The sequence below is a fragment of the Balaenoptera musculus genome, chromosome 1 (assembly GCF_009873245.2).
Source record: "Balaenoptera musculus isolate JJ_BM4_2016_0621 chromosome 1, mBalMus1.pri.v3, whole genome shotgun sequence".
Lineage (NCBI taxonomy): Eukaryota > Metazoa > Chordata > Mammalia > Artiodactyla > Balaenopteridae > Balaenoptera > Balaenoptera musculus.
In genome coordinates, this window is record NC_045785.1 from 137,334,884 (window position 1) to 137,479,062 (window position 144,179).

At 43.1% G+C, this 144,179-nt stretch overlaps 5 protein-coding genes and 1 pseudogene across 8 annotated transcripts; 2 read left to right on the forward strand and 4 right to left on the reverse strand.

The window, feature by feature from the left end:
- Positions 1-16,680: 16,680 nt before the first annotated feature.
- On the reverse strand, positions 16,681-26,336 carry GLUL (glutamate-ammonia ligase). 4 transcript variants are annotated; one of them, XM_036854469.1, is made up of 8 exons: positions 26,186-26,311; positions 25,027-25,140; positions 23,346-23,524; positions 21,879-22,040; positions 20,146-20,292; positions 19,603-19,730; positions 19,199-19,398; positions 16,681-18,616 (listed from the first exon to the last, which is right to left on the reverse strand). In XM_036854469.1, the coding sequence occupies exons 2-8, from the start codon at positions 25,035-25,037 to the stop codon at positions 18,298-18,300; spliced, it is 1,146 nt and encodes a 381-aa protein (XP_036710364.1). In that variant the 5' UTR covers positions 25,038-25,140; positions 26,186-26,311; the 3' UTR covers positions 16,681-18,297. The 4 variants fall into 4 exon arrangements, with proteins under 4 accessions (XP_036710364.1, XP_036710357.1, XP_036710383.1 ...); XM_036854462.1 differs by having other exon boundaries at positions 21,864-22,040; XM_036854488.1 differs by lacking the exon at positions 25,027-25,140 and having other exon boundaries at positions 26,186-26,336.
- Positions 26,337-31,993: 5,657 nt separating this feature from the next.
- LOC118880128 lies at positions 31,994-32,941 on the reverse strand (annotated as a pseudogene).
- A 25,070-nt stretch (positions 32,942-58,011) lies between these two features.
- On the forward strand, positions 58,012-59,044 carry LOC118890087 (transmembrane epididymal protein 1A-like). Its single transcript, XM_036842404.1, has one exon. The coding sequence runs from the start codon at positions 58,012-58,014 to the stop codon at positions 58,912-58,914; it is 903 nt and encodes a 300-aa protein (XP_036698299.1). The 3' UTR covers positions 58,915-59,044.
- LOC118880186 (regulator of G-protein signaling protein-like) lies at positions 58,973-96,653 on the reverse strand. The gene is given in 15 exon segments (XM_036823727.1): positions 58,973-59,082; positions 62,759-62,885; positions 64,994-65,183; positions 65,589-65,706; positions 66,151-66,219; positions 70,726-70,833; positions 73,599-73,821; positions 74,267-74,329; positions 83,554-84,521; positions 85,594-85,755; positions 86,773-86,877; positions 88,367-88,496; positions 89,782-89,856; positions 93,695-93,777; positions 96,641-96,653. Coding segments are annotated over 15 exon segments (2,544 nt in total).
- Positions 96,654-105,042: 8,389 nt separating this feature from the next.
- LOC118880253 (transmembrane epididymal protein 1-like) lies at positions 105,043-105,816 on the reverse strand. The gene has a single exon (XM_036823851.1). It carries the CDS (start codon positions 105,814-105,816, stop codon positions 105,043-105,045), a length of 774 nt encoding a protein of 257 aa, XP_036679746.1.
- A 26,396-nt stretch (positions 105,817-132,212) lies between these two features.
- On the forward strand, positions 132,213-133,326 carry LOC118880182 (RNA-binding protein with serine-rich domain 1-like). The gene is given in 3 exon segments (XM_036823687.1): positions 132,213-133,037; positions 133,181-133,265; positions 133,268-133,326. Coding segments are annotated over 3 exon segments (816 nt in total). The 5' UTR covers positions 132,213-132,365.
- The last annotated feature ends 10,853 nt before the right edge of the window (positions 133,327-144,179 follow it).

The following is a 144,179-nucleotide window of genomic DNA, read 5'->3' on the forward strand; positions in this document are numbered from 1 at the left end:
TATAAATAGTGCTACAATGAACACTGTGGTACATGTATGGGAAATAGTAATTTAAATTGCCAGATTGCCCTCCCAAAAGGATGTCCCAACTTCCACCTCCACTAACAATGTCTGAGAGACTGCTGGCGATCCCAACCTGCCATAAGACCCAGAACCTTTCTACATTGTATCTGACAGAACCAGTGCCCAGACCCAGGACATCTGTTTTTAATTCTAGTATTTGTTTATTTTTCCTTTTATGCAAAATTACCTTCCACATAGACATGGTCTAAAGGAGATGGGAGAAAGTCAGAATTTAAATGAAACAGAAGGGATAGTGTCTCTACCTTTGGAGCTTAGCTCCTAGGAGTAAAGAAAGCAATACAAACTTTTGAACAAATCACTAAACAACCCAAGGTCCAATGGCCAGCCCTCTTTCTGAGCCTCAGAAGTCCAGCGCTTGCATGGATCTACTTTATGGTACTACCTTGTCTCCACTGAATCTCTCCAAGGCCTTCCCTGGGCCTCACTGGGCTTGTCTGGCTCTGAAGTTTTTACTGTGTGGGTCCATAAAGCTTTGCCTTCTTTCCCTAGTGTCTGTTCTCCAAGAGTGAGGGCCCTTGTGTCCATTCTACTGGTTTGCAAGATACAGGTGCCCAGAGCATTCCCTGATTCATACCATAAAAATGGGAGGTGAACTACAGAAAAAAACTTTAAAGACTTCTTAAGTAATTCTTAAAATGATTTTTCTTGGGATGTAATTTTGTGAAAGTGAACGTCTTTAAAAATGCCACGTCCAGTGCATAGTAGCAGGAAAAACTTTGCTTAGCACTTCATGGATGTTAGCTCATTAGTTGTAATGACTTTATATTGCTATGTTAATCCCATTCTACTAATGAGAAAAATAAGACAGAAAGTAAATTGCCAAGATCATATAGTAGGTAAGTAATGAGACCTAAAATTAACCTAGGCCTTCCATTGAATTCCATATCCCAAACTCTTTCTAGTATCTCATATTGAAAATAATAATTAGCATTATAAGGAATACAGATAATCAACACACAAATAAATAGATTAGCATGATAATGTTATGCTAATTATGATACTTGTGATGAAAGAAATGTTAAGATGGATGTGCTAGAATAAAGCAGAGGACAGAGTAGAGGGTTTAGAGAGTATGGTTAGGGAAGGCTTTTCTGAGAAGGTGGCAGTTGAGCTGAGACACGAAAACAGACAGCTCTGCTTGGAATTTGAGGAAGAACCTCTTCTGACTGAAGAAACAGCACACCCAGAGGTCACCATCTTGGTGTGTTCACAGAACAGAAAGCAGAACGGAGGGACTGAGAAGAGGGAGTGAGGGTGGGCTGGTCTAAGATGAAGTTGGAGAAGCAGGAAGGGTCCAGATCAAAGCAAGACCTAAGAGACAACAGAATGGAGCTTGAATTCCATAACAACAAGGGGAAACCATTAAAAAGTGTTAGAAGAGATGAGACATAATCCAGTTTAGGTTTTTGAAAGATTTCCCTGGTTGCTGTTGGGAAATACATTCATCAGAGCTTAGAGTTGAAGGAGAAAGACCATTTGCAAGGCTTAAGTGGAAGGACAAGTGAGAGATGATGGTGACTTGGACTAGGAATGTAATGGTGGAGATAGATAAAAATGGGAGGATTCACAATACATTTGTAAATAAAACGTAGAGGATTTGCTGATAGACAAGATGGGGAAAGAGCATGCTGTAAATGAAAAGGAAGAAGCAAGATCAATTGCTAGGTTTGGGGCGACAATGACTGGTACCAGAGAGAAGAGGAGGAAGAGTCCTAGAAATGGTGCTCTGAAATAAAGAGCTCTTTACTGGACATATTTGAGTTTTAGATTCTTATTGATAACCAAGTGAGGTTCTCTATTATGTAGTTGGATATAGAAGTCAAGAGCTCAAGGGAAAGATCTAGGCTGGAGGTAAAAGTTGGGACATGTAGTCTGAGGGTTACCAGGGGAGGGATATTCATTAAAAAAAAGAGTCTAGGATAGAGCCCTAGAAACTCTCCAAAATGTAGAGATTGGAGCCAGTCAAGGGAGGAGGAGGAACCAGTGAAAGAGATTGAAAAGGAAAGGCCAGGTGAGATGTAGAGGATGAGAAAGGGCTAAGAACTCACAGAAACATCTGGGAATCCAAGAGCTCCGGACTCATATGCAACTGGCCCTGAAGGGGAGCCTTGGTCAAGGCAATGAGATGGAAGGAATAAGTTAGGACTATATGTATAGAAAGTCTGTTGATCACAAGCCAGGCGTTCTAGCGAGCACAGTGGAGGGGTCAGATGTGGGGAAGGAAGGAATAAATTGGTCCACATTAGGTAATGTGTGGAACAGCATGGATATGAGAGACCCTGCGATAAAGGCTGAGGTTTGGAGCTCTGGCTGGAATGGGAAAAATAGGGATGGGGGCTTGATGGAATTCGTATTGGGTAATCAGTTCAAAGTACAGTCCAGAATATTCCTAATGTCTGAGTGAGGAGATTAGGCTTTGTAGCAACAAGTTCCCTTGTGCAGCTTGGGGTATTATGAGTCCTGCTTTACAAGTATAGAAAATTACACTTGATGAGTTTGAGAAAATTGATGCCAGATGGAGCGTGAAATAGGTCCTTTGAGTCCAAAATCTGGGCTTGGCCCGGCACTCCGAAGCTCAGAGGTATTTCCTAAACTTGACTGAGAAGAGTCATCTGGAATGGTTCTTAAAAATATGTACTCCCTCTCTCCCTCCTCTGGAGATTATTATGTAGTTAGGTCTACGGTGGGGTCCCTGATTCTGAAAGTTTATAATTTGCCCCATTACTGCAGTTGTGGAAAGACGATGGTGCTGGGAACACAGAACTCTTTGGTTAGTGTGGAATTTTACAGGACCATCTTTTATATGATTGTGATGTTTGAGGAAAAGGTAGAGGGGAAGTGAAAGGTTGGCTCTAGTTTAGTCTAATGTATCCCCACCAATTAAAAAGAAACAGCATACAAATAAGTCCTTTGCCTTTTGAAAGCAAGAATTATATGGTCAAGGAATACACTAGCTGTATAGCAATTGTAGATCTATTAATCATTTTTCTGAGGGACCTCAGGGACATCACACTTAGTTTCCTTGCCCCTTTCTTTACTTGAACCTCCTGTCCCCCTGCCTTTTAGGGATGTCCTGAAGGTTGCCCGTTAGCTCCTTAGGTGTGAAGAGCTCAGGAAACTATGAGAATCATAGTGGAAAATTCAAGCTGTTTGTTTTTCTTCTTCATCCATCTGGTCATTTTAACCCTTGTTGCAGTTCTTTAAGAATACAATAGAGGGACTTCCCTGGCGGTCCAGTGGTTAAGACTCCCCTTCCAATGCAGGGGGCACGGGTTCAATCCCTAGCCTGGGAGCTAAGATCCCGCATGCTGTGAGGCACAGCCAAAAAAGAAAAAACAAACAACAAAAAACTATAGAGTTAGTATCATAACACTTGGTCTTTTCATATCACAAAGGAAAAGTTAAATGGATTTGACATACAGGCATCCCCCACTTTTCAAAAGTTCACTTTAGGGACTTCCCTGGTGGCAGAGTGGTTAAGAATCCGCCTGCTAATGCAGGGGCCACGGGTTCGATCCCTGGTCCGGGAAGATCTCACATGCCACGGAGCAACTAAGCCCGTGTGCCACAAATACCAAGCCTGCGCTCTAGAGCCCGTGAGCCACAACTACTGAGCCCGCGTGCTGCAACTACTGAAGCCCGTGCACCTAGAGTCCGTGCTCCACAACAAGAGAAACCACAACAATAAGAAGCCCACGAACCGCAGCGAAGAGTAGCCCCCTCTCGCCACAACTAGAGAAAGCCCATGCACAGCAACGAAGACCCAATGCAGCCAAAAATCAATCAATCAATAAATAAAATTTATAAAAAAAGTTCACTTTATTCCAGGTTCCTTTACACCTCTCCGATTTTAGGAAAGACCTACGGTAGTACTTGTTTTTGCTAACTGAAAGAAATCCAAAGAGGATTTTTGCTTTTACAAAAAAAGTCGAAAAGCGAAAGTAGGGTTCAGTGTTTGTTTTGCCGGAGCCTCCTTTGTAGAACAGCACACACCCCACCCAAGCAGTGAGAGTGGCCCAGCCAAGCTCCTTCCTGGGACCCACACTCAGCATTTCAGCAGCAAACCGCCATAACTTTGAACTGTGTCTGTGAGCGCCTGTGCCTGATCTCAATTTACTTTGTGCTTCCATTAGCAAGATGTGTCCTAAGGTGATTGCTTCTTTGAGTCACACCATCTCAACTTCTTAGGAAAGGTTTCAGAGGAACACACCGAGGCAACCAAGAAGTAAAACTTAACCTGAGTTAGAAATGTTCCCTTTCTGAGACACGAAGGCAATGGAGCAGGAGCCAAGAACACAGGCTCTAAAATAAAACTGTGACCACGGGCTTCTCTGGTGGCGCAGTCGTTGAGAGTCTGCCTGCCAATTCAGGGGACACAGATACGAGCCCTGGTCTGGGAAGATCCCACATGCCGTGGAGCAACTAAGCCCGTGAGCCACAACTACTGAGCCTGCGCGTCTGGAGCCTGTGCTCCGCAACAAGAGAGCCCGCGATAGTGAGAGGCCCGTGCACCGCGATGAAGAGTGGCCTCCACTTGCCGCAACTAGAGAAAGCCCTCACACAGAAGCGAAGACCCAACACAGCCAAAAATAAATAAATAAATTAATTAATTAATTAAAAAAAAAAAAAACTGTGACCACATCACGAAAAGTTAAAACAAGAGAAAGGGCTCGCTTACTCTTGTAGCTAAAATTAATGTACGCCAGTGCCACATAGTGCAATTTACAAAGCACTTTCACATTCACTATGTCCGCGCAGCAGTAGTGGTGGGCACGTGACAGCTATCACTGCCATTTTAAGGATGACAGACCAGAGTCCCAGGAAGCTGTGCAACTAGACTGTCTGGGATCAGATCTTAACTATGCCTCTTACTTGTGTGTGGCCTTTAGCAAGTGAGTTAATCTTTATGTGCCTCAACTTTCTTATCTGCAAAATAGGAATAATAATAGCAACAGCAGCTCATAGGATTGTTGTGCAGTTAAATGAGTCAACGGCACCTAGCATGCAGTAATTACCAATAGGGAAAAAATCCTTACTGATAGTCTTTTATTATAGAGATTTTTGTAAAGTTTATATTTTTTAAAATTTATTTTTATTTATTTGTTTATTTATTTATTTTTGGCTGTGTTGGGTCTTCGTTGCTGCGCACGGGCTTTCTCTAGTTGCGGTGAGTGTGGGCTACTCTTCGTTGCGGTGCGCGGGCTTCTCATTGCAGTGGCTTCTCTTGTGGCGGAGCACGGGCTCTAGGCGTGTGGGCTTCAGTAGTTGTGGCTCGCAGGCTTTAGAGCGCAGGCTCAGTATTTGTGGCGCACGGGCTTAGTTGCTCCACGGCATGTGGGATCTTCCCAGACCAGGGCTCGAACCCGTGTCCTCTGCATTGGCAGGCAGATTCTTAACCACTGCACCACCAGGGAAGTCCTGAGTTTATACATTTTTTAAAGCGCACGCTCAAAAGATAAAGGAATATAAATGAGTAGCTCAGCTCCATTAAGAATTCATCCACATGGAAATTCCCTGGCTGTCCAATGGTTAAGATTCCGAGCTTCCACTGCAGGGGGCACGGTTTGATCCCTGGTCAGGGAACTAAGATCCCAAACAAGCTGAGTGGCAGGGCCAAAAAAAACAAAAAAACAAACAAAAAACCCTGAATATATCCATGCATTCAACACTTATTGAGTATCTACTAGGAACTTGGATAGATATCAGAAAGAATGCCAAAGATAAGGTAGAAGGTTCTGAATTTACACCCATAAAATGTTATTTTACTTCATCTGAAGCCAATAGTAGTGATATTGAGGTGGCTTCAGCAATCTCATAATCTCCATCAGAATCTCTACTCAGCCATTCCAAATAGATTTACAAGCTAAGTAAAAAGTGTCCCTGTTTTCTAAACGCAGGGACAAGTCTCCAGGATAAGTCTTCTGGCTGCCCTGATGACCCAAGAGCTGCCCTGTGCCCCTCCTTTCAATGGAGCCCTTGCTGCACTCCGAGCCTGCATTGCTGGGTCCCTGGCCCTGCCCAGAGCTGGAAATAAATTCAGGAGAATTACCTGGTGCCCAGAACACAAGGAAAAGGTGGCAAGTGGCTGCTGCTGGCGATGTCACTGCCCATGGTCCCCTGGAAGCAGGTGGCCTCCTCGCCACTCTGGCCCAGCCTCTTCAGGTGAACCCTGCCCCCTTCCTGTCACCTTCCTGGACCCCCAAAACAATATCAATGTCCCTTGTGTCTTGGGGAGTATTTCCTTTAAGTCTTCTCAGAGGCTCCCTTTCTTGGGGAGCCCTCTGTGCCCTCCCCCAGTAAGATTTAAAGTGTTTGAGCTTTCACTTAAAGACTACGGGGGAAGTAGTCTCCCATTAGCTTCAGATTTCCACCCAGCTTCGGTTTCCACCCAGCAACCCAACCTTCCCCTGAGGCAAAGAAACAAAAATCCCAGCTAACCAATGGCCAAGCTGTGGGGTCAGCTGGGGGTGGGGGAGGGGAGGACTACCTGCTAAAGTGCTCTTGGAACCACCCTCAGTAACCTTAGCACAAGGGTAGACAGGATACTATACACTGGGTGAACGCTGCCCTGATTTTTTAAAATACAAATTTTGGTAGTGAAACTGGCAAGCTTTTTATTTTATTTTTATTTTTTAAATTTTTTAATTTAAATTTATTTATTTATTTATTTATTTATTTATTTATTTATTTATTTATTTATTTTTGGTTGTGTTGGGTCCTCGTTGCTGTGCGCGGGCTTTCTCTAGTTGTGGTGAGCGGGGGCTACTCTTCCTTGCGGTGCGCGGGCTTCTCATTGAGGTGGCTTCTCTTGTTGCAGAGCACGGGCTCTAGGCGTGCGGGCTTCAGTAGTTGTGGCATGCAGGCTCAGTAGTTGTGGCGCATGGGCTTAGTTGCTCCACGGCATGTGGGATCTTCCCGGACCAGGGCTTGAACCTGTGTCCCCTGCATTGGCAGGCAGATTATTAACCACTGCATCACCAGGGAAGTCCCTGGCAAGCTTTTTAATACCGACAAAATTTTAGAAAAATCATGAAAGCAAATTATCAAGTGGTAATCAGAAACAAAAGGCCTGATCATGACAAATAGGCTAACTAAGAAAAAGTCATGACAACCTGGCCAGATATTTTTTATTCTTTTCTTTTCTTTTTCTTTCTTTTTTCTTTTTTTTTTTATAGTGTCACTAAAGTGAGATAAAGTAAGATAAGTACAAATCTTTTCTGACAAAATTTGTCTTGATTTCGTAAGACATTTGAAAAAAATCTCTTATGAGTAAACTAAACAAGCTGAAAAAAATGTAAACTGGATTTAAGTTAAAGTTAGATGGATTGGTATCTGGTTGAACAACGAATATTCATAGAGCATTGATTGATGAATTGATTCCAACCTGAAAGGAAGTCTTCCAGAGTTTTGCAGCAGAATATTCCACTTAGCTCTGCCTCCATTCTGTTTTTTGTCATTTACTTGATTGAAGAATTTATAGTAATCCAGTTACATAATTTACCAGTGACTCAAAGGGAGAAACAAGATAAATTCAAAAAGATCACAATGGCTTGAAAAAGTTGTATCAAAGTCAGCAAGATGATTTGTAACAAGGATAAACTTTTGGTTTCTTAATATTTGTTTTATACTGGACTATAGTTGATTTACAATGTTGTGGTAGTTTCAGGTGTACAGCAAAGTGATTCAGTTATACATATACATATATCTATTCTTTTTCAAATTCTTTTGCCATTTAGGTTATTACAGAATATTAAGCAACGTACCCTGTGCTATACAGTAGGTCCTTGTTGATTATCTATTTTAAATACAGTAGTGTGTTTGGACTTCCCTGGTGGTCCAATGGTTAAGACTCTGAGCTCCCAGTGCTTATGAAGGCCTGAAATTCAAGAGCACAAGTGTATGTTGGTTTAAGAGCAATGTATTCCTTTCCCCAGGGATTTTAATAGACTGCAATGCAACCGGTATAAGACTTTCAAAAAGTCAACAAAATTTTTCTTATGTTAATTAGAAATTTGGTGTCTAGAAGAAGGAAGAAGCAGGCACCTGTTTTTTTTTCTTTAATAAATGTATTTATTTATTTATTTATTTATTTTGGCTCCGTTGGATCTTCGTTGCTGCGCGGGCTTTCTCTAGTTGCAGTGAGCGGGGGCTATTGTTCATTGCGGTGTGCGGGCTTCTCATTGCAGTGGCTTCTCTTTGTTGCAGAGTATGGGCTCTAGGCGCGGGCTTCAGTACTTGTGGCACGCCGGCTCAGTAGTTGTGGCTTGTGGGCTCTAGAGCGCAGGCTCAGTAGTTGTGGCACATGGGCTTAGTTGCTCCGTGGCAGATGGGATCTTCCCGGACCAGAGATCGAACCCGTGTCCCCTGCTTTGGCAGGCAGATTCTTAACCACTGTGCCACCAGGGAGGTCCAAGACACCTGTTTTAAAATCATACCCATTAGAATTGTCCTAGAGAATCAGCCTTTTAGAACTGGATCACTGACCAGAGAATATCTAGAGGAATGAGAACAGGCTGGGGAAGGATCTAGAAGTCATTGCAGGACAGAAGTAACTGGGAATGTTCAATGTGAAAAAGAAATGACTCAATGGAGACATGAGTCCTGTCTTCAACTCTCTCAAGAATTTTCATCTGAGAAAGATTAGCCTCCTGTGTCTGTGTAATTTCAGAGGGCAGAATGAGGATAAAGATGAAAAGAAAAGAAAAAAGAAAGGAAAAAACAAACAACAACTACAGAGAAGCAACTTTTACCTCATCATAAAGAAAAGCATAAAGCATTGCATAAATGGAAAGGGCTTCCTTATGATATAGAGATCTCCCTGCCCTAGAGAGTTTGAGCCTAAAGTGCATGACAGCCTATAATGAATGCTGTAAAAACAGTTTCTGAACCTGGAAGGCTGCACAAAATCAGCCGTTGAGCAGGAGTTTTTAACCTGAATCCCTGGGTAGGCTTCAGGCAGACTCTGAACACATTGAAATTATAAGTAAAGCTTATTTTATGGGGGAATCTGTATCTATCCATAACTGCTTCTATTTGTACGTTTTAACCAGAGTGTCCAAGAAAGGAATAATCCAAAATAAAGTTTAGGGTGACTGTCCTAGGCTGACTTCCACTTCTGATTCTAGGATTCAAATTCCTGCACCAACATCTTTGCATGCCAAAGGTCAGTGAAACTTCCAATGAGCATGCATTGACAAGAAAAGAGGATTCTTTGGATGCCTGGGACATAGATGTGGGCCATCCCTACCTCAGCATCATGACTTTTGGCTTCAGATTTTTTTCTTTTTTTTTTTGGTCATGCCATACCATGGCTTGCGGGATCTTATTTCCCTAACCAGGGATTGAACCCAGGCCCCCCGCATTGGAAACTTGGAGTCCTAACCACTGAACCACCAGGGAATTCCCTTGGCTTCAGATCTAATCTGGAGTAAATGAAACAAAGTGACATTTTGTGGGTACAAATTCAAAACCCTTTAGCCTTCTTTGGCACCTGCTCCTGATGTCTACCCAAGCTCCTGGAAGCAGGTGAGAGTAGGCTCTAATCTTCTGAAATACGGCAGAAGAAAAAGGCCTCAGGTCTCCAGGACCCTCTGGGGCTTTCCCACTCACCAGCCCCTGACTCACGCAGTCAGAATGGAATTCTCTTGGAGGCTGCATGAATGGAGACAGTGTCATGCCTGTTTGTCTTCCACCTAGAACACTCTGTGCTACACCATGCCAGGCAGCTGCAGCCTCCAATAGGACACCAGTGGGCCCCGGGGTGATGCCTGCAGACAGCTGGCGCTCAGCGAGCTTTTCCACAGATTGTGACCTGAAGGAGGCCTCCAGCCCAGCTCAAATGAGGGGCGGAGAACTTTTCAGGTAGCATATCCTGTCACTGGAGACCAAGAACATATGAACAGGCAGGAGAAATAAATAGTCTCCTTATCCCCACTCTCCCTTCCAGTTTTTCTCTCTTTTCTGCTCCTCCATTCTTGCTCTCTTTCCGTATTCTCTCTCCACTGCTTTTTTTTTTTTTTTTGGTAATCTTTTAAATTTATTTATTTATTTATTTATTCATCTATGGCTGTGTTGGGTCTTCGCTTCTGTGCGAGGGCTTTCTCCAGTTGCGGCAAGCGGGGGCCACTCTTCATCGCGGTGCGCGGGCCTCTCACTATCGCGGCCTCTCTTGTTGCGGAGCACAGGCTCCAGACGCGCAGGCTCAGTAGTTGTGGCTCACGGGCCCCGCTGCTCCGCGGCATGTGGGATCTTCCCAGACCAGGGCTCGAACCCGCGTCCCCTGCATTGGCAGGCGGATTCTCAACCACTGCGCCACCAGGGAAGCCCTCTCCACTTCTTTCATTGCTCTTCCCCTCCCCTTCTGTGTGACATCTCAGTTGGCTCAGTGTCACTATTCAAAATTTTAGTTACATAATATGGCTTATGAAAGCAAAATAACCCTGCCGCCTGCCATGCCAGGCTGGGTGAAACCCAGATGAAAAAAAAAAACACCTGGTGCTCGGTGCTTCTGGGTTTTCTTGGATTCTTCGCAAGGAGGATCAGCAGAAAAGGGCTTGCATGTTCTGAGGGCACCAGACATCTGAGTCTCTCTTGAGATGAACTCAATCAGGTCTTGGAGCTTTCCAGCCTGTTAAAAGGCAGAGGAAGAACAGGTCAGAGACAAGGGAAGGTGGGGCTGGAGTGAGCGGTGGCAAAGACAGACTCAATGATTAAATAAACGTGAGAACTAGGACAGGAACCTTCCATTCTTTCCATACTCTGTCACCACCTCTGGAATTCTAAGTTGGCATCTCTGCTGAAAACTTTGCACAATACACACTAGTTTAGTAGCCCCTAGACGTATTTCTTGGTTTCTCAATAGATGTGAAGACAAAGGGCAGGTCCATATCAATAGTTTCAAGCTCCCAGAAGTGACTTAGGTTAACCTCATCCCCTGGGAGATGTCCCTGGCTCCCAGATCTTGATTATTCAGGCAGAAATATTAATGCAACCCCCCCCCCCAGGGGTTTCTCCTGGGAATGCTGTGGTAAGAACATAGTTTTTTGGAGTTTCTGGGTTTGTATTCATTCTGCTGAGGACTCGCCTTTTTTTCCTAAGTATGGATCAGGAAAAGGGCTCATCCATAACGTCATTTTTTAGAATTAGAGAAAGTTTAGCCTAGGCTAAAGGGGAATCCATCACACTGTGTATATATCTTCTCCAAACATTTTAATCCAGGTGAAATGTGGATTACAATGACCATCAAGGGCATCTTTGACAGGAAGGAGATATCTCACAGAGGAGCATGCAGGTTTGGGCTTGTAGTGGAGCTAATATGAATGGAGAGGTTGCACCTGGCTTTGGAAGGCCTATAGGAGTCCACTCTGGGAATTTACTTTATATTCACACACACTTGGGGGCATTTTTGGTCCCTGGAAACATTGTCTCTATTTTCTTGCCTGCTCCGTGTTCCCTGTATGGCTCCCAGAGGACCTTCCTGCTGTTTGGGATGGAGAAAGGGAAAGAAATATCCAAATTATTCCTCACTCCCAATTAAGTGCAGGCATTGAACTGGAAATCCTTAATTCCACTCTCTGACAGACAAGAGAGAATCATTAAAAACAGGAATCAAAGAAATGAAACCAGAAACTGTAAACAAAAGACTTTCTCCCAGGATAATACTTCAATCTTTACTATTGTCTCAGGGCCAAAGCTGCCCATTGTGATACGTTTAAAGATTGGCCCAAGCTCAAGAGGTGGAGCTTTTCCTTCCTCTAAGCGTGGACTGAATTTCGTGACTCAGTTCCAGCATATAGAGCATGGCAAAAGTGATGGGATATCACTTCTAAGATTGGGTTATCTCTCTCTCTCGCTTTCATTTTCTTTCTTGCTTCACTCACTCTGAAGAAAGATGTGTCATGAGTGGCACTGTGGAGAGGCCTGTGTGGCAAGGAACTGTAGTCTCCTGACCAGTCACGTGACTGAGCTTGGGAACAGATCCTGTAGTGCAGTCACATCTTCATAAACTGCAGCTCCGACAGTTTGACTCAACCTCCAAAGAAACTCTGAGGCAGAACCACCCAGCTACGTCACTCCCAGATTCCTGACCCCAGGAAACCGTATCAGATAATAAATATTTGCTGTTTTCAGCTGCTATATTTTTGGAGTAATTTGTTATGCAATGATGGGTAACACACTTCAATGCTTTCAAATTGTATATATCCCTCAGGGATGGAGAGTACTGGGTTAATTTCCCTGGGAAAGATTGTCATCCAGCTTTAAGATTCCTGTACATGAAGCAGGAGTCTTCAAACAGAGAGAAACTGTTCTCTCTAATCTGGAAGAAATGAGTTTTAAATAGGTTAAATATTCCTATTATTACTCATACTAAAATGTTGCCTCATATTTTTTCCCCCCAAAGAAACACTGTGTCAAGGTGTGACTTGTTCATTTCTTTCAGACTTCTCCAACATCCCTGACTTTCTGAATTTAGCTGTGAACCTTGATCACAAATAAATAACTGTAAGTTGAAAGCAGTCATCCCCCAAGAAAGCAAATTTAACACTTAACTGCTTCATTTCATGGTAGAACATGGTTCACTGCACGAAATTCTAAATCCAGAAGGAATTTCAGGGATGTCCATAGCTTATCTCAGGCTGATTCTATTAGGATGGTGTCAATTTCTGTACAAATGAATCATTTAATGCCAGATAATCTAGGTATCAATGTGTTCCCAACTGTCCCCTCCTTAAGGAAGGGAGGAACCTGCAAGACTCAGCTGTTTCCAGGATAGAGCAGTTGGGGTGATCATCCTTGAAGGCCCTGCATTTGGGACCAGGGAGAGGAGACTATTTCTGGACCAGGTACTTTGGGACGAATGGCAGGAGTAAGGAAGCTCATACACAAATCATTAACATCTAAGATTCATGCTTGCGATAAACTGCCCTCCCACCCCCATCCTCCACCCTCTATTCACTTCTTTTAGCCACTGACACTGATAATGACCTTTCCAGTTAATTTGACAAACATTTACCAAAGGCTGACATGGCTACAGTGCCTTAAGTAGGTTAGGCCATAATGTATTTACGTAAAGATGTTAATAGGGTGGCAGTTTCTGGTTCCTAAGCCCACCTAGGAATGAGTCTGGAGGTAGGTTATTTGGGGAGGAGAAACCCAGTACATTCATTTCATGATCCTCTCTTGTAAAGAAAGCCCTGGGGAAGTGGATTCTCCTATTATACCGTCTCTCTTAATATATCACAAATTCCTTGCCAGAGACCGGACAAGTCACTTCTCCTGCCCTCCCCCAATCCTCTTTCCTCCCTTCTACCAGTATGATACTGTACTTCATTATATAGCATTATTTGAGTAGTTATCAAAACAGCTCAAAAAATCATTTGAGGATAAGCTAGTATACATAGCAATATGCCCAGAAGTCTCATACTGTTTCATGATGCCAATGACACTCTTTTAGCTGTCAGAGGGAGGGGCATGAAGAAGAGGAAGAATTTCTATTCACTTGACACCCTCATTCCTATGTTTGCACCAAAACACCAAAAAGTAGTGCCTATTTGGTCTGCATTATATCTATTAAATTTTGGAGGTATCTTGAATGCCTCTTCCATTTATCGTCAGTAGAGCAGAATAATAGTCACAAAGGAGGAGTTATTCTGAATCTTTATTGAAAGGCAAGTGCAGAAAGGCTGTCATGCAGAGTTTAGATTTGACGAGTGTGCACCCACTGGAGTTAAGCGTATAGATCTGCTGACTATGCCATAAGGTGGAGGAGTAGAGGAAGCTGGGACAGTCACAACCTCAAGACAATGCAAGTAACTTCATCTGAAATCCATGAGAAAGAGGACAACTTGCTGAGGTCCAAGGCCCTGCAAAAGCAAGTCATCAAATGACAACAGGAACCACATAGACACTTCCTCTGTAACATGGGACTAGGACACCACCCCCTTTATATCAGAGGGGCTCCAGGCAGTGAATCATAGATAAACAATTAGTTGACAGTGCCCCAAAACTTCTTGTCCATTACGCCCAGGAGAGGGTAGAATTAGAAAGGGTTGGCGGTAGAACCATGCTTTGAGAATGATTATAGCATCTATGTCCTGCCTCCCCACTCCTAGTGACAGCTTTTCAGACCAGTAAATCTGCTTGAATATGCACTGCTTCTGGAAGAGATATTCTTAAGTTCCTGTCTCCTTTATAAGGTGCTATAGCTTTTGCAGAAGGTTCATGTAGGGTACCTGGATTGTGTTCTAATGTGTACATATATGCATATGTCCCAACATGGTATGTGTCTGTATTTTATATATGTGCATATATCTGCATATTATAAAATCAAGTTGACTTTTTTTTTTAATGAGTAGCTGGTGATTGAGCTAAAGCCTATAAAATGATAGGGCTCTAATCAAGTCAAACTGTTTACAGTAGCAATCTACCTGAAGCCTTTGGAATGACATGGTAACTTGCCACTACTCACAAAGCAACACGAGGCTCTTGGCAGCCTGACTCCAGCCAGACCCAACCACGCCAGCAGTCATTAAAAATTCAGTAAAACAGAACTTCACCTTAGTGCCATGACCAGAGTTAAAACACAGCCAAACCACCAAGACCTCACGGGTTTAACACCACCCAATAGAGTTGTGGGCTTACAGCTTGCAAAACTGGTACTTAAAAATAATTCATGAAACAAGTCCTGCAGGCACCATGACAGGTCGGGATACAGCCCTGAGAAAGAAAAACAGGATCCCTGCCTTCATGAAGTTTACAATCAAAAAGTCTAGTGAGTGAAGGGCTTTCTTTGCGATAGCAAGTTACTTTTCAAACTTTGTACTTTTATTGGTGTAAGGGCCAAGGAGTAGCTGGAATTAACTAAGTGCAGCCTTTGGTGAGATATTTGGAGCCCCGGCACCAAGTATTTGTTTAGGAAGTTCTTTTATCCACTAGGGTAACATTCTACCCAGCAGCGCAGATCTGGCTTCTTAAATGATCCCAGTAGTAACCATCCAAGGAACTCCTTGGAATCCTTTATCAGCTCCTTGACGTTCTTCTACTAGCTTGTGTTGTCATTTAGCTCTTATCCAATAACTGGCAGGATGGAATTAAGGGAACTCGTGTTTAAAATGGAGAAACTCCTTTTGTGAATACTGGTCTGTCTCTTTAAGGCTGAAGGCTTGGCCGTCATTCTGTTTAATCTATCACTGATAAAGTTATCACGTAGCCTAGTGTCTGCTAAATGAGCTATAAAAAACACCTTAGAAATACAAGGGGATTGCACTGTGACCTGTAGGTCAAAGCTAACTCTATGTAAGAGGGTGGAGAAGGAAATATACTAGTTGTTTCCACCTAAATCCTGATCACATTGAGAATTCCTTTCTACATAATCTGTCAGAGAATTGCTAACAATGAGCACACAAGCAAAGTGCTCAGGTTATTTCCTTAATGTAGTGCTTGCGCTGTGCAGAGTACCCCTCACCAAGAACTGTGTGGGTGACCCAGGGAAGGGAAGCCAACTTCGGCTGGAGAGAGGGAAATAGAGCTTCCGTTGAAATAAATAATTTATCAGCAAAACCTGGAAAACGCTGAGAGCAAGAGGGCACTCTTAATAATCATGCCAAAACATGGTGCAAACTGGGACCACTCCCAGCAAACCAATAGATAAGATAATCCTACTTTGAAAATGGGACATAGCTTAGAAAAAAAAAAAGCAAATATCTAGGATTACCTAAGACTAGAGCAATAAGCACTTGCCCAAAGAAAACTCATCTCTATAAATTTGCTGTAACAGGCACCAGTTACCTCCAAACTGATAGAGGACACTACTTTTTAAAAAGGTAATTACGATTGCCCACAATACCTGGTACCTTACAAGGTCGAAGGATGAATAAGTGTTTTTGCTAGAGGTACGTGCACAGCACCGCAGAGCAGGAGGGAGCTCCTACCCAGCCTGATGTGGAAATGAACTAAGGTAGGAAGAAGCCAGGACGGGGTGGAAGAATTTCCAGGTAAAGGGACAGGGAGCAAAGGCACCGAGGTGTCAACATAGTGCTTTTGGGGGTATCACAAGCAGCTCACTGGTCTAGTGCAAGGAAAGCGTCTTCAAGGCATGTCTGGGGCTGGCTTGCCCTTGGCACAGCCAGCCTCGGAAGGCTTTAACCAGCGTAGCAACGTGGTCAATATTTGCTATTTAGATGAATCACTGGCAGCTGGGCACAGGATGAAATGGAGACCAGTAGGGATAGTGAGACCAGTTGAAAGCACACTAAACACCTTAGGCTGCTATAACATTAAGCCAGAGGGGTATTCAAAACAATGTGATAGCATGATAGGTCAAAGCCAAGCTCTGGAGCACATGCGAGGGGACAGTTGGTGTTTGTACCCTACTGCAAAATTCTAAGGCTGGGATACGCCTTAACCCAGATATCCAAATTCCCAAAGCACGGGAAAGATCCGGTTGGCAACGAGACTCAGGAAAGATGTTTTTCTAAATTCGAAGAACAGGTAAACGTGAACTTACTTTGCCTCTTTTAAAAAACTCCCCTTTTTTGGTAGTAAAAGGGAATGAAGGTGGCACATAGGGATTTAAAAGAATCACAAAGAATCAAGTCAGATCTTATAAATGTTAGGTTGATTTATAAGAGCTGCTCTGGGCGGTTAACACAGTTTGTTTACAATGAGTAGTTATCTAACTCTGAACATACTGTATGTACATGGCAATTAGAAGTTGTCATGGGAAGAAAAAACCATAGCCCGCCTGCTGCAGCCAACACAAAAACAGCCAGAAACACTAGGGGAAACGTAGGGACAAAGGTGGGGTTTGTTTTTATTATAAAAGAAAAAAAAAAAAACTCTTCAGGAATCTTAACAAAGGAAGGGAATATTTCACACTCAGAGAATAGACACCAGGACACAAAATTACAAGTGTTTTGACTCCAGACCTGTCCTCATCTCCTCCAACAGCAGACATGGGAAGGAGACAGCTGAAGCAAACAAGCAATTCTGCAAAACAAAGACTTAGAAACCCTACAAATATGATTAAAATCTAAACTTCTGTTTTGCTTTAAAAAAAAATTTTTTTTTTAATATATCAAAAGGCCTGCTTTAGTGACATGCTAGTCCCACCAGAAAATAACCCCCAAAGCCCCTTGTCAGTAACATGCTCAAGTTGACCAGCCAACTCATATTTCCAAACCCCTGTGTGTACACGTACGTGTGTGTCTTTTGAACCGTGTGTGTCTTTTGAACCGAAGCCCCAGGGCTCAGGTGACTGCTGCTGCTTCCGAGGGCTGCCACAGCCAACCTGTGTCAGCCTCCCCAGAAGGGTGAGCAGGGCAGAGAAGCCCTGAAGCGGTAGTGAGGGGATAAGAGCCCAGCAGCCAACTTGTCAAGCACCCCCCCACCACCCCACCACCCCCCGCAAAAGGAGACCCTTATTCTTAACCAGACTACTCAACTCAAATTTGGCTCCCCGTGACCAGAATGGATTGTACTCCCTAAGGAGAAAACACACATTTATCTGCACACCCGTATATATAATTTTTTTGTTTTTACATTTAAATATAAAAATACTACTCTGCTTTGTGTTATAAATGGAGGAGCAAACAACACGGAACTTTCTTTTAAGGTAGGGCTATCCATCCATTTATGCTGAGCTTGTCAGGGCATTTAGCCCCAGGCAAGGGAAGCACCACACCAGGAGATCTAGGGCGTTTTCCTACCTGATTTCCCACCCTTCCTTCTCCCCTAATTCTCACTTTTAATAGAAAGTTGGTTATAACCTTTATAAGTCATGGAATTTCTCACCAAGAAAGGGAAATCCTAACGTTACCACAGAATCAAGCCCCCTGCCCCCGACTCAGCTACCACGCAGAGAAAGTCCTCCCCCTCCCTTCACAAATACTATGCTCTCTGTCTGGATAGCTATGCTTATTGGACAAACACACCTGATTAAATGGAAGCAGTGGTTATGTTTCCCCAACCCCGCCCTGACTAACGCACTAGAAAGCTTCAGTGATAGGAAAAAAAAATGGGGGGGGGTAGGTGGGTGTGAAGAGATTAAGAACTTGACCCCTCTATCCTGGCCAAAGAAAGCAAGAGTGAGGAATTAAAAAAAGACCATGATATCCCACCCTTTGAGTTAACAGCTATTATGACAGGTGAGAGGGGCGAGAGTGGGAGCAGGATGTAGGATTAGGAGGGGTTTTGACGGCTGCAAGTCTAGTCCACTTAGTTTTTGTACTGGAAGGGCTCGTCGCCAGTTTCGTTGAGAAGACACGTGCGGATGAGGGCTTCCGTCACCGCAAAGGGGTCACAGTTGGCAGAGGGGCGACGGTCTTCAAAGTAACCCTTCTTCTCCTGGCCGACAGTCCGGGGAATGCGGATGCTAGCGCCGCGGTTGGCCACACCGGCAGAGAAGTCGTTGATGTTGGAGGTTTCGTGGAATCCAGTGAGGCGCCGGGCGTTGTCCAGGCCCCCCTTGGGATCGTAGGCTCGGATGTGGTACTGGTGTCGCTTGCTTAGTTTCTCAATGGCCTCCTCGATGTACCTGGAGGAGACAGTTAAGGTGAGGGTCCAACCTGCCACCAGGAAACCCGCCCTTCAAGGGCAGAGGAGCAGGTGTGGATCCAAGAATGGAGTGACTCATCTCCCAGAGACTGTTTTCCAGGGTCTAATTCACCAAAACATGGCCCCAGGAGAACAAATTCTCCACAAGGGCAGCACTTTGCCTTGTAACCTGTGTCTCTTAGTGCTCAGAAGAGTGCTAGACATGCAGTAGATGGCATTTGTTGAATGAAAAGACCCCAATCAAGGACTTTCTTTCTCCCACCCGCAGGCATTAAATTCATTCATAAGCCTGTACTGTTAACTAATTTAGTTCTTACTAAAGACTTTCAAATGCATTCATCTGTGTCAACTTTCCCCTATCACCATCCTTGAATCCTACTCCTAGAGTATTTTTTGGGTACTTTTCAAATAGAGACAAAATGACAGGATCAGAAGACAATTTTTGAAGCCAAGGGCTAAGGTACGAACTGAGAAGGCGGCTTACTCATCCCCAATACATCAAACCCTTGGCAAGTATTCTTGCAAAGAGAGTGAAACAGCCCCAGCAGGAGGCGGCACTCACTTCAGACCATTCTCCTCTCGCATGGCCTTGGTGCTGAAGTTGGTGTGGCAGCCGGCACCGTTCCAGTTCCCAGGAATGGGCTTAGGATCAAAGGTGGCAATCACTCCGAAGTCTTCACACACACGATGCAAGATGAAGCGGGCCACCCAGAGATGATCTCCCATGTCGATTCCTTCACAGGGCCCTATCTGGAATTCCCACTAGAGAGAACGAGAAGACTGGCCTTTAAAGCAAAACCCACTGCTCACCCCAACCCAGAAGCTCTGACAGGTGCACCCTTCTCACCTCTACTCCAAGCCACCTTGAGGACTTCAGGTTAAGGAGCGGGGCCCCAGAGCAGCCCTTGCTAGCAAAAGCCCCCACTCGCCTCTAGGCGGGGAAGGTGATGGACTAGAGCCATTTACCTGGGCAGGCATGACCTCGGCATTCGTGCCCCCGATCTTGATGCCGGCATACAAGCAGGCCCGGTAGTGCGCCTCCACGATGTCCCTGCCATAGGCTTTGTCTGCTCCCACACCACAGTAGTAGGGACCTGCAGAGGCGTCAAGACGCAAGGTCAAGAGGCAGGACATCAAGAACATTCCTATCTATGTGAGATGCACGGTCCAAAGTCAGAAGTCAGAAAGCTCTCAACACTTGCTCTCTCTGGAATCACCATCCCTGCCTTCACCTGGAGGTGCAGGAGTGGAGTGCAGGGGGCCCTCCTGGCCACATTCTCAGTAGGGCCAAAGGTTTTCCCGCAAGGTTGTTGTCTCAACATCCACGTCTGGATTTGGGTATAGCACGAGGGCTCTCTCTCTTTACAGTATTATTTCAGCCAATCTCAGGAATACTCCCCTAGCGTTTTGATCCACAAGGATTCACTCCCATCTCTGGAGAAAGAGACTTTCCTTGCTAATTAAGCACTTGGGGAGGAGCAAGATTCACCCCTCACCAAGGGGACTTACCTTGGGGCCCAGGGAAGCCGTTGGAAGGCCAACCAAAGGGATGCCCATCTGTGCCCATGAGAGTATATTCCTGCTCCATTCCAAACCAGGGGCGCTGGTTGCTCACCATGTCCATTATCCGTTTACAGGTGTGCCTTAAATTGGTCTCTAGGAAAAAGAGTCAACACACTATTAGAGACATATGGACAAATGTACCGAATCCCTGCGTTGACGGGAAATAGTCCTTGGGCTCCAGGTACTTGAGATGTTGATTATAAGCTGAATTGACCCAGTGTTAACCTTTCTGTGCCCCGGTTGGTGTAAAAGGGGACGATAAGAGAAGCTATGATTATATATCTGCAGAGAGACTCTCAAAAGGCTTTATTTATAACTAAACTGGGTTACAACAAAGTCACATGGGAGTGGATCCAGAACAGAGCAAGTTTTCACCTTATCTGCAAGCTGGCTCCTTCCCAAATACCAAATGTCAGGCACTTAAACCCTCTATTCACAAAAGAACTGTTTCTAGCTGTCAGACTTATTCCTAGTTTCTCAAACATTTAGAGCCAAATCTACAATTTTTATTGAGAGAATCATTTGCCTATAAAGAGCCTTACATTCCAGGTGAGCAGATAAAGTGCTAAGTTCTATAGTATTGGTTAGTACAAAAAAATAAAAATAAAATAAAATGCGACAAGCTCAACTGGGAACAATTTCTAACCCAGAACAGAACTTTATAGACTCATGGCTGTTTCACTATGTCCCAGGAACCATTTTAAGACCTCTACGTTACATCAAAGAAAACCCCCAACTTCGTCTTCCTAACAGCCCTGAGGTGGGTATTACGAGTCTCCGTTTTTACAAATGAGAAAATGAGGCTCAGAGATGGTAGGTAGCCTGCCCAGGGTACAGCACAAGCAGCAAAGTCAGGAAACCCTGCTTGTCGACTTCAGAGCTCAGGCCCTTTACCACAATTTGATAATACCTCTCAAAACAAAGACAAGTAAGGTCCAGAGTCACTAAGTGACTTGCCAAAAAGTCTCACTGGCTGAGTGTGGCAAGAGACTTCATGGAAGTACTCCAGCTGAGCTTAAAAAGGTGACTGGTGGAGAACTGGGAGCAATGGGTATGCCAGACAAAAACCAAAGGTGCAGTTACAGCAAACCTCAAGGCAAACGTATGTTATCAGTGAACCAAGATGCTCTTATTTTAGTCAGTGGACAGAGAAAGAAAACAAGCTCTCTGGAATGAAAAGGCAACCGATATTTAACATACAATTCTTCTCAATCATTTGCACATATTAACTCAATTAATCCTCTAAACAACTTTATGAGACGGATTTCATTATTTTCCCCATTTTAAAATCGGGGAAGTGAAAAGTATAGGGGAAAAATAACTTGTCGAAGTTCATACCAAGTAAGTGACAGATCTAGAACTCAAACCCAACATTCTAACTTCAGAATCCGTGTTCTTAAAATCTACAGGCAGGAGAACTGTGACATGCAGCACTCCCTCGGCAAACAGATTTAGAAGAATCCAATGTCGTTTTATGGAACCAACAATGGGAGGATGGACCATACAACCTCTCTGAACAAGGAAGTTCAGGACGGAGAGGTCCATGTCCAATCCTTCAGACTTCTAAGACAGTTCTGAGATAAGCTCGTCTTTCCAATACCGATTTTGGAATATCCTCTCCCGCCCACCTTTACAATTCATGGATTGGGGTGGGGTATCCATACCTATCCTATACACACCTGCAGGCTTTCGGTTGTACTTGAAGACTTCACAGAACACCAGCTTGTTGGGGTCCTTGCGGAAAGGGTCCCGAAACATGGCAGCAGGGACGAGATACATGTCACTGTTGGAGCCTTCGGATTGAAAAGTACTAGAGCCATCAAAATTCCACTCCGGCAACTCTGGGGTAAAAAGAGAGGGGAAAATTATAGTTAAAATGCACAGGAACTTTTCAGGTCTTCACAAGATCTATACTCTCTTGTCCAGAAAGCCAGTGAGGCACGCATGACTGCCACTATTAACATGCAAACCCTGAGGTTCGCAGGTAGCCCTAGAGTCCTTCCTATCTGAGTTCCAAGTAAGACCATTGCATCACTTTCTTAAAAGAAGTAACAGTCACAAGAACAACCTAAGAATGACGTTTCCTCCGTAAATAAGTCTACTGGACACCAAGGAGACAAACTGGATTTCACCAGTCAGTCAGTCAGTCCTCATTTAAAGTATTGAAATAGGAGAAATAAAGATTCTCTGACAGCCAACTGTGTTGCTTCTTTCTCTAATTCCTCCCCCCACTGTGTGACGGACTGTCCTAGTTCAAGTGGTGTCCTTATTTTAACAGATGAGGAAACAGACACTAGCTGGATGACTTATTCAATGGTGGTGCTCCCATGTCACTTATCCACACTATGTTTTAAAGGCCAGTTCCTTCATCACTCCAGTTGACTATGAGTTCTCCGAAGGCAGAGACCAGACTCTCATCTTGTATTCCCAGGGCCTATCCAATACCTGCCACATAGAAGGTGCACAGTATATGCTTTATATTACAGTCATTCATTCATTTGCTCAAATGTGAACATTATCAGAAGAGTAACCTAACCTAAAAGCAGGTAAAAGATGATGGACCACGGTCCCTTTCCAGAAGGAGAGTGGCTATGGTTTGTTCTAGACCAAAAGAATGAAGTTGTCACAACTCATATAATAGCTCCTGTGGGATAAGCAATCAGCCAGTTTAAGAATTTCCAGAAATGGCATCAACTAAAAACTAATGAGGGCTGGTCCTAGAGACCACTTTAGGGTGTTTGTTTTGCATGTAGAACCTCAGTGACTCATGAGTCTGAAACAGCATTCAAAGAGTTTGTAAAGTAGATGGCATAGTCAGGTTAGAGCGGTGGTTTTCAAACTGGGTTCCTGGCGGTACCTTAGGGCCAATTAAGTAGGACTGCCCAAGTCAACAAAGCTTCCAACCCCTCTCTCCCCCCAGACTTAGTCTCTTTCCCTTCAATATACTGGCTTCCACGCAAGATGTCATTTAAATGAAGGGGTCCATTGCTGTTATGCTTGGAGGCAGTGTAGGAGCTTAATGTTGGTTGAATGAAGTCTGAAAAGTCCCGCCTTCGAAAAGCTTTACAAACAGAGGCCAAATCTAGTGGCTTGGTCTCAGGCTGCCGCCCACCCTCACGCTGCTCCCACCCAGCTCAGCCTCTCACCTTCTATACACTTGGGCTCACAGTCGAGGGTCCGGGTCTTGCAGCGCAGTCCTTCTCCAGTACCGTCAATCCAGATATACATAGCTTGGACTTTCTCACCCTGAGGCAGGGACATGTACACCTGCTTGATGCCTTTGTTCAAGTGGGAGCTCGCCGAGGTGGCCATGGTGGAAGGTGTTCTGGAGAGAGACAAAATAAAATAAAATAAAATAAAAACACCAACTCCAAACAGATCCTCTGACGCAATAAGGACAATTAAATCAAGAAGCAGCGGGAGTGGTGGCCCCTCCCTTTGGAAGTCACACACTCAAAAGTACAGTACGTTTATTTAACTTGCTTTCAGGGAGATTAAACTTTTATACTAGACAAAAGTCTCCTTATAAGCTTCCTCAAGCCAGAATCTAAACTTGTGAGCACTAAGCTCTACTTTTTGCAGTTTATCAGAGGTAGAGGAATTGTTTCATTTTTCACACTAAGATACTAGAGGGAGAAAAAAAAACCCCAAACACAATGAAGATACAAAAGTTCTGAAACAGAAAGTCTGCAGAACAGACATTGTCTCCAAGTAAAACCCAGCCACAGAAAGGCTTGGCTGCTACGATCTCTGGGTTAAGTCTTCCCTTTTCCTCACACCCCAGAGGATATCTTAGTAAAAAGGCCTTTTGAAGATTCCTCCACTCTTCCAAAAAACAAACACCTCCCCCCGCCCCATTTAGTTGGTAGGATGAAACAAGTGGGCTAGCTAGAAGGTTTAAGAGGCTGGTGGCTTCCTAAAAGAACAGCAGTTATTGCAATTACCAAGATGTAAAAATAGCCAATCCAAGTTGGATCCTAAGATACACGCTGGCATAATTTGCATCAGTCTGAGGCAAAGTTCTCACTTCAGAGAGGAGATTTAAGTTTGACCAGATTCTTCCACCAGAGAACTTTTCAAGTAATTAAGAAATCCCCACTTCTAAATCAAAAAGCTCTGGGGTTTCAGAAGCTGAGGCATGCTAAAAACTGCGAGCCTCCACCGCAAAACCCCTGAAAGAAGAGACACTGAAGCCACAAAACCAAAGCTCAACATTAAGAGGAAACGTCCTACCCCTCCCTCTGCTGTCGACAGCCCAGGGTGGCTGGAAAGGGAACACACTGTTCTCCTCCAATGACTTGGGTAACTTTCTGAAGTACAGTGGCAGAGTTTCTATGGGCAACCGTCCATGTTTGCCCAGCTGAAAACATAACTGCTTCTCCCTCCAACAGCCTCCCACTCCCCCCCCCACAAAAGAGGAGAAGCTGTCTGTCAAGCAGTGTTAGCAGACAACCACTAACTTTGCCTACTTCCTCTAGAAGACTTGGTCAGTCAAATCCCACCCCCGACGCCCATCCTGCCTTTAAAAGCCAGAGGGAGCAATCCCTGACCCTTTCAGCTCCCACTAAAAGCTATAACTCGGTCTCTGGCTTTCGTCCCCAACCTGTTACACCTCCAATTTCAAACCACGCTGTCTCTCTTTAAGCCTCGGATCCTGCTCTTTTTGGTGACGAGTTGCATGCCAACAGCCCGGTCTACTATATCAACTGGTGCCGCCGAGGTGCCAAGATTACGTGGTGGGTGCTGGGAGGGATGGGATTCTGCAGTTTTTAGCTGTTTCTGCAGCTGCAGTGGGAGCCGGGGTCCTCATCCCTGCTCCTCACTCACCCCAGCCACATAAGGTCAACGGTATCGATGCCCTCCTTAGCCTTTCTCCTTTTGGAGTAGCGTTCGCGCCTCTCGTGGGTCTCCGGCTCTCGCTGGTCCAGGCACCGGAGCTTTCTGGGCGAGGGAGACGGAGAGGGAGAGGGAGTCGGAGAGCGGTCGGGATCGGACCGGGACGAGCAGGAATGCGAAGGCTGGTGGATCAACGTCTCGATCTTGACTCGCGGTTTCTCTCTGGCGTTCACTGAGTAGGCGACGAAGCCGAAGCAGTTGGAGAGGGACCCCGAGGACCGAGACTCTAGGTCGTCATCTTCGTTCGTGGTCTTCTTCACGGATTTGCGGCCAGGGGAGGATCCCCGCTTCCCGCCCCCGGGGTGGTTGGGATAATCCACTTTGAGAGCAGCCCTTTCCCACAGAAAGGTCCCGAAAGTCGGCGCCCCGCCCCTTGGGCCCCCGTCTGGATCTCAGGGCCTAGCCGAGGGGGGCCATCCCTCTCCAAGGCCAGGGCTAGGAGGAGCGGGGGATGGGGACATCCGCCGGAGGGACAGCGTGCCGCTGCTGCCCCTGTCCGGCCGGCCAGGCCTCTCCACCCGCCGCGCCCGCAGGCCATGCCGCATCCCGGGCTCCCCATTGTTCAGTCACAGGGGTAGGCCCCCGGGAGCCCGCGGCGGGAGCGGGCCGCACCACAGACGCTCACAGCCCCTCGCCTCCGCGCAGGCGGCTAACCGCGACGACCGCCCCAGGGCCCGCCTCCGCGGAGGAAGAGAGCGAGGCTCCAGCAGGGGACCACTCCATCCACCACGCACACCACACGGCCGAGCCGGGGGCGCCGGGCCCGGGCAGTGGCTCCACAGCTCGCCCTGCCGAGCGACCTCCAGGGGCGGCGCTTAGGACCGCAAGCAGCTGAAGGAAGATCAAAACAACTCCCCGCCCTTCTCGAAGCCCTGGCGACTCGCGCGCCCCGCCATCGCCGACCCAGACCCGCCGGGAGGCAGGGGCGGCGGGAGCAAGCGGGAGGGCCCGCAGGCCGGGCGCAGAGTAGAGGCAGGAGGTGGGAAGGGGCCGAGCCGAGCTCAGCCGATCGGTCAGAGCGCGGCGGCTCGGGAGGCGGCGAGGGCGGCGCGCGACACTTCCGAGCCCCCCGGGCCGGCCAGGCGCTTACCTGGGCGGTGAGCAGGCGGCAGGGTGGGCAGGCCGCGAGAGCGAGGTGCGGAGAGGAGAGGCGAGGAGGCCGGAAGAGCTCCTTATACAGCCGGCTCTTCTCCCATTCTCGGCTCTGCAAGGCCGTCTGCGGCCCCGGACGCTTTATCGGCAGCCGGGGCCGCCCCCGGAGCCCTGATTGGCTCCCAGAGGCCCAGAGCCCGGGCGGATCAGCTGATGCGCGTCCCGGCACCGCGGCCATTGGGCGAGCCGTCGAGCGGGCGCCGCCGGGGTGGGGGCGAGCCGGCCCGGGAAAGAAAGAAAGGGAAAGGGCGGTGGGGGAAGGGGGTGTGGGGGAGGGGAGCGAGGAAGGGCGGGGCGGGGCGGGGCGGCGGCGGCGGCGGCGGCGGGCCCAGTGCCTGCCGGGAAGGACCCCGCCGGCCCGGGCTGCCGCGCAGCGCTGCGGCGCCCCCGCCTGCCTGGCCTGGGGCCGGCCCCGCAGCCCACTGCTGCCTTCAGGTCGGATATTTTGCGGGAGAGTTCTCTCTTTTACTAGATCACACTGCACGCCCCAGAGCTCCCAGAGGAAATTCTGACCCACGGGCACCCACTTTTGCCTTTTGTTGTTAGAGAACCCACGGCCCCCTTTCCCGGCCCTCGGGTCAAGTTTGTGAGGGAGCTCGCGGGGCGGGGGAAGCCCTGGGCTCGCCGCAGCCGTGGCCAGGCGTCGGAGGGGGCGGCGCAGAGAGGGGGCTGCCGGAGGTAGGCCTGGAAGAGCCCCCTCCCCGGCTCTCTCGGCGGGTTTGGGGATGTGAACAGAAGTCTAGGATCTCACATTGGTAGTGAAAGTGCTGTGTTTTGTCTCATTCCACAGAAGGGATCCTGGCGGGCGGAGACACAAAAGTCGGGAGACCTGATTCTGCCTCTGCCACACCTGAGGCAACTCTCGCAGCCTCTCTGGGCCCAAGTTCCCTCATCTATAAATAATGCGGGACTTCCCTTGGTGCAGTGGTTAAGAATCCGCCTGCCAATGCAGCGGACACGGGTTCAAGCCCTGGTCCGGGAAGATACCACATGCCGCGGAGCAACTAAGCCCGTGCGCCACAACTACTGAGCCTGCGCTCTAGAGCCCATGAGCCACAGCTACTGAGCCCGTGAGCCACAACTACTGAAGACCACGCGCCTAGAGCCCGTACTCTGCAATAAGAGAAGCCACCGCAATGAGAAGCCTGCGCACTGCACCTAAGAGTAACCCCCGCTCCCTGCAACTAGAGAAAGCCCGTGCACAGCAACGAAGACCCAACACAGCCAAAAATAAATAAAATAAAATAAATTAATTTAAAAAAATAAAATAAATAGAGCGGTTCAAGAAAGGACCTTAAGAGTCGCCCATCAGATTTGAAGTTCTGTTCAATAAAGCGGTTCAAGAAAGGAACTTAAGAGTCGCCCATCAGATTTGAAATAATGTGTGCAAACTGTTTCCCGAGGGCAGCTGAAAGGAAGGTGAAGTCTTGGCGTCTCCCCTTTGAAGCTCAGGGTATGTCAAAAATTGAGAATTCCTGAAACGAATTCTGTCTGTTTTTGTTTGTCAAGTAATTTATTGCACGTTTTTGTAATATGGAAAATGAGAATCAGTACACCTTCCTCCTCTCTCCTCATAGCCTTGCTGTGATAGTTGAGAAAACGTGTATGTGAACACAATCTTGAAGTGGATGCTTGTCAACAGATACACAATAATTATATATATGTATATATATATACATATATATGTATATATATATGCTGTGTATACACATCATACACAACACACACGTGAATATAATGTTTTCATTGCTACCAGTGCTATTACTTGATCATACTATTTCTATTGCCTGAATCCATCTGATGGTGTCTAGCCTTTATTTCTTCTTTCAAGAGCCCCAGTATTTGAGACTTTGAGGTTTTCTGTTTGAAGACTAAGAAGTCATGTTTCCAGGGCCTTTGGAAGAGGAAGGGAAGAAGTTTGCTCTTCTGGTTATTTTTTGTACCACAAATATGGAAAAGAAATGTTGCCTGTGACCACACACACATAACTTGGCTTCTTTGGTCAACATCCCTTCCCTGTGAGAGTGTGTCTAACACTGTAGTGATTTAAAATGAGAGATGCAAGATTCATCTCAAACAGGGGCTTTTGGTATGTTTCAGACAGGTAACACTGTGGACCAGGTAAGTCGCCTTGCAAGTGTAAGGGATTCCATCCTTTGTGTGATCCTTCGATATGATGGTTAAAAGCTGGGCTTCAGTTCAGGCAACGCAGGTTCAGATCTGGGCTTTACTTCTTACCAGCTTTGCGTTGGGGTAGATACTTAGCCCTAAAGTCTCAGATTCCTTGCCTCCAAAATAAGAATAACAGCTACCTTATATATTGTAAGGATTAATTGTGATGGCACATGCATATAGTAAATTTTTAGAAAAGAGCAATAATAATTATTATAGGCCAAGATAATCTGATGGGATTGGATTATTTCTTTCCCCACCAAAACCTGTGAAGTACAACTTTCTAACTTCATGTAATGCTCCACCATTGGTTTTATGAGAGTGGGCTTAGACCTGGTAACAAAGTGAGCTGTCTTCATTCCATTTCTTTCTGTGAGGTCTTGAGTTTAAATTGTTGAGGAGGGGGCATGAGGGAGGGGAAAGGTCATGTTCTTGTTTTTAAAAATGTTAACTTCCAGTTGCCAAACTGCCAGAAGTGAGCCAGAGCTTTTTACTGTACTCGTCACCACCAGCACCCGAGGTGGGGATGGCCCACAGAATAGAAAATGGAAAAGTAAGAAGCATGTGCAGTTCTTAAAGCTTCTAGTCTGTGAGTGCCTGCTGCCCTTGCTGGTGTCTTAACCTCCCTGAGCAGCTTATTCATCTTAGTGTCCCCCAGTAGTGTCCAGGGTGAGTGGTCAATAACCGATGTTTGTTGACCACACAGAAATGACAGCGGCACCATCAAGAGAACATGTGCTTTGAGCTGCTTTTCCAAGAATGGAAATGGATTTGCTTTGATCCATTCATGTGACGGGGGCATACTTTGTGAGGGTTAGGAAGGTAATACATGACTACTGAGTTTTTCAGGCAGAACAAGAGGCCTTGTCCCCCTTAGTCAGCCCCATACTTACTTAACCCAACCGAATTAGGGCCCAAATGAGTCCAGTGATTGTTCAGGGAACTTTAAAAGAGTATGAGGGAAGAAAAAGCAGAAGAAAGTCCTTAAACTAGCTGGTTCGCCCCCAGAAACCCAGACTGTACTTTTAGAGAAGTTAGAAGTAGAATGGACTGTTTGATCCTGTTTGACTTTGCTGTGTCTGCTGCCCTTTGTTCTCTTTCTCCTTCTTCCCTAAATTGCTACCCGCCCCCATTCTCCACTCGCTCCCTAAAAAGCATTAGAGCACTTGAACGGATGAACTCTTCTGCCTCCTGGTACACCCAGTATCAAAGCACACAGGGAATTCTGTTACATGTGCTTTGAAGTCAGGTTTTTCTCTCTTAGAATAGAGCAGCTGTGTCCAAGGGGTGGGTGGAGTGGGAGAGAAATATCACAGGTGAAAATTTGGTTCCAAATCTGCAGAAATGACTGGGGACTAAAAAAAAGCATTTCTTCAGTGTTGTTCTGCTGCTTGAAATAAAGGCCTTGTCTTGTGTGGGCTTTACCTGTGAGTTCTCTCAATTTCTTTCTCTCTCTTTCAAAGGACCCATTCTCACTCTGCAGGTTGTTAAGCCCTTAATCTAGTGATCTGAGCATGCCTTCCCAGGACCTGTGTGGTTGGTTGCCTTGCACTCATTAGAGACAAGATTTGGGGTAAGGCTCAAACGTACTCAAACCTTCAACCAGAACATGTAGTTTGGGAAATGGAATTTTTCCAACATTTGAATGATTTCAGTAGGCATTGAACAAAACCCTTAACTTAGGCTAAAGAGACGTAGCTGAGACTCAGGCTCGAGGAACACCCTGGAAACCCAACCCAGAATTATAATTTTTTTTTTTAATAAACCAACGCCAGTTCTTTCCAAAAGAATAGACCATTGTATGTCTTAAAGCAAAACAAAAGAAAAAGAAACAGCCTTGGAAGCTGATGTCATTACTCTTAAAGCACATTTTGGGGAAAAGCTGCAATTGACCAAGCTTTCAAATTTCACAGTACACAATTAAAGAAGGAAAGACCAGGTTTTACATCAATTTGGTATCTAACACTGAACCCAGAGGAATTGTTCTTTATATCTTTTCTGATTGTTTGATATTCTTAAGCTCAGGTTAGGAAATTAGAAATTCAAGTCTCAGCAATTTTTTTTTTTTGTCTGATTTGAGTTTTGTTGAAGGCCCCTGGAAACCATTCAAATATAGAGAACACTTCGTTTCCCAGCCTACACCTTATGATTGAAGGTTTGGGTCTGAGCCCTACCCCAAATCTTGTCTCTAATAGGAAACTGCTTGGAGAGTTGGGAGGAATTAAGTTCATCTTAGCTAACGACATGGTAAAATAAGTGCTACTGAGAAAATTACAGCTGTACAATTCTAGAATTAACCTTCAAATCATTCTAGCTGACCAGTGAGGAAGCTGAGGACTTGCTCACTTGCAGTAGCTAGCTGGACTCAACCTTAGTGCAGTATTTCACAGGCTAATATGCTTCCAAGGTGCAATTCCCTTGAGAGCCTTTTTCTGTTTCCCTTCCTTCAGCCTTCTCAGGCTGTGGATGATGCATTCCTGGGCCACCACCTCTAAACTCTGAAATCCCTACTGTACCCACTAAGGAAAGTACCCAGTCCAGAAACCAACTTGTTTACCTCTGAATCCTGCATTGTGGCTTACCCAGTGCCTTACATACAGTGGCCATTCAATATATTCTTTGTGAATAACTAGATTACCAGGGGAAAAATTGCTGTATGACAGGTTCTTTTTAAAGGAATTTTTGGAGATCATTTTGTGTATTTAATAATCTGTTTCGTTGTTTTGTGAATCTGGGAACTTCATAGATAAATTTTCTTCCTATTCTCAAGGTATGTATGGATTTATCTTTGTTCTCTAGATTGATTGGAACATTATTGAAGCTTATTTAGAAGTTTAGGAAATTTAGCATTGTGGTCAAAAACTGACTCGGATCAGAGTGTGTCCTTTAGTTGGTACTTTTCCCAAAGATATCCTCAGCTGGATCCACAGCCCATCCTCCCTCACTCCTATCCCATTAGTTGATTTGAATCATTGTTTATTTCACATTTCCACGCCAAATTTTAGCGGGAAGCAAATAGCGCTTGGGTACATTTTCTGGATACTTGGACAATACGTAAACTTGGCTCTATATTTTTCCTGACCTCCTTTCCCCTCCCCCCACTTCTTTTGAACCGGTTCTTAGGAGACTTTTTACTGGGTTGGAGAGTGAGAGGCTTGGCTGGGGTGATGTGAATGTAGTGCCCTCTGGTGGAATTTTGTGAGAATTGCAAATTTCTCCCCCCAACCTTAAGAGTGTTTGGGAAGTCTTTCCTTGGCTGGCCTTCAAGGGGAGGGCTTCTCTGTTACATCTCAAATACTATAGTAAATTAATAGCATGCAAGTTTATTACCTATACTGGATATTTTAGAGATATTGTGTTGGGGATATCAATTGATTACTTGAGGTTTGTTTATCATTATAAAATTAGGCCTTAAATGACTAGAAATGGGCAGCTGGCAGCACCTGTGCTTTTTCATCATCTGCCACCAATGTGTATGAGAGGTAGAGAAAAAAGGAGTTCCCCCAACAAAGGTCATTGGAAAGAGTCTAGGAGCCAAGAATTCAGGGAAAATAGCAAGGATCAGAAAACTTGGTCACAAACAGTTGTTATCCTCAGCCCTCACTAGGATCTGAGCCCAGACATTTAAGACCCAGCTAGAAGTTGAGAGTCTGCCAGACTCTGCCTGCTCCACTTCCTGCAGCAATTTGTAGAGGGGTCCCGCGGTGCTCGTGTAACATGGAGCTTCTCTGGACCCCGTCAGCTTCCAGCTGGGACGGTAACAACAATGCCAAAAGTAAGAGACGCCGTAGGTTCCCAACAGGCACAAAGCATGGATCATCACATGCCAGCAGAAGAAGGTGGTGACAAACATGATGTCATTGATGTCATCGTCCTGCCACGGGTAGCCAGCGACTGGTTTGTACAGAATGAAGCCAGCCTGTACCAGCCAGGAGCCCATGATCTGAAACAGAAGGGTCTCGATCACCGAGAGTTGAAACGTGTCGGAAGCCCACAGCTGAACGGTCAACACCAGCATCAGCAGCAACACCACCAAGATGAGCAGAGAGTGAACCTGCAGCTCCACCCCTGCTGAGTCCTGAACATGTGACACCAACAACAGCAGGAGCACATAGAAAGTCAGCACCAGGGTCCCTTTTTCTAGGGGCACACAGCGCTGAGGCAGCGAGTTTTTGCCCACGACCTCTACACAGCCGTTGAGGGTGAGAAGGATGAACATGGTGACGTGCTGCCACTCTTTTGCCGTACATAAATCTTGGTGGCAGCTCCCTGTTCATCAGTATCACCCCGCATTAACGCAGCTGATCTCCTATGCTGTCAAGCCAGAGCCAGCCAGCGTCTTCAGCAAACCTCCGTAGGATATTTTCCACAGCCTGGCCCATCTCCCCTTATTCCTGGGAGGGGATGAAGGATACAGGAAAGAGTCACTGAATATCACAGCTTTGGAGACCACTACTGCTTGATACAGTCCATATGAGAGTAGAAACAGCCCTGGGTACACGTGACCGATAAAGAATCCCATTGAACTACAAATCATCCAATGAAGGTGAGAAGAGTAAAACCAAGGCACGTCCACACCTTCTGGGGCCACTTGAAGATCTGGACTTTGGAAAGAATTGCGTTCCACCAACTTTTATCATTTCGCCCCACCCACTGCTCCCCCACAGAGAGGAAGTGCTTCTTGAAACAAGCCTACGACTTTGGTGGTGTAAAGCCTCATTGTTCCATTCCATTCTGAGACATTGGGAACTAACTGGCTTCTGCCAAAGAAGAAAGCTGGTGAATGTGCCTTTAAGGGCACCCCTCTAGGGCCCTTGGGGTGCTCTGGTCATACTTGTCCCTTTCTCCTATGGCTTCCTTCCCCTGGTACTGCCCATCACTCAGAGAAGGATACAGAAGCATGGGATGGGGTTAGGGCTTGCCATGGTCTCCAGAGGAAGCCTGGGCACTCACAAATCCTCGCGTTTCCTTTGGTATCTCTCAGACATAACTTTGGCCTGATTGCAAAGTTTTCTTTCTGGACACATATATTTAAAAACATTTGGATATATGAGCATGTTTCGTACCTATCTGGCTTTTCTTCTTTCATAGACACGTTCTGAGGATCACCAAGAAAGCTCCCTTCCTCTCCTCCCCTTATCTTTTCACCTCCCCACCTTGGTCTCCCCACTTCAGCATTTCTACTGGCCACTAAATGGATCTGAAAAGCTAACTTTTGATACTGATTTTAGGAACAGTGGGTATTTTGTACTGTGTCAACCTAACTAAGCTTGAGCCATGTTTCCTAGAGTTACCTTCCCTATATGATTCCAGATTGAGTTGGCTGCAAGAGAAGTTTACGAGAGAATCTAAAGGTGGAAATGAAGCAACCTAAGACACTCTGAAGGTGTAGGGTACCAGGCGCCACTGCAGTTCACGCATTCAGTTACAGATCTGCTGGCTCAACTCCTTGGCATGGACAGCCAGGCCTACAGCTCCCTCAGCTTCTCTTTGTGCAAAGGGCACCAGCTGCTTCTGCAGGCCACCTGCCACTGAAGTATGAGGTGATGAGAGGAAGACAGAGGCTTCAGCCTATCTTCATAAGCTGCAGTTTGTCCTTGCTCTTCCCCAACTTCGTGTAATATACTTCTTCCTGACTGCTGCCAATTTGAGCTGAAATGGCCTCCACCCCATCACACAGAGAGGCAAGAGCCTTCCACAGACTTCCTCACTACAAATGTGTAAGGTCTAATATCCATAAGAAATCCATATTCCCATGATCTATCCCTAACTGATACAAGGGATTAAGGTGTAATCCCTAAAATGTAGATACCGCTGAGAGGAGTGACTCCAGTGAGCTAGTGTTGGCCATTTGGATTTTAATGTAAATTAGCCCATCAGCTTCATTTATTTATGACTCCACTAGTGTCTAATGCACCTCAGAAGACAGAGTCCTACGTATTGGGTAATAGCCAGCTGAGTATAAGGCAGAGAGGATGGTGAAGAACAAAGTACAGATAATGTGAAGCTCACAAACGTCCTGGGTTTACTGTGGGAGGTACATGGAATAGGAATTTCTCTGGGGGTGATAATAATGCTGAGGGGAGAAGTTCACTGCTCACCGTGAATGGTACTGACATCACAGTCTTCTGCGTAATCATCTGTCCTTACAGTACAAGTAATGCTGTGGAGCAGAGAGGCAGCACCTGTAGGCTGACAGTGCCCCTAGTGAAGAGGAGGAGAACTTACACACAGGTCACAGCACTGCCTCTGAGACCTCACTCCTACCCAACTACCTACACTTCCACAAGTCTGCTTAATTCCAGAAAAAGTTAAATCTCTTTCTGCCATTGAGGATGACAGTAATTCAGATTTCTTCTTGCTGTTGAGAGGTTTGGTGGGGCTAGGGATTTGAGTGTGAAGGGAAATTAGGAAAGCAAAGCTTAATTCAGCTTTCTGGGGGAATTTTTTAACTTTAAATTTTAAAGTTAGATATTTTTATTCAATTAATATACAGTCATTATAGAAAAGTCATATAAAATGCATCAGCAAAAAGAAGAACATTACAAATCATCTAATTTCATAATCTAGAGGTGACCATTGTTACCACTGTGGTGTAGAAACACAGTTCTAAGAAAGCAGCATGAAAAAGTGGAAAATGCATCGACTGGAAGTCAGAAATCTGCCTTCTCACTCCAGTTCCCCTTGATTTGCTGCATGTCATACCCCTCATCTAAAAAAAACTGAGTGTTGAACTTAACTTTCTATTAAAGTGAAAATAAAAGGGCATGAATATGGTTGTACAGAAGTGAACATGTTTCTCTTCTGTCTCATTCTCCCTTTTGGTGAATTATCAAAACACTGGGAGAGCTCTGTAGTGCTCAATGCTCAGAGGTAGGAGATTCAAAGGGAAAATCTGAGTGACGCTTCTGAAGTAAGTCAGGAGGAGAGACTCCGAGGGATTCTCTTAGGTTCTTGGATTTGCTCTGGGAGAGGCACAGGGTCCATTGCTCCTCTATGTATCAGCAGGGCCGGGACAGGAAGCATGTGGTTACAGGCCTGAAGAGGAGCCACATTTGGTTGCTTTTAATGTTGCTTCTAGTACTTCGAGGCTGTGGTCCTAGTAAGGTGGGGGCAGCAGAGCTTTCTCCAGCTCCTATCCTCCTCTCCCCAGTTGTTCCTGCAGCTGTAAGTCAGTGGTCAGAAGAGGAGAGAGAACAGCAGCACTGACCCAATAGCAATGTGAGGTTGAAAGTGGAACATATGAGGACAAGGAGCCCCACTTAAGGTCCCGTCTGGGTTGCTCAGGCCCCCACCTTGGCCAGGCACCAGGGCTGCATGTTGTTCATTAAAACGTGAACATCCTGACCAAGACTTTGAAGATAGGAATCGCCCATCCCAAACCAGACACTCACTGCCCACAAGTAGCCAAGAAAGAAGCGAAGGGTGGTGAATGATTAGCAGAGCTGGCAGACAGCTCCAGAGTCTGTGGACACCAAGTACCTGGAAAGAGTTTCATGAGGCAAACTCAGCTTGACCACAGGAGCCCACAGAGGTCCTTCATGGCCTGGCTGCTCCATGGCGAGACTCCCCCTCAGACCTGTCTTCCACCCCCCGCCCCCCATGTTCTTGAGGGGCCCCAGGCACAGCCACTGCCACTTGTCTGGCATGAAATGCCAGGATGAGCCAGAATGCCTTCAGGAATTCAGTACATATAAATTTACTAACTGCTGTGGATTCTGCTGAGTACAGCAGGCATATAAAAAAGTATATGATGTACTTCTTATCCACAAAGGGCTTACAATTTGAAGGCATACATCTCTACACACACTCAAACACACATACACAAACACACAACATATAGAGAACTATTTAGACTACCTTGGTTCCATAGAAATCAAATGTCATGTATGTAATTTTAAATTTTCTAAAGCATTTGATAAAATTCAACATCCATTCATGATAAAAGCTCTTACCAAAGTGGGTATAGAGGGAACATATCTCAACGTAATAAAATATGTTTATGACAAACCCATGGCCAGCATAATACTCAATGGTGAAAAGCTGAAAGCCTTCCCACTAAAATCTGGAAGGAGATAAAGATGCCCACTCTCACCACTTCTATTCAACATAGTATTGGTAGTCCTAGTCACAGTAATCAGACAAGAAAAAGAAATAAAACGTATCCAAATTGGAAGAGAAAAGGTAAAATTGTCACTATATGCAGATGACATGATAGTATATATAGAAAACCCTAAAGACTCCACACAAAAACTACTGGAACTAATAAATGAATTCAGCAAGATAACAGGATACAAGATTAACATGCAGAAATCTGTTGCATTTCTTTACACTAATAATGAAATATCAGAAAGAGAAAGTAAAAAAAAAAAAATCCCTTTTAAAGTCACATCAAAAAAAAAAAACTTAGAAATAAACCTGACCAAGGAGGTGAAAGACCTATGTGCCGAGAACTATAAAACAATGATAAAGGAAACTGAAGATGACATAAATAAATGGAAGGATATCCTATGCTCTTGGACTGGAAGATTTTATATTGTTAAAATGGCCATACTACCCAAAGCAATCTACAGGTTTAATGTGATCCTTATCAAATTACCCATGACATTTTTCACAGAATTAGAACGAGTAATCCTAAAATTTATATGGAAGCATAAAAGACCCAGAATTGCCAAGGAAATCCTGAGGAAAAAGAACAAAGCTGAAAAAGAACAAAACTACAGAGCTACAGCAATCAAAACACTGTGGTATTGGCACAGAAAACAGACATATGGATCAATGGATGAGACAGAGAGCCCAACACACCTATGATCAATTAATCTTCAACAAACAAGGCAAGAATATGCAATGGAGAAAAGACAGTTTCTTCAGCAAGTTGGGAAAAGCTGGACAACCACATGTAAATCAATGAAGTTAGAACACTCCCTCTCAACATACAAAAAAATAAACTAAAATGGCTTAAAGACTTAGATATAAGACATGATACTGTAAAACTCCTAGAAGAGAACATAGGCAAAACATTCTCTGACATAAATCATACTAAAGTTTTCTTAGGTCAGTCTCCCGTGGCAATAGAAGTGAAAGCAAAAATAAACAAATGGGACCTAATCGAACTTATAAGCCTTTGCACAGCAAAGGAAACCATAAACAAAACAGAAAGGCAACCTATGGACTGGGAGAAAATATTTGCAAATGTGTCGACCAACAAGGGCTTAATTTCCAAAATATAAAAACAGTTCATACAATTCAATAACAAAAGAACAAACAACCCAATCAAAAAATGGACATTTCACCAAAAGAAGACATACAGATGGCCAATAGGTATATGAAAAGATGCTCAACATTGCTAATTATTAGAGAAATACAAATTGAAACTACAGTGAGATATCACCTCACACCCATCAGAATGGCCATCATTAAAAAGTCTACAAATAACAAATGCTGGAGAGGGTGTAGAGAAAAGGGAACCCTCCTACGCTGTTGGTGAGAATGTAAGTTGGTGCACCTACTATGAAAAACAGTATGGAGGTTCCTTAAAAAGCTAAAAGTAGAGCTGCCATATGATCCAGCAACCCCACTCCTGGGCATATAGAAAACTATAATTTCAAAAGATACATGCACCCCAACATTCATAGCAGCACTATTTACAATAGCCAAGACATTGAAGCAACTTAAATGTCCATTGACAGATGAATGGATAAAGAAGATGTGGTGTGTGTGTGTGTGTGTGTGTGTGTGTGTGTGTATATATATATATATATATATATACACACACACACACACAATGGAATATTACTCAGCCACAAAAAAGAATGAAATAATGCCATTTGCAGCAACATGGATGAACCCAGAAATTATCATGTTAAATGAAGTAAATCAGAAAGAGAAAGGCAAATACCATATGATATCACTTATATGTGGAATCTAAAATATGATAAAAATGAACTTATTTACAAAGCAGAAACAGACTCAGAGACATAAAAAACAAAGTTATGCTTACCAAAGGGGAAAGGAGGTGGAGGAGGGATAAATTAGGAGTTTGGGTTTAGCAGATACAAACTATATAAAATAGATAAACAACAAACTGCTACTGTATAGCTCAGGGAACTATATTCAATATCCTTTAATAAACTGTAATGGAAAAGAATATGAAAAAGAACATATATATAATTTGTTAGTTTCTGGTGTACAGCAGATCAATTCAGTTATATATATATATTATATGTATGTTAGTTTCTGCTGTACACCAGAAACTAACACAACATTATAAATCAACTATACTTCGATAAAGAATTAAAAAGCAAAAAAAAATTTTCTAACAGCAACATTAAAAACATAAAAAGATGAAATTAATTTTAATGAGATATTTAACTCAATATGCCCACATATCATTTCAACATGTAATTAATATAAAAGTTATAAATGAAGTATTCTTTTTATAAATGAAGTATTTTAGATTCCATATTTCATACTACGTCTACAAACTACAGTTTTTTTTTTTTTTTGGCCGTGCCTCAGGACTTGTGGGGTCTTAGTTCCCCGACCAGAGATTGAACCCGGGCCCACCGCAGTGAAAGCACCGAGTCTTAACCACTGTGCCTCCAGGGAAGTCCCACCAGCATTATGTTTAACATGTACAGTGCATCTCATTTAAGAAGAGCCATATTACATGCTCAATAGTTACATGTGGTTAGTGGCTGCTATATTGATATACACAGATTTAGACAGTATAGAATGACATGTTGAGTGAATTTTAGTTTTAGTGGAAGGAACAGTTCATGGTGGAGGTAGAGGTTTCTTCAGAAATGGCATCTAGACAGCTATACTATAAACTTAATGGTTGTAGGATTTTAGTATGGTGCTTTCGAAAAGCATCTTTTAATTTACTTCCTTTCTGTTTGGGAGGGGCACCATTATCATCATCATCATCCAAAAATGATTACAACTCACCTTGCTGCTAGGCAGAAATACACCACAGGAAGAGAGAAAGCCAGAGGTAGGGGCTTGAGCAGAACTACACAGGGAGTGGGTCCATGGAATCACAACAAGGTCAGAGCCCATTTGTTTATGTGCCAAACTTTCATCTTATTTCAAGTAGGGGTTACTAAGTCTTGGGGTTTGTCACTAACTTACCAAAACAAAGCTCACAAGAGATGGAAAACAACATTCTCATTTCTTAGTTTGAAAGGACATATTTGCTTTATTTCTCCTGGCACACCAGCTCATAATTTTCCTCTTTGAAATTTCCCATAATGGGAGTTTTATACCTCATTGCATAACCATGACTTAGGGTTTACAGTTCGTATAATAGATTTCAGTTACTTTTGGTGATCACATTTCAACAGCTGCAAATTTCTTTTTCTTCTGGAAACTTTTGGCAAGGTGGAAGCACATACTCACCTTACCTCTGTTATACCTATTTCTTCCCTTATGACTATGGTATTAACTCACACCCGTGGCTGAGGACAGAACTCAAAGACCCAGAGTCTGTTTCTCCATAGATCAATCCTATTCCAAACCAGAATTTGCATCCCCAAATCAGGAGTTAACCTTTGTGCCCTCTTGTGCAGGATTCTTAACTCTGCAATTTGGGAACCCCACTGTAAATTTCAAAATTCCCTGTGGGAGATACATCTATCTCACCACTGAATATTCTTGCTCCCCTCCTACAGTGTAGGGTGTTGTTGGGAAGTTGCCACTTAGCCAGGGACCACGTTACCTGCGTGTTCAGTGACTGAGTCTGGGCCAGTGGAATGTGTGTGGAAGTGATGTACACCACTTCAAGACACGGCTCATAGAAACCTCTCTCCTATTCTTCACCCTTTCTTTCTCCATATCTGCTGGCTGAATACAAAAGATTATGAGGCACTAGAGAAGGACAAAGTCACAAGATGGGAAGAGTCTGGCTTCTGAAAGACCAGGTGAAAGGCTGCCTACTAACTAGAAATGCTGGCATTTAATTTTATGAATGTGGGAGAAATAATCTGTTGTATTAAGCCAATCTGATTTAAGGTTTTATCTGTTTTAAATCAGTTAATTAATCCACATTGTCTACCAGGCCTCTAACAGGCCCATTGAGAGCTCATGTAAATGCAACTCTTGGCCATCACCTTTGATGTGCAAACTACCTGAAGGGTTAAGTTGATTACTCCCACCCAACTCCCTCCTCTGCCTTCAGTATCCCAAAGTCTAGAATTCTCACGTACCTTGGCCAAGCCACTGCTTCTGGGGCCCAGGAAAGTGAATTCACGAAGGTGCCTTATGATTTTGGGTACGGAGCACAATATCTTGGTGGTCCTGAAGCTTCTCATTCTCATTAGGACCTCTGCTTCATTTTGGATACAATCTTCCAATAACAGGGCCACACATCTTAATGAGATACAGTGTTTCTCATCACTGACCAGTGCTTCACCCCAAACTAATACCACCTGTAATTGGTTTCCTATTGCTATGCCACAAATTAACATAAAGTTAGGAGCTTAAACAACACAAATTTATTATCTCACAGTTTCCATGGGTCAGGAATCCAATATGGGTTAGTTGAGTCCTCTGCTCAAACTCTCACCAAGCTGATATCAAGGTGTTGTCTGGCTCAGGATCCTCTTGCAAGCTCACTGGCTGTTGGCAAAATTCAGCTCCTTGCTGTTCTAGGACTGAAGCTCCCATTTCTTGCTGGCTGTTAGCAACTAGTGGTTGCCCACAGTTCCTTGCCATGTGGCCCTCAGTGGAAGTTCACAGCATGGCTGTTTGCTTTCTTCCAGGCCAGCTGGAGTGCATCTCCTTGATGATTCACCTGACTAGGTCAGACCCATTCAGGACAATCTTCTTTTTCACTAATTCATAACTCAGCTGATTAGTAACTAATCATGGGAGTGATATTCCATTATATTCTCTGGTCCCACTCACACTCAAGGGGAGGGTACGGAGCATGTACACCAGGGGCAGGAATCTTGGGGGCCATCTAGAATTCTGCTTACCAGACCATCCAATCCTCCGTTTTGTTCATTACTCTAAGTTGCAATAAATTGTGCACGTCTTTGTATTTTCTCATTATTATATTGCTAATACCTTCACAGTACCTGGAAAATAGTAGCTATTTTAGGATTTTTTTAATGAATTAATTAATCCTTTGGTCATCTTGATTGAATTTGGAAGACTTCCTTAATGTATTACCTGCAAATTTACAAATTAGTCTCCTTCGTTGTATGTGCACTTTTGTGAAATTCAGTTGTAAATTTTTTTCTCTTGTCATTGTTCCAAATATCTGGGAGTAAATTCTGTTTAAGGCTTATGGCCTCCTGTGCAAGTACTCCACTGGTGTTTCAGATAGGGTCCCAACAGAAAATTGATGGCAACCCAAATTGGGATAGTTCAAGGAAGGTTTGTTAAAGGTACTTCTTACATAGATGTGGGTAGGGTGTAGGGACACCACGAGGAATAGTTGAGTAACCGTTGGAGCTATTACTACCTCTAGGCCCCAAGGGACATGGGATGAGCAAAGTTCCTGGATATGTGCAAGTACAGTGTTGTGGGTTGCATGATGGCCCCTAAGAATATACTTCCAAGTCCTAATCCCAGAACCTGTGAACGTGACCTTATTTGGCAAAGGGGTCTTTGCAGATATAATTAAGGATCTTGAGGTGAGATCATCCTGGATTTAGGGTGGGCTCTAAACCAATGACAGATGAGCCTATAAGAGAAAGGCAGAGGGATTTTTGAGACACAGAGGCACACAGAGGAGCAATGTGAAGGTGGAGGCAGAGATTGGAGTGATGCATCTACAAGCCAAGGAACACTGAGGATTTCCAGCAGCCATCAGAAACTAGGAGAGAAGCATGGCACAGAGCCCCCTAGAGCCTCCGGAAGGAACCAGTACTGCCTACACCTTGATGTTGGACTTCGACATCCATAACTGTGAGAGCATAAATTCCTGTTGTTTTAAGCCACCACGTTTGTGGTCATTTGTTGTGGCAGCCTGGGAAACTAATACTGATGGTGTTGTGGTGGCAGGGTACAGCCAGCCTGAGGTGACCCCAGAGATAGCAGCTAAGAGAATAATACCCTAATCTCACTATTCTTTCCATCCTCTGCTGGGGCTAGTCATTGGCCAAGTGCTGCCTGAAGCCAGAGGATAAGGGGGCTCAATGATGTGTTACAGACCAGGGCAGTCTTCTGGGAGAGGGAGAAGGGTGGAGGTGAAAGATGGATTTGGAGGGGCAAATTGAAAATATATGGCACATCTGTTTTTAGGTTATGGTAGGGTAACCATAGATCCTGATTTGCCTGGAGTAGTTTGGTGTTTACCTGTTGTTTCAATGGAAGAATTAATTTTGCATCTTTTCTCTCTCAAGTGTCCAAGTTTAAATAATAAATTATATAGTCACATTAAGTATAGGTTAAAATCCAATTGGATCATTATTCAAATGGAGATAAAATCTGCTGTAGGGTATGTTAAGTAAAGCAAGTCACACCCATCAAGATGTCCTCTCTCTTGATTGCCGTATGGTTGTAGCCATTCTTGACAGGTGTAAGAAGAAAATTTAAGACTTTCTGAAGTTAACAAGAACGCACCTGTCTCCAAAACCTGGATCATATGCCCCATATTTTCTGCATTTAACTTTTTTCACTTCATCTTGGAGATCTTTTCACGTCAGGACACAGATATCCCCTATTCCTTTTCACTTCTTCATAGTACCCCATAATTTATTTACCCATTCCCCCATTGGTGAACATTTATTATTTAAGGTTACCTATAGGGACTTCCCTGGTGGCACAGTGGTTAAGAATCCGCCTGCCAATGCAGGGAACACAGGTTCTATCCCTGGTCCGGGAAGATCCCACATGCCACGGAGCAACTAAGCCTGTGCACCACAACTACTGAGCCTGCGCTCTAGAGCCCACGAGCCACAACTACTGAGCCTGCGTGCCACAACTACAGAATCCCGCATGCCTAGAGGCCGTGCTCAGCAACAAGAGAATCCACCGCAATGAGAAGCCCACGCACCGCAACAAAGAGTAGCCCCTGCTTGCTGCAACTAGAGAAAGCCAGCGCAGCAATGCAGACCCAACGCAGCCAAAAATAAATAAATAAAAACAAATAAATTTATAAAAAATAAAAAATAAATAAAGTTACCTATGGACACAGTGATTCAGTGACTCTTCTTGTACATGTTTTTTGTGTAGATATGTGAGTATTTCTAGAATAGACACTGTGAAAGAGTTCTTAGCTACAGACAAGAATCCATTCTGGCTAGTTTAAGGGAAAGAAATTTATTAAAATAGACGTTAGTTCACAGAATCATTAGGAAGGCTGGAGAAAGGCTCCAGCTTAAGTTTGAAGGACCAATGCCCAGGACTTCACTGTCAGATGGGCTTAGGTTTTTGCTTCTGGCACTGGCCTCAGAACTACAGGGCAAACCAGCTTGGTGATGAACAGCGGCTGCCATCTTTGCCACTACTCTTGTTGCAGGATAGAGACCCCATGCAGATTCAGTTTTCTTACATTGCTCAATTCTCAGTTGAAATCTTAAGTGGGTGTGTCTAACTGGTCACATGCCTGTACCCTAGCTGGCTACAAGGGAGGTCAGCGTTAAAAGCAGAAATCTATCAGGAAGGCAGGCCTGACAATGTGGAAACTGATCAAAGTGTTGGGAGGCTATTTCAAAGATGTTGTTAGGCTCACGTGACAAATGTCCACTGCAGGTAGCAGGAAGTGGAATTGTTTGCTTGAAGGATATATGCACTTTAAATTCTGGCACACCAAAAGTCTGCCAAGCTGACTTCAAGGAAATGTAGACCAATTCATATTTCCACCTACAGTGTACGATAATTCCTTTTTCCCTAATCTTCTCCGGCAGTGGATAATATTGTTTCTTCAAAACTTGTGACAATTTTTGACAACCTGATGGTGAAAAAAAATCCTACTTTATTTGAATCTGTTTTTCTCAAAATTGTTTACATTAACATTTTTAAAAATAATTTTTTGATGACTAATAAGAACCTGCTGTATAAAAAATTAAATAAAATAAAATTCAATAAAAGTAATTTTTATGTGTTTTGAACAGCTCTATTTCAGTCTATTTATTTATTTATTTATTTATTTATTTATTTATTTATTTATTTATTTATTTATTTATTTATTTCTGGCTGTGTTGGTTCTTTGTTGCTATGCGCGGGCTTTCTCTAGCTGCAGCGAGCGGGGGCTACTCTTCATTGCAGTGCACAGTCTTCTCATTGTGGTGGCTTCTCTTGTTGCAGAGCATGGCCTCTAGGCACGCAGGCTTCGGTAGTGGTGTCACTAGGGCTCAGTAGTTGTGGCTTGTGGGCTCTAGAGCGCAGGCTCAGTAGTTGTGGTGCACGGACTTAGTTGCTCCACGGCATGTGGGATCTTCCCAGACCAAGGATCAAACCCATGTCCCTTGCATTGGCAGGTGGATTCTTAACCAATGCGCCACCAGGGAAGTCCCTAGGTTAACAATTTTTCTCTTTATTAATCATTTGTTCTTCTTCTGAGTCATAGTTACTTATATCTCCTACTATTTTTTTGTATTAAGTTGTCTTTTTGTTTGCCTATTAATGTTTTCTCTATATATTCTGGGTATTGATTTTGAGTGTACGTTACATATATTGAGCTATACAGTAGGAGTTTGTTGTTTATCTATTTTATATATAGTATTGAATAGTTTGTATGTGCTAAACCCAAACTCCTAATTTATCCCTCCTCCACCTCCTTTCCCCTTTGGTAAACATAACGTTGTTTTCCATGTCTCTGAGTCTGTTTCTGCTTTGTAAATAAGTTCATTTTTTATCACATTTTAGATTCCACATATAAGTGATATTGTATGGTATTTGTCTTTCTCTTTCTGACTTAACTTCATTTAACATGATAACCTCTAGGTTCATCCATGTTGCTGCAAATGGCATTATTTCATTCTTTTTTGTGGCTGAGTAATATTCCATCGTATATATATACCACATCTTCTATATCCATTCATCTGTCAGTGGATGTTTAAGTTTCTTCCATGTCTTAACTGTTGTAAATAGTGCTACTATGAACGTTGGGGTGCATGTATCTTTTCAAATTATAGTTTTCTCCAGATATATGCCCAGGGGTGGAGTTGCTGGATCATATGGCAACTGTATTTTTAGCTTTTTAAGGAACCTACACACCGTTTTCCCTAGTGGCTGCACCAACTTACATTCCCACCAACAGTGTAGGAGGGTTCCCTTTTCTCTACACCCTGTCCAGCATTTGTTATTTGTAAACATTTTAATGATGGCCATTCTGACCAGTGTGTGGTGATATCTCATTGTACCTTTGCTTTGCATTTCTCTAATAATTAGCAATGTTGAGCATCTTTTCATATACCTATTGGCCATCTGTATGTCTACTTTTGGAGACATGCCCATTTTTTGATTGGGTTGTTTGTTCTTTTGTTATTGAATTGTATGAGCTGTTTGTATATTTTGGAAATTAATTCCGTGTTGGTCGCATCATTTGCAAATATTTTCTCCCAGTCCCTAGGTTGTCTTTTCATTTTGTTTATGGTTTCCTTTGCTGTGCAAAAGCTTATAAGTTTGAGAGTCAAAAGAGGATCTTCTCCAGACTCCCACTGTCCATGGCTCCTCCTCCTGTTCCTGTGGGTGTGATTCCTGGGACTCAGGCTAGAGGTGAATCTGCAGCCAGTGGCCAATGATTTAATCAATCATGAAAAAGGACCTGGTTCAAAGAGCTTCCAGGTTGGGGAACCAGAATGCTTCCGCATGCCATTATCCATTATGCAGGTCCCCAAACTCTATGAGGACAGGAGCTCCTTTGTTCAGGACCCCAGTTTATGTGTCTCTTCATCTGGCTATTGATCCGGCTAAGTGTTGAGCTTCACAGAGAAGAGCACCCACTTTTCCTGCCAAAGACCCACTGTATCAAGATTGGAGGCAAGGAGAACTAGCACAACCTGTCTATCTTTGTGGGTTCCTGACCGACCTCGTGGACTGCTGCTCACCTTTGAAAACTGCTGTCAGGCAGGGAGTCTCCTCCATTCTGCCTTATTGTAATTGACCAAAAATCTATTTCATGCAAGCCATCTAAAGACCAGAATCAAATGGTTCCTGGACCAGTATTTGTATCCAGAGTTCAATTCGAATGGCACTGCTTTAGTTCTTAATTTCCATCACAGCTCTGCATAATAGGCTTTCTCAGATTTCATGATTCCTGGGAGAGCTGTGAAAAAAAGAGAACCTGCTCCTCTTGGCTGTGACGATTTCTCATACTTTTCTCATTTTTGATGACGTTGACAATGCTGAGGAGTACTGCCCTGTTCTAAAGCCCCAGAGCCTTCTGCTTCAGTTGGCAGAAAGGGAAAGAGACAGTGGATGAGCCACTTCAGATTCATAAAAACCCCAGCTTAGAGGAGCTGTCATCCTTTTTTATTTCTGGTATGGAGTGATGGAGATCTCCTCTAGCATGCAGTGCTAAGGCAACATTTCCAATTTGAATATTCCATTGATCAGGCTGCTGCAGGTGGCCTGGCTTTAGGAAGACCAGCTGGGTGGCTGACAGAGTCTTGGTGCTCCAGCCGGGTGTCAGGCCTGAACCTCTGAGGTGGGAGCGCTGAGTTCAGGACATTGGTCCACCAGAGACCTCCGGGCCTCATGTTATATCAAATGGCAAAAGCTCTCTCAGAGATCTCCATCTCAATGCTAAGACCCAGCTCCACTCAACAACCAGCAAGCTACAGTGCTGGAAACCCTATGCCAAACAACTAGCAAGACAAGAACACAAACCCACTGATTAGCAGAGAGGCTGCCTAAAATCATAATAAGTTCACAGAGACCCCAAACCACATCACCAGATGCATTCCTGCCCACCAGAAAGACAAGATCCAGTCTCATCCACCAGAACACAGGCACCAGTCCCCTCCACCAGGAAGCCTACACAACCTACTGAACCAAACTTACCCACTGGGGGCAGACACCAAAAACAATGGGAACTATGAACCAGCAGCCTGCAGAAAGGAGACCCCAAACACAGTAAGTTAAGCAAAATGAGAAGACAGAGAAATACACAGCAGATGAAGGAGCAAGGTAAAAACCCACCAGACCAAACAAATGAAGAGGAAATAGGCAGTCTACCTGAAAAAGAATTCAGAGTAATGATAGTAAAGATGATCCAAAATCTGGGAAATAGAATGGGGAAAATACAAGAAATATTTCACAAGGACCTAGAAGAACTAAAGAGTAAACAAACAATGATGAACAACATAATAAATGAAATTAAAAATACTCTAGAAGGAATCAATAGCAGAATAACTGAGGCAGAAGAACGGATAAGTGACCTGGAAGATAAAATAGTGGAAATAACTACTGCCAAGCAGAATAAAGAAAAAAGATGAAAAGAATTGAGGACAGTCTCAGAGACTTCTGGGTTAAATTTAAATTCACCAACATTCAAATTACAGGGGTCCCAGAAGAAGAAGTGAAAAAGAAAGGGACTGAGAAAATATTTGAAGAGATTATAGTTGAAAACTTCCCTAATATGGGGAAAGAGATAGTCAATCAAGCCCAGGAAGCACAGAGAGTCCCATACAGGATAAATCCAAGGAGAAACACGCCAAGCCACATATTAATCAAACTATCAAAAATGAAAAACAATGAAAAAATATTGAAAGCAGCAAGAGAAAAGCAACAAATAACATAAAGGGAATCCCCATAAGGTTAACAGCTGATGTTTCAGCAGAAACTGCAACCCAGAAGGGAGTGGCAGGACATATGTAAAGTGATAAAAGAGAAAAACCTACAACCAAGATTACTCTACCCAGCAAGGATCCCATTCAGATTCGACGGAGAAATCAAAACCTTTACAGACAATCAAAAGCTAAGAGAATTCAGCACCACCAAACCAGCTTTACAACAAAACCTAAAGGAACTTCTCTAGGTAGGAGACAAGAAAAGGAAAAGACCTACAATAACAAACCCAAAACAATTAAGAAAATGGTAATAAGAACACACATATCGATAACTACCTTAAATATAAATGGATTAAATGCTCCAACCAAAAGACATAGACTGGCTGAATGGATACAAAAACAAGACTTGTATTTATGCTGTCTACAAGAGACCCACTACAGACCTAGGGACACATAAAGGCTGAAAGTGAGGGGATGGAAAAAGTTATTCCATGCAAATGGAAATCAAAAGAAAGCTGGTGTAGCAATTCTCATATCAGACAAGATAGACTTTAAAATAAAGACTATTAAAAGAGATGAAGGAAGACACTACATAATGATCAAGGGATCAATCCAAGAAGAAGATATAACATTTTAAATATTTATGTACCCTACATAGGAGCACCTCAATACTTAAGGCAAATGCTAACAGCCATAAAAAGGGAAATCGATAGTAACACAGTCATGGTAAGGGACTTTTAACACCCCACTTTCACCAATGGGCCAATCATCCAAAATGAAAATAAATAAGGAAACACAAGCTTTAAATGATACATTAAACAAGATGGACTTAATTGATATTTATAGGACATTCCATCCAAAAACAACAGAATACACTTTCTTCCCAAGTGCTCATGGAACATTCTCCAGGATAGATCATATCTTGGGTCACAAATCAAGCCTTGGTAAATTTAAGAAAATTGAAATTGTATCAAGTATCTTTTCAGACCACAATGCTATGAGAGTAGATATCAATTACAGGAAAAAATCTGTAAAAAATACAAACACATGGAGACTAAACCATACACTACTAAATAACCAAGAGATCACTGAAGAAATCAAAGAGGAAATCACAAAATACCTAGAAAAAAATGACAATGAAAGCACGACGACCCAAAACCTATGGGAGGCAGCAAAAGCAGTTCTAAGAGGGAAGTTTAGAGCAATACAATCCTACCTCAAGAAAAAATAAACATCTAAAATAAACAACCTAACCTTACACCTAAAGCAATTAGGAAGAAGAACAAAAAACCCCCAAAGTTAGCAGAAAGAAAGAAAGAAAGAAAGATCAGATCAACAATAAATGAAAAAGAAATGAAGGAAACCATAGTTAAGATCAATAAAACTAAAAGCTGGTTCTTTAAGAAGATAAACAACATTGATAAACCTTTAGCCAGACTCATCAAAAAAAAAAGGGAGAAGCCTGAAATGAATAGAATTAGAAATGAAAAAGGAGAAGTAAAAACAGACAATGCAGAAATTCTAGGGATCATAAGCGATTACTACAAGCAACTATATACCAAAAAAATGGACAACCTGGAAGAAATGAACAAATTCTTAGAAAAGCACAACCTCCTGAGACTGAACCAGGAAGAAATAGAAAATATAAACAGACCAATCACAAGCACTGAAATTGAAACTGTGATTAAAACTCTTCCAACAAACAAAAACCCAGGACCAGATGGCTTCACAGGTGAATTCTATCACACATATAGAGAAGAGCTAACACCTATCCTTCTCAAACTCTTCCAAAATATAGCAGAGGGAGGAACACTACCAAACTCATTCTATGAGGCCACCATCACCCTGATACCAAAACAAGACAAACATGTCACAAATAAAGAAAACTACAGACCAATGTTACTGATCGACATAGATGCAAAAATCCTCAACAAAGTACTAGCAAACAGAATCCAACAGTACATTAGAAGGGTCATACACCATGATCAAGTGGGTTTTATCCCAGGAATGCAAGGATTCTTCAATATATGCAAATCAATCAATGTGATACACCATATTAACAAACTGAAGGAGAAAAACCATATGATCATCTCAATAGATGCAGAAAAAGCTTTCAACAAAATTCAACACCCATTTATGATAAAAACTCTCCAGAAAGTAGGCATAGAAAGAACTTACCTCAACATAATAAAGGCCGTATATGACAAACCCACAGCCAACATCGTTCTCACTGGTGAAAAACTGAAAACATTTCCACTCAGATCATGAACAAGACAAGGTTGCACACTCTCACCACTATTATTAACATGGTTTTGGAAGTTTTAGCCACAGCAATCAGAGAAGAAAAAGAAATAAAAGGAATCCAAATTGGAAAAGAAGCAGTAAAACTGTCCATGTCTGCAGATGACATGACACTATACACAGTGAATCCCAAAGGTGCTACCAGAAAAGTACTAGAGCTAATCATTGAATTTGGTAAAGTAGCAGGATATAAAATTAATGCAAAGAAATCTCTTGCATTCCTATACACCACTGATGAAAAATCTGAAACAGAAATTAAGGAAACACTCCCATTTACCATTGCAGCAAAAAGAATAAAATACCTAGGAATAAACCTACCTAAGGAGACAAAAGACCTGTATACAGAAAACTGTAAGACACTGATGAAAGAAATTAAAGATGATACAAACAGATGGAGAGATATACCATGTTCTTGGATTGGAAGAATCAACATTGTGAAAATGACTGTACTACCCAAAGCAATCTACAGATTCAATGCAATCCCTATCAAACTACCAATGGCATTTTTCACAGAACTAGAAAAAAAATTTCACAATTTGTATGGAAACACAAAAGACCCCGAATAACCAAAGTAATCTTGAGAAAGAAAAACAGAGCTGGAGGAATCAGGTTCCCTGACTTCAGACTATACTACAAAGCTACAGTAATCAAGACAGTATGGTACTGGCACAGAAACAGAAATATAGATCAATGGAAGAGGATAGAAAGCCCAGAGATAAACCCGCAAACATATGGTCACCTTATCTTTGATAAAGGAAGCAAGAATATACAGTGGAGAAAAGAAAGCCTCTTCAATAAATGGTGATGGGAAAACTGGACAGCTACATGTAAAAGAATGAAATTAGAACACTTCCTAACACCATACAAAAAAATAAACTCAAAATGGATTAAAGACCTAAATGTAAGGCCAGACACTGTAAAACTCTTAAGAGGAAAACATAGGCAGAACACTCTATGACATACATCACAGCAAGATCCTTTTGACTCACCTCCTAGAGAAATGGAAATAAAACCAAAAATAAACAAATGGGACCGAATGAAACTTAAAAGCTTTTGCACAGCAAAGGAAATCATAAACAAGACGAAAAGACAACCCTCAGAATGGGAGAAAATATTTACAAATGAAGCAACTGACAAAGGATTAATCTCCAAAATATACAGGCAGCTCATGCAGCTCAATATCAAAAAGCAAACAACCCAATCCAAAAATGGGTAGAAGATCTAAATAGACAGGACTCCAAAGAAGATATACAGATTGACAACAAACACATGAAAGGATTCTCAACATCACTAATCATTAGAGAAGTGCAAATCAAAACTACAATGAGGTATCCCCTCACATGAGTCAGAATGGCCATCATCAAAAAATCTACAGGGCTTCCCTGGTGGTGCAGTGGTTGAGAATCTGCCTACCAATGCAGGGGACACGAGTTCAAGCCCTGGTCTGGGAAGATCCCACATGCCGCAGAGCTACTAGGCCCGTGAGCCACAACTACTGAGCCTGCACGTCTGGAGCCTGTGCTCCGCAACAAGAGAGGCCGCGATAGTGAGAGGCCCGCGCACCATGATGAAGAGTGGCCCCCGATTGCCGCAACTAGAGAAAGCCCTCACACAGAAACGAAGACCCAACACAGCCAAAAAAATAAAAATAAATAAATAAATTTTTTAAAAAATAGTTGCTAAAAAACCAAAAAACTACGAAAACTAAATGCTGGAGAGGGTGTGGAGAAAAGGGAACCCTCTTGCACTGTTGCTGGGAATGTAAATTGATACAGCCACTATGGAGAACAGTATGTAGGTTCCTTAAAAAACTAAAAATAGAACTACCATACGACCCAGTAATCCCACTACTGGGTATATACCCTGAGAAAACCATAATTCAAAAAGAGTCATGTACCACAACGTTCATTGCAGCTCTATTTACAATAGCCAGGACATGGAAGTAACCTAGGTGTCCATCGAAAGAGGAATGGATAAAGAAGATGTGGCACATATATACAATGGAATATTACTCAGCCATAAAAAGAACGAAATTGAGTTATTTGTACTGAGGTGGATGGACCTAGAGAGTGTTATACAGAGTGAAGTAAGTCAGAAAGAGAAAAACAAATACCATATGCTAACACATATACATGGAATCTAAAAAAAGAGAAAAAAATGGTTCTAGAGAATCTAGGGGCAGTACAGGAATAAAGATGCAGACATAGAGAATGGACTTGAGGACATGGAGGGGGGAAGGGTAAGCTGGGATAAAGTGAGAGAGTGGCATGGACATATATACACTACCAAATGTAAAATAGATAGCTAGTGGGAAGCAGCCACATAGCACAGGGAGATCAGCTCAGTGCTTTGTGACCACCTAGAGGGGTGGGATAGGGAGGGTGGGAGGGAGACTCAAGAGGGAGGGGATCTGGGGATATATGTATATGTATAGCTGATTCACTTTGTTATAAAGCAGAAACTAACACACCATTGTAAAGCAATTATACTCCAATAAAGATGTTTTAAAAAATAAAAATAAAATAAAATAGATAGTTATTGGGAAGCAGCCACATAGCACAGGGAGATCAACTCGGTGCTTTTTTTCCATGTAGGGGGGTCGGATAGGGTGGGTGGGAGGAGACACAATAGGGAGGAGATATGGGGATATATGTATATGTATAGCTGATTCACTTTGTTATACAGCAGAAACTAACACACCATTGTAAAGCAATTATACTCCAATAAAGATGTTTTAAAAAATAAAAATAAAATAAAATAGATAGCTATTGGGAAGCAGCCACATAGCACAGGGAGATCAACTCGGTGCTTTTTTTCCACGTAGGGGGGTCGGATAGGGTGGGTGGGAGGAGACACAATAGGGAGGAGATATGGGGATATATGTATATGTATAGCTGATTCACTTTGTTATACAGCAGAAACTAACACACCATTGTAAAGCAATTATACTCCAATAAAGATGTTAAAAAAAAAGCTTATAAGTTTGATTAGGTCCCATTTGTTTATTTTTGCTTTTATTTCTATTGCTGTGGGAGACTGACTTAAGAAAACATTACTACAATTTATGTCAGAGAATGTTTTCCTATGTTTTCTTCTAGGAGTTTTATGATGTCATGTCTTATATTTAAGTCTTTTAGTCATTTTGACTTTATTTTGTGTATGTTTTGAGGGAGTGTTCAAACATCATTGATTTATATGCAGCTGTTCAGCTTTTCCCAACTTGCTGAAGAGACTCTTCTCCATTGTACATTCTTGCCTCCTTTGTTGAAGTTTAATTAATCATAGGTGTGTTGGGCTCTCTCTCTGGTCCATTGATCCATATGTCTGTTTTTTGTGCTAATTCCACGGAGTTTTGAATTCTGTAGCTTTGTAGTATTGTCTGAAGTCTAGAAGGGTTATGCCTCCAGGTTTGTTCTTTTCCTCAGGATTTCTTTGGCAATTCTGGGTCTTTTATGCTTCCATATATATAGGATTACTTGTTCTAATTCTGTGGAAAATGTCATGGGTAATTTGATAGGGATCGCATTAAATCTGTAGATTGCTTTGGGTAGCAGGGCCATTTTAACAATATGAATTCTTCCAGTCCAAGAGCATGTGATATCTTTCCATTTCTTTGTGTCATTTTCAGTTTCCTTTATCAATGTTTTATAATTCTCAGAAAATAGGTCTTTCACTTCCTTGGTCAGGTTTATTCCTAAATTTTTTTTTTGATGCAATTTTAAAAGGGATTTCTTTTTTTACTTTCCCTTTCTGATATCTCATTGTTAGTGTAAAGAAATACAACGAGTTTCTGCATGTTAATCTTGTATCCTGTTATCTTGCTGAATTCGTTTATTAGTTCTAGTTGTTTCTGTGTGGAGTCTAGGATTTTCTATATATAGTGTCATGTCATCCACATATAGTGACAATTTTACCTTCTCTCTTCCAATTTGGACACATTTTATTTCTTTTTCTTGTCTGATTACTGTGATTAGGACTACCAATACTATGTTGAATAGAAATGGTGAGAGTGGGCATCTTTATCTTGTTCCAGATTTTAGCAGGAAGGCTTTCAGCTTTTCACCATTGAGTATTATGTTGGCTGTGGGTTTGTCATAAATAAGCTTTTATTAGGTTGAGATATGTTCTCTCTATACCCACTTTGGTAAGAATTTTTATCATGAATGGATGCTGAATTTTATCAAATGCTTTAGAAAATTTAAAATTACATATGTGATATTTGATTTTTATGGAACCAAGTTAGTCTAAATAATTCTCTAATATTGTGTATGTTTGTGTGTGTGTGTGTGTGTGTGTGTGTGTGTGTGTGTGTGGAGAGAGATTTGTGCCTTCAAATTGTAAGCCCTTTGAGGATAAGAACTACATCATATAAAGAAGTTTTTATATGCCTGCTGTACTCAGTAGAATCCACAGCAGTTAGTAAATTCATATTTACCGAATTACTGAAGGCATTCTGGCTCATCCTGGCATTTCATGCCAGACAAGTGGCAGTGGCTGTGCCTGGGGCCCCTCAAGAACATGGGGGGCGGGGGGGAGGAACAGGTCTGAGGGGGAGTCTCGCCGTGGAGCAGCCAGGCCATGAAGGACCTCCGTGGGCTCCTGTGGTCAAGCTGAGTTTGCCTCATGAAACTCTTTCCAGGTACTTGGTGTCCACAGACTCTGGAGCTGTCTGCCAGCTCTGCTAATCATTCACCACCTTTCGCTTCCTTCTTGGCTACTTGTGGGCAGTGAGTGTCTGGTTTGGGATGGGTGATTCCTATCTTCAAAGTCTTGGTCAGGATGTTCACGTTTTAATGAACAACATGCAGCCCTGGTGCCTGGCCAAGGTGGGGCCTGAGCAACCCAGACGGGACCTTAAGTTGGGCTCCTTGTCCTCATACATGCCACTTTCAACCTCACATTGCTGTGGGGTCAGTGCTGCTGTTCTCTCTCCTCTTCTGACCACTGACTCACAGCTGCCAGGAACAACTGGGCAGAGGAGGGTTGGAGCTAGAGGAAGCTCTGTTGCCCCCACCTTACCAGGACCACAGCCTCAAAGTACTAGAAGGAACATTAAGAGTACCAAATGCGGCTCCTCTTGAGGCTTGTAGACCACATGCTTCCTGTCCCTGCCCTGCTGATATGTAGAGGAACGATGGACCCTGTGCTTCTCCTGCAGCAAAACCAAGAATCCAAGAGAATCCCTCGCGTTGTCTCCTCCTGACTTACTTCAGAAGTGTCACTCGGATTCTCCCTTTGAATCTCCTCCCTCTGAGCATTGAGCCCTACAGAGCTCTCCCAGTATTTTGATAATTCACCAAAAGGGAGACAGAGACAGAAAATAAATATGCTTATTTCTGTGCAACCATATCATGCCCTTTTACTTTCACTTTAATAGGAAATTAAGTTCAACACACTGTTTTTTCAGATGGGGTGTATGACATGCAGCAAATCAAGAGAGAGCAGGAGTAAGAACCCAGATTTCTGACTTCTAGTTGATGCATTTTTCACTTCTTCATGCTGTCTTCTTAGAACTGTGTTTCTATATCTCAGTGGTAACTGTGGTCACCTCCAGATTATGGAATTACAGATGATTTGTAATGTTCTTCTTTTTGCTAGTGTATTTTATCTGATTTTTCCACAGTGACTATACATTAATTGAATAAAAAATACCTAATGTAAACATTTTAAATTAGAAAATTCCCTCAGAAAGCTGAATTAAGCTTTGTTTTTCTAATTTCCCTTCACACTCAAATCCCTAGCCCCACCAAACCTCTCAACAGCAAGAAGAAATCTGAATTACTGTCATCCTCAATGGCAGAAAGAGATTTAACTTTCTCTGGAATTAAGCAGACTTGCGGAAGTGTAGGTAGTTGGGTAGGAGTGAGGTCTCAGAGGCAGTGCTGTGACCTGTGTGTAAGTTCTCCTCCTCTTCACTAGGGGCACTGTCAGCCTACAGGTGCTGCCTCTCTGCTCCACAGCATTACTTGTACTGTAAGGACAGATGATTACACAGAAGACTGTGATGTCAGTACCATTCACATTGAGCAGTGAACTTCTCCCCTCAGCATTATTATCACCCCCAGAGAAATTCCTATTCCATGTACCTCCCACAGTAAACCCAGGACGTTTGTGAGCTTCACATTATCTGTACTTTGTTCTTCACCATCCTCTCTGCCTTATACTCAGCTGGCTATTACCCAATACGTAGGACTCTGTCTTCTGAGGTGCATTAGACACTAGTGGAGTCATAGATAAATGAAGCTGATGGGCTAATTCATGTTAAAATCCAAATGGCCAACACTAGCTCACTGGAGTCACTCCTCTCAACAGTATCTACATTTTAGGGATTACACCTTAATCCCTTGTATCAGGGATAGATCAGGGGAATATGGATTTCTCAAGGATATTAGACCTTATACATTTGTAGTGAAGAAGTCTTTGGAGGACTCTTGCCTCTCTGTATGATAGGGTGGAGGTCATTTCAGCTCAATGTGGCAGCAGTCAGGAAGAAGTATATTACACGAAGTTGGGGAAGAGCAAGGACAAACTGCAGCTTATGGAGATAGGCTGAAGCCTCTGTCTTCCTCTCATCACCTCATACTTCAGTGGCAGGTGGCCTGCAGAAGCAGCTGGTGCCCTTCGCACAAAGAGAAGCCAAGGGAGCTTGTAGGCCTGGCTGCCCATGCCAAGTAGGTGAGCCAGCAGATCAGTAACTGAATGCGTGAACTGCAGTGGTGCCCGGTACCCTACGTCTTCAGAGTGTCTTACGTTGCTGCTTCACTTCTATCTTCAGATTCTCATGTAAACTTCTCTTACAGCCAACTCAATCTGGAACCATATAGCGAAGGTAACTCTAGGAAACATGGCTCAAGCTTAGTTAGGTTGACACAGTATAAAACACCCACTGTCCCTAAAAATCAGTTTCAAAAAGTAGCTTTTCCGATCCATTTACTGGCCAGTAGGGATGTTGAAGTAGGGAGCCAAAGGTGGGGAGGTAAAGTGATAAGGGGAGGGGAGGAAGGGAGCTTTCTTGGTGATCCTCAAAACGTGTGTATAAAAGAAGAGTAGAAAAGCCAGACATGTGAAACGTGCTCATATATACAAATGTTTTTAAATATTTGTGTCCAGGAGGAAAGCATTACAATTGGTTCAAAGTTATATCTGAGAGATACCAAAGGAAACGCGAGGATTTGTGAGTGCCCAGGCTTCCTCTGGAGACCATGGCAAGCCCTAACCCCATCCCATGCTTCTGTATCCTTCTCTGAGTGATGGGCAGTACCAGGGGAAGGAAGCCATAGGAGAAAGGGACAAGTATGACCACAGCACCCCAAGGGCCCTAGAGGGGTGCCCCTAAAGGCACATTCACCAGCTTTCTTCTTTGGCAGAAGCCAGTTAGTTCCCAATGTCCCAGAATGGAATGGAACAATGAGGCTTTACACCACCAAGGTCGTAGGCTTGTTTCAAGAAGCACTTCCTCTCTGTGGGGGAGCAGTGGGTGGGGCGAAATGATAAAAGTTAGTGGAACACAATTCTTTCCAAAGTCCAGATCTTCAAGTGGCCCCAGAAGGTGTGGACGTGCCTTGGTTTTACTCTTCTCACCTTCCTTAGAGGGATTTCTAGTTCAATGGGAACCTTTATCGGTCACGTGTACCCAGGGCTGTTTCTACTCTCATATGGACTGTATCAAGCGGTAGTGGTCTCCAAAGCTGTGATATTCAGTGACTCTTTCCTGTATCCTTCATCCCCTCCCAGGAATAAGGGGAGATGGGCCAGGCTGTGGAAAATGTCCTACGGTGGTTTACTGAAGACGCTGGCTGGCTCTGGCTTGATAGTGTACGAGATCAGCTGCGTGAAGAGAGGGCTGATACTGATGAACAGGGAGCTGCCACCGAGATTTATGTACGGCAAAGAGTGGCAGCACCTCACCATGTTCATCCTTCTCACCCTCAACGGCTGTGTAGAGGTCATGAGCAAGAACTTGCTGCCTCAGCGCTGTGTGTCCCTAGAAAAAGGGACCCTGGTGCTGACTTTCTATGTGCTCCTGCTGTTGTTGGTGTCACATGTTCAGGACTCAGCAGGGGTGGAGCTGCAGGTTCACTCTCTGCTCATCTTGGTGGTGTTGCTGCTGATGCTGGTGTTGACCGTACAGCTGTGGTCTTCCGACACGTTTCAACTCTCGGTGATCGAGACCCTTCTGTTTCAGATCATGGGCTCCTGGCTGGTACAGGCTGGCTTCATTCTGTACAAACCAGTCACTGGCTACCCGTGGCAGGACGATGACATCAATGACATCATGTTTGTCACCACCTTCTTCTGCTGGCATGTGATGATCAATGCTTTGTGCCTGTTGGGAATCTACGGCGTCTCTTACTTTTGGCATTGTTGTTACCGTCCCAGCTGGAAGCTGACGGGGTCCAGAGAAGCTCCATGTTACACGAGCACCGCGGGACCCCTCTACAAATTGCTGCAGGAAGTGGAGCAGGCAGAGAAAGATGACCAGGCTCTCCTTTCAAAGAGCTCACCCTGAGACAGGGCGTGGAATGCCTGGTTCACTGTCCACCCCATCTGTGTCCTTGTGGGTTCTCTCAGACATGTGCATTGTGCCCTCCTTGGTCCCCAGTAAAGGTAACGGCCGTGAAGGCGAGCAGCTGGTCTCCCTCTGCTGGCACATCTCCTGTCCCCGAACCTCTGACCGCTGAGGAGACAAGAAGGGGATGCTAATGGGATTGCTGGGGTCGGGGGAGGGGGTTAAGAGGATCAGGGGGATAGGCAAGTGTGCAAGGAGCGCTATGGTGGGGGAGAGAATGCAATAGAAGGGGGGCCTCTGAAGGGGAGAGTGGAGAGTCCAGCAGGCATTTCGTCACCAGATGCTTCTCCAGGAACAAGTGATTGCCTTTTATCTGACGGAATACTGATTTCTCACAACTCCAAACTGGAATCATTCAAGTCTCATCCTGACAAAGAATAGTGGGTATTTCTGTTTGCTCAGCAAAGTGGCACCACCATGTGGAAGTAGCATCAACAGAACTTATAATTAATTTAAACTGGTTGAAATTACACTCTTTTGCCAACCCTCCTCCCCACCCGCCCCTCCCCAACAGTTTTTAAGGATTGGCTTCATTTCAGATTCAGATTAATAAAGTGAAACTTTATTAATGCTTTATTATTGTAACATTTCAAGTTTTCAGATTTTAAATTTTTATACAATTTAAATTCTCAATATCTCTCCAACTTCCTATTTTATTGCTCCTATTCCTGTCAGAGCTTACCTATTTCACCACCACTACCACTGCACATATAATTTATTAGATCCTCTCCTTGGGTCTTTGCAAATTTTACTGCCTTGCATCTCACAGAAAGCCATCCCACAATCACATTTTTGCCATGTTTTTGGGTACCCAGCATAAAACCCACCTTCATCCTGACCCCATTGAGCACCTCCAAGGAGGCCTTCTTCAAGAACTCTTACTGACTCCCTTGTTCTGGAACTCCTAGGCACTTATACTATACCTGCCGTGTTAATTTGCTCATACAGCTCAACCCTGTGTGATAGGCACGTAGACATATTTTGCTTTGTTCTATTTCTGAAATCATTTTCTCTGGGGAGGTTTTTCCTTACCACCTCAAGTGTAGTCTTCTAAGGGGTAAGGACTTTGTCATATTCAAGTTACATAATTTCCTGTGTATACACCAAATATGTAGCATAGGTGATGCTGAATAAAGGCTTATTTTTTTAATTTAATTTTTAAAAGAAGGATATTTATTTATTTATTTATTTTTGGCTGCATTGGGTTTTCGTTGCTGTGAGCAGCCTTTCTCTAGTTGCGGCGAGCGAGGGTTACTCTTTGTTGCAGTGAGTGGGCTTCTCAAAGCGGTGGCTTCTCTTGTTGTGGAGCATGGGCTCTAGGTGCGCAGGCTTCAGTAGTTGTGGCTCATGGGCTTTAGAGCGCAGGCTCAGTAGTTGTGGCGCATGGGCTTATTAGCTGCTCTGCGGCATGTGGGATCCTCCCGGACCAGGGCTTGAACCCATGTCCCCTGCATTGGCAGGCTGATTCTCAACCACTGCGCCACAAAGGAAGTCCCCAATAAAGACTTATTTGTTTCCGGAATCTCCGCTTACCTGTTCTTTCGAAATGTGTTGCTGGATAGGCCCCAGGTTCTGGGAAGCTCTGGAAGATACCAACAGTCCTAAAGCATGAGTCACCTCCTTAGCAATGGGCCCACTCTCTTCCTCATTCTTAAAGGAACAAGGTATGATGTTATAAGAAAAGGAACGAACCTATTTAAAAATAGGTTATAAGTAAAGGAATGAAAAGAGTATTTATGCTAACACTAACAAAAACTGAGCTGGAGTGACTATTTCAATATCAGACAAAGTACATTTCAGATAAAAGAATACTATGCAAGGACAAAGAAGATCCTTTCATGATGATAAATGGGTCAATTAATTGAAGGACATGACAATCCTGGGAAAAGCTAAATTATAGTAATAGAAAGAAGACCACTGGTCAAGTAGACCTCCCATTGAGCTGCAGTAGTACCTTTGTTGTTGGCTCTCATGCAATGCTGGGGATGTGGGAAGTCAAAGGAGGGTAAAATTGGACTTCCCACCATTCTGGAGCATAAAGGTTTGAACTGATTTTATTTAAAAGAAGAAACAAAAGAACTCTTATTAAATCCTAAATGTTTGGTTGTGAAGCAATTCATAAAAATTACATACAAAAAATTTTGTTTGTTAAAGTGAGAGTTGGAACAACTCAAAAGTCATCAAGGGAGAGGAGATTTGTTACTATCAATCCCTCCAGGCTTATCTCAGGCATTTTCCCCATCTTATTAACCTCTAGTCCAACTTGCCTGATTGCAGTTCCTAAACTGCACCATCCTCTTTCTTATTTTAGGATTCTATACAGACCTAGAAGTTGCTCCCCTCCTATTTTGCCTAACTAACTTTCTCATTTCTGAAAACTCAACTTGATGTCATTTTCTGGAAGAAGTCTTTCCTTATCCTATTCCTTAACTAATTAGGGTCTCTCTGCAGTTATCACTGGGATCACTCATCACAATTCTATAAAAATAGCAAGAATACTGGCTAACCCTTTTATAACACTTATTATTGCCAAGAACAGTTCTAAGATGCTTTACTTGTATTAACACACTTAATTCTCACAATAACCCTATGTGATACGCACAATTATTATTTCCATTCTACAGATGAGGCACAAAGTCACTTATGCAGGATCCTCCAGTTAGAAACTGACAGATTCACATCCAGGCAATTTGGTTCTAACATCTGTGACTCCATTTTCTGTCTTGCCCTCAAAAATGTAGGTGCCATGAGGGCAGATCATATGCTGCATATTCATTACTGTATCTCCAGCACCTGGCAAAGTGCCTGGCACACAGTGGATTCTCAAAAAGTGCGTTGAATGAACAAATGAGTGAATGAATGAATTAAGTAGTTGAATAAATCTATACTATGGACAAACAACATAAGGAAGTAGTTTTGTAAAATGTGAGATCTCGAAGTGCTTGAGACTGGTCATTACCTACCTTTTCTGGCTCCTTGAACAGAATGCACTGTGCTCACATCCTCTCTAGGTGGGACTGGGCGTGGCTTTGCTCCCAGGACCTGGAGTTCTTGCTAGCCTAGACCCCAGGCTAACACAAGCATTGAAACCAAACAGAACCCTGCGAGGCCTTCCTAGGGACAGAAGCTTTAGGCTCCTAGGCCTTCCCTGAGTTCCAAAGAAAAAATTTAATCAGAGAAGTGAGAAAATGCAGAAACAAAGGAAAAGAGTCAAGCAAGAAAAAATAATAGTAGTTTATCCATACAACAAAGTCAAGGACCTTCAGTTCCTCTTCGAGGGCTATAGATAATACTCTGAGCCATATCCTTGAGTTGTTTTACAGATGCTAAAACCCCCACCAGGTGAAAGAAGTTAACTTCATGCTGCCCACCGGCACGTAGACCCCAGACCAATTGGAACCAGAAGGTTGATGATGTTGACTCCAATTACCTCATCACCAACCAATCAGAATATCCCCTAGCTGATCAGGTAGCTTGCGACCCTCTCCCTCACCTTGTCTTTAAAAATCCTTCCCTGAAAGCCAATGGGAGTTCAGGTCTTTTGAGCATGAGCTGCCCATTCTCCTTGCTTGCTCTGTGTTGGATGCCTTACAATAAAGGGTGTACTTTCCTTCACCACAACCCAGTGTCAGTAGACTGGCTGTACTGCAGGTAGGTGAGAGGGCCCAGGTTTGGTTCCTTAACAGCATGACACAAAGCAGTAAGCTCTGCAGCTTCTTACCTGGGTTAACCCCTGTAGCTAAAATATCAACAGGGAAGAGGAGTAAATAGAGAAGTGACTTACTTTCCTTGTTATTGTGTGCTTCATGGTAAAGATAGTCTTCAAATTCTCGGCACTTATGGGGATTAGACATAAATCTGCGATACTTACAAAAGCTCTTGATAAAGCTGATCATCTTTAGCCAGGCTCTCTTTTGGGGAAAGAGAAAGGAGTATCACATATTCATTAACATAGCTTGCTGTTCACTGAGAGTCTATTATGTGCCAGAAACTTGACATTCATTACATTTAATCCTCACCACATCTCCTTTAAAAGAATGTTTTAGCTCCAATTTAAAGGTGAGGAAACTCAGGTCAAAGAACTTGTATAATCTTCCCCAGAATAAGGGGCTGGTAAGTGGAAGATTCTGGCTTCACCCAGGCATGGCTCAGGCCATTAGCAATGCTCTTTCTGCCATAGTCTTTCTACAGTGAAGTTTTGAGATGCCATGATTGGGAGAGGGAGTGTGAGAGCTAAAAACAGAAAGAAACAGAGGGCAGAGATAAGCATGACTCACAGGAAGGGAATAATGGCTCAGGCAGATTTTGAAATGTTGAAGAAATAAGGATATGAGTAAACCATTTCTAAGCATTATAAAAGAAAAATATAATTACATGCACACACTCATACACCCCCCCCCCCGCCACACACACAGGGACACACAAATATGCATGTTATGTTTCTTCATCTGTTTCTTAATAGATACCCAATGATCATTCCCCAGTTTATTTACCCCTTGATAAACTGATACTTAGAGCCAGAAAGATCTAGTTGATCAACTAGTTCAATTGTCTCATTCTATAGAGAGGGAACCTCAATGTAAGCATGGCTTTAGAGAGCCAGTGGTAAAGCACAAAAACACTGGATTTAGTATCAGAAGCTTTGAGTCTGGAGCCTAGCTTCACCTTAACTGGGTAATTTGGATCAACTTCCTTAACCTATGTCTCAATGTCTCTATGAGGAAGATAGAAACAACAGCTTTCAGGGTTGTGGTGAAGGTTAGTGACAATATATGTAAATCACTATGTGCACAAAGTGCACAAGTACCTGCTGAATCCTTTTTATACTTTCTTAACTAAGAGCAACTGGAAGACCTGAAATTAAAACAAAGCATCCTTGTGCTGGGTGCAATATTCTTTTTACTGTCCCACATGATCATTCATGGTACCCTGACATAGAGCTGATCCATATACGGAGGAAATAAAAAGGAGAAATGAAGGAACAGCACGTTTTCATAGCTGGGGTATTGCTTCAATGGGCATAGGCATTATTTTTTTCACTATTCTAATATAATTGTTTTTATTTCACCCAGTGTGTATATAATTTTAGATAGTTGTGATTATAATACATATACAACTTGGGGATCTGTTGGGTTTAAAATTTTTTTTCTCACTTTTTTTTTAATTGAATGAAAGATTCTTTAAACTCTACAATGCTTTACAATTTTCAAATGTCTCACACACATGATTTCATATAATCGTATAACCCTTTTCCCCCCACCCTTATATTGCCCCTCCCTGATTCCCTCTTCTCACTGGTAACCATTAGTTTGTTCTCTGTATCTGTGAGTGGCATAGGCATTATTTTAGAGATACTTTAGCATTATCTTTAGAGTCAGATAGAGCTGGGCTCAAATCTTTCTGATGACCAATTCTACAACACATTGAGCAAGTGATTATTTAAGAGGAGCATGTATTTTTTTTCTCAAATCATATGAAGAGGCTTCCCTGAATAACATTCCTGTCTCCTCTTTCTTTCCTTTTTCTCTCCTCCCATGGGAGAAAGAATGAGTTAGATAATTGATGAGTTTGGAAGAAGGAAATGGGCATGCTTTTCTTTTTAGCCTTTTGCATTCTCTCTGGGAGCTGCTTGACTGCAGACACCTATGTTCAAGTCTGCCCTTTGTCATATAGTAAGGGGTTCACCCAGGTAGGTGGAGGCCTAATTGTTCCTCTATGTCAGTGACTGGACATGTAAGTAAGTAAGGGTGCAAAGAGGATTATCAAACTTACCTGGCTTCACAGCCAATCCATGTCCTCCAAACTAGTTTTCAGCAGTAAAATAACCCTGACATTTTGATCTCCATGTGACCAGCCCCTGTGCCTATCACTCAATTAGTTCTAATCACAGATAGTGAAGACAGGGATTTCCTTAAATTCTCACTGTAACAATTTCTCTGAGCCTCAGATTCCTCCTTTGTAAATGGGATTTGAAAACCTATCCCAAAGAGTAGTTGTTTTAGTGAATAAATAAGCTAACGGTGAAACTCTTGTGTAGTCGACAATGACTAGGCAGTGGTTTCCTTTTCTCCAAAGTCTTGTCTTCACCAACTTTCTCACTGACCTGCAGGTAAGTTGCTGTCTTTGAGGGCTTCCTGGGTAAAGCTAGTGGTATTTGAGTTTCCTTCTCTGGAGGATGAGGTGGAAAGAGATCTTGGTAATCTTTAAACCTGCCAGCAGAAGAGCAAGACTATCAAAGAAGGCAAAAACCTGGCACATAAAAGGTAACAGTCCAGGCAAACGTATCGCAGCTTTTAGAGGAAGGGGGATTTGGGGAATAGTGCGATACTCAAGAATACACTTCTTACCATTCCAAACCTTTGCTCATGTCAACCTGTTCTTCCTGATCAATACTGTAGTGTTCCTTGCTCAGGCAGGTGAACAGAAATATGTGTGTGTGTGTGTGTGTGTATGTGCAGGTAGGCAGGTAGGTAAGAGGGTTCAGGATAAGTTTGGCTTTTCTTTTGCAGGGAAGCTCTGGCAATGAACCGTGAGTGTGGATTAGAGACCAACGTGGCTTTCAGAAGCCAATGAGCAGCTCCAGGGAAAAACTGCCTTCACCCAGCAACACTCACCACTTTTCTTCCAGAGATTTCATGACACAGCCCTGGAGTATTAACAATGTTGTTGTGCTGACATGATGCATGCGAGAGACTTCTTTGATAATAGGGGCATCACACTGCAGCATTCCTTCTAAAAAATGCAAGAGAGAGAAGAAAAGCCATCATTTTCTTCTGTACCATTTCTGAGGTAGCTGGGGGTGTTTTTCATCTTAGGGCCTTACAGTTCCTTATTCTCAATCTGCCTAGACTCAGCTCTCCAAAATTTGTTTGAAAATCTCAAAAACACATTTGGAATGTTACGTGCAAGCATACTTGTAGAGCAAATACTTTCCTGGTTTAGTTCCATTCGAATTTCAAAGGTAAGTGCTTAAAGGGAGAGAAATGTTTAAAGGACTTCATTTCTGCAGCTAGTTTGAAGTTTTCAGTTTAGAAAGAGAGCAGAAGAATAAAGGATTCAAGTTAAATGGCCGAGGCAGATGGGAAATCCAAGATTACCAATAGGTCTTCTGAGGGCAATATGATCCTTCAGGTGTTCAAAGACTACTGTGTTCATTAATGAGACTTAAAAACTTACCGAGGACAGGATCTGCATACTCTTCTTTCACTTCTAGCTCATTCAAAATGATGCACAGAACTTGATATCCTGAGACTCAACAAATAAATATTACTTACAAGTAAAGACTTGTTAATTTTACCTCTTTTTCTACTTTCATAAAATTTATAACCTTATCTTGGTTTACTACAAGCAAAACAAACACACACACAACCTATCTGTTCATCTGTGCCAAAATAGGGGGCTTTATCTTCATTGCTTTGCAATAAGATTTGTTTACCTCCAGGTTGGGATCATGCTCGCCCTCTTTTGTTTTCCTCTAGAATTACAGATCAGTATTTTACTTGCAACTTCTGCTTCTGGACAAGATGAATTTACATGAGTCAGATTTACCCTCCTGCCTTAGGCAAGAAAGTAAGACAAAACCTATGAAACAAAGATTTTCAGGGAGACAGTTCTCCTTTTTGGTACTTTTCAGTACTCTTTACAACCCATGGATGGTGGATACTCCAGGTTTGCATGCTGCTAACTCTTGCTTTTGTATTTAACTACAGTCTACTTGATTTGAGCATCAAATGACTTGAGTTTGAATTCAGGTTCCACCAACCGGACAAGTTAGTTAACTTCTCTGTTTTACCTTCCTCATTAGTAAAATGGAGTTTTTTATCCCTATCTTTTAAGGATTAAATAAAATCCTATGTTCAGGGTTGAATAAAGTTAAATGAGAGGATATAATTCACATATTAAGTACAAGTGTCTTTTTTTTTTTAACATCTTTATTGGAGTATAATTGTTTTACAATGGTGTGTTAGTTTCTGCTCTATAACAAAGTGAATCAGCTATACATATACATATATCCGCATATCACCTCCCTCTTGCGTCTCCCTCCCACCCTCCCTATCCCACACCTGTAGGTGGTCACAAAGCTCTGCGCTGATCTCTCCGTGCGATGCAGCTGCTTCCCACTAGCTATCTATTTTAAATTTGATAGTATATATATGTCAATGCTACTCTCTCACATCGTCCCTGCTTACCCTTCCCCCTCCCCGTGTCCTCAAGTCCATTCTGTACGCCTGTGTCTTTATCCCTGTCTTGACCCTAGGTTCATCAGAACCTCTTTTTTTTAGATTCCATATATATTTGTTAGCATACGGTATTTGTTTTTCTCTTTCCTACTTCACTCTGTATGACCGTCTCTAGGCCCATCTACCTCACTACAAATAACTCAATTTCGTTTCTTTTTATGGTTGACTAATATTCCATCGTATATATGTGCCACATCTTCTTTATCCATTCATCTTTCGATGGACACTTCAGTTGCTTCCATGTCCTGGCTATTGTAAATAGTGCTGCAATGAACATTGTGGTACATGACTCTTTTTGAATTATGGTTTTCTCAGAGTGTATCAGCCCAGTAGTCGGATTGTTGGGTCATGTGGTAGTTCTATTTTTAGTTTTCTAAGGAAGCTCCATACTGTTCTCCATAGTGGCTGTATCAATTTACATTCCCACCAACGGTGCAAGAGTATACTCTTTTCTCCACACCCTTTCCAGCATTTATTGTTTATAGATTTTTTGATGATGTCCATTCTGACCGGTGTGAGGTGATACCTCATTGTAGTTTTGATTTGCATTTTTCTAATGATTAGTGATGTTGAGCATCCTTTCACGTATTTGTTGGCAATTTGTATATCTTCTTTGGAGAACTGTCTATTTAAATTTTTGGCCCATTTTTGGATTGGGTTGTTTGCTTTTTTAATATTGAGCTGCTTGTATATTTTGGAGGTTAATCTTTCGTCAGTTGCTTCGTTTGCAAATATTTTCTCCCATTCTGAGTGTTGCCATTTTGCCTTGTTTATGGTTTCCTTTGCTGTGCAAAAGCTTTTAAGCTGAATTAGGTCCCGTTTGTTTATTTTTGGTTTTGATTCCATTTCTCTAGGAGGTCGGTAAAAAGGGATCTTGCTGTGAGTTATGTGAAAGAGTGTTCTTCCCATGTTTTCCTCTAAGAGTTTTATAGTGTCTGGCCTTACATTTAGGTCTTTAATTCATTTTGAGTTTATTTTTGTGTATGGTGTTAGGGAGTGTTCTAATTTCATTCTTTTTCATATAGCGGTCCAGTTTTCCCAGCACCAATTATTGAAGGGGCTGTCTTTTCTCCATGGTATATTCTTGCCTCCTTTATCAAAGATAAGGTAACCATATGAGCATGGATTTATCTCTGGGCTTTCTATCCTGTTCTGTTGATCTATATTTCTGTTTTTGTGCCAGTACCATACAGTATTGATTACTGCAGCTTTGTAGTATAGTCTGAATTAAGGGAGCCTGATTCCTCCAGCTCTGTTTTTTTCATATAAGAAGAAATAGATACTCTGAATATATATGTATTTGAAGTATGAAGATCTTGTATTGTATTGTAAAGCCCATCAATAAACAACCACTATCAAGGAGGCACCAAACAGCCAAGAAGACAGAGTGACTTAGCCAGTTGATATCATCAAGTCTCTGTCATAATCCACCCTAGCACTGGCACAATGAGCTCATGAACAGAGCATGTAGGTTGCAGGGTTGGAGGCTGCGTATGGACCCAGTAGCATGAGCCCCACATTCACCAAGGCTGACTTAGCTACCAATGCGGCCAAATGTTCAACTTGCCAGCAACAAAGACAAATGCTGAACTCACATATTTCAACATCCCTTGTAGAAATCCAACTACCCATTTGGTAACAAGTTGATGACACTGGACATTTTTACGCCAGAGGGGGCAACTCTTCATCTGGACTGGAACTGACATGTATTTCTAACTTCAAGGCTTCAGTCAGCATTGATGTTTGGGGGCTTACAAGTGTTTGATCTCCTGAATAGGATCCCACATAACATTGCCTTTGATCAAGGGATACACTTACAGTAAAGGGAGTTGGCAATGGGCAAATGGTAATGGGGTCCACTAGTTTTGTCACCTGTGATAGCTGCTAGCCTGGTAGAGTAACAACCTTTTTTTTGAAGGTCTCGCTGTGAAACCAGCTTGGAGATGATACCTTGGGCCACGTCCTCCAGGATAAAATAAAGAACATTATATGGTGCTGTGGCCCCAGTAAGTTGAATGTTGAATATGAGAATCAAGGGATGAAAGTAGAAGAGATCCATTTACCATCAGAATCAGTGATTTACTGAGGGAAAATTTTAATCCTTACAACTTTAGGTTCTGTGGGTCTAGACCAGCACTGTCCAATAGAAATATAATGTGCACCATGTATACAATTTAAAAATTTCTAGTAGTCAAATTTAAAAAGTTAAAAGGAAAAGAGTGAAATTAATTTTAGTCATATATTTTATTTAACTTATTGGTACCAGCTACACACGAAGAGCTCAATGGCCACATGGGGCTAGTGGCTCCTGTGTAGGACAGAACCAGCCTAGAGGTCCTGGTTCCCAGAGTGGGAATGCTTCTACTAGGGACACAGTAGGAGCTCAATCACTTCAAGTTTCTTATGCCAAGAGGCTAGCAGACAAGCAAAGGAGTCACCACACTGACAGGGCAATTGACTATAATCATTAGGGTCATCAGTTATGCAGCAGCGGCAGGGGAGCTTTCATTTGGCACTCTTAGTATTCCCTTGTCCAATTTTAATGATAAATTAACAAGTGAGCAGTCACAGCCTGAGAAGTCATGATAACCAGGGGCTCATGTTCTCAGGGATGAAAGTCTATGTTATCTTGCCAAGTTAGCCCCTCAAGACCAGCAGAGCCACTAGCTGAGCATAAAAGGAATCTATCATGGGTAGCAAAGCAGGGAGAAGTATTTGTTGTGATCTCCAGACAAGCTGTAGTAAAGTTTGTCAGCCATTCTTGTATAAGTTGCCTAGGAAAAGAAACCAATCAGACTCCTGGAAGAACTGTTCCAAGATGGGTAAAATTTCCTTACAAAGCAAGTGGACAGTACTGAGTTCTGTGGGCATGGCTTAGCTCCTTTCTTTAGGAGCAAAGCACTCATTCCCCCAGCTGCCTGGAGTCATTGGCTGCTGACACTCACAGCTCAGGTCCCCTCTGGAAGTGGTCTTGGCCAAAGGGCACTGCCCAGCCTGAGGTTATGTCCTCCCAAAGGCAGCCACATTTGAGTCAATGAGAAGATACAAAAGTTTCTTGCTTCAGTGAGGGACAACTCTGAAGGCCCATCCTAGCTTTACAGCTTCCTATAGGATCTGCTGACATTTATCATAACTACCTCACAGTTCAGCATCTACATCTGCCCAGTTCTGCTTTCCTCACTCCCTATGGCTGTTATTTCTAAGACACGCCCCCAACAAACCTCCTTCCACAAATCTCTGACTCCAGGAATCTTGGCAGAAGACAAATCTGCATTATTTAAAACCCCAGAGTGATGAGTAGGTAAGAAGGTAGGAATTAACGATTTCATCCTCATCCTCCTTCATTTATAATTGCATCTGATTTTCATTAAACCCTTCTTTGGCTTTGTAGGAGAAAATATAAACAAGATCATTCTCTGCTGACCATTCTTCTTTTGGCTTATGCCTCTTGAGTTTGGAGATTCTCTCTTACCTGGTTGTCTCAAATCTATCCCTGAGTTTAAACACTTACCTATTTGAGGTGATTTTTCACAATATATTTTGTAGTCATCACTGATCTTCTCTATGGCCACCTTTGGATACTTACAGCAGAGTTCCTCGAAGGACATTTTCTCTATGTCTATCAAGTAGGGAAAAACAGGAATGGAGTCTAGTTGCCCACTCTGGTTTCAAAGATTCATGTACTTTTTTTGATGGTATTGCCTTTAAAATGTTATTTTAGTAGGACAATAGTGTTTTAATGGAATGTTTACACAGGGACACAAGTTTCCTAGGCCAAATTAGAAGCAAGATTACACAGCCTCCCCTGTCCTCCAGAATGGGGGCTTCTGCCCTTCTTGGGGACACCTGACCCATGGAGATTTTCTGCCTAAGGTATACTCGGGTAACTGATATGACTTTGAAAGAGGCACTTATTGTTAACACATATACAAGAAGTAATTCATCCAAATGAATACTGACCCCTTCAAACCCCGTCTATTATAGGGAGGAGCTGCGAATGCATTTCACATATTCTGCTACTGTGTCAAAGAATTTGATGCACATATGGATAGTAGATGGCAAATAACATGCTAGGACCTTTTTCTCTTTCTTGGCTCTGTCTTTGGGAATTACTTTCAAAATTAGACAATTCATATATCTGAATATCATAAATAGTTGTGAATCATTGTCCCTTGAGAGTGAATTATTTTTTCTAGGGGTAGCTATACATCATTTCTAGGCATGCCTGGTGAATTGAGAGGGAAGGCCTTTTTGTATCCAAAATGAGATGGGGCAGTAAGACTGAGGCAGCAAGAGAAGTTTTAATGATGTATTAGGCAATGGCAGAATAGCAGCGCCTTGCCTACCAAGGTCAAAACACTCATTTGTGTTGTGAGTTCTGGGGTTTAGAGTAAGTCTAATCACACACAGCTCCCCTGGAACTCTCCAGGGCAGTCCAGTACTTTTTGAGGTTATACTGGTGGAGTCTAGAAGGAATATGGGGTGTGGCCCTGTGAATGTCATTTGTCCCTATGCCAGCATTGTCATTGCCATCATTACCATCTCTCACCAGGGGAATCTGTAGTGGTAAGAGCAGTGGATTATTGCTGTAAAGAATCCAGGTTTCTAGTCCTGCCTCAATCCCTCCCTTGTGGAGAAACCTTGAGCAAGTCTTCTTACCTCTCTGAGGCTCAGTTTCTCCACATGAAAGATGAGAGTATTCTAGCTCTGATGCTCAGTGAGTTTATGGGATAGTCTGAGTGGAGGCATCAGCCTACCTGGGAGTCAGGGCCCCAGCTTGGACAAATGCACAGGAGGCCTTTTATCGGGTTAGATTTGCATTTCAAAAAAGCACTGGTGGAGAAAGTAATGGGGTGTGCTGGGGGGAGGGAGGGGGCATCTCCATGGAGGTGATTCCCACTCTTCCTGACCACCCCTGGCATTCCATGGCTACCAAGGGAATGTCTCTTGCCCAGTATGTATGTGGTCAAATTTACCAGCCATCCATTCTTTCACTTTTCTCTTGATCCCTAGGAGAGGATTTGGAATGTTTGGGATTTAGGGAAAAGGTGAAATCCTGAGGTAAAACAGAGGGCCTGTTCATGCTAGATTTAAATAACTCATGCCCAAACATGCTCTGAGGAACAAGCATCCGAAGCATCCTGTTTTGTATACAGAGTGCACATCAAAGTTTTAAGAGTTGAGGGTTACATTTTTTAGTGTAATCTAACAAGTACTACTTATTGAGGACCTGCTTGCTGTGCAAATGGATTACCTTCAATGCTTTCAATGGTGCCATCATCCCCATTCTATAGATGAGGAAAGGAGGCTCAGGGAGATAAAGTGACTTGCCAAGTAAGCTCACAGAGCAAGGAAGTGGTGGAAATGAATATTCAAAGCTTTTGCTTACTAATATGTATCCATATTTTTCAAAGTGAATGTCACGACTCAATTGTATGCCAAAAAACAGAGTCATCACCAGCTTTTACAAAATAAAATGGAATAAAATAGAGAGTATGAGAGTGTATCATCTTATGTAATAAGGGCAGGTATTGCTTTGTGAAATTTTTTTTTATATATACGCTCACATCTATACACAGGTATATGTTCTCTGGATCATGAAGTCAAATGTATTTATTGTGCATTGAAGTTTGAGAAATATTGCAGTACTCTGATTGCCTCAGCATTGATAATTAAAGCTGTTTGTTCAATCTGAATAATAATGGCTACTCTTACTGTTGCCAAATGTTGTGCTAATGACTTTCATAGATGATCTTGGATCATCTTCACAACAAACCTATTATTCCCATCTTACAGATGAGAGAACTGGGGCTTCAAGAGAGGTTTGATACATTGCTCAGGTTCACACAGCTGCTAGTAGAGCTAGGATGTAACCCAGATCTCTGGGACAGGAGAGCCTGTGCTCCTAACCACTTCTTTCCACTGCCTGGGTGACTGGTGCGTTATGTTGGGAGGAAGGTGGCCGTTAAAAATATATTCAAGGAAGTGTTTTGGACCTGATTCTGGGGGAGATGTGCTGAGGTGGAACGTGCTTTTCAGATGCATGAAATGAAGTAGTCAGTGTAACTGTGGTGTTGCTTGGTGGGCAGGAGTCTGGCCAAACTTGAGAGCTCTGGCTCCCTTCAGATCCAGTGGGGGCCTCGGCAGTCAGTCAGTCTGGATCCAGATCCTGGCTCTGCCGCTTCCTGTGTGACCTTGGGAATGTAATTTATCCTCTCTGTGCCTCAGTTACTCTGTACTTACCTCATACATAATTTGAAGATCAAATGAGGTCATCTTTGCATTGCACAGTGCCGACACATAGTAAATACTCACTAAATGTTAAATACTAATATTTCCCAGTGGCTTATGTGTAAGATAAAAAATTATGATGACTGACCTTACTTGCCAGAGACACTGGAGACTTCCTTTCTAGCCAGAGAGACCCGCCTTGCTTCAAATCCTCAGTAGCTATCTTTTGCCACTGCATAGATTCCATTTCTTCCATGTTAGCCAAACCCTGGCTTAGCTCCAGAGATTCCTCAAATCTCTTATAAGAAAGAATGGTCGCTTCTTTGCTTATAGATTCTCTTTGATGCCACCTGGTTCTGGTGAGCCTGCTCTGAGTCTAAGAGAAGGGGATGGAGGCAGACAGCATTTGCTACAGGAACTAGACCAGAAGCAAGATTTTTACACCAGTCCTTCTGTGCCTCCCTGTCACATGGAGTCTGATTATTTTCAATTTGTTAAGAACTATTGTTCCTTTACACACACACACACACACACACACGCACACATGCACACACACACACCCATCCCTCTTCAAATCAAACTCATTTTCTATGAGGGAGAAATTCTATATGAATGTGGCTTCTTCAGATTCAGCTTATGCACTTGAATCTTTTTCCTTGAGAGGATTACCTTTAGAACATCAGGGACCATGTCAACCCCCAGTTGTCAAAAGGAAAAAACAAAATTTATTTTACTTTAACTTACAACACTCCTAAAAGAGCAGTTACTCCCTTTTCTTTCCTCAACCTCATGATTCCTCCCCAACTCAAAGTCCCTCCTACTGTAAAAATGAGAAACCAGTAGTCCTCTTCATCCAGTAATTCAGCATACCAGCGGCTAAGCATCTGAAATCTAAACACAACATAAGCGTTTTGAGGAGATGCTTGCTGTATCTCTCCTGCTAGTATTCATGTGGGAGAAGAGTAGGCTGCAGATTCTGGATTCTCTAATTTGGAGACATAATGGAACAACCAACATTAGCCATGACCAACCAGGAGGTTCCTTTGCCTCTGTGAGTATGACAACTCCCACCGCAGCCTCTCTCTGAATCTCAAAGAACAGTAATCAATATTTACTTAATCCCAGGGATGCAAGGATTCTTCAATATACGCAAATCAATCAATGTGATACACCATATTAACAAATTGAAGAATAAAAACCATATGATCATCTCAATAGATGCAGAAAAAGCTTTTGACAAAATTCAACACCCATTTCTGATAAAAACTCTCCAGAAAGTGGGCATAGAGGGAACCTACCTCAACATAATAAAGGCCATATATGACAAACCCACAGCAAACATCATTCTCAATGGTGAAAAACTGAAAGCATTTCCTCTAAGATCAGGAACGAGACAAGGATGTCCACTCTCACCACTATTATTCAACATAGTTCTGGAAGTCCTAGCCACGGCAATCAGAGAAGAAAAAGAAATAAAAGGAATACAAATTGGAAAAGAAGAAGTAAAACTGTCACTGTTTGCGGATGACATGATACTATACATAGAGAATCCTAAAACTGCCACCAGAAAACTGCTAGAGCTGATTAATGAATATGGTAAAGTTGCAGGATACAAAATTAATGCACAGAAATCTCTTGCATTCCTATACACTAATGATGAAAAATCTGAAAGAGAAATTATGGAAACACTCCCATTTACCATTGCAACAAAAAGAATAAAATACCTAGGAATAAACCTACCTAGGGAGACGAAAGACCTGTATGCAGAAAACTATAAGACACTGATGAAAGAAATTAAAGATGATACCAACAGATGGAGAGATATACCATGTTCTTGGATTGGAAGAATCAACATTGTGAAAATGAGTATACTACCCAAAGCAATCTACAGATTCAATGCAATCCCTATCAAATTACCAATGGCATTTTTTACGGAGCTAGAACAAATCATCTTAAAATTTGTATGGAGACACAAAAGACCCCGAATAGCCAAAGCAGTCTTGAGGGAAAAAAATGGAGCTGGAGGAATCAGACTCCCAGACTTCAGACTATACTACAAAGCTACAGTAATCAAGACAGTATGGTACTGGCACAAAAACAGAAACATAGATCAATGGAACAAGATAGAAAGCCCAGAGATTAACCCACGCACCTATGGTCAACTAATCTATGACAAAGGAGGCAAAGATATACAATGGAGAAAAGACAGTCTCTTCAATAAGTGGTGCTGGGAAAACTGGACAGCTACATGTAAAAGAATGAAATTAGAATACTCCCTAACACCATACACAAAAATAAACTCAAAATGGATTAGAGACCTAAATATAAGACTGGACACTATAAAACTCTTAGAGGAAAACATAGGAAGAACACTCTTTGACATAAATCACAGCAAGATCTTTTTTGATCCACCTCCTAGAGTAATGGAAATAAAAACAAAAATAAACAAATGGGACCTAATGAAACTTCAAAGCTTTTGCACAGCAAAGGAAACCATAAACAAGACGAAAAGACAACCCTCAGAATGGGAGAAAATATTTGCAAATGAATCAACGGACAAAGGATTAATCTCCAAAATATATAAACAGCTCATTCAGCTCAATATCAAAGAAACAAACACCCCAATCCAAAAATGGGCAGAAGACCTAAATAGACATTTCTCCAAAGAAGACATACAGATGGCCACGAAGCACATGAAAAGATGCTCAACATCACTAATTATTAGAGAAATGCAAATCAAAACTACAATGAGGTATCACCTCACTCCTGTTAGAATGGGCATCATCAGAAAATCTACAAACAACAAATGCTGGAGAGGGTGTGGAGAAAAGGGAACCCTCTTGCACTGTTGGTGGGAATGTAACTTGATACAGCCACTATGGAGAACAGTATGGAGGTTCCTTAAAAAACTAAAAATAGAATTACCATATGACCCAGCAATCCCACTACTGGGCATATACCCAGAGAAAACCGTAATTCAAAAAGACACATGCACCCGAATGTTCATTGCAGCACTATTTACAATAGCCAGGTCATGGAAGCAACCTAAATGCCCATCAACAGACAAATGGATAAAGAAGTTGTGGTACATATATACAATGGAATATTACTCAGCCATAAAAAGGAACGAAATTGAGTCATTTGTTGAGACATGGATGGATCTAGAGACTGTCATACAGAGTGAAGTAAGTCAGAAAGAGAAAAACAAATATCGTATATTAATGCATGTATGCGGAACCTAGAAAAATGGTACAGATGAGCCAGTTTGCAGGGCAGAAGTTGAGACACAAATGTAGAGAATGGTCATATGGACACCAAGGGGGGAAAACTGCGGTGAGGTGGGGATGGTGGTGTGCTGGATTGGGCAATTGGGATTGACATGTATACACTGATGTGTATGAAACTGATGCCTAATAAGAACCTGCAGTATAAAAAAACAAACAAAACAACTAATACTAAACTTTCATGGGGTTATTTGTATGGAAATATGTTAATATAAATGTTTCAGACATTACATAAAATTTCTAAAAATCTTATATTTGTATTTGTATGGAAATATGTATGGAAATATGTTAATATAAATGTTTCAGACATTACATGAAATTTCTAAAAATCTTATATTTGTATTTGTATGGAAATATGTATGGAAATATGTTAATATAAATGTTTCAGACATTACATGAAATTTCTAAAAATCTTATATGTTCTGGTATAATGTTATAAGTAATAATCCTAGTTATTACTTTAAAATGTATATCTCAGAAATAACTAATTTTCTTGTCAACTGCATTATTATGAACTTTCATCAAATCTTTAACCGTGGTCATTTTTAAGTCTTTTGTCATTTACAGACAGTTCTGGGTGTACTCTGATGATTTTGCAAATATGTTCCTATAAAAGGGTTTCATCTTCAAGAAATTCATGGAAAAGACTCTGACAAGTACAGGTTTCTGGTAACTGACTGTACTGCTGAACTGAATGAATAAGCATTTTCAGAACTCTAATGAAAAACTGATGAACTCATAAAAGTGCTAACAAAAGATCAAGATGAAAAAAAAATTAATTACATGGGACTGAGTGAACTGATGAGGATGAGTATAATTTTTGTGACTTTCTGTCTGAATTAAAAAAAAAAAAAATCCCACAAGGACTCAGAGGCAAAGAATATACAAATCAATTTTCACTGCAAAGTAAAGGAGCTGTTACAGTGGAGGATTACTGGACTGAATGTCAATATTATGACATAGTATGAGTGTGTTTCATGTTTGGTAATTGCAATCATTGTTGCTTTTGTTGTGGTCATCCATGTACAATGCTTGGTGTCAGTCTATTTATGTCTTGTAAAAATAAAATACAGTGTGTGTGTGTGTGTGAATAAAAAAAAAAAAAAAAAAAAAAAAAAAAAAAAAAAAAAGAAACAATGGAGATACAGAGCAACAAGCAAAAAAAAGATAAAAGGCAGTACTAAGTCTTTATTTATCAATAATCACCCTAAATGTAAATGGATTGAATTCATTAGTCAAAAGACCCAGTGGCTGAACAGATTAAAAAACAAGACCCAACTATATGCTGCTTCCAGGAGACTCATCTCAGCCCTAAAGACAAACACAGGCTCAAAGTGAAGGGATGGAAGATGATACTCCAAGCAAATGGCAGCCAAAAGAAAGCAGATGTACTTGTACTCATATCAGACAAAATAGACTTCAAGCCAAAAGGTAACAAGAGAAAAAGGTGGACACTGTATAATGATAAAGGGGACAATTCATCAAGAGGACATAACAATGATTATATATGCACCTAAAATAGAAGCATTAAGATATATAAAGTGATCATTAATAGACCCAAAGGGAGAAATTGACAGCAAGACAGTAATAGTAGGGGACTTTAATACCCCACTTACATCAGTACATAGATCACCCAGACAGAAACTCAACTAGGAAATAATGGCCTTAAATGAAACATTGAACCAGATGGATTTGATAGACTTGTACAGAATATTCCATTCAAATGAGTAGAGTACACATTCTTCTCAAGGGCACATGGAACATTCTCAATCATAGACCATATGTTGAAACACAAAACAAGTCTCCATAAATTTAAGAAGATTGAAATTATATCAAGCATCTTTTCCAACACAACGGTATAAAACTAGAAATCAACTACAAGAAGAAAGTTGGAAAAATCACAAATGTGTGGAGGCTAAACAACAGGCTACTGAACAACTATTGAGTCAATGAAGAAATCAAAGGAGAAATTTTAAAAACCTGAAGACAAGTGAAAATGAAAATATGACATACCAAAATCTATAGGTTGTAGCGAAAGTGGTACAAAGAGGGTAGTTTATAGCAATATAGGCCCACCTCAAGAAACAACTCAAATAAACAATATAATTTTGTACATAAAGAAACTAGAAAAAGAAGAACAAACAGAACCTGAAGTCAGTTGAAGGAAGGAAATAAAAGATTTATGATTCTATCTAATAACTAGTGAATAAACGATCAAATTGATTTCTTAAGAAACAATGCTTAATAGAGCATTTTCCATTAGAAGAAATAATCAGACATGAAGCAAAATGATAGGAATAAATAATAAATAAAACAGTATCTAAAATCCCATGATTGCTTTTTAAAATTTGACCTATTTTTCTTTTTTCTCTTTTTCTTAATAAATTTTATTTATTTATTTATTTATTTATTTATTTATTTATTTATTTATTTATTTATTTATGGCTGCATTGGGTCTTCATTGCTGGGTGTGGGCTTTCCCTAGTTGTGGCGAGCGGGGGCTACTCTTCGTTGTGGCGCACAGGCTTCTCATTGCAGTGGCTTCTCTTGTTGTGGAGTATGGGCTCTAAGGCACGCAGGCTTCAGTAGTTGTGGCACACAGTCTCAGTAGTCGTCGCCCGTGGGCTCTAGACCTCAGGCTCAGTAGTTGTGGCACACAGGCTTAGTTGGTCCATGGTAGGTGAGATCTTCCTGGACCAGGGATCAAACCCATGTCCCCGGCATTGGCAGGCAGATTCTTAACCACTGTGCCACCAAGGAAGTCCCTATATTTTATTTTTCTCCAATTCTTTTTTGTTAGAATGTATTAGAGTTTCCTTCAGAATTGTGTTTGTCCATCACTTGGTAAACCTTCTTGGCCTCTCCTCAGAACAGTGTGTAAAGAGCTAGATAGTAAATATTTTAGTCTGTGTGGGCCACAGACCAAACGGTCTCTGTTGCAATGATTCAACTGTGTAGTTAGAGCACATGATGACATGTAAACAAACAGGCATAGCTGTGTTGCAATAAAACTTTATTTATGGACACTGAAATTTGAATTTCATATAATACCCATGTGGCATGATGCATTCTTCTTTTGATATTTTTCTACCATTTAAAAAATGTAAAACCACTCTTAGCTCACTGGTTATTCAAATACAGGAGGTAAGCTGGATTTGGCTCCCAGACTGAAGTTTGCTGACTCTGCAGTAGACTGGGGGAATCTGGACACTGGCTCCACACTTGTCAGGAAACAGCAGTGGGACCTTAGACCCTGCTCTATCATCTGTACAATGAGAGAGGAGGCTGAGGTAACCTCGAGGGCTTCGTCCTATTCTAAGGTTCTATGGTTCTGATTAAGGGTCATAAGAGGTGAACATTTGTGTACTACCACTTGCCAGACACCATACACACAGTGTCTTTCTTTGAGGTAGCCATTATGATCCCCATTGTACTGATGAGGAGACAAGGATCAAAGGGGCCTGGCAGCCTTCTGCCTAAGATCAAAGGATTTGAAAGTGGAGAAGCTAGAATTCAAATTCACTGTTGTCTGCTCTCCTCACTAAAACTCAATATCCTTTGTATCTTTTACTTTCTTTCAAAAAGAAACTTTTTATTGTTGTAAAATATATATAGCATGAATTTGCCATTTTAACCATTTTTAAGTGTACAATTCAATGGTGTTAATTACATGCATCATTATGCAACAATCACCACCGTCTATTTCCAAAACTTTTTATCACCCCAAATGGAAACTCTGTACTAATTAAGAAACAACTCCCCATTTTCCTTTCCCCCAGCCTCTGGTAACTATGAATCTATTTTCCATTAGATTTTATTTAATTAAGGACATTTTAGTTTAATTTCTTGTCATCCTACTTGGTCTCCTGCTAGTGTCTATGAAACTGCATACCCCAGACATCTTCAGCACCATCTCTCAATCTTCCCCTCTTTGGTTAGAAGCAAGAGCAGACTTTAAGGCTGATGCTCTGTCTTCCAGGTTCAAACCCTTTTCTCTCTACTTATTTACCTTTTACAGTATAGTATCCTCAACATAAGTATAAACTTATTGAATTCACAAATATAATAACAAAATATGATTTTGTCCCAATTCTCTAAAATTAGGACAAATTCTAGAGGAATTTCCTCTATTCCATGTGGACTCTGTTTCCACATCAGTGAGTCAGAAGTCAGGATGTAGACATATTAGCTGGCATGCTATCAGCATTCAACAAAAGCTGATTGTATAATTGGAGGATGGTTGAACAGGTGGATGAAAATCAGAGTTCTCACTGAGACAGGTGTCTCAGACCAGAAAAGATTGTGGCAAAGCCCAAAGAAGGGTCATCTCCAACTAGAACTGATTGATTCAACAAATGTCTGTTGACATTTGACTGTCTATCAGCCCTATTGAGAACTAAACACTACACTGCCAGTAGTTTTCTAGATGCTGTGGAGACAGCAGTGACGAATCAGACAAAAACTTCTGCCCTCATAAGGAGAAGGAAAATAAGCAAATTAAGTTAAATATATATGTATTTATATATACATATATATAACACAATATATATAACATACATAACATATATATAGTGTATTTATTTGAAATATAGTACAAGTATATTATATGTGTATGTGATAGATGTACATTGTATACACAAATGCATACATGTGCATTGTAAGGATTCTACGTGTATTATACATGCATGCACACAAAGTGTGTGTATCTATGTATGTATGTATGGATGGATGGATGCATGGATCCAGATCGTGACAAGTGCTCAGGAGAAAAGTAAAATGGAGACGGGGTTGAAGTTTTATATAAAGTGGGCAGGGAAGGCCTCACTGAGATGACTTGAGTAAAGACCTGAGGGAGTGGAGGACTCAGCCGTGCAGGCATCTGCACGTTACATACAGCAGGAGCAGCACAACCGAGCTAGGGGTGTGTCTGGCTTAGCCAACGTGATGAGCACGGAGGCAGAGGAAGATGAAGCCAGAGAGGAGAGGCAGAGGACAGATAGTGTAGACCTTGTTGGTTTTAGCAAAGGCTTTGGCTTTTACTGGAGACAGCCATCTCTTTTCAAGGTCCTCACTGACTTTCTTTTACTTACTTTCAGTTAAATTACACAGTTTATGTTCTGGCAGAATCACTGTGGCCACACTGGAAATGAACCTGCTGAGGGCCAAAAGCAGACCCAGAGGTATCAGGTAGGAGGCCACTGTAGTGATCCAGGTGCGTTTGGACAAGGCTTGGATGAGAGTGGTTGTAACAGGTGAGGGGAAGGATAACAGACTCTGGATATATTTTTAAGGTTGAACCAACTGGATTCACTGGTAGACTAGACGTGAGTGTGAGACAAAGAGGAGAGTCATAGACGATATCAAGATTTTTTATCTTAGAAACTGTGATAGTCCAGCATTATCGATAACACAAATACCTTCAATATCTTTGCTGAAGACCAAAGGCCTAGAGAGGGAGCTTTACTGTGTGGATTTGCTGATCCAGAAAGCACAGCCTATCTAAGCCTTTAGCCCCAAAAGCCTCTACAAAGGGTAAGGAGGGGAGGGGAGGGGAGGGGAGGGAGGACTGCTCTGGAGCTTCTACTACTCGAGAACTGTGCAAACAGCTTTGGCTGTGGACCCACTGGACTAATCTCATCCCTACACTGCCCAGATGTGCAACCTTGGATAATTAAGGTGCATTAGAAATTGTGCTGGATTTAGAGCCAAGGACTCCTGAGTTGTAACCCTGATTCCTCCTCTAGTCTGCTGCATACCTTTGGGCTAATCCACACACCCTCTCTAAGTCTCATTTTCCTCATTTGTACAGTAGTGTCAATAATACTACCCTGTCTGCTGCTTGGAGGTGCTAAGAAGCCCAAAGGAGGTAATGAGTGTGCTTATCAGGTAAATATGTTATAATGCACCAAATAGCTTTTTGTTTATAGCCAATGCCCTCCAGATCCACTCTCTACCCTTCTTCACCCTGCTTGTGCCTGGGGAAATTAACCTGTATGGACACATCAACACACTCCCTTGACCTCTCATTGGATATATCTGGAGCTGGTAGGAAAAGGGAAACAAAAGGTGGAGAGTGAGCTTGGAGTACCTATTCCCCCCCGATCCTTCCAGACGTCCCTATACTGACAATCACAGATCCTGCCAAGTGCTCCACTATACACAGCTCTTTATCTCCTGGTTCTGGTAACTGCTCCCACTCTTCCACTCTTCAGGCCTAAGAGTGATGAAGGTGGCCCACCCTTACTGGCCCTGGGGTATTGCACGGAGTATCCACTGTGGTTTCCCTACCCTCTTGTAAGTAGTGCCTTTTTATTAAGCTCTCATCTGTTACCCAGTTTGGCTCCACCATTTGTTTTCTGCCAAGATCTTGACTTACAATCATCAAACTATTACTTCCTGTGAGTCTCCAGGATAGTCCCGTGCTTTTATCTAATGTTTGGGGATAAGAATAAACCCTCCCACTTGGCCATTTCTGTGATGGCTAGTCTAGGAAAGGGAGACCCTGTATTTCAGTACATGACGTTTAGAAAAGAGTTCTTAAAACTTCCCTCAATAGAACTGTCCAAGGTTCACAGTTTTGGGAGACTCAGTATAAGGGGGAATTGAAGACCACTCCTCCGCCTCCATCCTACTTTGGAGTTTTAGCTGCTTCTTGGGAATTTATATAACTTGCTCCTAAGTGATCAACCAACTCTTCAATATGGAAAGGGCTGTGTGGGTAGTTACATCATTAAGTTAGCCAGGATAGATGACCAGATAGGATTTTTGGTGAGTCTTGACCTAATCTTCCAGATACCAACCCATTTCTGTGAGGCATGGCCTACATTGCAGATCTCCTTCTGGGCTCTGGGAATCCAGAGGTTCACATCCCCAGATGGCAGCAGCTCCTTCAGGCCTTTGATGGTTTGGGATTTTAGTGGTAGGCGTAGACCAATCTGCTCATTCAGGTAGAACTCACAGATCCGGTTGCCCAGCATGTGCCGAAAGATGGCTTTCCCAGTCTTCCTGTTACTCATCAGGACACTGAGGAGATGGTGCAGGTACTGCCAGAGGTCCAGGAGTTGGACCTCCACTTTCAAATTTTGCTTCTTCAGGTGGTCCCGGAAGGGACTCCCTGCACAGGCATCAGCACACAAGGCCCAGTGGGTGTACCCCAAGGAGAGGTTTTGCTTCACGGCCTTCTTGATTGTCATGTGGGGGGCGTAATTGATGATGGGGGTGACAGTCCTCAGGTGGGCAGAAAATGATGTCTCAATAAGGCCCTCCATGTGGAGGTGGCTCTTGGCTTTGTTCTTCACGTTGGACTTCTTGGCACAGAGAATATCCTTTTCCTGGGAACCAATGATTCTCTCCTTTGAAGAGGTCTCTTTAAGAGAAGGCATTTGTATAAGCAACTTGCCTTGAGGAAACAGCTCCTGGGGGAGCAAAGTGTTGGTATCTGGATTGGTATCCACTTCCAGAGACCAAGAGCCATGGTCTATCAAGTGCCACATCTTCCTCTTGGCCTTCCTGCTCGAGTACCGCTTCTGGGGGTGATGGCCCTTCTTGATGCTCATACTCAGAGGGAGCCCTCCTACGTGGGTATAGCAGATACTGTACAGGCGAGTCTCGTATCCTTGCATCAGAGCCTGGCACGATTACTCCTTGGCCATGATCGTCTTAGCGTGGGTGTAAAAGTTAGGGAGCCAATAGCTCTGGAGTTTGAACAGAGCCACATTTTGCATGTGGCTCAGGATCTCCCTCCTGGTGGTTGACTGGTTGGGATGCCAGATAGAAAGGTTCAGAAGGGCCTCTGGAAAGAAAGATACAGGATGAAAATGATGTGGAATGGTGAGGTTTTTGAATTTTTCCAAATGTTTTTGTGTATAGCCTTTCATTCATTCCTCACGCAATCCTGGGGTGTAGACAGGTCAGATATATAGTGAACATGTTTTTAGGGTTTGTTCAACACACAGTGACCCCTTACTCTGATTACCTTCCTTCTTCCCCAGAGAAATAACCATTTTGTGGGATTCCTCAAGTTACTTTTTAGACTACTGAAAGTTATTGTAAAGAAAAGCAAGAGGTACACGAAAACATGTTCGAGAACAGGAAACATGTACCTCTGAATGGGATTTCTCAAAGTTAGATCTGACTGAAGGAAAGAGTTTGGACTGGACAAATTGAAAAAATCCCAACTAGCCCTGATTTTAGTGTCATCAATTCTCAGTTATCTATATGAATAAAGAGGAGTGTGACTAAGCCCAAACAGTGAATCTTCTGGAACACATTTGTATTTGGGTTAGGAACGCCTTCTCAGTTAATAAATAAATACATTGGAATGAATCTGATGTTCTAGAGAAGGGGTTGGCAAACTTTTTTCTGTAAAGAGCCAGTAGTAAGTATTTTATGCTTTGTAAGCCATATATAGTCTCTGTTGCACAGTCTTCTTCTTCTTTAAGCCTTTAAAAATACAAAAACACTCTTAGCTCATAGGCCACATGTACTGCATTTGGCCTGTGGACTGTAGTTTGTTCTCAAGAATCCCAATTGAAAAATAAAACAAAACAACAACAAAAACAAAACAAAACACGCCATGCAGGCTTAGAATTGCAGGAGCTATTCTATTACCCTGTCCCAGTTCCCCTTCATTCTTGCCAGCCATCCTTCACTGACAAGTACTATCTCAGGAACAGGCACATACCAGCTTCAGACAGCTGGTCTCTCTCAAGCCCTTCCCTGTTTAGGGTTGGGGTTCCCACTGATATCACTGATGGAGAGGGAAGCAGTCTGCCAGGTAAGAGACTGAGGACTATCAGACACTGGATTGATTTTTTCTTATATCTCCCAGGGATTTCACTTCAGATATGCTTTATAATTCTTACCGATGTTCATATAGCAGAGAGTCACCACCCATGAACTTTCCTGCAGATGGGTGGCCTTCAGCATGAAGAGGAGGGACAGGTAGTGGTCTCTCATTTCCAGGTCCATCTCATTTATGCTCAGAATCTTCTCAGCAAGAATCCAGAAATCCACCAGCTCTTCACCTACAGGTCGGACAGGATAGGATAGGCACCGAGCTGCACCCCAATCTTGCCCCTCAGTGGCTGCATCTGCATGTGACCTCTGATCCCCCGACCCCCACCCACCAGCTTGCTCTAGTGCCTCCAACATCACCTTCAGCCACTCCTTTGGCTTAAGGCATCATCTCCAGAAACGTCCTAATGCAGGAACTGATGGGAGGCACGGAAATAAGGGACTTAACGGATAGGAGTCTTTCATGAGTTTTTTTTGGTTGTTAGAAAAACTGTCAGTTTAGGGAAAACCACGAGACTCTGGGAATAAATCATTAGACATTTAGGTTTTGTCCAAAAAATAAAGATCAGGGGTAAAAGAACATTTCCTAGATCATGGTCCAGAGCAGCCTGCAGAAGGACACTGGAGCCAAAATGTGCCAAAGACTACATTCCCTGCTTCACAACTTTGCCAGGCTGAAGTCTGAGTGACAAACTGTAAGACAGTCGGTCTAGTTCTTCCCTGCCTGATCCCTGGAGATCCAGAATTTCACCTTTAAACTAGGATTTGTTCCCCCCTGAAATTTAATGATGCTGAACTGGAATGTCAGCCAGTGCTCACTGCCAGCCTCCTAGACTCACCAACTACTGGACCCAATAGAAGAGAAAGCAGGACATCGCAACCTTTTGCTACAGGGATTTATTTATGGGCTTGTTCCTTTAAGTCTGTCTCCCCACTGTCATGGCAGCTTTGGGAAGCAGGGACTTTATGGCTCTTGTTCACCTTTCTAGCCCCACCTGGAAGCACAGTGGCTGCCATACAGTGGTGCTCAGTAAACATTGTTAAATGAATGAATGAATGGAAGGGACTCTGATTGCTTTTGCCCTAACCTGCATGATGGACCCCAGTTTTACGACTTATACCCAAACTGCATTATAATATATTTTTTATATTCACCACAGACATACAGAACTGTTAGCAGTGCTCCGGAGGATCCTGGAAGCTGTTAAAAACTTGCAAAGGCCCCAGGAACAACCCCAAGAACCCACCTGCACTGCCCTTGAGGTAGGTACAGAAGCGCCACATCCCTCTGACCCCGCCAATGCATTTCTGGAGTAGCCACTGGTCTGCCTTTTTCCATCTCATCATCTTGGCTGTCAGGAAAAGTCCATGGCGAGAAACTGAGAATGAGCTCTTCCCCCGGTCCCTCTCTCAGCCTTGCACATGACCAGACCCCCATTAGCTCAGTGTGAGTGAGGTAAAATGGTGACCGGTGAGATGAGTTGGGCCCTGATTATGTGGTGCTTTTGAAGCTAGGCACCAGACCCTCTAGTGACATTCATCAATGACATGGGATGGACACAGAAGTATGTGTACAATCCACAGATCAAAATTACCCTCCAACGAAGGCCCCTTGCCTTCTATGGTCCCCCCCTGACAGCGATGTTCCCAATACATATCAATATATTGAAGGAGGAAGGTGAGTGTAATGGGCGATTTGTTACAACATTTTACTCACTGGGATCTCCCGAATCTTAACGTTCCCTGGGTTCCTTTTTCCTTTGGCTATTTGAGCTGAGAATCAAGTTGTCAAATCAACCCTAGATGGAAATCTTATTCATTCATTCTTTCTACCAATATTTATTATATGCCTACTAAGTGTCGAGTACCATTCTAGGTGTTCAGGATACATCCATAAAGAGAACAAAAATCCCCGCCCTCAAGGAGCTTATACTCTAGCAGAAGAGACAGACAATAAACAATAAGCATAATAAATACATTCTCTAGTGAGAATGAAAGTTATAAGTATTACAGGAAAAAATGAAACAGGAAAGGAGGATGTAGAGAGAGCTAGGGCAGGGGTTGGATGAGTGGGCAGTGGGCCGTCAGGGTAGCCTTCAATGAGGAGGTGAGAGCTGCCCAGAGACTTGAGGTGAAGGGAGATGCATGCGAATACATGGAGGAGGAGCGTTCCAGGCAGAGTGAACAGCCAGTGCAAAGCCTTGAAATGGGAATCTGTCCCTATGTCTGAGGAACTGCAGGGAGGCCAATCTGGCTGGAATGGAGTGAGCAAGAGAGAAGCAGGAGATGAGGTCGGAAAGGCAATGGAGCCAGATCTCCAGGACCTGGGAAGGCATTTTAGGGGCTGGATTCTACACTGAGATGGGAGCCATTGGTGGTGGTGGTGGGGAGGGTCAGCGAGCAGAGGAGTGACATGAACTAACGGAAGTTTTAAAAAGCTCACCCTGGCTGCTGGGAGCAGGCGAACAAGAGCAGCAGTGAGGAGACTGATTCAGAGATGATTTCAATAGCCAGGTGAGAAATGATGGTGGCTTACGCCAGGCGAGAACAATGAAGGTGGTGCTACCTTTGATTCTGAACATATTGTAGGCAATTTGGCCGTCTTTAACTCTCTCATTTCTGGCTGCAGTGAGACAAACAGCCCAGCCCATCAGATTCCTGCTTGTTGCTCTTGGTTCTGATTTTTCAGCCTATGATTTCGCCACAACACAGCCTGAGCCAACCGTACGTCTAAGGCTGTGAAGGCAGCCCGTATTTGTACCTTACTGTAGGGCTGACAGGCACAGGATGCTGTGCAACCTAGCTGCCCAGGTTTCTCCCCACACACACCCGCATGCTTACCTCCTTCTGGGGACTTAACGAAAGTGAGGAACTCCTGACAGAGAATGTAATGGAAACACAAGTTGGTTTTACAGAAGAAAGGTAACCGGTATTTTTCTAACCAGGTCACTAATCCATTGTACTTTGCAATCTAGAGTCCAAACAAATAAGGAACAGAAAAGAGAAATGGAACTAAATTGCTAAGAAATGCAGCTTAGCAAGGGGCAATAAATAACCTCATGCTTGTAGTATTTGGCCCAGAGGAGAGGTGTGTTGATGAAAAATAGTATCTAAGGGAAGCAGAGACTGGGGTTGAGGTTCTCAAAGGACTGATTGGTAGGAAAGGAAAGGCTTGTTTTTTCATCAGAAAAATCTTTCTTATTCCTGGGTGAGGTTGTTTAAGAAAAGGTCAAAGTAAAAAAAAAAAAATCTAAGTTTTGCTTGAGAGAAGAGAAGCAGGAGAGATTTTGGTCTGTTGTGTCAAGTCATAACTCTACTCAACTTGCTTCTTTGTAAGCACACTTACAATTTCTCACAAGCTCCCAACCCTTATCACCAGCACAACGTGTACAAAAACACACAAACACTCACACATAACATCATTTAGAATACGGGACGGATCCCTGAAGGATCTACCTACCAGAGAAAGGAAAAGAAAGTAAAATTCTAAGTCTTGGGGTTCTCCTAAGAAAACCAAATATAAGAATCGAGTGGAGTGTCTTTCTCAGCTCTCCAGATCCCAGAGCAAAATAAAACCTTGTTGTGAGCATGGCTGAGTGATCTTTCTGATGCCACATGTCACAGGTAGGGCACGAGGAAGCCGTTGATGAGTCCAAGGTCTACAGGGTGGAAAAGGAGAACAGGAAGGGGGGAAAGGAGAAGAGAAAGACACTGGACAAGGACAAGGAAAAAACACATAAAGAGAAAAAAAGATTGGGAGAAAGATATGCCTCATGGTCAAGTAGTAACTAGGAACTGTCGAGTGTCATCTTGATTTGAGCTACACCTTACTATGCAAATAATTGCCATGTGGCCCATGGGATGCACTGCCTACCCCACACCCATGGCAAGCGTCGCCAATCAAGTCTCAGACTCTTTCTGGCTTAGGTGTGGCCTCAGAGTTCCTCTCAACACAGTGCTCCAAGCATCTACTACCAAATGACCACAGTGGACACGAGAAGTTAATCCCTTTTGCTAACCATGGACTAAAATATAGAGGAAAGAACTCACCAGCAGTTGCTTGCCCAAGTGGTAAAAATGCAAAAAGGAGAAATGTCTACCTGGCTTGATGCTGTTTGTCCTACTTACCTGCTTTATAGTTTCTTCCATAGTCACCCTCAGGAGCTCCTATCCCTCTCCCTCTCCCAATCCACACATCAAATTCAGCTGCCTCTTCCCCCATCCCAAACCATACACCGTTCAAGAATCATACTCACCAAGTCATGGGGTATTTCTGGCCACAAGCTCCACTGTGAATTTTCGAGAGTGTAAAATGGTGTCTGACAAAAGACCTGCAAAAGAAAGGTAAGAAACAGCCAACGGGGTCTAGAGTTTCTCTTCATGAAAATGTCACAGTTCATCTGCAGCCACAGGCGAAGAGAGGTTCCATTGCTTTCCTATTTCAAGGGACATTAATTCTTAACTTAATTCCACTGAATCAACTTGCTTTGTGCAAAACAACCAAGAAAGATTAAATTGCAAGATTCATTTATCTTTTGGCTCCATCCTGCCCTGACCTGGGAGTTATCTTGCCTGTGTGCAAAGGCCAAAGCTCATGACATTAGAAGGTATTTATTTTTTGTATTGCATTATTCATTTCTACAGGACTTCGAAAGTTAGAGCAAAGCCTTAAAACATTTTCATGAAGAGAAATACCTTTGGATTTGCCTAAATTCTTTAACTGGAGAAAGTAGAGAGAAGAGAGGATGTGAGAATTAAAGATACAAATTACTTAGGGGGGCATTAAGAGTGTCCAAAATTGATAGAAAATTCTAGGCTACTGTCCTCTTTTGTCAGGGAGAAGGGTCTGTGACCTAGGCCGTTTTGAGACTAATGTGAAAGGGCTTCTATGTTTACAGATAGCTATGCTTAGCAGTCTGACCGTAGGCATCAAAATGTCTCAAAGTGCCCCTAAATTATTTGTGATAAACCAGAGGGGCTAAAGTGAACTCTCAGCACATCACGTCATTCTGACCATCTCCCCGAGACTGGCAGCCCCCTCCTTCCCTTCCCTTTCTCCTTGGCTGTATCGATGGAAGGTGATGGTGTTGCCTGCACTTCACAAATATCGGTCTATGAAGGAGACTCAATCCTTAGTGACCCCTCCCTGCTCTGCACTCAGTGTTGGACAAGACAGGCCCTGCCTGGCATGTGAAGTTACCTTTATGGGATGTGCGGTAGGACTGTGAAATCATGAGATTTTGTGGGAGTAGTGCATGGGAACATGTTCACCATGTGACATTTGTGCCATTCAGGGCAGGAGACTGATGTGGAAAACATGCTGGACCTGGAGCCACAGGACGTGGTCAGCTCTAGTACTGCCCCAGATTTGCCAAGTGATCTTAGGCAAGTCATTTAACTTCTGAGACCCATGTGTAAGGAGGGAGTGATGTTGACCTTACAGGGTGATTATGGAAATTAAATGGTAGAAATTTGTAAATTGACAGCAGCATTCAACATGAAATACCACTGTCTTCCTAAATAGACCACAGCTACCTAAATGACCAGGACATTCTCAGGATTCTACTTCCCACATTACATTTGCCATTTCTATAACATTATTGTGGGCTGCATAATTAAGTTGACAAACGGATTAGTTAAAATGCCTTAATGTTACTTCTGAAACCTTTCGTTAAGACAGTGGCAGATGCTGGAGTATGAGTGAGGATCACCCCCAAACACCTGCTCTTCGAGGCCTTTTCCTCCTTCCCTTTTTTACCATGTCACTGGCACCGCCATCCACCCAGGCACCCAAGCCTGCTACCCTGATCCCTCCCTTCTTGTTACCACCTCTGTCTGACATTCAAAGTGATAGGTCCTGCATTTCACTTTGTGAAAAATCTCTCCTATTTATCCATCCTCTTCATCATTTTGCCTTTAGACTCTCATCACCTCTCACCTAGACTCTTGAAACAATCTCCTGAGTAATTTCCCTGCCTCCACTGTGGCCCCCTGACAGCGCTATCCATGGCCAGACTTCTGCAGAAATAATTTTCCTAGATGAAAGTCTGATCATGTCACTCCTTTACCTAAACCTCTGATGATTTTCTATTGTCCTCAGAATGATGTCCAAACTCCTAAGCTCGGCCTCCCTGCTCTCGGAGGCCTGGCTGTGCCGCCTCACCTCTGGCTATGTCTGCCACTCACAACTTTTTCTTCAGCCTTACTGAGTTACTTAGAGTTTCCCCCAAGGTGCCATAGGAATGTATTCAATGGTGTCTTTACTTACTCTGTTCTGTCCCTAAGGCCTCTGCTTCTCTTGATACTCAACCCCCCAGTCTTTTCCTCTTGCTTCTTTATCCACCCTTCCCTCCCCATCTTTGTCCCCAGCCAATTGTCAAATACCTAGTCTTCTTTCCAGGCTTGATTTGTGTGACCTCTTCACTGGCACCTTTCTGACTCTTCCAGGTAGGAGTGGCCTCTTCCTCCAGTGTACCCCACTACCTCCTAGAGACTTCAATCATGTCACCCACAACCCTTTGTGCACTCACCTTAAATATTGGTCTCTCACATTAGACTGGAATTCCTTGAAGATACAGATGGTATCATTAACATCTGTGTCCCCAGGACTAAGCCCAGTGTCTAGCACAAAGTGACCACGCAATAGGTGTTTGTGGAATAATAGTGTTTTTTCCTAGTTTTGTGAAATTTCACGTTTTAACAGGTAGCATCCATGGAAAAGTGTGCACTGAGATGAGCAAATATTTATAAGGCACCAGCATTCAGATGTAACCAAATATTTAAACCAACAAAGAAGCAGGATTAGTGTAAGTTTGGGTTTAAGAATATTTTGATGTTTGAGGTTTGTTTTAGTTGCATAGATTGAGAACATACATAGATTTGGTTCCAGTTAACAACTCAGCCATTGCTATCTGCCAAACACCGGGTGAGGGGAGTAGAGCAGAGTGAATAATCCATGGTCCTTGTCCTGGAGGAATTCACAACTTCACAGTCCAGTGGGGGAGATACACACATGTAACACAAGAGAGTTGCAAAGTGCCAAGGGGCACAGAGGCAGGGAGAAATAAGTTCCTATTGGGAGGACGTAGTATCTCCTTAAGCAGAGCAGGATTTAACTAGAGATCTGAAAAATGGTTAAGAGTTTGGTGGGTGAAACTATGGAAGTTAAGAACACAGTCAAGGAGAAGCGTAGAGGTGGGAGAATGCCAGGTGTGCTTTGCAAGTGTAGAGCGGCCATCACTGCAGCGCTGGGTACCAGCAAAGTGTGTGATGAAAGATAACTGTGGACAGGCAAAGGAGATCAAGGAGGCTGGGGATTTAGGATATCATTATATCAATAATTGGAACTCCTAGAGATTTTAGAGGATTTTCTACTTCATATTTATTTGCTCAAATTGAAATAGTTTTGATTTGGTAATAAGTTTATTTTTTAAAAAATGCTTGAGAGGGTGTGGAGAAAAGGGAATCCTCTTGCACTGTTGGTGGGAATGTAAATTGATACAGCCATTATGAGGAACAGTATGTAGGTTCCTTAAAAAACTATAAATAGAATTACCATATAACCCAGCAATCCCACTAGTGGGCGTATACCCTGAGAAAACCATAATTCAAAAAGACACATGCACCCCAATGTTCATTGCAGCACTATTTACAATAGCCAGGTCATGGAAGCAACCTAAATGCCCATCGACAGACAAATGGATAAAGAAGAAGTGGTACATATATACAATGGAATATTACTCAGCCATAAAAAGGAACAAAATTTTGGGTCATTTGTACAGACGTGGACGAATCTAGAGACTGTCATGCAGAGTGAAGTAAGTCAGAAATAGAAAAACAAATATCATACATTAACGCATATATATGGAACCTAGAAAAATGATACAGATGAACGTGTTTGCAGGGCAGAAATAGAGACACAGATGTAGAGAACAAACGTATAGACACCAAGGGAGGAAAGTGGCGGGTGGTGGTGGTGGTGGTGGTGGGATGAATTGGGAGATTGGGATTGACATATATAGACTAATATGTATAAAATGGATAACTAATAAGAACCTGCTGTAGAAAAAATAAATAATATAAAATTTTTTTTAAAAAGGCACTCAGCTCAGTAAGATTCACTATTCAGCTGTTGATGAAACATTTGGATTTAAGTCTGAGAATGCTTACTAGGAGAGAAAGAAATGTGTTGAAAAAATCAGCAAAGATTTCATCCTCTTGAAGAATTATAAGATTTGTAGAACCAATTATCTCTATGTGGGGAGAAAAAAATCTCTCATAAGCAGGATTGCTTTGAGGATGGGAAAATGAAGCAATTGAATGGATCATTTCACAAGGGTAAGTCTCAGCATGATGATGGCTTTTAGGGTTATCTAACTCAATTTCTCCCCTCTCCAGGACCCTCGTCTGCAACATCGCTCTGCTTAAACACTTCCAGCTGTGGGGAGCTCCCCACCTCACAGGACTGCCCATTCCATTTATGAAGAGAGAAAATAGTTTCGTAAGATCTTTCCTACTGTGAACTGCCTTCCTTTACCTTCTTTCCGTTTGTAGAAACTCTGCCCTCTGAAGCTTGACTGAATTCATCTAAGTCCTCTTTTAATGGACAAAGATCCCATATTTACAAAGTCATTACAACCTTCTGCCTACCTCCACCCCCTCTGGCTAGGCGCTAAGCATTTCTTCAATAATTCATCACATGGCCTCCTTTCTGTCTGGTTCCCTTCTCATTGGCTGAAGGGGCACCCACAACTCAAGCATTCCACATCCTTCCCAGCGAGGAGCATAAGACAACTATTACTCATGTTCTATGTTATATTAGCATGGCCAGAAATGGGGTTAGCTTTCACCATCTTTAATTTGTGCAGTCACTTTTCAGAAATCAAGTCAAATTTCAACTTGTCGGTTTGGGCCCAAAAGTAAAGCCCCAAAAAGAGGTTTTTTGAATATATTGGTAATGCAACATATTTATTATTTCTCTCAAGCTTGATCATTGTGCTTCCCAAGTTAATCTAAGGAAATAAATGTTGACTGTCTCAAAGCCAAGCATAGAGACCACAGGTGGACTAGGTGGCCTCTCTAAGTTTATTCTAATTCACTGTCCCTGCTTTTTAGTGTATAATGTCAACTGGTAAACAGTAAGTTAATTGTTCTATCAATGGCCCAGCATTTTTCCATCATACCTAAAGTGTATAATGAAAGACTTATAGGGCTTCCCTGGTGGCACAGTGGTTAAGAATCTGCCTGCCAATGCAGGGGACACTGGTTCAAGCCCTGATCCAGGAAGATCCCACATGCCATGGAGCAACTAAGCCCGTGAGCCACAACCACTGAGCCTGTGCTCTAGAGCCCATGAGCCACAACTACTGAGCCCGCGCACTGCAACTACTGAAGGCCGCGTGCCTAGAGCCCGTGCTCCACAACAAGACAAGCCACTGTATTGAGAAGCCCACATACTGCAACAAAGAGTAGCCCCTGCTCGCCGCAACTAGAGAAAGCCCGCACACAGCAACGAAGACCCAATGCAGCCAAAAATAAATAAATAAATTTATATATATATATTTAAAAAAACACTCATAAAATGAGAAACTTAAATACTGTACACTAGTCCTATCTCTCAGCCAGCTAAATGTCTGGTGAGAAAAGTACATGCCACTTCACTAGGGGGAAGTTGTAATAACATAAGAAAACTAAACAATCCCCTTCATTACTTTTCCTAATGACACTTTGGTGGTTATTGTCTTCTAATAATAGAAATAGAAATAGAAACCCAGACAATCAAACACGATTGTAACAGAACTGATGCCCGTTCTTGCCCTCTGATCCATAGATGTCTTTTTCTTTTGCTACCTAGTGTTGTAAAGATTTATGTGTTTTTTTCTATCTTCCTCCTCCTCAGCCCTCTGCTCATCTTTTTATGAGAATTCCCTGATTTAATTAATCTATTCCACATGGATAATTTCAAAATCTATGTTCTCAGTCCAGACTTCTTTCTTTGGCTCTAGTTTTAAATATCCAATGAGTTATGGGACATATCCACATGGACACCCGTCAAGCACTTTCATCTCAATGTTTTCAAAGCTGATCTGATCATTTTCCTTCCCAACCTTCTCCTTTTCCTGTTTTCCCAGTCTCAGTTACTGGAACCACCATCCAATTGTCTAAACCAGAAATTTGAACACCATCTTTGATTTCTGTTGCTCTGTTTCTCTCTCTCTCTCTCTCTCTCTCTCTCTCTCTCTCTCAATACTCCCCTATGCAGTGGAGGAGTATTCCTCAACAGTCTTCCTCGACAGACTTAGCTCCATGAGAGGAGGGACTTTTGTCTTTTCATCTTTCTTCCTCTAGACAGTAAGAGTGTTTGCACAGTGTCTAAGTTCTGTAAATGTTGAATGAATTGTTCTTTCAAGAAAAGATCTTCAATCGTTTGGACTTTTGTTCATTTGTTGTTATTCATAAATCCTGGCATGGATTTGCTGCATAAGATTATTGAGACGATCTGAGTGCAGGAAAGCAAGGTTTTGGATAAATTTCTCAATCGATTGTTTTCTATAGTCACACATACTGTTGGTGACAAGGGGCTTGACTGTGACAGTGCTTGGTATTAACAATACAGTCTTCACGGGATATAGGAACAAGGCTCTCCACATCCTCCACTTCCCTGTCCTATTTCTCCATTCTTGTTTTTCCATTCTCACCTGTTTTGCCTTCCAACTTCATTATAATCTGAGCAGGCTTTCAACATTCGTTCCACACAATAGTGATACTGATGTGGTAACAAAGAAATTGTTGGATAACCCCAAACCTCATGCTAGCCTTCTCCCTGGAGGCAGTATGACACACAATGGCCCAATATACATTTTAATTCTTCCCTCTTAGTTATCCCTCCTAGTTGCCTTAGTTATCTTATGAATGAGACTCTATCTGATCCTAAAAGATGTGGTGGCATAAGGTGGGTGAAGGGGAGAAGAGAGAGGAAAAACAACTGGTATGAATAACATAAAATCTACATGTGGTGTCCCTGAATGACTCATTCCTGTTAACGACCATGAAGGTGAGTGGTTTGCCTTATTTGGGGGGCTCAAAGCTGCAGAGACATCCCTCTCAGAGACTCACCAGCATTGCTCATGTTGCCTTGCTCTTCCTGCCACTGTGATTGATTAGGAGCAGAATTAGCCCCCAGTCAACAGAACCCTGCTCCTTATGAATGCACAATGACACCTTCTCCTTGGGGTTCCAGATTCTATACCTGTGGTAGAGACCTCAATCTGAAAATAAGTCTTTATGTTACCTGATCTTCTGGATTCCCTTAACCATACAGACTCTTCCCATACTTAGGGCTTTAGTCCATACTATTTGGTGTGGTTCGACAGTTTCTTTATAATTGTTGTCTAATTCTAGATCCTGAGTTTAAGTTCTGTCTTTTTAACTTGATTTTATGCTTTGAGGGAGTAGGAATCTGTTCATTTATTTCTGACGTGTCTTTTGGATCCAATATCCTGCTAGAAATTTAACAGGTACACAGTGAATGTTTAATGACTTGACTTGTCTCTCAGAGAAGCTGGAAAATTCAACCTAATATCCATGCTGTTTTCCACCCCTTCTCTTCCTTCCCAAAGAGTTTCCTCTGGTTGGCTGTGGGTTACTATCCACTGGCTTTGAAAAAAGATTGAATAAACATTAGCTGAATGCCTTCCATGAGGAAGAATTAGACTAGGTGTTTATACTTGATTCTCATTCAATTCTCAGCCATGCAAAATAGGGATTACCATAACCTCCTTTTCAATGAAAGATAGTAAGTGCAACACTGATATTGGACTCTGCCTATTTGATTCAAGAACCCATGTTATTTCAAATGGGCCAGTAAATGAAACCTCCCTTTCACATGAAAAACAAATTTTAATGGGCTTAGAAATAACTCTCTTGGACTTTCTCACAATGGTGTATTTTTCTGTATAATTTCTCCTGCCACTTCTTGTGTGTATCCTTATATGTTTAATTAGACTTTCCCACAGATGTTATAAAGGAAAACATAAACAATATCTATATGGAAAGGAGCTACTTAGTAAAAGGTACCCCACATATCTAGGAATTTTACCATAAGACTGAGACAAAGTCATTTAATATTTTCATCAAATCATAGCACACAAAAGAACTGCAGATTTTCTGTGACCAATTTTGACCAGAAATGTTCTAATCCTGATCAATCCCTCATTCATCTAGACCAATCACTCCAGAAAAATAGAGGCAAGCAAGAGGAAATATGGGAAAGAAGTTATAATTCTTTCATTTTAATTTTTCTCAGGATGGTATAATGGTTTTCTATTGTAAACTGGGCCAGGCCTACTTCTGGGGTCATGAGCAGCTCAAAGAAAAGAGCAGAAAACTTTTTATCCACATAGAAAGAATCTTATTAGAAATGAAGAACAATAATAACTGATGAGAAAGGAGGCAGAAGTAATTTCTAGCAAGGTCTAAAACATTTGTTGCAAGTTGGAAATTTGGAACTCAGCATGAGTTTACTCACAGAGAACAGCTTGCTGTAAGACAAGTGTTCAGAAGATTTTAATGTGGAAATTAACTTTTGTTACTCATTTTTTATTGCCTTCAAATGGGTTTGAAGACTAAGTTCTTGTTCACTTGAAGGAGAGGCAAATGATTTTGGGTAGTCCCGGGTCTGGGTCTGATTGGCCACATTTAGATCCCTCCTTACACTGTCCCAGGATACCTGTAAATTAGCCCAAAGAGGATCCTGAACACTGAGTGGGTCAGGGGCAAGTGCATTTATTAGCATTTTGTGTAGCTTTGTTTTGGTCACTCAGTCTCTGACCATCCTTCTTACTTAGGATGAAAAATTGTGTGAGTCTTGGAGGGACTGTCTCCTGCCAGAGGGACCAGACGGTCCCTCTCCTGTCCTGGCCGCAAGGACACGGGCACCTGTCCTAGACTCAGCAGTCAGATCCTCCATCCAGAACTCTTCATCTTGAAGGGGTGACTCAAAGCAGTTATACTCCAATAAACAATAATAATTATAATAATTTTAAATAGTAAAAGAAAAAAGCTCAGGGGCAATGGGAGATTATGCATGGTGGTGCTTATTACAGCAAAGGCTCATTGGTGATGGTGCCAGCAGTAGTGGCCCAGTGGAGATGTCCACAAAGGCTGAAAGAAGATGCTGTAGTTGAAAATTACCTTTGATTGCAATGGGAGGTGGTGCTAACCACCAAATTATACGTGGATATAATAGCAGCGATGGTGTATGGATATCAGAATGATCCAACCCACAGATCCTTTGTGGTGGCTATTGATCATAGGGTCCCTTGGAAACAATGTGTGGCAGACTCACTAAGATTCTACTTGAGAACATAAGCTACATGGTGGCAGGAATTTTGTACTCTTTTTTTAAATGATGCATCCCAAACATCTAGAGCAGTTTATGTCACGTGGAAGTGCTCAATAAATATTTGAGTGAATGAATTAATATGAACATGAACCAAAAATGAGCCGTCATGTAGCATTCCAGGCCCCTCATCAAATTTTCAGTCCTGAGTCAGACGTAGAAGCTCTTAAATGAAAAGAAAGCATTTTGCCCCTTAGGAAGAACCTTGCGATATTTTTGCAAGTATTTCCTGGGAGTCTCTTCCTATATTTTGCCAAAGAGATCTGCTGCCATTTCCAGGGTAAGTGTGCACTGGAGTAACGGAGATGCCCAGAGCTTTGGGAAATCATTGCACACTAGATCTGCTCCAACACACAACTGGTAAGTGGTAAAGCTGAGATGTGAAGTTAGGTATAATTTTTTAAAATAACAATATATTTTAAATAACAATATATATTATTATATATAAATATATTTATATATATAATAATAATCATCTGGGGCACTTGTAAAATATACAATACCCTTGAGCCTCCCCCAGGCTCTTCTAAGCTAGAGTTGTCAGAGCAGGGACCTGGTAATGTATGTGTTAACCAAGCACCCCAGGTGATTCTTATCATCACACAATTTCGGGAGACATCTGGGACCCTTTCACTTTGGGAACTAGAAGGTCTTGAAAGGTCAGGGATCTAACCATCATGTAATTCAAACCTCTAGCTAGCGTTTTTGGCTTTTAGTCCTTGCTATTATTGGGGTGACAACACTCCATTTGGTTGCTAATAGCTCCAGTAGTCAGCCTCTTTGAGCTTCGGGGAAGATAGTGGGGCAGTGATTAGGAGGAGAAGCTGGTTTCACATATCTTCATTGAAGACAACTCTAAAAGAATAGTGTCTTAAGGAATGTGGGTATATACCAGTGCTGTATAGGCCACTCGTCTAGGAAGAGAACTAAAAGAATTTCCTTTGCCCAGGTTATGATCTCTCTTTTCCAAAGGAAGTGATAATCTAAGGAATAAAATATGATTATTAAATTATTCAGAGCTTCACCCTGAATTGTCTTAAGATGTGTGCATATGTGTGTTACACTGATTAATGAATGAGGTAATTGATGATTGAAGAAACATTGTAGGCTACAAACTCATCTTGGAACACATGAAACATCAAGACACACATGCAAATATATTGTACTTTTAAAAAATGTGTGCTATTTTGTGTATGTTGTTTCTTATACAATAAAATGCTTAAATTTTGTTTTGCATTTTAAAATCTGACATTAAATTTACAAGAGCCTTTTTAAGTTCTTAGGAGAAACTTGTTTGTTAGGTTTGTAAATCTGCCTTGTTAGGTATGTGAAGCATTTTTTAAAATCATATTTTCAGCTCATAATATGAAATGCATAAGGAATTTTAGTTAACAAAATATGGAAGTGGTATCTGTTTAGGAAAATTTGATTTATCAAATGTATGATTTTACTGAAAAATGAGGAAAAAGTGAAAACAATTTAAAATAAAATTACATTTAAAAGTAATTCCATATGCCAAGTTTAAAAGCTTAAAAATTAGTTTATAAATGTGTACCATAATATATTGAATATTGATTATAACACAAGCAGTTGCAAGCATTTTGTTGTTGGCACCGTGCTCCATTGGAAGAGCCCATTAATAATCTTCTACCTTTCACCTGAAATGCAAATTAACGAGCTTTCCATAAAACAATTTGTGTGGCTCTTCCTTAGCCACCCTTCCTAGGGGGCAGGAACTCAAGAGTTTTCTCTGGTACCATCGGGCCATGAAATCCCATCACTGGAACTGCACTGCTGGGCTTATGAGTACAGGAACGTATGACCTCAGAGTGCCTGCCCTGAACTCCTCTAACAAACTCCTGCGTATCCCTCAAAACCCAGATCAGAATTAAATCGACATTTCATCCATGTTACACCTGTACTAGATGTTTTATTTACTCATTCACCAACTATTTACTGTATGCCTATGTGATGAGCTAAATGAGCATTTTGATGACTTTTATAGAGTTGCTAAAAAACAGCCATTTTAGCTCAAGCGTTTTGACACTGCTGTGTTTTTGAGACACACAAACATATATATCTATATATTTATGTATATACAGCTATCTGTATCTCTATATCTATCTATATATCTATATATCCATCTATGTATCTATGTATATAGATCTATACATATATACTCTATACCTATTAGCTGCATTTTACACTTATTCATGTCCACACATCTAAGTTTAATAGGAAACAAACAGACCTTCATTATGCTTACTAGATGCTTAGAAAACACTTGCTTATGTATTTTTCTACCTTCCTCTTCATCCTTCACTCGTTTCTTTTAAAATTGATACCTCAGAACAAATGGAGAGCAAGGGCCCTTTCCCAGCTCATGCAAAGATGGTGCCCTCTGGTGGATGGTGGTAAAGATTACACCTTTGTCTCCAGAATTCTGTTTGGGTTTTTTTAGTTTTCTTTTTTTCCCAGATTTCTCTTCAGTTGATTTTACATTCCAGCGTCATTAGGATTACTGTCAGAGTGCTCATACCTACTGTGATATGAGGAATGCAGAAAGTTCCTTATCACCCAAACAGCAGCCCTGCCCATTCCACCATGATATCAGGCCTCAGTAATAATCCTTTGTGGCTTTGAAGGTCCCTGCTACTATTTATTATTTTACCTCAAAGGTACACATTGTGAGACATAATAATATTTTGAGGCATTAATTTACTACAAGAGATGAGCTCATCAGTATCTGATCTCAAAAGTACTCAAGCAAGACAGATCTGTCAAAAAGTGGCTTAGGTATCTCTTCAACTTTTATTTTGTAGAGAGAAAATACCTTAAAATAGTAATATTTTGTCTGTTCTTTTCTGCCCGTGTATATAACTTTTCTCCCTATTAGTGAAAGACATTGCCTCAAGATGAGGTCAGATTGTAATACCAAAAAAAAAAAAGTCAATTTTTTGGTTAAAAAAAAATCGAAAATATGCTTTTAATATGAAGAAAAGGAGGCCTGAATGAAGTAGAAAACAGAGTTTTGTCAAATCACTAGGAACGAATATAGAGGAAAACCAGACTCCCTGCCATCCCAAACTCAAGGCACTAGAGGAGTTGAACGAGGCCACAGGAAGGAGGAGCTGCAAGGCTGGGCAAGGCGTGAAAAGATACCCAAGGTTGTGGGTAAGAAACAAGGGGATGGGACCCAGAGGTGACAACCAGGAACAGAGTAGAACCTCCAGCGGAAAGTGCAGAGCTCCACGGTCACCAGGAGCAAGGAGAAGCACAGAAGCTGAACTAATGTCTGGGGAATATTTTATTTCCACCCCGGGGACCATGGCTCCTGTCCTGTGGACAGCATCATTTCCTGATCATCCCACTGGTGCAAGGTGTAAGCCTCCCATGGAGAGCTGCCCGCTGCTCACACACTGGGCTTTGAGCACATGCATGCCAGCCTGCATCCTGAGACACTGCTGAGCCCCCTGTAAATAACACTGGGAAGTACCTCCCTCCTTTGCAATCGTCAGAATGCTCACAGGTTCCCAAAACCAGAGAGTAGAGGCTCTTAACAGCCAGACAACAATTTACCCCTGCTACACCTTAACTTTTGAACAAGAAAATTAACAAGGAAGAATAGCGCCAGAACCAAAGGAAAAGGGTTACATCTTGTTTTCCTAGGAACTAGAAGCAAGGGGGAAACTAGAAGGATAATGGCTCTCTAGAATCCTTGTCCCAGCCTCACTCTGTTCTAAGCATAAATATTTTAGCCGTGACCGCAAGTAGGGAAGCTTAGATTCTCCACATCCTGGGGACAGCAGGGAGAAAAGCAGAACGGGTGGCATAAAGACATTCTTTTGCAAGCCCCCAATACTTTAACTCTACCCGCACAGAATTCCATTCCCTTTGACTCGCAGCTATAGCATTATGTGACATGGCTAAATGTCTACCTCCATTAAGCCACTTTGTTAAGACTTTTGAGTTTTAGGTTATCATCTATAAGTCTACCTCATAGAATAGTAGTGAGGATTAAAAAGAAAAATATGCAGAATAAACAAGCCATTGGATTTTTTATTGGAGTATAATTGCTTTCCAATGTTGTGTTAGTTTCTGCTGTACAATGAAGAATATCAGATATATATATATATATATTCCTTCCCTTTTGGACCTCCCTCCCCTCCCATCCACCCATCTAGGTCATCACAGAGCACTGAGCTGATCTCCCTGTGCTATACAGCCTGTTTCCACTAGCTATTTTACACATGGCTTTGGGGGCGGGGTCTAGGTGGGGGTGGGGTTTAGGCGGGGGCGGGGTCTAGACTGAGGACATGCGCAGCTGGAAAAGGCAGCATGGTGGGAGGGAGTCTCGGAGCGCCGAGTTTGGAGGTAAAGACCTGGGTGGGGGTGTGGGTGTGGAGCTTAGGCTCAGCGTGGCTAGAGGGAGCCTTGGAGGGTAGAGGATTAGGCCTGGGACCTCAGCAGGCTCCCTGCAGCCCAATTGGGCAGGGGAAACACTGGCCGCATTCCCTTCTGATCTTCCGATCTCCTGAGGGTCCCTCCCCATCCTCATTGATCCTCTCACTGTGGGTGGGCCTCTCCTGAGCGTGGGAACCCCTCACCTCACCCAGCTGCCCCTCAGGGGCACTGCTCGCATCCAGCATCTACTTTCCCTCCCCGCCTCCCACCCTCCCACACCCTTAGGACCCATGCAGCCAGAAGGGGCCTCGGAGGGCAGAGGATCAGGCCTGGGACCTCAGCAAGCTCCCTGGGGCCTAAGTGGACAGGGGAAATGCTGGCCGCGTTCCCTTCCAATCCTCCGATCCCCCGAGGATCTCTCCCCATCCCTCTTGACAACCTCACCGTGGGTGGGCCCCTCTGGGTGTGGGAAACCCTACCCTCCCCCAGTCACCCCTCAGGGACACTGGTCCCATCCCACCTCCACTTCTCCTCCCCACTCCCTCCCCTAAACATCCTAGTGGGTGGCTTGGGGTTTCCTCCTGTCCCCTTAAGTGTCAGTGGTCCCCCACCAGTGCCTGGTAGATGCCCTAGTTGTGAGCAGGGTCAAACTCCGTGTCCTCCTAGTCTGCCATCTTGACTCAGCCCTAAGCCATTGGATTTTATTTTATATGAGAACCAGAAAAGATTGGGTGCAGGTGAGTCTTATTTGGAACTTCGTTGAGGTGTGTACACAGCAATGGGTTGATCTACCCAGGTAGAAGAATCTGACAGACACTACACTTGGCGAGAAGGGGCTGGAGAAATTCTGGAAGCAGACAAACACTTTTGAGCCCTAACTGTGTGCAGGTTGCTGCTCTGTTCTTCTAGACCCTGAAGAGGAAATTGCCTTTAAGGATTGTGGTGACGGTATCACAATATATTTATGCCGAAACTCATCAAAATGTGTAACTTATGTCCAATTTTTTTATATATTAAGTACACCTCAACAAAGCTGAAAAAAAAAGGTATCTGACTTTCTGTTTGATAAACCATAAAGTAATCAAAAGAAAGACCTCAATAACAGTTCTCTGAGTTCTAGATGGTCAAAATAACAGTTCAGATTTAGTATGAGTATTGAAGCGATCCAGAAAGAAAAAGGATGAGGAGGTGGTTATTATGATGGGTAAAATATTATGCTGCACCAAAGACTGTAAATCATTATAGTTACTAAATGTCAGTGACTAGTGGTAGGTACTCTATGTGGTGGGTGAGGGACATTTATAAAAACCCAAAGGCACATTATAGTGCATTTATTTTCACTTTCTACTGGGTTGGGGTGGTGGGTGAGGAATGCAGAGAGGAGCAGGGCAAGCAGATTGCTTTGGCTGGAGCTGAGGCGAGTCGAGGGGAGATGGGGGAAATACTTGGGGAGTTGAAAGTGAAGGTCCTAGTAACATGCCTCCTGGGTTCATTTGCCTTTTCTCTGCTCACTGCTTAGCAAACAAGACTGAAAGAAGCCAACAGAGGAGAGAGCTGTATGCCCCTCCCAGCAGAGTGAGCTGCCTCGGTGGCACCTCTGAAGGAAAGACACTTGGTCTCCCTCTCTGACAGTTCCTCGCCCCACAACTTCTCCTCCAGTTGTTCCAGAATGTGCAGGTGAGAGGTACCCTTCCGGGCTCACCCGGTTCAGACATCAGCAAATGTAACAATACCACAAAAAGGAGACACCATAGATCCAGATCATCAAAATGGCAAGGGAAGCCACATGCCAGCAGAAGAAGATGGTGACAAATAAAATATCATTTTTGTCATCATCCATCCATTTATGGCCAGAGATTGGTTTGTACAGCATAAAGCCTATCTGGATGAGCCAAGAGCCTATAATCATATAGAAAAAGGCCTTCATCACCCAGAGCTGCCGCACGTTGGGAGCCCACAGCTCTGCGATCACCACCAGCAGCAGCAGGAACAAGGCCTGGATGAGCAGGACGTGACACCGCAGCTCCACTCCTTCTGAGTCCTGCAAGTGAGACACCATCAGGGGCAGAATCAGAAACATGCCCAGGGCTTGGGTGCCTTGTTCCAGGGCAGGAGACCTCTGGGGCAGCAGGTTCTGGCTCACCACATCTACACACCCACTCAGGAAGAAGGTCGTGTAGAGAGTGAGATGTTGCCACTGTTTGTGGTACAAAAAGTTTCTCTGGTGATATATCTTGCTGATCAGTACAAACTGCCCTTGAATGTTATGCAGTTCTTGGGCTACTAAAATGAAGGAGCTCAATATCTTCGCCAGTCCCACACAATATATTTGCTGCAGCCTCGCCCATCTTCCTTTGCTCCAGGGACGGCGTGGCAGATACTGGACGGGGTAGTTGCATATCAAGGCCCTGGAGACGAGTCGTGCGTGATAAAGTCCATAGAAGAAGAGAGATAGTTCTGAGTACAGATGACCCTCAAAGCCTCCCATGAGACTGAAGGTAGGTCTGAGCACTGGCAGAGGCAAGAGGCTCTGGAGTGGCCACGTCAGGCTCTAGAGTGTGGAGGGGGGTTCTTGACGTCTACTTATATTCTCTATTCAGCTCATTGCATCCACATACAGAAGGAAAAGGGTTTTGGAGAAAACCCAAACTTTTTTTTGGGTGGGTGTCATGGTTTCCATTCTGGTCTTCTGCTCTGGTTCATTGATAGCTAACCAACCATTGCCAGATGAAGAAATAAGCATATTCACCAGCACAATGCTTGAGCGTCTCTCCTTTTCAGAGACAATGCCATAGGCCCTCCATTGCCTCTCCTCCCCCTTGTCCCCATTTCTACCTTCCTTACTTCCCTCCCAAATTCACAGAACATAAGCAAGTACTCAGAGACAGCAAGAGAACACACAATATAGGGTAAATCCGTTAAGAAAAAAAAAAAAGAAAGAAAAAGAAAGCTTCCCTCTTCTGGGAAGTGTCCCCTCAAACCATCTGGGTCAAGTGGGAGCTGTCATCTTTTATTCAATTCTGCTTTCCTAGTCATAGATCAGCCAAGGGATGGACACCTGACCCAGCTAAGTCAATCTAAGCCCTTCACCAGATTTTTTTTAAACCAAAGGAAACAGCTCTCAGCTCTTCTGTTCACTATAGAACCAAGTGGTGTATTCGGGTTGTATTTCCTTCTCCATGGATCCATCTTGTACTGGGTATTTGTCATTGTGTAACTAATTAACATAAACTGGTGGCTTAAAACAACATACATTTATTCTCAGCTTCTGTGGGTCAGGATGCAGGCATAGCTTTGCTGGGTCCTCTGCTCAGAGTCTCACAAAGTGCAGTCAAGTTGTCTGCCAGGATGTGTTTCATTCTGCAGCTGAGGGTTCTCTTGGAAGCTGATATGGTTGTGGCAGAATTTGGTTCCTTGTAGTTGTAGGACTGAGGTCCACATTTGCTTGCTAGCTATCATTTTACACCTAACAGATTGACAAAAATTAGCCTGACAATAGTCTGACGATGTGAAAGAAATAGAATAATTAATACATTCTGAGGGGGAATGTAAGTTAATACAACCACTTTGGAAAAGAATTTGGCATTATATGACTTTATATAGTAAAGTTGAAGATATATATCCTTACTTGTATATACTGTACAACAACTCTCAGGAATGTCCACAATAACACTGTTTAAAACTGACAGAGAGAGAGAGACAAACACTCAAAACGTCCTTCACTATTTAAATGCATAGATACATTTATTAAATACTCATAAAATAAAATATCATAGGGGAGTGAAAATGAAAATTACATCTATATTCAACAACAACATTGTGACAGTTTTATGTGTCACCTTGGCTGGGCATATGGTACCCAGATTAAACATTATTTCTGGATGTGTTTGTGAGATTAGCCTTTGAATGGGTGGATTTAGTAAAGTAGATGGCCCACCCCAATGTAGGTGGACCTTATCTAATCCTCTGTGGGTATGAATAGAACAAAAGACAGAGGAAGGAGGAATTTGCCCCTTTTTTTTCCTGCCTGTCTACTGAGCTGGGACATGGGTCTTCTGCTCTTGAACTGGGATCTACATCAATTGCTCCCCTGGTTCTCAGGTCTTTAGACTCAGATTGGAATTATATCACCGGCTTTCCTGGGTCTCCAGCTTGGAGAGAGCATATGGTGGGAGTTCTCTTCCTCCATAATTGTATGAGCCATTTCCTCAAAATAAATCCCTCTCTATCTATCTATCTATCTATCTATCTATCTATCTATCTATCTATCTATCTATCTATCTATCTATCATCTCCTATTGGTTTTGTTTCTCTGGAGAACCCTGACTAAGACAAACATGGAATCTCAAAAATGTAATTTTGGATGAGAAAACAATGTAACAAAATATACATAATTTTGTGGATGATTCTATATACATAAAGTTCAAAATCATTCACAACTGGGGCTTCCCTGGTGGCGCAGTGGTTGAGAATCTGCCTGCTAATGCAGGGGACACGGGTTCGTGCCCTGGTCTGGGATGATCCCACATGCCACGGAGCAACTAGGCCTGTGAGCCACAACTACTGAGCCTGCGCGTCTGGAGCCTGTGCTCCGCAACAAGAGAGGCCGCGATAGTGAGAGGCCCACGCACCGCGATGAAGAATGGCCCCTGCTTGTCAGAACTAGAGAAAGCCCTTGCACAGAAACGAAGACCCAACACAGCCAAAAATAAATGAATAAATAAATAAATAATTTTTTTAAAAAAACAAAAACATTCACAACTGAAAAATGTGAACACGTATGTGGAACTAAAAACAAAATTCAGGAAAAATGGTTACCTCTGAGAGGTAAAGGATAGGATAGATTTGAGAGGGATACACAGGACATTGAAAATAATGGCAGTGTTTTTTCTGTTCTTACAGTGGGTAATGAGCACAGGAGTGTTGTATCCCAATGTTTACCTGCATTCTATAAATGTTATTTCGTATCTACTCAATATTAATCTTTTTTTAAGAAATAAGAAGACTAAGTAGAAGTGTTGTGTAGGTGAGTGAGACTTGATGCCTAGTAAGTCTACTTTTGGGTGAGAAGGTGGGAAGACAGCTGTTTGCAAAGGGGCTATCCCAAATGCCAAAATGAGATTTTCTCTAGGCCATCAACACTTCTATGCGTCATCCTACAATACAACTGACTTTTTTTCACTCAGTCATGTATCCTGATGGAGACAGAACCATTTGTCATATAGAGGTGCTGCTTACTCCTTTTAATGTCATATTCTTTATCCAGTTCCTTATTGATGGAAATGGTCTATATGTTTTTAAAAAACAAATAATTCTGAGAAAATATTCTTCTTTAGGGTAGATAACCATAAATGACATTTCTGAGTTATAGACTAGTATTCCCTTTTTCAGTTTTAATAGATAGTGATAAATGTCCCATCAAAGTGGTGGTACCAATTTTCACTCAACCTCACAGCCCATTAATCAACAAGTTGTCTAGATTCTCCTTCCTAAGTAACTTTTCTGGTCAGTTCCTTCCACTCCATCCCCACCCACCGCCCTTCTTCAGGCATCACCAACCCTGCATTGTTGCAATATCTCTTAACCAGGTTCCAATCCTCTGGCTAATCTGAATTCTCTAGTGGCATCCCCTTGACTTGTGGATATAATCCATGTCCTTAGAATGAGCTTCAAGGCCCCTTGTGTTTTGCCCTGGCCTCATTTCCAGTCCCTTCACACATGTACCATTCTCTCCAGGCATATCAGGAGCTTCCAGCTCGGTCTGAAATGGGCTTCCTATTACACATTTTTTCTCTATCAGAGAAACTCTGCCTTTCCTTCAAGGCTTAGCTCAAGCACTGCTTCCTCTCAACTAGGAAGGATACCTCTCCATGCAACTTCTAGTAATCTCTATCGGTACACTTGTCACCCTGTTTCACCACTCATTATTTACTGGGAAGTCTTTGAAGTAGGAAACCATGTCCTGTCTTGTCTCTTTAGAATCTAGCCCTATGCCTGGAGGTGCTCAATGGATGTTTGATGGATGAATGAATACATAAACGCATGAGCTCCACCATAAAATGCTTATGATATAGTTATAAAGACAGAACAGATACATACAAATGATGCAAGGTCACTAATGCTAAGAATGAAATACCAAATGAGTGGAACAAATGACCAGAGCTATGCAATTAGAAGGGAGAATTCACCCCAGCTGTTGAAGTCAGGGCAAATTGGATCATTCCCAAAGAAGAGCTGGAGAGACTAACATATGTGTGTTCCAAGTTTATCTTGACTCCTTTCTCCTTAATTAAACACAGAAGAGGCTGAATGAAAGGGTGTGGATGACTTGGCATAATTATAACTTCCCAGAGACATAGACACCTTTTACATAAACCAGTGTTTTTCAACCTTTTTTTCATGTTTGTCCTCCCTAAGGAAACTTTTCAACATTTGTTCCCTTATCACATTCCCCCCCACCCCACCACATGAAAATTTAATAACGAAATATACTGTCTATCTCTTTTATGTCCTATGGCCCTTTGGAAAGCCACACACCATTGTAATATCTAAAATCGCAAATTTTTACTTCCTTGGGGGTCATAATGCCCCCTTTGAGAGCACATGGTGTAAACCAAAGGCAGAGTGTGGTCCCAGCAAAGAGCTTGGTGATGCAGCACAGAGCTCATCTTCAAACACACTGGTCTTCAAAAAATGATTTTTAGCAATAGGCAGTGAGGGGTCTTTAGTGAGAGGTAGACTAGATGGCCTCAGAGACACTTCCAACTTCTACATATGGAGCTGTTAGAACCCAGAGATCGCAGGGGGAATGTCCTGGTATTTAATTAGAAAAGTAATTTCATTTGGAAACTAATTAAAGTAATTAGGAAATTCATGTTCTAGTAGAGGGACTTGAATGAAAATTGCTTTCCTCTTACTCCTCTCCAGTCAATAACTGGGGTGACAACTATATGAGAGAGGGAAGTGTTATCTAAAAGGATGAAAGGGATAAGCATATCTCTGGTTTAGGGACTTGTAGCCAAAAATAGATGAAATGCAAATCAGGAGACTGAGCTTGCCTAAATGTGGTGGAAGAAAGGAGCTCCCTTCTATTCAGCCAGACATACCACCGATGGGGTATCCAACTAGGACAGGGAAGGAGCAGCTGCCAAACTCACTAACTGATGTTCTGTGACCTGCAAGCAAGGCCTCCACCTGAGGCAACACTCCTGGTACTATGGTAGACACTTGCCCACTCACTGGCTTACCCTCAGGGACAGGGTCTGATGGGCAAAGGTCTCAACACTAAAGTATGCATCTTGCTACACATCAGAATCATCTCAGGAGAGCTTTTCTAAAATACAGAGTACTAAGTTTTGTATGACCCTACTAAATAAAGTCTCTGAGTTGGGGCCCAGGAATCTGCATTTTGAATCATACCCCCCTCTCCCACCACTGGTGATCCCAATGCAAGGCCATCTTTCACCTGATGTTTGGAGACCATTGCATTCGACTGGAAAGCACCACCCTGGTCATCAGGTCACACCTGGAAGCTATCTTCCTGCCCTCACTGACCCACAGACTCACACAGGAGTGTGGGGCAACATCTTTATAAAAGCAGAACCCAAAAGGATTTACCAAGAAAGGCTGGCATGCAGGAGGAAAGGGAGGGCGGGGGAGGGAGGTGGCTAAGAGGGGGATGGAGAGGGAAGGGAGAAGGAAGGGAGGGTGGAGGAGAGAAAGAGAGATGGAGAAGGCTGAGGGAGTACATGGAGAGCTCCGCAGAAAGAAGATAAAGAGGGTGAACGCAGCCCAGACCCTGGTAAGGAGAGGTGAGGAAAGGAGGAAACAAGGGAGCCAGAAGCCTGTGCTTTCTCTCTCAAGGTGGGAGAGAAGTAAAAGGTCCTGCTTGTCCCAGCCCAGGAGATATTACCAGTTGGTGATTAAGAAAATGTGTGTTTGGCCAATTGCTCGGCGGGTGCTCTAAGACAAGGTATTTACCTTCTCTAACATTCATTCTCCTCACAGGTAAATGTGGAATTGTAATCGTGAGGATTCCATGAATAGTGCATTTTAAAGCAGGTTATAAATATAAAGCCCTTTAAGTTGTTAATCCTAGGGCTGGATGAGACCATTGGGTCTACTTCCTCCAAATCCTTCTTTTCACAGAAGAAGAAACCGAAGCCCAGAAACAAGTGACCCACAGGGTGTCACATGGTGAGCGGTGAGTTAGTAACAAAGTATATGCTGAGATACTCAGTCACCAGCTGTCAAGAAGTACGAGAGAACTCCAGCCCAGCATCAGGCAAAAGGGGAGGTAAGTGGGCGAAGGCTGTGAGCCCTCTTTCCCAGTCAGCCCCCTCGGCTGACAGCCCCCAGGCCACAGGAGAGCACAGCACTCTGGCCAGCCCACGAGCTGGATCTTGGTCTGTCCCCCCCCTGCCCACCCCCTCAGCGGTCTTGTCAAGAGGAGAGGCCAAAGGAGGCATCCCGAGAATTGGGGGACGAGGAGAGTCAGCCTCAAACACGCAGAATTGTCCCTGCAGAAGCACCCCACCCTAAGAGGTACTGGGCGCCACACTCATGTCCACCATTAAAATGCTCCCTTGAATGTAGCCTCAAGACTGGAATGCGGCTGGAAAAGGCTAGAATAAAATCAGTTATTTTGAGGCTGGGCTTCGTGGTAGAAGGATGTGTTGGCTGAAGGGGAGTGGCTGGTCAATATGGAGCCAGAAACACATATAGTTAGAAGCAAGAATTTATCTGTCTTCATCCAGTGCTAACCAAGGAGAAAGACTGTACTGGGGAGGAAATAAGTATTACAGAAATGAAATCCGTTTGGAGAAGGGACAACTTGTCAAGCTTTTCCTTTACCTGCTTTATTTTCCCCACGAGTACATTTAGTTATCTATGTTCTGAGTCAATGTTCTGAGCTAAGCTATCCCTTGCTACTTTGATCTCAGGTGAGGGGCAGGGTGGGGGGCGGAGCGTGGATGGGTGGCGGGGCAGGGAGCATCTCATAAACAGGCACAAGTAATTCAGTCACTGGAGAGACATATCCTTTAATGTTAATGAATACACGGCCCTTCTGGTTTATAAGCATCGGTCAGTCCTTCAGAACCTAAACAGACTGATAAACGTGAGTTTCTGGATCTGTAAAGCTGAGGTCTTGGTCCTACTCAAGATTTATCCTGCCTTGCTGCGAGCCCCAAGCCCTGCCCCACCCTACTTGCCACCATCTCAGCTACAACAATACTCTAATACTGCCCAGATCACACACTTACATTTAAAGGAAACACCCCAGAAACACCAGTGCCTTAACCCATTTCACTTCAACAAATGTGTATTAACCAGCTATAATCAGCCAGACACTATACTACAAGCTGCTGTTACAAAGATGAATAAGACATGGCACCTGCCTTCCAGGAACGCAGAGGCAGTACCTTGCCACTGCAAGTGTGGTCCGTAGGCCACCAGTGTCAGCTTCACCGCGGAGCTTGTTAGAAATGTGGATTCCCAGGCCCTATGCCAGACCTACTGATTCTGAATCTGTATTTCGCTAAGATCTCCAGGTGATTTGTATGCATACAAAGTTTGAGAAGCGCTGATCTCGTAGAAAAGATTCAACTAAAGCCATCTTGAATTAAACGTTATGACGATGAAGTAAACTCAGTACGGTGGGAACATCGAGAAGGGTTTGGTTAATTCTGAGGGAGAAGTAGCCATTTGCACTGAAACTGAACTGGCCAACAAGCTGGGGCTGGGGGCAACTGAGAGTAGGTAGGAGCATTCACCTGTGGAGAAGGGCATGAACAAAGTTGTGAACGTGCATGGTGTGTGTGGGGGTGGTGGTGGTGGTGAGGGTGAGGGTAGGCCATGTGCAGAGCCAGACTGGGACAGACTGGAAGAAAGGTCTTTCAAGGGCTCCTAAGTCTCACCCCAGGATGGATGGCTGCCCAGCCTATAGGTGCTGTGTTCTCTGCACTGCCCTTGTTACCGGCCCTCCATGCTAGGATCTGACCAGTGCGTGGACAGGGAGAGGACTCTTCCCAACATGTGGGCCTCAGTGACCCCTTGGGATGAGGGGCTGATGTTTGCAGACAGCACAGGGTGCCGAGTCTCAGATCTCATGCCAGGACACCTGGTCCCTGGCAGCAACTCTGCAGAACGACCTTGGTAGGAAGTGGATGCACAGATTCTCATGGATCCCACGGATCACTGGCAGCCCAAACAGCCTCCGAGGAGAGGGTCTCCCGCTTATTCAGCTTGTAAGCAAAGCTGACTCTGGAGAAAGTTGAGAAAGTAATGACATGTTATGGAAGGGGATTGAGTCAGAGTCTGGAGGCTGGGTTCCAGTCGCGACCTGGACTCTAGCTGTATGACCGTAAGGAGGTCTCTGGGTCTCAGCTGTAAAATGAAGAAGATGGACAAGGTGATTCCCAGGTCCTTTCCAGCCCTGATAGTCTGTGATTCTGGAAACTTCCAGTTTTAGAAAGGTCTGCCATGTTCCCCTTTTTCAGACTACTTGGATTCTTGTGGAATTTACTGCTGAGTGGCAAAATAAAACATCCTGAGGACAGGATCTCCATCCAACTAACAAGGGCATCTGCATTATATTGTCCATCGAGGTTACATTTAGAGGACTAGATAGATAGATAGATAGATAGATAGATAGATAGATGACACATAGACAGATTGGTAGTTAGATAAATTATGAAACTGACATTAAACCTCTACCATGGGTTGTGTTTGGCAACTGGGTTGAGCACCAAAAGTGCAGAACCTTTGATTCTGGCCAAAATGTGGTCATATATATTTGGAGAAATATGACACATGTTAGCAAAGAAGAAAGCACTATATAATTCCATAATAAAGTGTTCTGTTAATGATAATTGTTAACATTTTACAGTGCCAAACACTTTATAGGAATTTCCTCATTTATCTCTGTCAAATCTATAAGGTAATAAATCATGTAATATGTTTTTGCCTGTAAATAATAGAAAACCCTGATGATGTTGGCTTAAGCATTATGAAATTTATTCTCTCACTTAACAAGAACTCCAGAGGTAGTGTAGCTCCAGAGCTGGATAACACAGCGACTGAATGAAATCATCAAGGGTCCAGTTCATTTCTAGTTTTTCTCTCTGCCATTCTCATTGTCCTTCTCCTCAGATTAGCAACCATCACCGTTTCAAGATGCTGCCACACTTACAGATGCCATATCCTCCTAGAATGTCCAGAGGCAGAAAAGACAGCTCTATCATATACATAAAATATTCCTTTATGACGGGGAAGCACGTTACCAGAAGAACCAGAGCAGGCTTCCCCTCACATCTCCCTGCCTGGGCTTGCATTTCATGCCCACCCCTAAACCCACCACCAACAAGGGAATCACCGCGGGGCTCAGCCTGCTTTACTATTGTTTTACTCCTTGCCTGTGGTGGGCATGCAGGCCCACCCTCCTCTGAGAGGGAGGGGAGCTGGTGAAAAGAAAAGGAGGGGGTGTTCTATAGGAAGAAAGAAAGGCAAGTGGTTTTAAGGCAAAAAAAGAAAAAAATCTCATTTTACACTAGAAGAAATGGAAGTTTCGAGAATTAAGTAACTTGTTCAAAGGCAGGCAACCTGCAAGCAGCAGAGTTGGGATTCAAAACAGAGCCCATACCCTGACACATTCCATATCAGGTCAAAGTCACCTGCCCCCTGCAGCCTCCCCTGCATTCCTGACCTCAGCCTCCAGGCAGTTACTCACTCTGGGGTCAGAGGCTTCTTGCCCCATCAAGGTCACAATGCACAGATGTTATTTGTTCTCCCAGCCTTCTCCAGGGCAAGGACTAGATCTCATCCATCTATTTATTTCTCTTTTATCCCCACCCTCTAACATCATGCTTAGTTTCCTTTTTTTTTTTAAATTAATTAATTAATTAACTTATTTATTTATTTATTTATTTTTGGCTGCATTGGGTCTTCGTTACTGCGTGTGGATTTTCTCCAATCGTGGCGAGCAGGGGCTACTCTTCATTGCGGTGTGCGGGCTTCTCATTGCGGTAGCTTCTCTTGTTGTGGAGCACGGGCTCTAGGCACACGGACTCAGTAGTTGTGGCACGGGGGCTCAGTAGCTATGACTCACGGGCTATAGAGTGGAGGCTCAGTAGTTGTGTCGCACGGGCTTAGTTGCTCCGTGGCATGTGGGATCTTCCCGGCCGAGAGCACGAACCCGTGTCCCCTGCATTGGCAGGTGGATTCTTAACCACTGCGCCACCAGGGAAGCCCCTTAGTTGCTTTTAAAATAAACCTCCATCTACTCTCCTATGAGACTGAATTTTCCTCCTCAGTATAAAACATATCTCTTTTCCTTTGCCTCTTCCTCAGCCTTACCACTGCCCAGAACTCAGTAATAATACCAGCAAACATTTAGAATAAGTAAAGGCTCAGACTTTGGACCCTGACAAGCCAGAGTTTCAATTCTGGCTCTGCCACTTACTAGCCATGTGACTTAAGGCTCATGACTGAACCTCTCTAGGCCTCAGTCTCCTTACCCATAAAATGAGGATGTTTACCACACGAGGTTATAGTAAGAATTGAATGAGATAGAGTTTAGCACAGCCCTCAGTAAACGGGAGTTATCGTTCTGAATTAGTATAATACAAATGAAAACTCACGTTATCACAGTTTGTGGTGCTTTCTCTACATTATCTGGCCTGACCCTGATAACAGCTGTCTTAGCCAAAGGATGCTGCCTCCCTGAGATGTTGAGGAGACCATGCCTGAGAGAGGTGAAGAGCCTTGTCTCTTTCAGATTCTTCTATTACATTCTATGGTACACTCTTGGGGTGCTACTCCCCCATTATGTGCGTCAGCTCACCCTCCTTGTTGTGGATTACCTCTTATGGGTTAGATTGTGTCCATCTCTCACCCCCAAATTCATATGTTGAAGTCCTAACCTCCAGCACCTCAGAATGTGATGTTATTTGGATATAGGAGTATTGTAGATGTAATTGAATGAGTTAAGATGAGGTCACACTGAAGTAAAAATGTAAGTCCTTGGACTAGCTATTCAAGAAAAGCTCATTTTCTAATTCATTTATACACATGAATTACTTTTTAGTGACGATAAAACCTGTTTATTTGCCATCAAGTTGTCTAGGAAACGAATCAAATTCGGCATTTATTTTCAGTTTTTAAAATAATTTTAGACATGAATATTGCTAAAATATGTTGAAACTTCTCTGCTACCTTTAATTAGGGATGGTGAAAACAATTTAAGTTTTTATCTTTTATGGCTCAGTTAGTTATCTTGTGCCATCATATAGGAAGGAACACCATGAGGTAGGGGGTGGGTTACAGAGGGAGCGCTGTGATTATCTGCACTTAACCCCAAACTGGTAAAATCGTTTAAGTTTTGTTTTGCTTGTCAGAGTTTTTTCTCTTAGGCTACCAGCTAGTTCTTCTCTGCGGTCAGTATGTCAATTTTCTCTTCAATTAATATACCATTTCTAATTTATGACCTAGTAAATGAATCAGGAAGATACACTTATTAACATTGCACATAAAAGCAGAGCGAACTGGCGCTGAGTGAGGTTACCAGGTGCCTCTCTGCGTGATTGCCACTGCTTGAACTTTAGCACGTTGATTCCAGCTAAAGTGTTTAAGGGTGCTCTTTTCTCTTGGACCTTCTCTGTATTCTGGATACTTGAGGTTTCCTATCTATAATCTTCCAGAAGTGAGTGGAGTATAACTATGGATATTATTCTCAGACATTCCACTCTTTAACACCTAACTCCATGCGTAAAAGTGTGGATTTGAGCACTCTTTCATTTTTCCTTTCTGTGTTCCCTCCCTCTCCGAGCTACTATTGCCCTGTCCCCTTCTCTCTAAGCATTCATGCCAGCGGCATATTGTCATGAAATAAAATTGGCCTCTGAATTTGGACCACTCCGTCGAATTCCTGATTTTTCTTAGGACGTAAACTTGGAAAGTCACATGGCTGCTCGGAACCTCAATCACCTAATTAAAAAGAGTGATAATTCTTCTTAGTTATGAAAACTGAAGGTGGTAATGCTGGGAAAGCATTTTCTAAAAGTATTGTCATTAAACAGTGTAACCTTCTCACATATCCTTGCTAACAATTATTGACAACTGTTCTGTGACAGACACTGAATTAGCCTTCATAGATTTTTCTCATTTAATCTTCACCAAAAAATCCTAATTTATGCTACAATAATGCTAATTTTATCCTCATTTTGAGAAAGAGGAAACTGATGCTTCGAAAGGTTAATTAACTGAAGTTCATGCAGGTAGTAAATGTTAGAGTTAAGGTTTAAGCTCAGGCAGGAGGATTCCAGACCCCAAATCTGAGTCTCCATACAATGGCAAAATTCAGATATCTTGGCTGGTGGGGATCAGGGAAAGAGGAGGGGTGAATTAGGGGAGCAGATTAGCAAAGGCCCCTCAGACCACAGCCCCACCGGTGGCTGTCTCTCCATCATTCTCCATTCAGGCCCAGGGCAGCCCTGGCCCCACATTCCCACGCCAGCTTTCAGAGTCCCACTTCAAAAATAATTCAAACTCCGTTCCAGGTAGAGGTCGGACCACCTCCCTCACAGGCCATGCTGAATTGCTATGGATTCCTGTATGTAGCTGGCGTTGCAACTTTTCCGTGGTGAAGTGGGGCAAGCAAGGCCCTAACACCCATGGAAACACATCTGTGTCTCCATCATGCCAGCCAGCACTTGATGATCTAAGAGAAAGCTATACTTCTATAGAGTTCTATATAGCTCCAAGCTGCTGATGGAGCCCAAAGTCACTTGTTTACAAGCACTTTCTTTGCCTGCTCTTTCCCTCTGGCTATGCACCTGCCTAATCTCTCTGTGAAAAGCCCCAGGATCAAAAAGGATATTGAGTCATTACCTAATAATCTAACAATCTAAAGAATTCAGCAATGACTGCAATCTCCTGTAAGAGCTTTCCTTATAACTTGGGCCATGTGAACAAAATAGGATTACCAAAGAGGGGACTATAATCTGGGGCTAAGTGAGGTTTAACTAGGTGGAACTGTCACGTTCTGGCCAAAAAGTACTGGCGCTTCTCTCCTGTGGTTCTCCATTTACCCCATCATTTATTGACTCCTCACAACTGGATGGCATTTAAACATAAACTAATGGCATAACCCTTCTTATGCAACACACTCTGTGGGCAGCAGATCCTTATGATAAGCATCACCCTATTTGACAGATAAAGTAATTGAGGTTTAAGGACTTGTCAGAGGTCACATAGGCAGGAGGTGAAAGACTGGGATTCAAACCCAGGTCCAGCTGGGACCAAAGCCTGGTGCTTGCCCCTGGACCACTTTGCCTCTTGGACTGACCCTCACCACTCATTCATTCCCTGGATAACTGGACTGTGCCAAACATGCCTGGTCAGAATGTCAATACCATACGTGACAAGATGAATAATCCTACCTCTAAAATACCCAGCCGGCTTGCAGTTTGCTCGTCCTGATTCATGGAAATGAAGAAGCATTGTTAAAGCATGTATTAGGCCCCTGCCTGAGAAACCAGAGCCCGCTGCTAACAGGCAGCTGACAGTAGTGCCTGGCTTTCTGCAGAAACAGGCTGTTTTAAAGCCAGCATCAAATGCACTCCTTCAGGAGGACCCCTTCTTCCCTCCCCTCCTTAGATCCCTGGTAAGTTTCTATTCTCTATTAATCTTTATCCCAAGAATTGTATTCCCAGGATGGCCCTAACTCAGGGAGGAAACTGAAGGTTGGATTAGCATAAAAATATGTGCTTTTCATTAGATTGTAGGCAGGCAGCATGCGTTGTAACGTGCCCAACTTCAACACTTGGAATAGAAGCATAGCTCACAGTCTGAGAAATACAATCAGTGCTAGATTCCCACTATGCCCCTGACTGCTCAGGATCTCTGGCTCCCTACTGGTTCATCAGACCCAAAATAAATGCCACAGTCTGGCATTCAAGGTCTTCAGTCTGCTGTTTCCAGGTCTCCCTAGTCAACCCTGGCTGCTCCGCCCAAAGCTCCCTGGCTTGGCAGGCAGCTCCCCCACAGCTCCTCCCCATCATGGCACCTTGGCTTACGCCTGAAACACCCTCTCATCTCCATCCTCCCCCTCTAACCCCATCATTTCTTTTAAGACTCACAAGGCTCCAGGAAGCTCTTCCTGACCAGCCCCTATGTCTACATTTGTTTCCATTAGCCCTTACTCAGTAGACCTCCCATGGGTCATCAAGCCCTTCTTTGGCCAACATTTTTTGAGCCCTTTCTGTGTGCTAGGCCCTGGGATAAGTGCTTTGCATATCATCCTCTTGCTCTGCTCCCCTTTACAGGAAACCTCCTCAAAGAAGTTGTTTATACTCGCGTCTCAACTCCTGTCCCCTCGTGCTCTTTTGAGCCAACTTCAAACAGACCCTTGTCCCCACCTCTCTGCTGAAATTGTTCTTTTCAAGGTCACTGATGATTTCTATGCTGCTAAATCCAATGATTACTTTCCAATCCTCTTCCTCGTTGATCTTTCAACAGGATTTGATGCAAGCGTTGGACTCTATCATACCCTCTTATGTTGAGTAAGTTTTACTTAAGAGAAGTTAGATAATACCTCCCCCAAAATTGTCTATTTCTTCCTATTTGACCTTACAAAATAAAGGCTGAATATAAATACACACACACACCCCTACAATTACTATAATTGTTTCAGCTGCAACTGTAATCTGATATGTGGTGTGACTACTCAAATAATGGGTCTTGCTGCTAACAATGTATTTGTTTCCCCAAATGGTAACTTTGGATTAAATTCTGAACAAAGCAAAGTACAATGTGCCTTTGATTTAAATGATTAAATATTAAGCGTATATTGCCATACTAAAAAGAATATTTTGTAAAGTGGAAAGAGAGTCGAGGTTCAAATAATTCAAATAATTATAATTTTTTTCACTTAAGTGAATGCCTGACAAGGCATTCAAAGTTGTGTGGGACATGAGATCGTTCTCTTTGTGTGATACTTGTCCTGCACATTGCAGGATATCGAATAGCCCTGACTCCTGCCTATGAAATGCCAGTAGCACCCACAGTCATTGTAAAAGCCAACAGTGCCCCTTAAGATTTCCACAGTGATCCTTCAGAGGTGACACCATGTGGGGAGACAATTCTCCTGCATTTCTGAACAGCTCATGAGCACAGATGCCGACTGTCTTTATTCCGGACTGTCTTTTCAAGGATCTTTGTGTAGCAAACAGCTTTGGAACATACAGATAGTGTCCATCTCAGAGCAAAGGATAGGCATGCCTATTGCCTGTTACAAAAGCTTCAGGCTCCCTCAGCCTGGGGTTCCTTTCCTGTCATGCAATCCACTGTGTGTATGCAGGCACCTCTGGCCCTCTCCACATTGCCTTAGGGAACTGAGACTCAGGGAACAGGGCAGGGAAAGGCGGGTACTCTGGCTACTGCTATTGCTGAGAGTAATAATGTCTTTTGTCTGTGACCCCAGGAACTCATGTTTTCTGCCAGCATCCATGAGGCTGGGGTAAGCTGACCTCAAATAGGGTCAAACTCAGATCCTTCACAGTTTCTGACAATCACTCCACTGAAAATCAGTAGAACTCTATGCTAACTCCCATTTCTGTATACTAGTCCTGACCTCTTCCTGAACTCCAGACACTTATAACCAATTGCCATCAACACTTGAACGACCAACAGGCATCTCAAACTTAAAGTGCCCCCCAATACACTCCTTATCTTTCCCCCAAATCCTTTTCTTCCTGAAGCCTTTGTCATCTCAACAGAGTGCAAATTCACCTTTTCTTGCCTCAGGCTGAAAATCTTGGTGTTGGGGTTTGGGGAGGTGCTTTCCTTTCTCTTATACCACATATCTCATCAGTGTCTTAGTCCTCCTGACGCTACCTTCAAAAACCATACAAACTCTGACCACTTCTCACCGTCTTCACTTCTCTCACCCTGGTCCACACCACCATCAGCTGCCATCTGGATAACTGCCATCTTCTTAACTGGTCCCTTCCCCAGACAATGAATGACTCACTAGCTCATGTCACTTCTTTTAAGTCTCTGCTCAAATGTCACCATTATCACACAAGTTTTCATGTATGACCCTATTTAAAATAGCAACCCCTTGCAGGCCTGGTGAATCCTATTCCCTTTCTCTGCTTTATTTTCCCTCTAGACTTTATTAGCATCTAATATATACATACATTGCTTGCATATCTTTTATGATCTATCTCCTCCTGTTAAAATGTAATTGTCTGTTGAATGGGTGAATCAATCGATATAATCTTCACAGCACACCCCTGGAATTCCAAAAGTAAAATTTGCAATAGTTGCTAGAACTGAACTGCTCATAACCTGTGTGGAGGGAGAGGATTAAATGCCATGAAACAACTGACAAACAAAACCTGAAACCAGGAAGCCTAGGGTCAGATCCTAGTTATATCGTTGGCTAGCTCTGTACTACTGGGTAAGATAATATCATTGACCTACAGTTATTTCTTTTGTCAAACAAGCACATTCCCTGCTGATCCCGTGGGTTGCAGTGATTGTCAAACTTAGTAAGATATCCCCCAAACCTCTGTAAACTGTAAAGGACCGTGAGGATTTGTTTTATGCTGTTTATCTTTAAAACATACCACCGTTTTCATTCCCATTGTCACAGTTACAGCCTGTATGATCTTGATCGGCAAGCATTCCTGTGCTTTGTTGTATACCTGGATTGTCTCAAGCAGTTCTGTCTGTACTAAATGCCTTTGCCCCACCCTTGCCATTTGCCCTGGCCCAGATCCCCTGCTAAAAAGACTCCAGGTCCTAAGATGGAATGTCTTTCCCATCCCCTATACTACTTTGGAATGGTACTGTCAGGCTGTTCAGGGTGTGACTGTTATTAAAGGTGTTACAGCTCCTTAGCAGCTCCTAGGTTGCAGGTATTGGGCCTATTCACCTTTGTGACTCCCCGACTCCTAACACAGTGTGGTTATAGCACAGCCTCTACTTCACTGAATGAGCTCAACATGTTAGGGAGCAAGCTTTAAGCAATTTATGATTTCTCACTGACATTCTCTGTAAAGAAATCGCCACTTTCCAATCTCTTGTCAACCTCAGCTTCTTACATGGGCTGCGTGATGGACAAAAGCCAGCAGCGTGACTCCAAGTCTTCCCTTTGAAAGTCTTGCGTAGAGGCTCCAGCACCTGCCCTTGGAATGACAACAGGATTTCCCATCAACTGTTCTATTACTAACCATTGAGGCCTCTGCTGAAACTTAGAGACAAAAGAGTGAGTTACAGGGAAGATCTTATTTCAAGCATTTGTTGAATCGAATACCAAAAATGGAAAATGACAAGACATAGCTCCAAATGAGGTGTATTACACTTGAGACGAGTCCAGAAGACCTACTCTGCTAGGAATGGAGCAGCTGATGAATTCTTAAGCTCCTTTCTGGAAATGTCTTCAAACAGAAGACTGGGAAAGCAGTGAAGGAAATGTCTTGGAAAGAAGAGCTCTTTGGTGATGTGGATGTGACAAGACACTTGGAAAAGATGCTCATGCCATCGTGCAGTTTGTAACAAGATGGGAACAGTTCAATCCTGGACAGTTCAATTGATGACAGGGAGGAGCTACCTCTGCTGGGGACTGCCTGTGGCAATCCTAAACCTCCTCAGTTAAACATCAATATTGACCTGCCGATCCCTCCCTTTTTTGCCCCCAAATTCCATATCCCAGTAGAAATTCCTGGGAATCTGCTTCTCACCAGCTTAGGGACTGGAATGGAGGGGAGAAACAGAAACAGGCATGAGCGACACTAACTACCATTATTGAAGCACAAACAATGATCTACACACTTGCCTATTATAAGCCATTTAATCTTTACAATTATTCTGAGGAGTATACAGAACTAGCCCCATGGTTGAAACCGAGGCTCAGGTTGCTGAAGACATTTTCCCATGAAAACACAGCTAGAAGAAACAGGGGAGGTACAATTTGCTATTCCCAGAACCTTCCCTGGACGGCCCTGCTGGCGCTCACCCTGTGTGCTCCACCTGAAAGACCACTGCTCATCTCTACTGGTCCAGATCCCACTCTTCTTAAAGGGGCAACTCCATCTAACTACCTGCATACAGCAGTCTTGATTCCTTCCAAGGTGGAAGCAACGGCTCCTTCTTCCATCAGATGGAACATTGTACCTTCTATCCGACATGTCACAGTGCCCCCCCACCGCTCCCAACGTGGCCATTTGTGTACATCATATTTCCTCTACTAGAAGGAAAAATCCTTGCGGGCCGTGACAGTGTCTTATTCACCTTGGTATTACCCAAAGCATATAATAAAAGCATTAGAGCAAGTTTCTTGCTCATAGTAGGTATTCAACACATGTTTGTTGAATGAGGAACACAGAGGCATTGTAATACATGAAATCTCAGGTATTCTGGTACCAGAGCCCCTTGATTTCAGCTCAGATGAACAAGATCTGAGAGTTCGCTGTCATCAAAAGCAAACGCTGGCCCAATTCCAGAGGGCATCTACCCCTTCCTGGCTTCTGCTTCAAAGTTTCCCCTAAGTCCCAGTCGCAGCCCTCTTGATCTTTCCCTGTTTGCTCATTAAAGTTAATTTGGGACATGAAAAGATCCAGGACTGAATATTTCATTCAGGCCAGGTCTTCTTCATACAGCAACTGCAGACAAAACGTACAAAGAGGGCAGAGGTTATCAGTATGAGGCCAGTGCATGTAGCACCTGTTTAAAACCTGGACCCTCTGTTCGTGGATATAGATGTTCAGTCAGCTTTGGGATGCTAAGAATAGCAGGAAAAGTAGATTATGTCTCTTCATAGAGATGTCATGAGTCTTCAAGAAGCTCCACAGCTCTCCTTGTGGGAGGGATTAAGAAAATGCCCATTTGTGTGAAAATGGTCTTATTTTGAGTCCTGGGTATGGACGAAGAGCATTGTTAAGAATATCAGTTATTGGGACTTCCCTGGCTGTCCAGTGGTTACGACTCTACACTTCCCTTGCAAGGGGGCACAGGTTTGATCTCTGGTTGGGGAACTAAGATCCCCCATACCGCACGGGGCAGCCAAAGAAACAAGAAGAAAAGGAATATCAGTTATCACCTTCTGAGCTCTTACACTGTGCCGAGGGTCGTGCTGAGTGTTTCCACGTGGATTACCTCTTCCAATCCTCCCAGTCATCCTCCGAGTGGTATTATAATTGACCTTGTATTTCTTATGAGGAAAGCATGGCCTAGAGAAGTTAAGTTACTGGACTGAGATCTTACAGCTATCGGACGACAGGGAAGGTGACAAAGCTGAGATTCCAGCCATGGCAGAATAGGCCCAGGGTCTGGACTACCAACCACCACATCCTATTGTTTCTTAGGATGTCTCAAAATGTATTTTTTAGCAGGCAGAAAAGATACTAACCAATAACTGCTGCCTTAGATGGTGCTGCTCTGAAGAGTCGGGTAAGGCCTTGCTTTTTGTTAAATTTCACATATAAAATTCATTTATTTGAGGAATGAAAGAACAGAGGTTGTCGCATAAGCAATTGGTGCCATGAGAACCCAAGGACATCTTTGCCTATGTGACATGCCTATATGGCATGTCAAGGTTCTAGGATTCAAAGAGATGGTCTGTAAAGTTTTACAAAGCTGGAGCCAGAGGGGTGAGCAAAGTGGACGAATACAGAAGCACAGTAAAGTATCACCAGTCTCAAGTTCCTATCGCCTTCGATTCTAACAGACATATCTTTGTTTTAGAAGAAATTTTAATTCTAGTCAATGTAAGTTACTCAGTCCTATGGTAATATTTTTAAAAGCGGAACTGGGGTCAGGACTAAAATAAGAAACAATGCAAGCATAAAATAAAATTCTACTAAAAAGTCCAAATATATCAATGATCACGATAAATGTAAGTATCTTAAATTCCCCTGTCAAAGTAATAGATTTTCAGAACAGGTTAAAATACAAAGTCAAGCTATATGCTGATTATAAGACATATGCTTAAACAACTGGGCACAGAAAGGATGAAAACATAGGCATTAAAGCACAGCAAAGGAAACCATAAACAAGACCAAAAGACAACCCTCAGAATGGGAGAAAATATTTGCAAATGAAGCAACTGACAAAGGATTAATCTCCAAAATTTACAAGCAGCTCATGCAGCTCAATAACAAAAAAACAAACAACCCAATCCAAAAATGGACAGAAGACTTAAATAGACATTTCTCCAAAGAAGATATACAGATTGCCAACAAACACATGAAAGAATGCTCAACATCATTAATAATTAGAGATATGCAAATCAAAACTACAATGAGATATCATCTCACACCGGTCAGAATGGCCATCCTCAAAAAATCTAGAAACAATAAATGCTGGAGACGGTGTGGAGAAAAGGGAACACTCTTGCACTGTTGGTGGGAATGTAAATTGATACAGCCACTATGGAGAACAGTATGGAGGTTCCTTAAAAAACTAAAAATAGAACTATCATACGACCCAGCAATCCCACTACTGGGCATGTACCCTGAGAAAACCATAATTCAAAAAGAGTCATGTACCAAAATGTTCATTGCAGCTCTATTTACAATAGCCAGGACATGGAAGCAACCTAAGTGTCCATCATCGGATGAATGGATAAAGAAGATGTGGCACATATATACAGTGGAATATTACTCATCCATAAAAAGAAACGAAATTGAGTTATTTGTAGTGAGGTAGATGGAGTTAGAGTCTGTCATACAGAGTGAAGTAAGTCAGAAAGAGAAAAACAAATACAGTATGTTAACACATATATATGGAATCGAAGGGGGAAAAAATGTTCATGAAGAACCTAGTGGCAAGACGGGAATAAAGACACAGACCTACTAGAGAATGGATATGGGGAGGGGGAAGGGTAAGCTGTGACAAAGTGAGAGAGTGGCATGGACATATATACACTACCAAACGTAAAATAGATAGGTAGTGGGAAGCAGCTGCATAGCACAGGGAGATCAGCTCGGTGCTTTGTGACCACCTAGAGGGGTGGGATAGGGAGGGTGGGAGGGAGGGAGATGCAAGAGGAAAGAGATATGGGAACATATGTATATGTATAACTGATTCACTTTGTTGTAAAGCAGAAACGAACACACCATTGTAAAGCAATTATACTCCAAAAAAGATGTTAAAAAATAATAATAATAAATAAAATACTTTTGAAGAATGAAAAAAAAAAGTAGACTAGAAAAATAATAAAAGAAAATAGATGTTATAATACTAATATCAGACAAAAGAACACTAAAGATGAGAATCACTAACATTAAAAGGGACAAATATATTTTGTCCTTTCTGTTACCTTCAACTCACAAAGAAGATATAACAATTATCAATTTTAATGCGTTAACACTGCGGCCTTTATATGCGTAAAATAAAAACTGATAGAAATAAAAAGAGAAATGTTTTCCAGATAACTTTTGGGTTAAATAAAAAATAAATAAAGTAATAATGAAAATATAAATGGAAAAATTATTCAGAAGCGAATGACAGTGAAAGCGCTCTATGTATCAAAACCTATGGGATGCAGCGAGAGTGGACTCAGCTAAAAAAGTAGTCACCTTGCCATTTCCTGAGCCTTCAGGCTCTTTACACTAGCACTGCACCATTTGCTACAATGGCCACTGTCCACATGTGACTAGTTAAATTTCAATCTATTACAATGAAAAATTCCCTTCCCTAGTTGCACTGACCACATTTCAAGTGCTCAATAGCCACAAGTGGCTAGAAGTTATCATAGTGGACAGCACAGATTTTAGGAACTTCTCATCCTTGCAGAATGTTCTGCTTGGCAGTGCTTCTCTAGAGTTCGCCAGGGAAGTTCCAGTATGTCAACTTTGCTGACTGTAGGCCGCCATTGAGCCCAGGTTTCAATTGGCCAAACTAGCCAACTATCGATATTTATACCATTCCCAGATGCTCAAGCCACGTATTAAACCTAGAATCTCAGGAGATTCAACTCATATTGATAAACGAGTCTCAATCAACTCTTCAATTTCATTCTACATAGTCAAACAGCTTTAGAATTCATTCACATCCACGTTCCCCGTACTCTTGCCAATACCGATTGGTGAGGTCTTGTAACCCTTTTGGTGGGTCGATTCCCTCTCTCACCTCAGGCCAGGTCTTGTACCCCCTTGTCTGGGCTGTGTTGGGATCTACTCTTGTTAGGGACATGGAGGTATTAAGAGTGGTGGGAATAGGTCCTACAAAGACTGGCATCCCCTGGTGACGGAACCCTCCTGGGTGCAGTCACTGAAAGGTGTTTATGCAGAGGAAGACTTTTTCTCTCAAGTGGGAAGACGGGTTTCCTCCATCAGAAAGAGAGGTCCTATGGAATTGGGGAGTTCAAACCTCTCAGCCTCCCCTGTTTCCCCATTCCAGATCTCAAGGTCCTATGCCTTCCCCCACAGGTGCCCTTGTCTTAGCATTAGAGACTGGTGGGGCAGGCCTTTAATTGGCCCTGCCACTCTACAACACAGCCAGTACAGCCCTGGGTTCTTAGCCATGTTGGCCCTGCAACGATAAGAACTGAGGGATTCCTTTCAAGTTGGTATAAAGGCTTTTGAAAGTACTTGACACTAGAACCTTCCCTGAGTTTCTGGCAGTTTTCTAAGACATATCCAGGGATGATTCTGACCAACCTTGAACCTCCCCCAGGAACACCTCCTGTCATTGAACTATTCTAATCTGCACTCGACTCATCATTCAGCATGACATTCTCTAATTAGTGTGTAATTTGTGTATTTCCTGTGCGTGTCTGAGTCTACTACACCTTTAACTATATCGTAAGCTTTGTGAGGGCAAGATTATCTCACAACATTTAGTAAATTCATATGTACTGAATTCCTGAAGGCATTCTGGCTCATCCTGGCATTTCCTGCCAGACAAGTGGCAGTGGCTGTGCTGGGGCCCCTCGAGAACGTGGCGTGGTGGGGGGAGACAGGTCGGAGGGAGAGTCTCGTGTGGAGCAGCCAGGACGTGAAGGACCTCCGTGGGCTCCTGTGGTCAAGCTGAGTTTGCCTCAGGAAACTCTTTCGAGGCACTCAGTGTCCACAGACTCTGGAGCTGTCTGCCAGCTCTGCTAATCATTCACCACTTTTGGCTTCCTTCTTGGAGACTGGTGAGCCATGTCTGGTTTGGGATGGGTGATTCCTATCTTCAAAGTCTTGGTCAGGATGTTCCTATTTTAATGAACAACATGCAGCCTTGGTGCCTGGCCAAGGTGGGGCCTGAGCAACCCGGACGGGACCTGATGTGTGGCTCCTTGTCCCCATGCATGCCACTTGCAACCTCACATTTCTGTGGGCTCAGTGCTGCTGTCCTCTCTCCCCCTCTGGCCACTGGCAATCAGCTGCCGGAAATGGCCAAGAGGTGGAGAGAAATGTGGTGGTCAGGAGATGACTGGTGTCTGCTTGTCCCTCAGTGTCCACTCTGTCCCTTAGATCTACAGCTCTGAGGTGCTGCAGATATCATTAGGAGCGACCTAAAACAGCCTTTTTTGACACCTGCAGTCCAATGTAGGTAGAACTGGGCTACTCAGAAACGTGTACTGGCTCTTTGCTGATGGTGAATACTCAGCAGAGCAAAGGCCTTTGCTGCACAGAGGGCCACTTGCGCTCACAGCAGCTCAACAACTCCCCAGAGCACTGGCAAGAACCAAGGAGAATACTGGAGATTTCTCCTCCCTTGTTCACTCATCACAGTGTCATGTGCATGGCTTCCCTTTGTACCTCCTCTCCCTGAGCATTTAGCTTTTTGAAGTTTTCTAGGTGTTTTGATCACTAGTTAAAAAGGAAATACTGTGGGGTTCCACAATCCCTCCCTTCTAGGCAATAACCCCATGCTTCCCTCCCTCCTTCTCTCTCTCCCTCCTTCTCTCTCTCCCTCCTTCTCTCTCTCCCTGCTTCTCTCTCTCCCTCCTTCATTCTCTCCCTCCTTCTCTCTCTCCCTCCTTCATTCTCTCCTTCCTTCTCTCTCTCCCTCCTTCATTCTCTCCCTCCTTCTCTCTCTCACTCCTTCTCTCTCTCCCTCCTTCTCTCTCTCCCTCCTTCTCTCTCCCTGCTTCTCTCTCTCCCTGCTTCTCTCTCTCCCTCCTCCTCTCTCTCCCTCCTCCTCTCTCTCCCTGCTTCTCTCTCTCCCTCCTTCTCTCTCTCCCTTGTCTCTCTCTCTCCTTCTCTCTATCCCTGCTTCTCTCTCTCCCTCCTTCTCTCTCTCCCACCTTCTCTCTCTCCCATCCTGCAGATGATGTTACATCATTTGCAAATATTTTCTCCCATTCTGTAAGTTGTCTTCTCATTTTTTCTTTTTTTATGGTTTCCTTTGCTGTGCAAAAGCTTGTAAGTTTGATGAGGTCCCATTTGTTTATTTTTGTTTTTATTTCTATTGCCTTGGGGGACTGACCTAAGAAAACCTTGGTACGATTTATGTCAGAGAAGGTTTTGCCTATGCGCTCTTCCAGGAGTTTTATGGTGTTATGTCTTACTTAACATGTGTTTAGTTCTCACACTGCATGTTTCTGTTTCTGGAGTCTCTATTACATCATACTATGTTAATTTATGGGCATATGATACTTGCTTGCTCCTACACCACAGTTTTAATTATTGAATATGTATAATGTATTATGAAAATTGGTAAAGCAATTTATTCCTCATTTTTTCTTCTGGGAAAAAAAAAAGAAAAAGACCTGGGTTCTTCTGTAAATGTCTTTCCCAGATATATTTTAGAATGGGTTTGCTGAATTCCATTAAAATTATGGGGACAATTTTTTTTTTTTTTTGGATTGGGAGTGCATTTAATTTAAATATGTTTCTATAAATGCAGGTATGTTACCCAAAAGATATGTTTTACGAGGTATTATGTTGGTAGAAATTCATTAATTATCAGAGATTTGTCTAGCAGTTTAGAACTGGAGCACAAATAACTTGCTAAGAGCAAGGAGGAAGTGTTTTCTGAGTTACTTCATCATTTTCCATGACTGTATTAAAAAACGGCGATAAAAAACTGGCATCCCAGAAGAAAAATAATGGGAAAGAGCCAAGTAACTAAGTGTAACAGGAGAAACAAGAAGGATTCGAAACACTCTGACCTGTACCTAGAAAGGTAAGCCCCAGCCGGGAACGTGGAGGCTTGTTAGCCTCTCCACACCCTGGGGAGCCTGGGGATAGAGACAGAAAGCGTGATGTATACATACTGTTTAGGAGGATGGGGGATATTTTCACTGTTCTACTCATGCACACTGGGTCTCCTTGCTGCCCACTTTTTACCCATTTTGTTGTCTGATTAATCACCCCTTTCTCTGCAGAGAAGTCAGTGGAAGCCAGATGACAGAAGCAGAAGCAGGGGCTTGGCTTTCAAACCTACCAGCTTAAATCCCTGTCCTGTCCCCGACCAGCCATGAGTCTTTGGGCAAATTAACCTGTTGGAGTCTCAGTTATGGAGATTTCTGGAAAACCAAGAGGGCGCACCTTACGTAGGGATATTAAGCAACGATATACAGAGAAACGCTTTCAAAGTCAGTGGCAGGTTTTTACACAGAGACCAGAAAGAGAGTGGACCCGCTGCTTAGATAATTCAGACTTTAGACCGTTGATGCCTCCCTGAGAGTTCACAGGGCAATCAGACATTACACTGAGGAGAGACAGGAAAGGAAGGCGCTAGAAGCAAAGGAGACTTTATTAAGCATCAACTGTGTAGAGGACAACATTATATTCTTCTGGAACTTGCAGAGCAAATTAAGTAGCTAGGATATGACAAAGTCTCCGCTCCCTTTTTTTCTCTGGCCATGTCCTGTGGCATGCAGGAGTTCCCCGACCAGGGATCGAACCCATGCCCCCTGCAGTGGAAGTGCAGAGTCTTAACCACTGGACCGCCAGGGAAGTCCCACAAAGTCCCTGCTCTTAAGCAGCCTAGCTTTTAGTTGGTGAGGCAAAACCTCCCCACCAAAAACAATATGAGAAACAGGACAAGGCAGAATCCATCTGTCTAACAAAGGAGAGAAGAACAAAACTCAGGAGGTCTCCACCCCCCTTCTCCCTTGAGGGCTCCTCAAGTTTTGGGCTGTATATACAGAGCTAACTTCTAGCTACTTTTATCATCTCCCTCTGGCCACTGCTCCCAGGCAGAATGGAAAGTTGTGGACAGGAGCCTACACTTCTGGTGAGCTGGTTCTCATTGTTCCCTTCCATCCTAGTACATGGGGAACTAACTGACTTCTGCCAAAGGAGGAAGGTAAATATTTCCCAACGTGCACCTGTGAGAATGTGTGCACTGCTGAGGTCTGTTTGGGCCTTTGAGATGCTTCTGGTTACACTTGTCTCTCACTCCCATGGCCTGCTTTCTCCTGCTCCTGTCCAGTGCTTAGAGGAGAGGTGGACAGGTGCACAAACACGAAGATTATCCAGAAAAGGCCTGGGTTCCTCACAAACCTTTGCACATCGTTTAAGATCCCTTACTTGTATGTTTGGTTATATACTAAAAGCATGAAACCTTGTAAACACTGGGAAGTGTGCTCACATTATACATACTGAGCGTCTATCCAGCCTCTTCATTTTTCTGTAACAGACAGATTTGGGGGAGCACCTAGAAAGCCCCTCACCTGCCCCTAAATCTCTCTCCGCTGGACAGTAGATGAACCTGCAAAACTAGCTTTTGAGATTAATTTTGGGACGTCAGTGTGTCATTTCTTATTAATATGAAGATATGTTGTTGAATATTACATATTCAACATATCTGCATATGTATTGAGTATGAATTAGCTCATCAACTTTATTCTCTAATTATCATCTGCTGTGTGTCTAAAACATACAGAGGGCCCTCCCACTCCCTAATCCTGATGCCCGAGCGGCGTGGGCCTCAGAGGTTGAGAAGAGCGGGAGGAGGTCGCGGCGGCGGGAAGATACTGCACTTTGGCGTAAATTGCAATTGATTAGGGATCGTTTCTCAGACTCAAGTTAGAAGTGAGCGTTCAGATAAGTGAGGCCGCCGTTGCTGCTTTGAACACCTCAGAAGGGGAGAATGGATTTATCAGGAGTGAAAAAGAAGGGCTTGCTAGGAGTCAGAGAAAATAATAAAAAGTCCAGCACTGGGGCTCCTTCTCCTACCAAACGCAAAGACCGCTCTGATGAGAAGTCCAAGGATCGCTCTAAAGATAAGGGGGCCACCAAGGAGTCCAGCGAGAAGGATCGTGGCAGGGATGAAACTCCAAAGAGGCGCAGCGCTTCCAGTGGTAGCAGCAGCACCAGGTCTCGGTCCAGCTCGACCGCCAGCTCGGGCTCGAGCACCAGCACGGGCTCCAGCAGCGGCTCCAGCTCATCTTCAGCATCGAGCCGCTCAGGAAGTTCCAGCACATCCCGCAGCTCCAGCTCCAGCAGCTCCCCTGGCTCTCCGAGTCCTTCTCGGCGCAGGCAGGACAACAGGTGGCGTTCCGGCTCCAAATCCAAACCACCCAGAAGAGATGAAAAGGAAAGGAAAAGGCGGAGCGCTTCCCCTAAACCCACCAAAGTGCACATTGGAAGGCTCGCCAGGAATGTGACCAAGGATCATATCATGGAGATATTCTCCACCTATGGGAAAATTAAAATGACTGACGTGCCTGTAGAAAGGATGCGCCTGCCTCTGTCTAAAGGCTACGCAAATGTGGAGTCTGAGAATCCAGATGAGGCCGAGAAGGCACTGAGGCACGTGGACAGAGGACACATCGATGGCCAGGAGATCACTGCCACCACTGTGCTGGCCCCCTGGCCTCGGCCACCCCTTCAGGAGATTCAGCCCTCCCAGGAGAATGCTGCCACCGCCTCCCATGTGGTGCAGGTCACCCCCACGGATGAGGAGGAGGTCGCGTTCCCCTCGGCGCAGGTCCCCCGTGCGCCGGCGCCACAGGAGCCGCTCCAGCTCCAACTCCTCACTATAAGCAGGGCCACAGAAGCTCTGCCCTGTGACTTGTATCCCAACCAACTCACTTTTGTCACTTTTTTAGCCGAAGGAGGATCGGTAGGGAAGAAATCCCTCACTCAGGGGCAGGCTTCGGAGGTGAAGGCAGTAATTGCTACATTTCCTCTGGCGGCAGAGTTCCAGCTGCAGGAGTGTTGTTGGTTTGGGGAGTCACGCTTATAAAGATGCCCTCCAGTTTTCTGGCTAGAAAGCTTCCACATTTCTAGTTCCTGAGAATCAATTTAGTGGCAAAGCCAGCAGGGATGAGCAGGGGGCTCCAGGAGGTGGTACAGCCCCAGCCTGGGAGCATGTTTTCCCCTTCCACAGATGACCTGGGGCTGATCTGGTGGGCTGCTCGCGCCCTAACCTGCTGGCCTGCGGGGTCCCACAGGAAAGGGTGTGCTTTTATGCAACTGCAGTTCCTGTTAGCCTGGCCCTGCTCCCCTGCTTGAGTCTTCTTCTGACCTCTAGGGCCAAATACCCGAAATGGTTCTTTTCACGTGTACTCATGTGTGTGCACACACATACATACACACACACACACAATCTCCCTTTCTCTCTGAAACTGGTAAGTTGAGAGCCAGCTCTGTCGGGTCATCCCGCCCCCCCCCCCCCCGTTTTGTTGGTGTTCATGGTGGTCGTGCAGGTTACCTTGGCAAAGTGTACATGGCTTTTTTGGCTTTTATTGTACAGTCGGTACTATACATTTTCTGTTTTCAGTTTTGTAACATTGTAGCATTTTAGATAATATTGTGTTTGTACTTTGTTGTGTGGAGAAAAGAATTGTGTTGAATAAATCTAGGATTAGGGCTTCCCTGGTGGCGCAGTGGTTGGGAATCTGCCTGCCAAGGCAGGGGACACGGGTTTGAGCCCTGGTCTGGGAAGATCCCACATGCCTCGGAGCAACTAAGCCCGTGTGCCACAACTACTGAGCCTGCGCGTCTGGAGCCTGTGCTCCGCAACAAGAGAGGCCGCGATAGTGAAGAGGCCCGCGCACCGCGATGAAGAGTGGCCCCCGCTTGCCGCAACTAGAGAAAGCCCTCACACAGAAACGAAGATCCAACACAGCCAAAAATAAATAAATAAATAAATAAGTGAAATTCTAAAAAACAAACAAACAAACCTAGGATTAGAGTCCAAAAATAAATAAATAAATAAATAAAACATACATAGGTAGAAAGAGTTCTAGGCACTAAGTGACTTTCAGTTGCATTTGCAGGACTGTATTCAAGGCAAGAGTCTACATGTAAAGGGGATGGTGAAGAACAAGGTACAGGGAATGTGAGACATGCCCTGGGAACACCAGTGGTTCTGGATTTATTGTAAGAGGTACGTGGAACCAAAGTTTCTCTGGGAGGGAGGGAAAGGTGTGCTTAGAGGAGAGGAAGGCCATTATTCAACATGAATGATGCTGACCTCACAGTCTTCTGCATAATCATCTGTCCTTCCCGTATAAGCAATGCTGTGAGGCAGAGAGGCAGCACTCATACGCTGACAGCGCCCCTAGTGGGAGGAGGAGAGTTTGCACCCAGGTCACAGCACTGCCTGTGAACCCTCAGTCTCAACCCTCAGCTTCTCCGTTTTCTATACCTCTTTAATATCAGAAAGTCCAATCTGTCCGTGCCCTTGAGGATGAAGGTCATTTTCTTGACTGTGAGAGAGTGGGGATTTCAGTGTGAAAATGCTGTGGGAGAGAGAGCTTAAGATTGCTTTACGGGGCTTCCCTGGTGGCGCAGTGGTTGAGAGTCTGCCTGCCAATGCAGGGGAGGCGTGTTCGAGCCCTGGTCTGGGAGGATCCCGCGTGCCGCGGAGCAGCTGGGCCCGTGAGCCACAATTACTGAGCCTGCGTGTCTGGAGCCTGTGCTCCGCAGCAAGAGAGGCCGCGATAGTGAGGGGCCCGCGCACCGCGATGAAGAGTGGCCCCCGCTTGCCGCAACTGGAGAAAGCCCTCGCGCACAGGCGAGGACCCAACACAGCCATAAATAAATAAAAAAAAAAAAAAAAAAAAAAAAAGAACCGTGTGCTCTCTGACATATCTCAAAAACGGTTCCTTTAAAAAAAAAAAAAAAAAAAAAAAAGATTGCTTTACGGAAGGGCTGACCTTCCTTATTTCATGTTAACTTCAACTTTCTTTTCTTTTTCTTATGCAAGTGTGGCATAGATTGGCCAGCAATTCACCATATTCATTTCCTTTTCCTTTGTATGCTGATAAACTACAATTTCCACCTGCCTTGCAGATGGATGCAGCCTGGCAACTGTGTTCTGGCCAATGGAGTGTGAATGGAAGTGACATATATTACATTCCGGTCACATCCATAAAATCCTGTCTCGAATACTCTTCCATGCTATTTTCCTTTCCTCTGGATTTATACAGAATATCACAGCTTACTTAAAAGCCATATGTTGTTGAGGATGGAGGAGCTGCAAGATGAAAAGGAAAGATTTCCTGGATTACTCCTTTTAGGAGGCCTGTACATTGTTCAGGAACACTCATTTTAGATTACATGTGGTCAAGAAACAAACGTTTTTTGATTAAGCCATGGAAATTTTTCACATTGTTTGTTATAGCAGCTAGTTTACCAGAGCTAAAGCAAAACTAATATGGAGCCTTTAGAGAAAAATTTGGAAAAATCTGTAAGCAAAAAATGAGAGAAAAAATAAGCACCTGCAATTCTAAACCTGATGATAACCACTGTAAATATTTTTCTGTAGAATCCTACCTTTTAAGAAAGCAGGGTGGTGAAATGGGGAAAAAGAACGACTGGAAATAGAGAGACCATGAATCCGGTCGCCATTTCCCCCTAAAGAGCAGAGCTTCGGTTTCTCTACGAAAAAAGAGAAAGAGCTTTGTCATCTGTGTTGTCTAAGGATAGAGGTTGGGGGGTTGGGGAGCAGAGAAAGGAAAAGAAGAGGGAGGGAGAGAGAGAAGCAGGGAGAGAGAGAAGCAGGGAGGGAGGCCTGGGGTTGTTGCATAGAAGGGAGTGATTGTGGAACCCCACAGTATTTCCTTTTTAACTAGTGATCAAAACACCTAGAAAACTTCAAAAAGCTAAATGCTCAGGGAGAGGAGGTAAAAAGGGAAGCCATGCACATGACACTGTGATGAGTGAACCAGGGAGGAGAAATCTCCAGTATTCTCTTTGGTTCTTGCCAGTGCTCTGGGGAGTTGTTGAGCTGCTGTGAGCGCAAGTGGCCCTCTGTGCAGCAAAGGCCTTTGCTCTGCTGAGTATTCACCATCAGCAAAGAGCCAGTACACGTTTCTGAGTAGCCCAGTTCTACCTACATTGGACTGCAGGTGTCAATAAAGCCTGTTTAAGGTCGCTCGTAATGATATCTGCAGCACCTCAGAGCTGTAGATCTAAGGGACAGAGTGGACACTGAGGGACAAGCAGACACCAGTCATCTCCTGACCACCACATTTCTCTCCACTTCTTGGCCATTTCTGGCAGCTGATTGCCAGTGGCCAGAGGGGGAGAGAGGACAGCAGCACTGAGCCCACAGAAATGTGAGGTTGCAAGTGGCATGCATGGGGACAAGGAGCCCCACTTCAGGTCCCGTCCGGGTTGCTCAGGCCCCCACCTTGGCCAGGCATCAAGGCTGCATGTTGTTCATTAAAATAGGAACATCCTGACCAAGACTTTGAAGATAGGAATCACCCGTCACAAACCAGACACGGCCCACCAGTCGCCAAGAAGGAAGCCAAAGGTGGTGAATGATTAGCAGAGCTGGCAGACAGCTCCAGAGTCTGTGGACATCGAGTGCCTTGAAAGAGTTTCCTGAGGAAAACTCAGCTTGACCACAGGAGCCCATGGAGGTCCTTCACGTCCTGGCTGCTCCACACGAGACTCTCCCTCCGACCTGTCTCCCCCCACCACCACCCCATGTTCTTGAGGGGCCCCAGCACAGCCACTGCCACTTGTCTGGCAGGAAATGCCAGGATGAGCCAGAATGCCTTCAGGAATTCAGTACATATGAATTTACTAAATGTTGTAAGATAATCTTGCCCTCACAAAGCTTACGATATAGTTAAAGGTATAGTAGACTGAGACACGCACAGGAAATATACAAATTACACACTAATTAGAGAATGTCATGCTGAATGATGAGTCGAGTGCAGATGAGAATAGTTCAATGACAGGAGGTGTTCCTGGGAGGGGTTCAAGGTTGGTCAGAATCATCCCTGGATATGTCTTAGAAAACTGCCAGAAACTCAGGGAAGGTTCTAGTGTCAAGTACTTTCAAAAGCCTTTATACCAACTTGAAAGGAATCCCTCAGTTCTTATCGTTGCAGGGCCAACATGGCTAAGAACCCAGGGCTGTACTGGCTGTGTTGTAGAGTGGCAGGGCCAATTAAAGGCCTTCCCCACCAGTCTCTAATGCTAAGACAAGGGCACCTGTGGGGGAAGGCATGGGACCTTGAGATCTGGAATGGGGAAACAGGGGAGGCTGAGAGGTTTGAACTCCCCAATTCCATAGGACCTCTCTTTCTGATGGAGGAAACCCGTCTTCCCACTTGAGAGAAAAAGTCTTCCTCTGCATAAACACCTTTCAATGACTGCACCCAGGAGGGTCCCGTCACCAGGGGATGCCAGTCTCTGTAGGACCTATTCCCACCACTCTTAATACCTCCATGTCCCTAACAAGAGTAGATCCCAACACAGCCCAGACAAGGGGGTACAAGACCTGGCCTGAGGTGAGAGAGGGAATCGACCCACCAAAAGGGTTATGAGACCTCACCAATCGGCATTGGCAAGAGTATGGGGAACGTGGATGTGAATGAATTCTAAAGGTGTTTGACTATGTAAAATGAAATTGAAGAGTTGATTGAGCCTCATTTATCAATATGAGTTGACTCTAGTGAGATTCTAGGTTTAATACGTGGCTTGAGCATCTGGGAATGGTATAAATATTGATAGTTGGCTAGTTTGGCCAATTGAAACCTGGGCTCAGTGGCGGCCTACAGTCAGCAAAGTTGACATACTGGAACTTCCCTGGCGAACTCTAGAGAAGCACTGCCAAGCAGAACATTCTGCAAGGATGAGAAGTTCCTAAAATCTGTGCTGTCCACTATGATAACTTCTAGCCACTTGTGGCTATTGAGCACTTGAAATGTGGTCAGTGCAACTAGGAAGGGAATTTTTCATTGTAATAGATTGAAATTTAACTAGTCACATGTGGACAGTGGCCATTGTAGCAAATGGTGCAGTGCTAGTGTAAAGAGTCTGAAGGCTCAGGAAATGGCAAGGTGACTTCTTTTTTAGCTGAGTCCACACTAGCTGCATCCCGTGTGTTTTGATACATAGAGCGCTTTCACTGTCATTCACTTCTGAATAATTTTTCCATTTATATTTTCATTATTACTTTATTTATTTTTTATTTAACCCAAAAGTTATCTGGAAAACATTTCTCTTTTTATTTCTATCAGTTTTTATTTTATGCATATAGAGGCCGCAGTGTTAACGCATTAAAATTGATAATTGTTATATCTTCTTTGTGAGTTGAAGGTAACAGAAAGGACAAAATATATTTGTCCCTTTTAATGTTAGTGATTCTCATCTTTAGTGTTCTTTTGTCTGATGTTAGTATTATAACATCTATTTTCTTTTATTATTTTTCTAGTCTACTTTTATTTTTATTCTTCAAAAGTATTTTATTTATTATTTTTTTAACATCTTTTTTGGAGTATAATTGCTTTACAATGGTGTGTTAGTTTCTGCTTTACAACAAAGTGAATCAGTTATACATATACATATGTTCCCATATCTCTTCCCTCTTGCATCTCCCTCCCTCCCACCCTCCCTATCCCACCCGTCTAGGTGGTCACAAAGCACCGAGCTGATCTCTCTGTGCTATGCAGCTGCTTCCCACTAGCTATCTATTTTACGTTTGGTAGTGTGTATATGTCCATGCCACTCTCTCACTTTGTCACAGCTTACCCTTCCCCCTCCCCATATCCATTCTCTAGTAGGTCTGTGTCTTTATTCCTGTCTTTCCACTAGGTTCTTCATGATTTTTTTTTTCCCCCTTCGATTCCATATATATGTGTTAGCATACTGTATTTGTTTTTCTCTTTCTGACTTACTTCACTCTGTATGACAGACTCTAACTCCATCTACCTCACTACAAATAACTCAATTTCGTTTCTTTTTATGGATGAGTAATATTCCATTGTATATATGTGCCACATCTTCTTTATCCATTCATCCGATGATGGACACTTAGGTTGCTTCCATGTCCTGGCTATTGTAAATAGAGCTGCAATGAACATTTTGGTACATGACTCTTTTTGAATTATGGTTTTCTCAGGCTATATGCCCAGTGGTGGGATTGCTGGGTCGTATGGTAGTTCTATTTGTAGTTTTTTAAGGAACCTCCATACTGTTCTCCATAGTGGCTGTATCAATTTACATTCCCACCAACAGTGCAAGAGTGTTCCCTTTTCTCCACACCGTCTCCAGCATTTATTGTTTCTAGATTTTTTGAGGATGGCCATTCTGACCGGTGTGAGATGATATCTCATTGTAGTTTTGATTTGCATATCTCTAATTATTAATGATGTTGAGCATTCTTTCATGTGTTTGTTGGCAATCTGTATATCTTCTTTGGAGAAATGTCTATTTAGGTCTTCTGCCCATTTTTGGCTTGGGTTGTTTGTTTTTTTGTTATTGAGCTGCATGAGCTGCTTGTAAATTTTGGAGATTAATCCTTTGTCAGTTGCTTCATTTGCAAATATTTTCTCCCATTCTGAGGGTTGTCTTTTGGTCTTGTTTATGGTTTCCTTTGCTGTGCTTTAATGCCTATGTTTTCATCCTTTCTGTGCCCAGTTGTTTAAGCATATGTCTTATAATCAGCATATAGCTTGACTTTGTATTTTAACCTGTTCTGAAAATCTATTACTTTGACAGGGGAATTTAAGATACTTACATTTATCGTGATCATTGATATATTTGGACTTATGTGTAGAATTTTATTTTATGCTTGCATTGTTTCTTATTTTAGTCCTGACCCCAGTTCCGCTTTTAAAAATATTTCCATAGGACTGAGTAACTTACATTGACTAGAATTAAAATTTCTTCTAAAACAAAGATATGTCTGTTAGAATCGAAGGCGATGGGAACTTGAGACTGGTGATACTTTACTGTGCTTCTGTGTTCCTCCACTTTGCTCACCCCTCTGGCTCCAGCTTTGTAAAACTTTACAGACCATCTCTTTGAATCCTGGAACCTTGACATGCCATATAGGCATATCGCATAGGCAAAGTTGTCCTTTGGTTCTCATGGCACCAATTGTTTGTATGACAACCTCTGTTCTTTCATTCCTCAAATAAATGAATTTTATATGTGAAATTTAACAAAAACCAAGGCCTTACCCGACTCTTCAGAGCAGCACCATCTAAGGCAGCAGTTATTGGTTAGTATCTTTTCTGCCTGCTAAAAAGTACATTTTGAGACATCCTAAGAAACAATAGGATGTGGTGGTTAGCAGTACAGACCCTGGGCCTATTCTGCCAGGGGTGGAATCTCAGCTTTGTCACCTTCTCTGTCGTCCGATAGCTGTAAGATCTCAGTCCAGTAACTTAACTTCTCTAGGCCATGCTTTCCTCATAAGAAATACAAGGTCAATTATAATACCACTCGGAGGATGACTGGGAGGATTGGAAGAGGTGATCCACGTGGAAACACTCAGCACAATCCTCGGCGCACTGTAAGAGCTCAGAAGGTGATAACTGATATTCCTTTTCTTCTTTTTGCTTTGGCTGCGCCATGCGGCATGTGGGATCTTTCTTCCCCAACCAGAGATCAAACCTGTGCCCCCTTGCAAGGGAAGTGTGGAGTCTTAACCACTGGACCGCCAGGGAAGTTCCAATAACTGATATTCTTAACAATGATCTTCGTCCATACCCAGGACTCAAAATAAGACCATTTTCACACAAATGGGCATTTTCTTAATCCCTCCCACAAGGAGAGCTGTGGAACTTCTTGAAGACTCATGACATCTCTATGAAGAGACATAATCTACTTTTCCTGCTATTCTTAGCATCCCAAAGCTGACTGAACATCTATATCCATGAACAGAGGGTCCAGGGTTTAAACAGGTGCTACATGCACTGGCCTCGTACTGATAACCTCTGCCCTCTTTGTACGTTTTGTCTGCAGTTGCTGTATGAAGAAGACCTGGCCTGAATGAAATATTCAGTCCTGGATCTTTTCATGTCCCAAATTAACTTTAATGAGCAAACAGGGAAAGATCAAGAGGGCTGCGACTGGGACTTAGGGGAAACTTTGAAGCAGAAGCCAGGAAGGGGTAGATGCCCTCTGGAATTGGGCCAGCGTTTGCTTTTGATGACAGCAAACCCTCAGATCTTGTTCATCTGAGCTGAAATCAAGGGGCTCTGGTACCAGAATACCTGAGATTTCACATATTACAATGCCTCTGTGTTCCTCATTCAACAAACATGTGTTGAATACCTACTATGAGCAAGAAACTTGCTCTAATGCTTTTATTATATGCTTTGGGTAATACCAAGGTGAATAAGACACTGTCACAGCCCACAAGGATTTTTCCTTCTAGTAGAGGAAATATGATGTACGCAAATGGCCACGTTGGGGGCGGTGGGGGGGGCACTGTGACATGTCGGATAGAAGGTACAAAGTTCCATCTGAGGGAAGAAGGAGCCGTTGCTTCCACCTTGGAAGGAACCAAGACTGCCGTATGCAGGTAGTTAGATGGGAGCTGCCCCTTTAAGAAGAGTGGGATCTGGACCAGTAGAGATGAGCAGTGGTCTTTCAGGTGGAGCACACAGGGTGAGCGCCAGCAGGGCCGTCCAGGGAAGGTTCTGGGAATAGCAAATTGTACCTACCCTGTTTCTTCTAGCTGTGTTTTCATGGGAAAATGTCTTCAGCAATCTGAGCCTCGGTTTCCCCATGGGGCTAGTTCTGTATACTCCTCAGAATAATTGTAAAGATTAAATCGCTTATAATAGGCAAGTGTGTAGATCATTGTATGTGCTTGAATAATGGTAGTTAGCGTCCCTCATGCCTGTTTCTGTTTCTCCCCTTCATTCCAGTCCCTAAGCTGGTGAGAAGCAGATTCCCAGGAATTTCTACTGGGATATGGAATTTGGGGGCAAAAAAGGGAGGGATCGGCAGGTCAATACTGATGTTTAACTGAGGACGTTTAGGATTGCCACAGGCAGTCCCCAGCAGAGGTAGCTCCTCCCTGTCATCAAAGGGCCCTCGTGTCCAGGATTGAACTGTTCCCATCTTGTTACAAACTGCACGATGGCATGAGCATATTTTCCAAGTGTCCTGTCACATCCACATCACCAAAGAGCTCTTCTTTCCAAGACATTTCCTTCACTGCTTTCCCAGTCTTCTGTTTGAAGACATTTCCAGAAAGGAGCTTAAGAATTCATCAGCTGCTCCGTTCCTAGCAGAGTAGGTCTTCTGGACTCGTCTCAAGTGTAATACACCTCATTTGGAGCTATATCTTGTCATTTTCCATTTTTGGTATTCAATTCAACAAATGCTTGAAATAAGATCTTCCCTGTAACTCACTCTTTTGTCTCTAAGTTTTGGCAGAGGCTTCAATGGTTAGTAATACAACCCTTGATGGGAAATCCTGTTGTCATTCCAATGGGAGGTGCTGGAGTCTCTACGAAAGACTTTCAAAGGGAAGGCTTGGAGCCACGCTGCTGGCTTTTGTCCATCACGCAGCCCATGTAAGAAGCTGAGGTTGACAAGAGATTGGAAAGTGGCGATTTCTTTACAGAGAATGTCAGTGAGAAATCATAAATTGCTTAAAGCTTGCTCCCTGACATGTTGAGCTCATTCAGTGAAGTAGAGGCTGTGCTATAACCACACTGTGTTAGGAGTCGGGGAGTCACAAAGGTGAATAGGCCCAATACCTGCAACCTAGGAGCTGCTAAGGAGCTGTAACACCTTTAATAACAGTCACACCCTGAAAAGCCTGACAGTACCATTCCAAAGTAGTATAGGGGATGGGAAAGACATTCCATCTTAGGACCTGGAGTCTCTGTAGCAGGGGATCTGGTCCAGGGCAAATGACAAGGGTGGGGCAAAGGCATTTAGTACAGACAGAACTGCTTGAGACAATCCAAGGTATACAACAAAGCACAGGAATGCTTGCCGATCAAGATCATACAGGCTGTAACTGTGACAATGGGCATGAAAAGTGTGGTATGTTTTAAAGACAAACAGCATAAAACAAATCCTCACGGTCCTTTACAGTTTGCAGAGCTTTGGGGGATATCTTGCTAAGTTTGACAATCACCGCAGCCCATGGATCAGCAGGGAATGTACTTGTTCGACAAAAGAAATAACTGTAGGTCAATGATATTATCTTACCCAGTAGTACAGAGCTAACCAACGATATAACTAGGATCTGACCCTAGGCTTCCTGGTTTCAGGTTTTGTTTGTCAGTTGTTTCATGGCATTTAATCCTCTCCCTCCACACAGGTTATGAGCAGTTCAGTTCTAGCAACTATTGCAAATTTTACTTTTGGAATTATAGGGGTGTGCTGTGAAGATTATATCGATTGATTCACCCATTCAACAGACAATTGCATTTTAATGGGAGGAGACAGATCATAAATGATAAGCAAAAAATGTAAGTATATATTAGATGCCAGTAAAGTCTAGAGAGAAAAATAAAGCAGAGAAAGGGAATAGGATTCACCAGGCCTGCAAGGGGTTGCGATTTTAAATAGGGTCATACATGAAAACCTGTGTGATAATGGTGACATTTGAGCAGAGACCTAAAAGAAGTGACATGAGCTAGTGAGTCATGCACTGTCTGGGGAAGGGACCAGTTAAGACAATGGCAGTTATCCAGATGGCAGCTGATGGTGGTGTGGACCAGGGTGAGAGAGGTGAAGA

What these genes read in the sequence shown, in the direction of transcription:
- LOC118890087 (XM_036842404.1), top strand. Translation starts at nt 58,012, where the DNA reads ATGGGAACCTTTATCGGTCACGTGTACCCAGGGCTGTTTCTACTCTCA.
- GLUL (XM_036854462.1), bottom strand. An exon ending in CGGCTTCCCTGGGCCCCAAG is followed by an intron (nt 19,731 to 20,145) that starts GTAAGTCCCCTT and finishes ACGCCTCTGCAG; the next exon opens with GTCCCTACTACTGTGGTGTG. An exon ending in CCGAGGTCATGCCTGCCCAG is followed by an intron (nt 19,399 to 19,602) that starts GTAAATGGCTCT and finishes CGTTCTCTCTAG; the next exon opens with TGGGAATTCCAGATAGGGCC.
- LOC118880253 (XM_036823851.1), bottom strand. Translation starts at nt 105,816, where the DNA reads ATGGGAGGCTTTGAGGGTCATCTGTACTCAGAACTATCTCTCTTCTTC.